The sequence below is a fragment of the Pseudonaja textilis genome, chromosome Z, assembly GCF_049901715.1.
Source record: "Pseudonaja textilis isolate UNSWEBS1 chromosome Z, rPseTex1.2, whole genome shotgun sequence".
Lineage (NCBI taxonomy): Eukaryota > Metazoa > Chordata > Lepidosauria > Squamata > Elapidae > Pseudonaja > Pseudonaja textilis.
In genome coordinates, this window is record NC_142008.1 from 26411654 (window position 1) to 26555832 (window position 144179).

The 144179-nt window shown below is 37.3% G+C and overlaps 1 protein-coding gene and 1 long non-coding RNA gene across 2 annotated transcripts; one reads left to right on the forward strand and one right to left on the reverse strand.

The window, feature by feature from the left end:
- Window positions 1-9124: 9124 nt before the first annotated feature.
- LOC148123948 (uncharacterized) lies at window positions 9125-12684 on the forward strand. Its single transcript, XR_015740110.1, has 3 exons — window positions 9125-9221; window positions 9329-9493; window positions 10557-12684. It is a non-coding gene; the product is annotated as an uncharacterized LOC148123948 (long non-coding RNA).
- A 13479-nt stretch (window positions 12685-26163) lies between these two features.
- Window positions 26164-111192, reverse strand: PIP4K2A (phosphatidylinositol-5-phosphate 4-kinase type 2 alpha). The gene is made up of 10 exons (XM_087916491.1): window positions 110539-111192; window positions 87257-87354; window positions 72857-72953; window positions 52776-52928; window positions 45880-46026; window positions 42999-43037; window positions 40639-40752; window positions 37496-37736; window positions 33878-33981; window positions 26164-32675 (listed from the first exon to the last, which is right to left on the reverse strand). The coding sequence occupies exons 1-10, from the start codon at window positions 110677-110679 to the stop codon at window positions 32595-32597; spliced, it is 1215 nt and encodes a 404-aa protein (XP_087772617.1). The 5' UTR covers window positions 110680-111192; the 3' UTR covers window positions 26164-32594.
- Window positions 111193-144179: the final 32987 nt, after the last annotated feature.

Consider the following 144179-nt stretch of genomic DNA (forward strand, 5'->3'; position numbering starts at 1 on the left):
AACACAACCAGGACATTCCGAGCACCAGAGAGAGATGGAGGTTCAAGGTGACATAAAACTTATCGCCTCATCATGATCCCCAATAAGCATACACACTGGCTGAGTAGCGCAGCGAATGGGTCCCGACTTGAGTTCACGCCCATCTTTGGTTTCCACCTTAATGGGTGGATTCACAGGAATCAAAGGAATTCCAAAATGTTTAACAAAAGCACAGTCCATAAAGCTGGTTGTAGCCCCTGAATCCATCAGCGCAACGGCAGGAATTCCTTCCTTCTGGGACTGTAAGAAGATACAAGTGTCCAAAAGTAAATGCCGAGGAGGCCCAGGATTTACTTTGGCAATTTGGGATGGGGGTGGAGGATGTGCCCGACCTAGGGTTTCCCTGAGGTCGGGCCTACCCCGTTTCCCGACGGGCCAGAAGTGGTTTCAGACACAGGTCTGCGAGTCCTTCTCCGAGTGCAGGAATTTGCAAAATGTCCCGGACCCCCACAATAAAGGCACAAGCCTTCCTGGAACCTTCTCAAATGTTCTTGCACCGTTAAGTGAGGGCGGAGTGCGCCTAACTCCATCGGCTCCTCAGCATTAACCGTGGGTTGGAAAACTCTCGGTGGCATGGGTTGTGCACGAGAAAACGAAGATGGTTCCATAACAAGCTGTTTGTGTCCACATTGCTGTAAACGAGCTTCAATTTGTAAGCACTGAACTATTAATGCATCCAAAGTTAAAGCCCGCTCTGCATGGACCAGCTCATCTTTGATGGCATCAGACAAGCCTTCCTGGAATGCAGCCATATGAGCCAGTTCGTTCCAGTTAGAGTCCATACACAGCAAATGAAATTCTGCAACGTATTCCTGCAGGGAACGTTTCCCCTGATTAACGTCCCGTAACCGTCTGTCCACAATTTGTATCTTAATTGGGTTCTCAAACACCACTCTCATTTGTTGGAGAAAACCCTGGAAATTGTTCAACAATGAGCTATCTTGAACTAACAAGGGAGTAGCCCAATTAGCAGCCTGCCCAGTTAATAAACTGATCATAAATCCTACTTTAGACCGGTCGGTTGGGAAGTCTTCAGGCCTCAGAGGGATAAACAATTGGCATTGACCCATAAATGCCGGGAACCTGTCCATTTGCCCAGAAAATTTCTCCGGCATGGATACTGGGCTTTTCCTCACAGGAGGGGCAGGGGGAACAGCAGCAGGGCTTGGTAAGCTGGAAACATAATTCAGCAATTGTGTTACCTAATTCTGAAGCGTCACATTGCTTTGCAGTAGCTGATTAATTTGTTGTTGTTGCTGCTCTACCAAACGCTGCAGTTGATTTGAATCCATCTTGCTTTAAAGATGGTTTGTTTGTGGCCAGGAACAATAATGTTATGACTCCCCTTCAAAATTCCAACGAACAAAACAGAAAGCAGCCATTTCAAATTAAATCAAACAGAAAGAAGTCTTACAAGATAATGGCTGGCAGGAATCTCAATCCACAGCATAAATCTTTACTCTGTCTGGCAAACCAGTCCTGGCAATAAATCTCTAGTCTCAGAGCTTCTTACTGTAACGTCCTCACTCAAATAAGTCACTTTGTTCCTGGCAAAATGTACCAGCCCAGCTGTGTCCTTTTATACTCATTGAGGCAACGTGCTAATTTACTGACTTGCTCTCCTCATTCGCTCCAGCTGATTTTGCCTTCTCAACCGTCTTCTGTTTTTTACATTTAACCACAAATTTTCCAAATTCTCATCTCCACTAGAAGACTCTCTCAATGGCTGACTCCCTGTCAGCCATTCCCGGCTGTTGATCAGATAAGGAACCAGAGGAGGTCAAAGGTCCTGACAATTCCAATACATCAGGTTTGTCGTCCTTTGTCACGTCCATCTCCTCATCCTGGTTACCAGTCCAATCACTGAGCCATGCCGGCTCATATTTTTCTGCCATGACCTCCTCACTTGAACTCATATTAGTCACAGGAGCTGAATCCAAGCCCGGAGCCACAACACCTAAGGTCACAGAATGCATGAGTCTTAGCAACACAGAACTAAAATGCAACTATACAGAGACCATATCATTTTCATAGAGTTACCTGAAGCTCCCACCAGAATGGTTTTTCCTTTGTGGCTTAAAAGCCTACTCATACCTTCCTGCAAATGCCACAAATGGCTCCTGCACCTTGGGAAGGTTAACCATGGTTATGCCATCCTTACAGAGACGACACAGGAGAGCCTTCCAAACCCTAGACTCAGACTGTGATTCCAAAGTCTCCCTTCCCACAAAAACAGAATACATCTCATTGGCGATATCCTTGGTAGGGGTACCTGGATTGGCAGTGCGAAATTCTAAAAATTTGAATAGACTAGCATGTACCCTGGCAAAAAGCTTGAATTCGACCTCCCATGCTCTGGATGCCCTTAACAGAGAACTGAGGGAGGTCAGAGAAGCCATCTTGGAGAATAGGGCAGCAATAGACTTCCTTCTCTTGAAGCATAATTATGGCTGCGAAACATTCCAAGGGATGTGTTGCTTCAATCTGGACGAAACCTCAGAACTCGTAGGGAGGGACATCCACCACCTGAAAGAGCTATCTCAGAATATTGGTCAGGAGCAATCATTCCTGGACTTTTCATGGCTCTTCTCATGGATGCCAGATTTCCATTGGCTCAAAATCCTTATAACAACCACAGTCACCATTTGTGTCTTTGGAGCCCTCATGTGTTGCCTCTGTTGATGCATACCACCCTGCCTTAGCTGCCTAAAGGCCTGTATTCCCTCTCAGAAGAGAAAATTAAAGGGGAGACAGGAAGCCATGATAATGATCCAGATTGATCACAAATACCAAGTATACCCAGACATTCAATCAGAGACCACCCTCTTAAAAAATAAATAAATGAAGGATTGTGGAAAGTGTTCCGGACTAGCAGGCTCAAAAGCCTGCAACTCTGATTGGCCCGCGAATAGCAGATCGTGATTGGTCACCACAGACTGATGCGATTGGCTAGTAAACGGGCTGCCGCGATTGGCCCTGCCAAGAGTGACAGACTCAAATCGCTTTCATTGGCTGCCTAGCCGCAGCCAGCCCTATATAAGGGGCTGGTGTGGCTGGGATAGTTGGCTCAGATCTGAAGTCACTAATAAAGAGCTGTTGTTGTTATCTGAGTCTTGCCTCCGTTCTTGAACCATCCTCCCAGATCTAACACTGGCGACGAGGATGGGATGCGGAGGCAACGAAGTCTACTAGAACTGAGCTAGCTGAAGGAGCACGTGGCTGACAGAGCGCAACGACGGCAACATGGCCAGCAGCGCTATACCACCCACCCCATTCGATCCAGCTAGCGAAGACTGGGGCTCATATATGGACAGATTTCAAATGTTCCTAGAGTCCAACAACCTAAAAGATGCCACACCCAGCAAGAAACGAGCCGTTTTTCTAACCCATTGTGGACCAGCCATTTTTAAGATGGCTAAAGCCTTAGCGAAACCAGCTGAAGTTAAAACTATGGATTGGGACACCCTTGCTCCCATCCTGTGCAACCATTACGCCCCAGCAGTACCAACTCTCATTTGCAGACACGAGTTCTATCAGAGGGACCAGTGTGAAGGTGAGAGCGTTGGGGATTTCATGGCAGACCTGAGGAACCTCGGTGGTTTATGTGGCTTCGCCAATCTCGAAGAAGCCATGAGAGACCGAATCGTCCTTGACCTTAGAGATCCAACTGTCCAGAGCAAGATCATGGCCAAGGGAGACATCTCACTTGCAGATGCCATAGCAGACGCCACCGCAGCTGAAGCCACTCGTAAATCAGCAGCACGAATGCGCCGAACCAGCGGAACCAACCTCCAGCCCACCAATGATGCTGGGAAACCTTCAGACAAGTACACATCGACCACCCATCATGAAGATGTCGAGTCATCCTCAGACAGCGAGGAGGAAGAAGTCCACAGACTCCGGTCGGAACGTGAGCAACGGAACCAGCGGGGTCATAAATCCAACTATGAATGCACCGGATGTGGGGGAAACCATCCTCGATCCGAATGCAGATTCTTAGACGCCATGTGTCGTTTTTGCGAAAAACAAGGGCATATTGCGAAAGTATGCAGAAACAAAAGAAATTCCAGCCCAGACGGAGAGAGAGCAGCCCAAAAAGGAATGTTGGCAACTCCACCACACAGAGGGACTGCCCTAGCAACCAGTGGAACCAGTACAACAGACCCCAGAGGTTTAACAGCACACCCAGACGAGAAGAGGCTCATCAAGCCATCACCATTGGCCACGCTTCATCGCTTGACGCAAAAAAAATCCGTGTAAAGGTCACCATTGAAAATAAACCATGCATCATGGAAGTCAACTCTGGGTCATCACTATCCATGGTATCCTGGAAAACACTCAAGCAACTGATTCCCAACATCCGACGCCAAGACCTCAGCAGTCAGAGACTCATACTGAAAGATTATCAAGGCAACCGGATTCCAGTCGCAGGTACCCGCCATTTCCAGGTCTCTTTCAAGGGACATAATGCAATTCTACCACTCACCATCGTAGACAGAGACCGGCCAAGTCTATTGGGCCTTCAGTGGTTCGCGCCATTAGGAATCGGAATGGCAGGCATCCATCATACTGAAGACGATGACTGGGAGGCAGCCCTCGTCCACGACTTCCGAGAAGTGTTCAGCGAAAGCTTAGGCAAGTACAAGGGGTCCCCTATTTCATTTAATCTTCGCCCCGACATTGCGCCCATTCGCCTAAAGCCACGCCGAGTTCCCTTTGCTCTCACACCCAAAATTGATGAGCAACTGGACAAATTAATTGCACAAGGCATGTTAGAACCCATTGACCACGCCCGATGGGAGACACCAATTGTCACCCCCATAAAGCCTGACGGGTCCTTGAGAATCTGTGGTGACTACAAGGCCACCCTCAATCACGCGCTACAGCAGAGAGCCTATCCAGTACCAGTCATTCAGCATCTCCTGCACTCACTTGGGGGTGGCAGAATATTCGCAAAATTAGATCTGGCCCAAGCGTATCAACAGCTGCCAGTTGATACCAAAACTGCAGAAGCCCAAACTATAGTCACACATCGTGGTGCATTCAAATGCAACAGGCTCCAGTTTGGAGTAAGCGTAGCCCCAGGCATCTTTCAAAGCCTGATGGAGAGACTATTCCAAGGTATAAAAGGGGTCGTGCCCTATTTTGATGACATATTAATAGCAGCCCCAACAAAAAGTCAATTAGAGAAATGCCTCAGAACAATGCTACAAAGGTTCAAAGATGCTGGCCTCAAGGTTAAGAAGGAAAAGTGCCAGCTATGCACAGAAAGGGTGGAGTTTCTTGGCTACCTTCTTGACAAACAAGGAATCCACCCTACAGAAAAGAAATTGGCAGCTTTCAAAAATGCCCCAAGACCTAAAAACAAAACTGACCTCCAAGCCTTCCTGGGACTTATTAACTTTTATAACATTTTCCTACCCCAGAAGGCGACTGTTGCAGAGCCCCTTCATAGACTACTCGATAAAAGGGCCTCCTGGATTTGGGGACGTCGGGAGGAACATGCCTTCCAGCAAGTAAAAGACCTCCTTACCTCTGATGCAGTGCTAATTCAATATAATGAGACACTCCCCTTGACTGTTACTTGTGATGCCTCACCATTTGGGGTGGGGGCCATCCTGAGCCACGTCCTACCAAATGGCTCAGAGGCACCAATTGCATTTTTTTCAAGAACTCTGTCAAAAACAGAAAGAAACTATAGCCACTTAGATAAGGAAGCCCTTGCTATTGTCTCTGCAATTAAAAGGGTTCGTGAATATGTTTATGGGAGACCATTTTCTATTATCACGGATCATAAGCCATTACTTGGCATTCTGGCGGGCGACAAACCTACCCCACACATTCTCTCCCCCAGAATGACGCGATGGTCGGAATTTCTAGCTGCCTACGACTATCAACTAAAGTATCGCCCGGAGAAATCTATTCCTCACGCAGATGCCTTGAGCCGCTCACCACTACCCGAGCCACAGGAAGACCCAGCTCCCATGCTCCCAATACTACAAATCGAGACAATTCCCTCACCTCCACTAACGGCCCAGGACATCGCCTTTGAAACCAAAAGAGACTCTTGTTTGGCACGAGTTCTTGGCTGGGTGGAGAGGGGATGGCCAGAATACGAGCCTAAGGAAACCTTTAAGCCATTCAAAAACAGACAGACAGAGCTTTTCTCACAAAGAGGGTGCATTTTATGGGCAGACCAAGTTGTTATACCAACTAAACTACAAAAAAAAGTCCTGCAAATGCTACACGATGGACACCCAGGCATCGTGCGTATGAAAGCACTGGCAAGAAGTTACGCCTGGTGGCCAGGTATGGACAATCAAATTGAAACCTGGGTCGCCTCTTGTAACAGATGCCAGGAAAACCACTCAGCCCCACCAAAAGCTCCACCAGCAGAATGGGAAACACCCAGGGGTCCCTGGTCTCGCATTCATATTGACTTTGCAGGACCTACTAGAGGCCACACTTTCCTAATAACTGTAGATGCGTATTCTAACTGGCTTGAGGTCAATAAAATGAAAGCAACCACTACTGAGGCAGTCATCAAGAAATTGAACAGACTCTTTGCCACACACGGCCTACCTGATGTCCTGGTTTCTGACAATGGGCCCCAATTTACTGCCTTAGCCTTTGAACAATATCTAGCTGAACGGGGCATCCAACACGCACTCACATTGCCGGCTCATCCAGTGGCAAATGGTAGGGCTGAACGAATGATTCAGTTCACAAAGAAAACCCTACAGAAAATGGAACAAGGTAATATCCACGTTAAAGTCACTAGAATGCTGCTTCTTCAACACATCACACCTAGCAGCTCGACTAACAAGAGCCCAGCTGAACTCCTGATGGCCAGGAAACTCAGATCGCCTCTAGACCGCTTGCACCCTGCCTACACCCCGGAAAAACCCCTGGGTTCCAGCAGCAAGCACCGCGCCTTTAAGGTAGGAGACCTTGTATTTGCAAAAAAAATTTCTGGGGATCCCCTCTGGATTTCTGCTCAAGTAACTCAAGTTACGGGTCCCCGCTCCTACCGTCTACTCACCACTGATGGCAGAGTGTGGAAGTGCTATATTGACCAGCTATGCTCCAGACTGACCACAATTTCCATCCCTGACCCCAACCTTGACACCAGGGGGGGAGGGGAAGCCGTGAGCCCGGAAATAGAACCAACACCAAGATCACCACACCATAACTTGCAATACTCACCAGCTGTAGTTGAACCTGGGCAGATGAACACTTCACCAAGAAGCAGCAGCCAAGCAGGTTCAGCGAGCCCGGGGAGCCATAGCAGTAGCAACGAAGCTGAGGACTCTATCACCCCGGGGGCATCAGAAGGGAGCCCTAACCATGGCACCGGTTCACCGTTCCTGCTAGATCCAGCAAAAAGTCCATCTGAACCCGAATTTGAACATGGACAATTGGAATTGCATAAGTCAGGTAGACAGGTGCGAAGACCTGCCTACCTGCGAGACTATATTATTCCACCCCTTAAACAGAACCGAGAGGGGAAGGGTGTTCCGGACTAGCAGGCTCAAAAGCCTGCAACTCTGATTGGCCCGCGAATAGCAGATCGTGATTGGTCGCCACAGACTGATGTGATTGGCTAGTAAACGGGCTGCCGCGATTGGCCCTGCCAAGAACGGCAAACTCAAATCGCTTTCATTGGCTGCCTAGCCGCAGCCAGCCCTATGCTGCCCTATGCTGCGGCTAGGATAGTTGGCTCAGATCTGAAGTCACTAATAAAGAGCTGTTGTTGTTATCTGAGTCTTGCCTCCATTCTTGAACCATCCTCCCAGGAAAAGCAGGAAAAGCCCAAAGGGAACATCAGGCCAGCCATAAAACAAACTTGCATAGGAAAAGAGATTTAATAAAAGGTATTGAAAGAAGCCCCCTAGACAAAAGCCAAGTAATTAAGAAAGCTAGGGAAACAAGAAAAAGAAATCCTTTACGAACAACAGGTCATGCCAAATCAGCAAAAGAAATAGACAAAAGACATGAAATAAATTCCATAGCAGACAGGAGATTGCCACCAAACAAATATAAGAAAACATTAGGATGAAACTGTTAATCCAATCAAACCACCCCGCGGAGTTTACCTTCTGGCGGAAATGAAGACAACCCCTGACAGGATTTAAAACATTAAGAAATACAAACACAAGCACACACACACAAAAGGAGAAAAGGTATAAAAATCAGGGGTTTATTATACAAAGATGGCTAGCCCCAGGAACGCAGACTTCTTGCTATCTCTTGCCTTCCTGAAAAATAAAAAGAACCAGCTTCCAAGCAGTTGTCTGTGTCCTTGCACCGGAGTTCTCCCAGCAGGAAAATCGAGCCCTCAGAAGAAAGGCATTTTCCAGCCTTTCAACAATATGAAGCATCATTGAGAACAATTTAAAAGCAGTATTTGTGGTCTTTTTATTTCTATAATGGTATGCTAGGGCAGCTTTCCCCAAAATTTGTACTTTCAGGGTGTGTTAGCCTACTATTTCCATAATTCTCCTGGTGATATTATCTTGTGTTTAGAGAGGTAATTCTACTAATCTCCTATAAAACATACAGAAAGTGTATAGCTTTGCTGGCTGAGGAATTCTGGGAATTGAAGTCCACAAGTCTTAGAGTTGCCAAGGTTTGGGGACCCCTGGATTAGAACATGTTCACAGACAGTAACTTTATTTGAAACCAATAGAGGGAGCTGTGAACAATAATTAGTCAAAAGAGGAAAAAAGACATGTTGAAAAAACAGAAAAGAAAGGGGGGCATTGCTATGAAAAAAAATCAATCTAATCTACATATACATCCTCCTGATGTTAGCGAATAGGATATCGTATTTTCCTCCCCTCTTTTTATTTTGAGTTTAGTTTTTTTTAAATGAATTCTAGATACTTAATTGCTGAGTTTTGAAAGTAGGCCAACTCCAGAAGGGAGTTGCTGTAGCCTTTGAAAACTTTCTAAATTGGAACAATATTGGTCTGTTACTCCATTTCTTCAAAGTAAATATTTTATTTAACTGCTTATGTAAGCTTCAACAGTTTCTTTGTACAAAACAGCCTTTGTTTTCAATATTCCTTGTGAATTAGATTTTGCAATATTGGAAAGATCGGTGAGTGTGTGTGGGAATTTGAACATTTATGTTTTCTAAAAAAGTAGAATATAAAAGGGACAGTCAGACACTAAAGCAGGTACAGTTCCTTAAAAAAGAGAGGCTGCATCCATAAAATAAAGTCCCTCTTTGGGGAAACTACTAGGTTGAAAATAATCTTTATTTTTATCTCTTTCTTGCAAGTAGTTTATAGGTTTCAAAGCCTTACAGTGGGAAGAAGGGAAACGTGGTGCAGGCAAAATATGTCTGGTTCAGATCCAAACTCCAATACTTTCTCTCACAAGAGCACTCATAAAATGGCTTGGATCAAGACAATATACAGATTGATTGTTATCTAAAGGCAACAGAGAGGTATGTAATGCCAAAGACAGTGTTGCATTGTTTGCTCCTTTTGCATTCTTGAGTTATGCTAACATGTGAGGCTTCTGACCTTATAAGTAAAGAAAACAATTTCAGAGGTATGAAAGAATGGAGGACAAGGCAGATAGTTTTGGTCATCTTTGCTATCTTTTATTCTTTATTCTTTATTTTTCTTTTTTTTTAAATGTTCTTTATTTATGAGCCATCCAGGGTCATTGGGAGTTAGGTGCAAAACAAACACAAAAAACAAACTATTTTTGCCAGCACCAGCCTCCTAAAAGCTTTTGAAATATATTGTATCATGATTAATATTGTTTTAATTTGATAGGCACCTGTTCCAAAACAATGACACTAAAATTCTGAGATATGAATACATACTCTATTCTTGGGTATTTGTGATGGAGAATTGCACTCAAATATGTAAGATGTTCCAAATAGATATTTTGGATATGGCATTCATATTTAGCTGTAGTGTTTTATTCTCTGGTTCTGGTCTCAATTTCAAAATAACCATCTTGATTTTGAAGTTATATTATTATTGTCATTTAATTGCATTTGATGTTATTATACGTTTTGATTGTGTTACTTTATATGCAGAATGCCGCTCAGAAAGAAATTTTTGTAGAGCAATTTATCATCCAAATTCAGCACAAATCTATCTAGATTTTCTCAAATAATACCTAAGGATTCAGTGAGATCTATTGCCAACAATATATTTGTAGATTCAATAAATAAAATTAATAGAATAATATGCCAAATTTTCAAAAAATAGTTTTTATTTAATTAATTTGCTTAGGGCATATTTTTCCATTTTCAGGCATGCTAATGAAACAAAAAAGGGGTTACCATTAAAATATTATGTGCAAAATCTTTTTCATATGGTAAATTATATCATATATAATTTATAAAGTTCAAGAAAAAAATGGCTTTATTTAAAGGGAACACAACAATGCATTACATTCTTTATACAACTGGGAGATAAACTAACATTTATTTTCTATACGAATGGGAAAGTATTTCATTAAATTAAATAGGGAATGTGTCTTTGTTCCAGGGGACAGCAAAATCAGCTTTTTGATTCAGAAAAGATGGCCAAACCCATGTTGGGGGAAAAAAATCTATTAAAAGAGGTACAAAGGAAGAAACACGCAAGGCAATTCTGTGAAATTTGTGGGAAGAACCTTGTGATGTGTGTGTAGAGGTAATATTCAATTTTGCTATAGTGCAGCAGAATAAATAATTCCCTCAACACTGTCCAACTATTTACAGAGTCTGCACTACTATTACCATTAATCTTCTCATCACTCCTTATCACCCATCCCCTCCCACTTGTGACTGTATGACTGTAACTTTGTCGCTTGTATCCTTACGATTTATATTGACTGTTTCCTAGAATGATTTGACTGCTTATTGTACCCTATGACTTAAGTGTTGTACCTTATGATTCTTGACTCTTGATGAATGCTTTTATGTATACTGAAAACATTTGCACCAAGACAAATTCATAACGTGTCCAATCACACTTGACCAATAAAAGAATTATAGTTCTATTACATATGATAAGTTAAAAACTCTGGTGGACCAACTAGGCAAAATCCATAATGCTCAATTATACAGCAAAATAACTTCAGACTGGCTACCACAAAGACAAACAGCTAGGACCATTTGCTGTCATATGTTTTATTACAAATGTAATAGTTTGTAAACATACATGCATTTGGAGACCACCAGGTTAGAGAATGGAACAAACATAAAATGATTTGTTTTTAAGGCTATGAACTATGGAACTACTCTACAAATAATATGTGTCTTAATTCATGACTATTTTATGTCAGAAATCCTGCTGGTGTCAGTATATCTACAGACACCTTTCAAAACAGTCGTTCTGTGCCTGGGCATGCCTCTTTCTCTAGAAAAAGTACACATGAATTCTCAAATGTGTCAGTCAGCTTAAAATGATTGGGAACCCCAGTGACAAATGAATGTTTTAATATATTCTGAAGAATAATATTGAATCCTGTGGCTGCCAAAATGCCTGCAGATACTTCTATAATTTCCACAACTCCATGACTCGATTGTGACCAGTTTATAGCAGCCTAAAGTTTTAGCTTGTCTACTTCTATGCTTAGGCCTCTGAGCTCAATGGGATTGATCCACTATTGAGTATAGTAGGGTCTCTTTTGTTGGCAATGATTGAACCATGATTTCAATAAGTTAAGCTACTAAAAGACCACTAGGAAATTTAAGATTAAAAAAAATACTTGTATAAAATTACTTTTATTTAAATAATTGTTTAGGTCACCTCACTCGTAAGTTATGAGTTTATAGGCTGGAGGTAAAAAAAAAGTTAGGAAAAAAGAGTAGCAACTCTCTTTGATATATTCCATATGTCATGAAAATGTCATAGATGGTGACCAGCACCTTGAATTGTATTGGCATACTATGACGAGTTCATCATGCCAGCACTGCAACATTCTGAACCTGCTATAACATACAAGTGGACTTCAGAGGAAGACAACTTCCAAGTGGTCTTCAGGGGACGCTCCAGATACAGGGTTTCACAGTTATCTGCATGTGAATAGCTGACGTTCATCCCAATCCAGGAACAGGAGGAATTCTATGAAGTCATGTTGAGTCTTTCTTGGCTCAAATGAAGCTTTCCTTTTAAATGCTGTAGGATTTAAGTAGAAATTCTGTCTCACTATATCTATGAATAAATTAACACTGAACTTTGTAGGATTTACTTGACAAGTACAGCGTTGCATAGCTTATTTTTCTTCCTAATTAAGTCTGAAGTCCTAAAGTTGACACAAGCCAGGCAATATCATGCACTCTACTACATCATGACAAATTGTTTTTTGAATGGCACAGGTTTCAAAGAAGCACCCTGTTTCAGTATGAAGAAATGTGCTGTTCAGAGAGAAATGAGGGTATGTGAAAATTTTGGGAGTATTTCTGAATTGCATTTATGCTGAACAGGGGGAGGGGAGGGAGTTGGTGAAATACTGCACACTGTTTGCATGAAAGCAATGGATCTATATTACTTGATATTTTAGCTACTCAGTGATTATGTTTGTGCTAGAAGAAAAAAGGAAAAAATGTTATTTTTGTTTTATTGACTTTTGAAGTATCTTGTAGACATTCACAGTCATTCTTTAACTCTGATCTGTTTTTTTAATTTCCAGACCAATAAATCACTACTTTAATTGGTATATTTGATAAAGATCTTTTAAGTGATAGATTTTATTCAATGAATTAAACACACTGATTTGTCTCCTTATGTGATATTCAAGCAGAAAAGTCCAGGGGGATTGCAGCCCTGATTGCATGACTGAAACCTGCACCTTTGAAAACATATTTTACAGTCACTGTAGCCATAACTCTCTGCACCCTTTCCTTAGACATCCTTACAAGTTGCCTTCTATATCATGTTATAAATTCCATCCACAGCGGAGAAGAAATATTATAATTTGCAATATGCTAATGATGAATCAATTCTTCAAAGTATAAACAAAATAAAGCAGATCTTCAGATATTATTAAAAGGGAGCATATTTTCAAATGTTAAAAGCACCTCTAAGCTGCTAATATACCATAGAAATGTTTAATGTAGACCAGAAAGTGAAGAAATTTGCAACACACTCTAAACCATAATCTGATTGGTTTTTAACTTAATACCATATGCAAATTTGACCTTTGTGGTTTGTATAATATAATTTGTAATTCAGTACAGTTGGGAGTAGAGGTTCATGGTTTATCCAGCAAGCTATGGTTAAAGACCATAGTTTATCATTTGTAAATCTAGCCATTCCAACAAGTTATAAACATGACAATTATAGTTGAGCTTTGTTTTCAAAATCTGGCACTGAACCTGGCCAATGGCCACTTAAGAAATAAATTCATGACTGAGTTGGGATCTTCTTCTTGTGCCATTCCTGTCATCAGAAGTTGGTGATCACATTGGCGATCCTATTTTTATCAACAGCCGCTCAAAAAAGTGCTGCTCAGTTTTGTCCAAACCAGTCCCTTAGATTTTGAAGCCATGATGTGTGGATGCACATATATATTTTATTTACTTTATTTATCACTCTGCTGCCAAAACCTCACATGCATCTACCTTCTAATATGAGACATGCTGCGTCTCTGGAAGATAATTCTAATTACAACTTTGCTTGGAACATAAAAATCATGAGATATGTGGCATTTTTGTCATAATGCAAGCATGAATTCCCTTTCCCTTTTCTTTTCAGCACCAGCCTAATGCTTCTGAAAATTTATAAAGAATTAAATATAATTACAATTATCAGATTTTCTTCTCTAGTATTCAGTCAATAAAGATACAGTGCTTTTAATATGGCAATCTATTTGGTGTTAATACTAGCTAATTGGCAAACTTAGAAATAATTTATCTTTGGATCATCCTATTGTATGCAATTCTTTTCACATTGGAAATTTTGTACCTGGGGCCTTAAAGGAGTAAGGTCATATCAATATACGTTTCTTTATTTGGAATGGTTTTAAATACTTATTTGGATACAAGGTATTAAGGGGAAGGATAAAAAGGAAAATATTAAACCAGTCAATTTGTTACATTCTTGAATAGGAAAAAATACTGAATTGCAAGACAAGGGAGTATCAAAGGCCAGTCTAACTTCCTCTGAAATCAATACAAGTGCTGTATTGATTCCTTTAATGGAAATTAAGATTGGCCCCAAATCATTAAAAACATTCTGAAAAGCAAGGAGATAAAGTTCGTTAAAACTGGCTGCAATATTGATTAGACAAAGCAAGGATGATGGACATAGGCATTTCCTATAAAACATATGCACTTTTAGCCATATGATTCACACCCATTAATAAATGTAAAATAAAGCTGATAAGAATGTTAATATTATTAGCATTTAAAGAAAATACTTTTAATACTATATTTTCTCTATAGCCCTAATATTCTTCTTGTACTACAGTATGTTATGTCTTCCCTCTGTAAGTACATAATTTTTTTTTATGTTTTAACCATGGCTGTGATAAAATATCTTAATAAATTTAATGATTGGAATTATGGAGAAATTTAATAAAGAATTTTCTAAAGACTCAGATGAGTTTTAAACAGTAAATAGCAATGCTTATAATAAATATTATTTATCTCAATTACAGTACATAAGCATCTAGATATTTAAATGTAAGGAGCTAGTCTTCTGAAGTGAATAAAAATTTGTCCATGGACAAGGTGTACATATTTATCAAAATTCTGATATAGAAAACTTTGAAAAATAACAAAGCCAACAATAGTAATATATTGGTCTCCTTCACATACTATTTTATTATTTTTCCTCCATTTTTTCAGTTCTATATTCCAGAGCAGGGAATTATTATTTATTTTATTTATATCCCACCTATATATATAAATAGTTCAAGGCAGCGAACATATCCACTAGCGCAACTATTTTCCCCACAACAACAGCCTGTGAGAATTGGGAGAATGATTGGACCAAAGTTACCCAGTTGGCTTTCATGGCTCAGGCGGGATTTTATGTCTCTCTTTCCAGCCGGATACTTTAACCAAGTGGTCTTCAAACTTGCCAGCTTTAAGACTTGTGGACTTCACCTCCCAGAATTCCTCTTCCAGTTATGTTAACTCAGGAATTCTGGGAGTTGAAATCCACAAGTCTTAAACTTGCCAAGTTTGAAGACCCTTGCCATATACCATTAGATCAAACTGGTTCACAGTCATCACAATAATATCAATTAATTATGTGCACAGAGAGCAAGAACTTTTTTTAACCTTGTTAAATTTGCTTTGTTTATTTGCTTTCCTTTTATTAACATATGTGTAATTGTGTGTGCGTATACAAAAATACAATAGATACCTTACTATTCACCTCAAGCCTGAAATCTTTAATATATCAAAATATTTCTATCTAATTCGCTGCACAGTTGCTTTTCTCTCTCTCTCTTTAATATTATTCTCAGTTTTGGATGAAAATGCTAAATAATATTATTATGCTTGTAATACTGATCATGCTAAATTGTAGTTAATATTGATATTGGGAAATTAGGTCAGTTAAGGTTGGTTCACCCTAAGGACGAGGACATAAGCTATTGATTTCAAGGGATCTGAGCTGATCTCTAGTTCTTGATCATACATAAATAAAATACCTTCATCATACATAAATAAAAATTCATTCATAATTGCCCTGAACATTTTCCCGCATCACAGCAAATCCATACCAGGAGCACGAGAGGGCAAGAGTGCGCACCAAGTAAAGCATGGATTCGGGGTCCCCTAGAGGCAGCCTGACCAGTTTCAGCGATCCCCTTCTTTACCCTCCCACAAGCGACCAGGAGCCCCTCGGCCTGGACCCTCAGATTCAGCGGTAGCTTTTCAGCCATTCTCCCATGGCCTTTCTCCCACCCCCATGTACCATGAGAACACGTGGCAGGAATTCCCAGAGAGGTTGCTCCTTTGCTCCCAAGCACTTCGGCATCAGATCACCTGAAGGCTACAGCAGTTGCTTTGGGGGCCGGGAGAAGGGTAATTTGCTGCCTGGGAGGCCATCCCTCTGTCGCCCTCATGTGGAACAGGAAGGAAGGGCAGGGCACGGCTAGACAGGCTTTGGAGAGTTGTGTTTGGAAGCCCAGAAACCTCAAAGATGGAGGGCAGTAGGTCAGCGGCAATCTTGATATAAAATAGCCCCTTCCAATGGGGTTAAGAGCTTAATTAACCTCTGGCTCTTATTCTTTTCCATTTGTGGTAAAACCATAAGCACTCAAACTGAACTGAAAGCTCTAAAAAAGTTGAGTATACTGAAAGATTTCTCTGTACTTGTGGTAAAAATAAAGCCACTTTAAGCTGTGCTGAATTGGCTGATAAAGATATAGGGACATCTTTGTAGTTTTCTTAGCAATATTACAGTAGTGAAGAAGTGTTATTCTCTCTCTCTCTCTCTCTCATCATTATCTACCTATCCAATCTATGTGGCTGTCCATCTGAACAAGTGACCGATGGTAAGGAGAATTAAAATAAAAATAATTATAAACATTACAGCAATTGGCAGCACGCTGGCTGAGCGAACGTAACCCAAAGCACTATCACAAGTAAAAATTGCTTTCTTTCAACTAATTTTTAAAAAGTTGCTGAATTATATAGCTGTGGGAAGTCTTCTGAGTGCTATCCAGATTTGTTTGGTCAAACTTTCACCAAACTTAGCCAAAAGTTAGCTGAAGTTAGCTGCTAATGGCATAATTTTAAATTTTAATTAAAACTGTGATGATTCAACCAAGATGCAAAACAGGTAATGGGCAATACTAAAAACTGATAATCAACAGTTAAAAAAATGGGAAGAGAGGAAGAATCCCTTACTTTGTCTTGCCCCAAAATGTAACGTATATGGTTATGTCCAGCATACTTCAGAAACAGCAGAATCACATATTAGGAAGGATCTTGGCAAATTAGAGTATGTCTAGAGCAGAATAAGCAAGATGATAAGAGAAAAACTATGGAGAGACATCAAGACATATGAGGTATGTTTAGTCCAGAAGACTGCAAAAGACCTCAAATGAGCTTAAATGGCTTAAAGATAGGACAAGAATTAGTAGGTTAAATTTCAAGGAAGCAAGTTGGGAAAAAATCCTAATAGTACGAACTCTGGAAAAGTGGATCAGACTCCAGGGGAGATAGTGGAGTTTCCTTCACTGGAGGGGTTTAAACAGATGTTGGAAGGCCATCTTTTCTGAGTAATGGGACAGTAGACATCTGCTCTTAAATATAAGCATTGGATCTTAGAGATTATCTAACCAAATTCAATCTAACCAGGGAATTTGGTTAGGTAATCTCTTAGATCCAATGCTTATATTTAATAATTATATCTCTCTACAATTCTCAGGGTTCCCAGTCCCAGAATTTTTATCAGACTGGAATAACGCACTGTGCAGCTATCTTTTGTTAGGTGCTTATTGCAGTTTACAGAAGGCAACATGCCATCTTCTTTTTGGTGTGCTGTTAAGATTAAGATCAATGATATGGGTGTTTCCATATTTGCTGAACTACCACCAGTTATTAAAACAGCTACTAACCATAGTAGTAATTGCACCAAAGAGCACTATTTTACTCTACATGTATTGTCATCTTAATTAAAGTCATGTTTAGAAAGAGTTACTTCAAAATACTGTTCAATCTGAAGAATTTCAGGCCAATTTTATATTATTATTATTTTTGGTCACTCAGATGTTGATCCAGGCTGACACACACATTTCTTTTCAGCTATAAAGCTCCCAATTTATTTCACAACAATATTCAGTTAGCTTAAATAATAAATCTGAGATATCTGAAGCACCTGTATGCCCTGCTATTAATACAACTTGTTAGAAAATAACTCCTTCCTCCCTCGGGATATCTTCATCTGCAATGTCCTTTACTTGGCAGCTGTAATACTTAGATTTAGAGATTACAAGTGGTTTCCCTTAAAACTCAGTTGATAATATTCAGGGATGATGACTATAAAGTAGAAAATAACCAGATGGGTAGGAAAAGTGTGTTCTATTTTTAGGGCTAGGTTCAGCTTTTAGTTTACTTAGTAATGACTAGATCCATCTGGAAGCAATGGAATAAATTACAGTAGAGAACTTCAATGTGAAAACTTTGCACCAGTTCAGAATCAGTGCCAGATGCTTGATTGGACAATGTTAGTTGTTTTGGGGAACCTATTTTCTGATGCATTGAAACCAATGCAATTACAATGAGATGTAATTCAATTGGCAAGGAAGTACAGTTCTACCATCAGGAAAATGAGTTGGTCCTCCCATGTTGCCAGCTGTGCCCAGAGACCTAATACTTGATTTATTTTCTAAAGCATGTTTAACTGATTACATCATGCTGATTACATGCCAAATTAATGCATATTTTATAAGTTTGGTGTAGGAGAAAAGGTACAAAGCTAGAAAGGTTCCAGTTTTTTCCCCATGCAAATCAAAGAAAGTGTGTAAACTATGAGCTGTAAACTTTAAGTGCTTTTCAAACTTGGCAGCTTTAAGATGTATGGACTTCAACATGCTGCCTGAGGAATTCTAGCAGTTGAAGTTCACAGAACTTAAAGTTACCAGGTTTAAAAATATATGGCTTTAACCAAATAGGCTGCAACACAATGCTTCTGGTGTTCTAATAGTTCTTTTTTTGAGGCACTACTTTGGAAGATGGGTGGATTTAAGAAATGTCAGTAGTGTTGATTTGCTGCCTGATTTGCCTCTTCGAAAGTAATGAATTGAAGAATATATTTTTTTCTATTTTTTTTTCCTCTGTAGTCTTTAGCTAGGTCTGGCCATTTTCTTCTCTTTTTTTTTCTCTTGCCTTGTCCTCTTTCTTGTTCACAATAAATATCTTGTTCAGTTCTGAGAGCATTAACAAATTCCTTTCCAAAGAATATTTATTCTGAGGAAGATCATTACCCATAGGGTTTTGTATAGTTTTTATTAATAAAGTTATACCCATGGTCATGTGATTAAAATTCTGGTGCTTGGCAACTGATATGAATTTACAATAGATGCAGCATTTGGGTTTCATGTGGTCAGCATCTGTAACCTTCTCAGCCAATCTTCCAACAATCGAAATCAATGGGGGAATCCAGATTCACTTAATAATTGCATAATTAACAACTGCAGCAATTTGCTTAACCCAAGGTAAAAATATAATAAAATAAGGCACAACTCACTTAATAACCACAGTTTAGCAACAGAAATTCTGGTTGTAATTGTGATCATATGATGGGGACTATATATATAGTCTATATAATCCCCAACCTTTCCAGCTTGGTGGTTGTGTGTGTGTACACATGAAGCTCCAAGCTACTTCATGCCCTCTGCTCATGTGAGTAAAGTTTCTTGCGTGCACACTTGCCCATCTCTCCTTCAGCCTGGTTTCGAATAGGCCATAACCTGGTAGTGAGCTGTGGCCCAGGGGTTAGGCACCCCTGTATTATAAGATTGTTACTCTGTCACCTTTTAGCATCTTTTATGTAAGCTAAAGAAGCTCACTCACATTATTTTCCCCCCCAAAACTTTTCATAATCTTGGTAGCCTTTCTTTGGACTTGTTTCGTCTGACATGCCTTTTCAACTGAGGTAACCAGAATGGACACAGTACCATGTTGCAAGTGAAGTCTGATCAGGTCAGATATATATCTTGCCTCTGAAATTGTAATGTATGGAGAGATTAAATTACATTACAAAGTCTTACTTAGGCAACATTGCGACTTTTCAAGCTTGGAAGGATAACTCTATATCATAATCTGCCCTACTGAACTTACTTTAGAGATCAAGGCATTTCCTTGGAAATCAAGGATATTTATTACACATTAAGATAAGACAAATATGATTACTTCTAGTTCTAATGGGTATAATTGCATCAATTTGGTTGTGATTAAAAAATTTGGTGAGACAGTATATCAATATAGCCTTCTGTGTTCTTGAAATCGGAGTTTCTTTGTGACTGATCGTAGGATCACAAGTAACACAAATACTTTTTGAAAGTGTGCTTTAATGTCTTTATGTTGATAAGGAAATAATAATCTGGCTTTGCTCCAGAACATGTGATGATTCAGGTTATGGTTCCTTGCCAATGTTCTGTCAAATATAACTTCCTACTCCTCTCCCAGGAATAATTTGACCTCTTCAGAAGTCATTTATTGCCAGCGTAAAGGTGGGTGTACAAAGTTTGATAAGAACCTAGCCTGTGGTCGTAATTCTGATCACAAATATGTTCCACATATTGACTTTACAGCTTTTTCTCCAAAATAAAAATCAATATGTCATTCTGGTTGTAAATCTCTTGCAATTCTTTTTTCCCCAGAGTGTGTCTTAATTAAAATTGTGCTCCCTTGCCACTCTATCTGGAATATTTTCAGACAGAAGGCAAGCATCTGCCCCCTGGATCACGCCTAGCTGTAGTTGGGGTTTGACAAAAGTACACCACCCGAATTCACATGCATTCCGAGTTGCTCTCCTTCCAAATTCTTCCCCAAAAACCCATTTTCAGTTATTTCTTCAATGATATCACTACTGTGAAGCCACAAAGCCCTCTCAAAATTAGACATCCTTATTTATTAATAGAAGCATTTATTATGTAACAGCCATCTTAGAACAGTGGATTTTGTGATGTAGACAGTAGTATCTTCTATTTATAATCCTCCTGCACTTTCTTGCTATTTTTTTTTCTATACTGTAACAAAATATGGCAAGAAACCACATACCATTAAGGAGGCACAGAGAAATTGGAGACTAATATTGCTAAGAGTCCTTCATTAGAAGCATCCCTGTTATTTTCAACTACTAAAAAGATTTATTGGCTTGAATAGTTTGGCAGAAAGAAATAAACATGGTAAGGGAATAGAAATATAAAATCCAGCTGTTAAAATAAAAACAGTTTCCATCTTGGGTAAGGTACTATTTTATGCCTTAAATTGGTCCAGTTACATATATCTTGCTATAGGGATTGACTCCCTGTGTATACATTTTGAAGGCTGCAGCATGGCTATGATGCAAAATAGGTAATGTATCATATTTCAGACATGGCCAGATTCCCCTCTTTTTTTGCAGGGCCAAAAAAGAGGGGAATATAGAGGGAACTTTGGATTTACATTACAAAACTATCATTTTTAGCCTTTGGAAATCAAAAAAAGAGGAATGTAGGTAGACCTGTCTGTACCCCTATTCTAAAACTCTCAGAAGTGATGGGAAAAGGCATTTATTCATTAACCTGTAGTCTCAGCATTGATTCATGGGACTGAAAAGCAGAGATTCACATTGCTGATGGAGGCAGATGCCTGTGCTCATTCAAAAAAAAAAATGTTTTGTGTTGTTGAACATTTCTGCTGCTTAATGTATGGATGCTGCACCATAGCATATTGCACATTGGATTTCTAAATGTGGCAACACGTTTCACTTCCAACATGGTTGAGAAGCCACAGTATGGTATGCTGCCCTCCAAGCAAATGAGATCCAATGGTGGGCTCTGAGCAATGCACAAGACTGACATTAATTATTAGCTTGAGGCATGAACAAAATCCGAGGAGCAGAAAGATGTCCACATGTTCACAAGCATGTGGACTATCTAACATGAGATTAGGCTGACTGATCCATAATAGCTAGTGGCCACCTCTACCCAAAGTCAATCTGAATGCTCAAACTGGGTGCATCTCACCTTTCAGAGAATGACACTTTCCTTGTACAATAATTAGACTGTTCCCATATTTCATTTTTTTACTTTAAAATTGGGATATTTATTTGGAATATTTATTTCAAAGGAATCAGCAAACTGTTGGAATACTTTCACCAAATTCAACTGCCTGGATTTTAATTGATCATTTAAAAAATTAATTTGGAGTTTTTTTCATGACTTTTTTGTGTTTGAACGTACATATATGGAAACACACCCACACCTACAATGACCTGCTAAATTGTTATAAATTTATAACTTCAGTTGAAGCATTAACAAGAGGCTTAACATTTCAAAACAAAAATTACAAACTTGATCTGAGTAACATCATTGCTTCTTATTTTTTTGCTTTTCTCAATGGTTATAACATTTCATTTTGAACAAGAGAAATCTGATTAATATGTAAATATCTAATTTTAGGGTGGGACAATCAAAATTTGAAGGGGGGGGGAAAGAAAGACACTAATATTTTCCCTTTCTCTCTATCTCCATTTTCTCCAAATTATCTTATTAACTTCTTGCTTCCTGAAACATGTAAGAAGTTTCTCATAGGAGTGAAAGGCCAGCAAGGAACTAATAAACAATTTTGTCAGCATGTTTCCTGTGCTGTTTGTCTCTTCTCTGCACAGTACTAAAAGGAGTTTTAAAATACATACAGTCTAACTTTATACAACTATGATCTATTTTCTCAAACACAACAGGGTTCTGGCATTAGAAAATTATTAAGTAGATTCAAGCAATGTCCATTCAGTACACATAGAAGGAAAAGGTAGCTTTAAAAAAATCGTTAGCTTTTTTGACACTTTTAAAAAGACATTAAGGTTTTGAGCCAGTCAGTCCAAAGCCCATATTTTGAAATTTCAAGAAGGTATCTTTAAATGTTTTATTTTGCTCTTGATGCTAAACAAAAATGTAGGATTTCTGACAGCTGTCTGATTTATCTTTAACTAAGAGAATTGTTTTTGCATTTTCAAGAACTGGATTCCACTGAAGTGAATTTGGAACCATTTGCACATCTGTATTTTAAAATACTTTCTTGCCTGGAGAAAAGATTATCAGGTTAACAGTTGTGGCTTTTTTTTTGAACCCAACTTTTGTTTATCCCCAGCAGATCTGAAACAACATTGTACACATTGTAAAATATTCCATGCCCAGCATAATTTCATGTATACAGACTGGCCCTGCTTCACTGGATCAATGTTTGCATGATGATTTACCAGAAAGAATATTTTCCTATTTTCTATTCAAGACATACTCCTGAATTCAGCTGAATCCTTTTATCTGATTACGTTTTTAAAAAGCCATGCCTTTGCTGTAAAACTGCCATTCTACAGGTGAGCGAAATGACTTGTGTGCCCTATATCATCCTTGTTTAAATACATGATTCAAGTCAATAAAGGATCAAAGTATTGCTTTGTTGCAAATGGACGTCCAGGTAGTTAGAATGACTAAAACAAAAGATTTTTCACTTGAGCCTTAGCAGCAGAGCCATATTTCAGGTAAAAAGAATACAGTAGGATTTCTCATATTACACACAATAATATAGCTAAAGGGGATGTTTATGATGAGTAGAATAAATGTTTTTCTGGGAAAGTAGTATCATATATTGATTATAAAGTTCAAATAGCAATATAAGATTTTTTATAGCAAAGCTATTGATGTGGATAGCCACTATCCAGGATGCCAGCACAGATGTTAATTCCCATCATTGTTTAATTTGAGAGGGCAGACATTGAATCTGGGACCCACTACCAATGTTTATTCTCACTATATTTCTGGCTTTTTCCTGCTTTTATGCCTTCCAATTCCTGCATAGATGATAGGTAGGAAGACAAGCAGCTTTAAGATCAAATCAATGGACAAATATAATAGTTCTGACTCATTTGTTTAAAACTGGGTTTTTGATCAGCTGAAGTTGGTGACTGCTAAATCAACTGCTTCAAAATATTTGTCAAAAATATGGTCAGATGAGGCCCTTCAAGCTTGAGCTATCAAGACCCATCAGTTGGAGCATCCTTTATAGTAGCCTTAATCTACTCAATGGGGCAATTAGATTCTGCATTATGATAAATTCTATTTAAAGGAGAGTATTTTTCTCCCATATCCTGTGATTTATGAGAAAGTACTGCCTCCTAGAATGAAGGAGACTTGTTTTTTTTAGCAATTCATAAGTTGAAAAGCACAGCTATCTGTGGGCAATTTGTTGCAACTCTGACAGGATGTTTTATTTCATATCAGCCTGCTGGAGCATCTCACTTGTGTGGCAAAAACAAATGTGTTACCAAACCAACTCTGCATTTTATCAACTTCAGTACATGCATTTCCCAAGAAGACATTTTAAACAATTTATTCCTCTAGGGTTCAAGGACTTGGCATTATACCATTTTAACCTGCTTTTAATAGACATCTTATTTTTTGTATGAAAGTTTGCTTTTAGTCTATTTTGTTGTTGGTTGATTTAAGCATGAATACCTCAGAAACTGTTTTCTGATAAATGCATAGAAAGAAATGACAATGCTTGGATTTAATAACTAAATACATACTGAAACTTTCTTGGCATCTATTAGGAAACCAAGCTATCTTTTAGACTTCTCTTTGCCCTGGACTAGGCTGCCAATATCCTGTGCTAAATAAAAGAACCCCAAAAAGAGCAGCCCACAGAATTTTCTAGTTAGCAGTTCTTTTTTAGAGGAAAAAATAGGGAATTGTAGCACAAGAATTGCTGAATCTTCCAGCACCACCAAATGGCACAAACCCTGAAAGTTATGTTTAATAATACTTGTTGGACCTCATTCTTCATAGCTGTTCTGTTGCAGGTAGCTAACATTGGTGTTCAGAATTATATTGCTATAGATCCGCAACATTCCATCCAATCCTTAGGTTCCGATTTAGAACTATTTTACCCATTTTGAAAGAGATGTAAGCTACCGCTAATTACCAGATTTATCCAGCACTGCATGCATTGTAGGAAATAGTATTTTCTTTTAAGGTATTACTGATCTTTCTTGACTACTTAAAAGAAATTCTCATATATTTTTCTTAACCAAATGGGGGAATTGGTGTTTTAAAATCAATTCAAAGAAAATCATGAATGCAGAAGAACTGCATTTTTAAAAACACGTTGCTTAAACGTTATTTATAGGCATCTGGTAATGATAGGCATTTGGAAATTATAATGAATTCCCGACTTTTAATTTTAAGTGGCAAATTCATTCTCTTCATAAAGTGGGCTAATCTGAAAAACCAGAGAGATGGAAACATGTGGCTGATACATTGATCATAGTCATCCTAACAAAGTTTCAGTGCTCTGAGCTGCAGGTCTTTAGCTACTAGAGAACCACACTCACATGAAGGGAGAATATTTGGAATATAATACACCAGTATTTTTTTTATAGATGACCGTATAGCAGAATTATTGGCAACTGGTTCCTGGAGTTACCCATGGCACTTGGCTGCAGATTAAAAACATATTAACTTCTATCATTTTTGATTCTGATGATATCCACGGGGAATATAAGAAAAGCACAACAGTTCCTCCTATGGAGTCAGTAGCAACTTTTTTCTCTATTAGGAAAATGCAAAGACTACAAATATGGGGGTAATATATTCATTAGTCATTGTAGAAAAACAATGCTACTGGAATTATTGTTCCATCCCCATCTTTATCTGTTGTTCTTGGTCTGTGAAATAAGTTTTAAATGAAGGAGGAAATGTGAGAGACAAGTAAAAATGGATAAAAATAAGACTAAACCAAGCATCCAAGTGGGACTAACATTTTATGCAAATGTATGGCATTTCATAAATAACTGTTCTCCAAAGGAAAAATGGAATAAGATACAGGTGAGTTTTATATATAGACTTACTGTTATAGCCTTGATCAGAATTCCATCCTTTGCTTTGGGGCAGATTTTGGTTTCATGTCATGTCTTTAGAATGGAGACGGCTTTAAACACTTATCAATAACCCTCTCTGATGTGTATCTTTCAACTTGGGGGATTTTAATATTTTCCTAGGAATACTTTCCTACTATTTTTTTAAACAAACTTTTTCAATCTAGCTGTACATGTTTATAAGATCATTAGGACCAACCATTATAAGATCATTAAGACCATTTTAATAGAATTGCATTGTGCAACTAAACCTTTATATGCACATTTTCATAATGACACATAATTCCATTTCCATAGAAAGCTATCTCCCCTTCTTCTTAGTAAGTTACCTTCAAGTTCCATTCTCCAACAAAGTGGAAGGTCATAAACAATCTTCTCTCAATTTGCCATCATGAACTTTGAATAGCCCCCAATTTCAAGTTGGCATAAGTATTATGGCGTATTATAAAATACATTTAAGATCGAAGTTTAGGGAAGATGTTCCATCAACTGTAAATCAATGAGAATTTGGCTATTGTGGATTTGCTACATAAACGTCCGAAGGATACAAACACAAGCAGAGACAGAGTTTCCTAGCAAATCAAAAGTGCTTTATTTTATAAAGCTTTATTCATATCTAGAGTGTATTTTTAGAGATAGGTGATACAATGTAAAACTTCCTCACCTCTCCAAACAGTTTTGACAGATAATGAATGGCAAAGACAATTACAGACAGAAAAGGGTGCTGAACTTATTTGATTAAACACATATGGTAATTGGCCATAATGGAATTGTAATTCTTTAATGTAACATGTTCTCCCAGAAATATTCTTGTAGTCTCATTAAACTTAGAAGCCACTGTATATTGTAAGAAATATAACATTCATACAAAATTGATCAGGAGTTTTCCATGTATGAGAGAAGGAATAAAAAACTGAAGCCAGTTATCAACTTAATACAGAAAAATACAGAGTTCTACACATACATTACAGTACTATTAACATCACCAGGAGGATAACATAATGGTACAATTTAGAACCAATCCGATTCTAGAAGGAGACGAATGGACATCTTGAAACAGGTATACTGGGATCGTAAGAAAAATCTAGGTATGCCTAATGTACAGAGTAGCATTCCTAGCATATTCTGTTATCCAAATATATCTCACTCCTGTCTTCTAATAATCGTGCTACATTGAATAAATGTTAAAAGTAAATAGGAAGCCTGGCTCATATATTTTCACTGTTGCTAAAAGAAACTATGCTAGGGTCTACCATTCCTTAGATCAACTGTAGAGCATATTACTCAAGTTTTAAATTTCAGATTCCTTTTCAGAATTGTTTATTAAACTTAAAAATACACAGAATCGAATCAGAGTGATATATTCACTTATAAATAACCTATCTTGTGAAATAAAATTTTCTATCAATAACCTATCTGGTAAAATAAAATTTTCTATCAATTATGTAATTTATAATAAACGTATCAACATATGGATTCCGACCATGGTTGAGTATTAATCCACAAAATGTTTTAAAAGAACTGTGTTAAGAGTCCCAAGAAATTATGAACTTCAAATCCAGTAACCTTTGTAACTTGAATCTAACTATTAAAAGGGTAGTGTGATTTGCAATGAACTGTTTGATAGTAATGATATATTAAAATATGCTAGCTTAAGTTTCTATATAAGGTATGTTACAACAGCAAAAATTATTCTCTTTAATTGAACAAACTAAAAGCTCATTTTTGTATAAAATCAACATGTGACAATTTGTAAATACTAACATGTGAAACCAACATAATTCACAATAAATGGGCCCATAAGACAAAGAGAAATAAATAGCAGACACCATTACAAATGGAATTGGTTGCTCTATCATGGATAGACACAGCTCTCAATAAATCAGAATGCAGAAGCTTGAATTAAACACACTCATATTTTTCCATATTGTATTCAGAATAGGAAAGCTTGCAATTTATTGACTCATTATACATCTCTAACATAACTGAAGGTTGCACTTAAATTTGGATGGATCTTGCCAGTATCAGTTTCAAGATTAGAACTACAGTGGCCACTATTGGATGGGGTAATTTATTGGTTGAATCCACCCAAATATTAAGTCATAAAATATGCTTTACAAACATCAAGTGGGTTCATAAAGTCAAACAATCACATTTTGTTTGGTATAACACATAAACCAAGTTTTTGCAATCAAACAAAGGGAATATTAAAGCTATTTATCTGGAGTCTGCTTAGATCCAAAGAAATTATTCTAACCATGCTGTTGCACAAACATACTCCCTGTGAGCAGCTCTTTAAAACAGCCATGCATTTTCCTGGGATCCAATGGTAGATACAGAATGATGCTACTTTCATTCTCCAAAGTACTTTTGCTAAGGATTTCTAAATTATGGGGGACATATTGTCCATTCTATTTACAGGTAATTATTGTTTAAAGAACATCAAAACTTATTGAACTTATTTGAACTTGAACTTATTCAAAACGAAATAAACACTGGGAATTTTAGGAAAAAAATGAAATATTAAATAGGAATCTGCAGTCATGAATGATGAAGTTTAAGATGAAGAAACTGGGACAGGAGAATAAAGGTGAGAATAGAAAAACTATCAATAGTAATAGGCACTTTGCACACTGAGTTATTTTGGGAGTGTCTAGTTAATAGTATCGCCAAAGCAGTGCTATTGCAATTTGCAACCATGACATTTTCAAACTAAGTCTTCTGACATTCCATATGATATTCTGAGGATGGAGACGTCATTAAACAAGAAGCTGGGTTGAAAATTAAATGAAACAGTATTAAATTAGAAAAGCAACGGTTTAACCATTTTGGAATTTACCTGATGGATGACCCATAGTATTAAACCATTAATTGGTTCAATCACACCTGGACATCTGCAAGAAATTATTAGGAAAATGGAGCTCAATCAAGGACAATAGAATTCCTGGACTAGGTTAACCAAACTGAGCAGTGCAAAAGAAAAAAAAAGGCTACCTTTCTTTGTGATAACAATAGGACAGAAGATAAGAATTCCATTACAGATGGCAGTCAGAGTGAAAAACACAACTAAAACTTGGAAGAAATTAGAAATTAGGGTTAAGTGCCCTGGTTATAAAATGACAAAGCAATATAATATACATCAATATACCCAAATGTTTAAAAGAGAGAGATTGTGGCAAAAGTTAAAATATAAGCTCCCAAGAAACAATGTCACCTGTGTATATTAGCTTGTAGGAACTACTGAGAATGCCATGCATCCAAAGAGGAGCAATACCCATATTTGTAGATTATTTACATATTTAAACCTTTTTAAAAAGTTTTGCTACTTATGAAGAACATTGTTTTGTCTTATTGATAAAAGGAGACATCCAACTACAGAACTGGGGATAAGTATAATAATTAACCAGTCAGGTAGAAATAGCCTGGAGAAATGATGACTATTACAAATGAAGCAGAATGAACATTCTTTTTTTAGGGGAATGATGCTCTCACAAAACCTATCCTGCCTTTTAAAAAATATAGCAGAAAAATAATCAAGGTGGGGGGGGGGGATGAAAACTGAAAGACATACCGTGTTTGTCATAGAGAAAAGAAACAAAATGAAGGTAACATTTGGAAATATGAACATGCATGTTCCCCAAGAACTGCATCACACTTTATGTGCCATGTTAGGAGCTAGACTAGTAATGTGTGTGGAGTTGAAATCCAGATGGGCATTCAGAACTTTTAAAGGATGAAATGGATATCTTAAACCCTGCAGATTACCCTTGAAATTGCAAAATTAGACAAAAAATGCAATAAAATAAAAAGATCCAATACCTTTGGCTCCACTTTTTGCATATTGGCCTTAAGGAAATGTGCAGATCTTATTTTTGTATATTAATTTAAGAGGAAATACAAAAAGGAACTAGTACTGGGAGCATTTGTCATTTAGAGAACTACATCTATCACTTTAATCTGTACTGAAGCTCAAAGCAGTATATATGCCCATAATGTCAGGGAGCCTTATTTGAAGAGCCTAGGATTGTAACAGGGATCCCCAAACTTGGCAACTTAAAGATTGGTGGAATTCAAGTCCACAAGTCTTTAAGTCACCAAGTTTGGAGACCTCTGATATAGAATAACATAAGTGAGAAAATACAATCTGTAATGCAATAAAATTACATTTATTAATAATCCTGAAAAGTCACCCATGGTAGTAGCATTTATGGTGACTGTCCATCCAATTACATTACATATCCAATTGAACCAGTAGAACTTCATATAAGAATAGAGGTACCACTTCATTTAGTGGCCATGTATCAACTGGGACATAGTTCGTCTATAAAACACTAAACAATATCTTCCCTGTGGAAATTTGGAGTTCATTTATAGAGAATAAAAAGTTTAAAGGCATGAATGTTATAAAAACAAATTGGAGCCCGAGCAATATGTTCAAAGGAGTTTCTAAAATAGGTGTGATATTTAGGAATAATATATATGCGTCCTCTATCCCTTCAAATCAATTATTAACCACTATTCATTTTACCCTAACTCAAAACTTTTGCCATGTTATCTAAAACCAAAGGACACGATTTTGAGTATCATGTTCATGAATAGATTATTAAAACCTAAAACAGCACTTATATTCTGAAACACCAAATAAAATTAAAATTGTTAAGGAAAGGCATATACTATTCAGATGTGCCACGGCTGACATATATTAAAATATTGAAATTAGCAACAGCGTTAGGCAACAAAAACCAACCAATTGTAGACATTTATAACTATATAAAAGAAAAAGAACAACATAGGCTGTGTGGAGCAAATATAATCAATGCCTCTTTTCTCATGCAGTAACTGATAGTTTATATGGCTTGTTGCGAAGTACCCCGAGCAGTGAAATGAGACAGCAGCATTTTTGTTGGTACTTTAAAGAAAAAAAATTCTTTTTTGCCTAAATATACCATGTATCCTAGAGTAGTTGAATGTTGTCTACACTGGCTGGTCCCAGTGATCTCCACAGGATCAGCCAGGGATCTCTTCCAGTGTCTTTACAGATTCTAACAAGATAATTCAATGCCTTTAGCATATATATTATGTATATTAATACTAGGTTCCCCTCAGTTCTAATTAGCTCATTTAATAAAATTCCCATTGGAATTGGTCTTGAAAGCCTGCGTAATTTGCTTTTGCATGAACACACAAATACATATTTAGCTTTGAAATGTCCTCAACTCTTTTCTGGACTAAATATGAGGCATCAGGATTAGTTATTTTAAAAGAACCTATTAATTTTTAAGCATTATTATGGAAAAAAAAGAAAACCTATTGAGAGATATTTTAAAACGGTAATAAAACCTTTCTAAAAAATAACCCACAGCTTTTAATAGAGATGATATTGCTCTTGACCACATAAGACTTGCAAGACCAGTTATTATTTTATCAGAATTTTTCTAGTTAACATTATATGTCTTGAATTTGTAGCTGTACTATCATTATATTAATAGAGAAGGCAATCTGGCACTCCAGGAATAAAATTATAAATTGCAGGGTGTGATTTCTTCTTAAAAATTGCCTATGAATGTCTACTTAAACAAAGAATTTTAAAAGGCACATTGTTTTTGCACATTGCATACATACAGAATATAATTTGAACATCTCTAATTCTGTCCTTTTCAAAACCTCCAAAAATAAAACAAGCAGATTGTAGGGAATAACAGAGTTTTAGGTAATCATTTAAACAATATAATTTAGAGAGAGAGAGAGAGAGAGAGAGAGAGAGAGAGAGAGAAAGAGAGAGAGCTAAATTAATATAATTAAAATAGCACTTAAAAAAAGATTCTATCACAAGGGTGAATAAAATATCTGCTCTGATACATTACTGCATGTTACAGTTCAAGAAATTACTTTATCCGTACTGCAAAGTAACTTTACATGTAAACTTCAGATTCTCTAACCAACTCAAGAGCATCCCTGTTTTCCTTTCAATGTAAACAATAAAATATAGGGCTTAGAAAAGAATATTTTAATAAAATATTTTAAAAACAGCACATGTAAGCATTTGATGTCTTCTTTTGATCTCTTACAGATGAGCAAACCTTTCTACACCTTTGTTCATGTGGGAAAAATGCCATTATTACCCCTAACATTTTTTCTAAAAAGCTATTTGATTTTCTTTATACTATACTCAGTTTCTATATGATAAACATACAATGCAAAATCTCCATGTTACAAGACAATTAAACAGTCTATATTTCTTCTACCCTGATCCTCAAAATGAGTCTTCCCTTGGCAAGTACACAGAATTATTATGGCATCAGAATTTAATAAAACAAGAGCCAAACTTCTGTGTTGCTGGAAGACTCTTTCCTGTCTCAATGGGCTTACTTAGTAATATAGGTTAAAAAAAAACTGCCAAGAGGAAAAGCTTCCAGCAAATGGGGGTTATTCTTAAGGAGTGCAAACATGCAGGTTTGTTAAGTGTAACATTCACAATAAGATCAGAGTCATAATTACCGCCAATATTATCTTGCATCTTTCAGTTCAAATTTTAAACTGATCCACAGTTTACAGTTCTGATTCCAATATTGTAGGTCCCAACATGCACATAGATTTTTCTTCCCTTTACACAATATCCTTTTTCCCCATTCATCCCATTTCAGCTAATATCCACAGAGAGATGTTGCAATGCACATTAAGTAGGAGCTATCTATTTTAGTTATTATTAGTTAATTTATATCCATTTTTGCACACTCATACACACATACAATCTCACACACACACACGTCAGAAATAGCTAAAACTATGCTGGGCATAATCAGGCAGCTGTAAAAGCAAATATTTCACCCCAATAAGTCATCTTTGCCAGCAGATGTAAATGGGTAGGGCGGGGTATGGGCTGCCTTTTGCAAGAGAGAACGAGTTCCTTTTAAAAGAAGCTTTCTTAAAGACCCCTTACACACTTGTAGCAATTTTCTGTTTCTTCCAGACCTTATACTGTCCAAAAGAGCATTTAGGTTACGTTAAGATGTTGGCAATAAAGTCCAAGAATCGTTTTGAATACTGTTCAGGATTAACTGTTGAAATCTCTGCACCAGCCTGTAAAACCAGAAGATGATGATGAGACACAAATTAAATTTAAAAGTTTAGGGCATTTACATCTTTATTTCCCAATCTGATGTTGTTCATTTATGCTCAGCTATTCCAATTCCCAAATTAGGATAGGAGAAGATTGTCTAAATATACTTTCCTTTATGCCCGAAGGCTCCATGATCTGTCCAATTTTATTTTTCAGTCTATTTCAGTCTATTTTTTTTAAAAAAGTGAAAAAGTAGCATGTATCTCAAATATACTCTTTATTTCAAAGAATGTTTTTAATGCTATTAACCTTAAGACATTCATTGAAAATAAAGATAATAAGGAATAGCAAATAGCAGATTTGTTAGGAAGGGTGTGTATCCAGGGGAGAGGAAAGGAAGGAGGGGAGGGAAGGAAGGGGAGAAGAAAAGAAATGAAAGGAGGAGGCTGAGCTAGAATCTTCTCAGATACTCTTATTAGGTAAAATACCAGAGAAATTGAAGGAAGCAAACATTCATTCAAGATCTATTTATTCCAATCTTTTATCTTATTCTAATGTAATTGCACTTTTATGTGAATAAAATGCTGTCATATAATAAAGCATACCCATTTACAGTACACAGAATTTTAAAATGATTTGGTACTGGGATATAAAAAGTATATGGTGCCCTGAAGAGGGCAGGATGAAATAGTATCATAAACTATGTGGGGATTTAAATTAATTTTTTTTAACCTTTTAATAAAGCCCAAACCTCCATACTCCCCACATAGATCCTAGCCCACCCTTTGAGAAAAGTTTGAAAGAAGTCTTCAATGTGTTTTTCAAAAGTTGGGGTGATTCTTGAACCAATGAAAACTGCCTTCTCTGTTCTGCAAGGAAGATTCTACTTTACAGATCTTCAGACTCTTTCCAGAATTTATTTAGGGTTTATAATCACCTTAGGTGTCTCATAAGTAAAAGAGAAAATCCCTTCAGAAGGCCATGTAATTTGAAAATGGTTCAATCTCACTCAAGAACAAATTTCTAAAGTTAACTGAGCCACACTTTTATGACTGCTTTGTGAGACAAAGTAGTAACATTTCTGACATCTGATCACTCCTCATTGTAGACAGGCCCTCAAATAAAGAGAGTCAGGGGAATATAATCATGTTAATCTGAAAACCCTTTAACAGTCCAACCCTTGAAACTCCTTGACAGGACAGTGCAACGGAGACCTACTCACCCCATGTTTCACAGTTTTTGCAGCATGGGCAGCTTTCTTTTTGGCATCGTAATGAGTAAGAATGTCAATAATAGCCATGAAGTATACCTCTTTTCTAGCTGCATCTGAGGGGAAGGGAGTGGGGAAGAGATGGGGGAAATAAAATTAAACCGTACCACAGGAGATTGTTAAATAAATAATTATAAATTGATATAATCGCTTCACCAAATTCACACTTTGAATTTGAACCTACATAATCAGTCTGGACAAAAGTACTTCAATTCTGACAATAGAGAGTATTGTGATGATATGTTACTGGGTTGGGGGATGAGTTCAAATATGATACATTTTATTAAACCTCTTAAAATCAGCTGTGTTTTAGCCATTTAAAATTGGGTATAAAAGGCAGGCAGAATCCGGCTGTTTTTATTCTACTTTATTTGTTTGATTTATATAGCCACACATCTCACACATGTGACTCTAGGTGGCTTATAAGATTAAAACTTAACCTTAAACTGCAAGAAAATCTGTGCACATTCCATCAATAAATGTTTATATTGCACAGGTGCGATAGAAGACAACTAAGATACGAGTTCCTAAAAGTTTAAAATCAGATAAGATACTCCTGACTGCAAAGTATACTAAGATGATAAGGTACCAGAAGGAAAAACCTGAGAAACATTTGGAGAAGTTAGGTATGTTTAGTCTGAAGAAAAGACTGTAGGGATATAGGACAGCTGTCTTCGTATATCTGAAGGGCTCTCATGTACAAGAAGGAAGAATTGTTCAGAGCTGTTCCAGAAGACAGGAAAAGAAACAGTGGATTTTAATGTTAGCTGGACATCTGGAAAAATTTCCTAATGCGACAATATGTCCAATATGGAGAAGGCTATTCAGGATGTAGGTAACTTCCTTTGGCTGGAGATGTTTAAACAGAAGCTGGATGGCCAATTTTACAAATGCTACAATAGTGAATTCATACATTGGGTGAACATTATTCTAGATGATTTCAATAATCCTCCCTGCCTCCAATTTTGTAGATCTAGCATGAATTTTGAATAACGTATCTGAATGAATTATCAGTTTCACATATATATTGTGTCTTACAGACCTGACATAAAGAGAAGTATATACTTATGTGTGGATTTGAGCGCCAGTGTTCTTCTCAAAGAAACAATCCCCTGATGTTTTCTTGGCAAGATTTTGGAAGTGATTTGCCCTTGCTTGCTTTCTAGGACTGAGAAAGAGTGGTCGGCACCACGTTATCCTGGTTATGTGCCTAAAGTGGGACTAAAACTCAAATCTCCTGATTTTTAATCTGATGCTTTATCTACTGCTCTATACTGGCTCCTAAAGAGTAGTAAGTTAATGCATATATAATGTTTCAATATTTTAAATGCTAAGCACTATGGAGCCAAAATTTTAAAAAGTTGCCCATTCTTTTCCAAAGAGAGGTGGTTTTTTTTTTGTTAAGTCAGCTTCCTTTAAAAGATGGTTAGAAATCCTTTATTTTGTTAAAAATTATCACATTTATGACGGTTCAGTTCTGACCCATCTGTTAAAGAAAATGAGACTGTTGGAACATGGGACTGAAAGAAGTGGGAGCACACAACTACACGTTTAGGCAGTGCCAGAGACTAAGAATGTGAAGATTGGATGTACATATGATGTACCATACTTCTGTCTCAATTTGCAGAACTCTTTTGAATTTTACAATTAATCTGCAATCATAATTGGAAGAAAGTTTCAACAAAGTTAAATAGATTGCTTCTGGGTATGACTATCACAAATATATTGACTATGGAGCAAAGATTTAATGAAAAACAGAAAGAGGCTATTTATGTTGCTTTAATATACAACTCCAAATGATAATGTCTGCATCTATTTTCCAGTGCTTTCAGCACTTGGGTTAAATCTACTGCCAATTTTGAAATGCTATATGAACACAGATCAGGTGATCAACACAAACCCATTTCTATTATAATTGTTTAGAACAATTTTTTCTATTTTTATTTATTTTCTAAATAAAAGAAAATAGCAATAGCACTTAGAATTATATATCGCTTTACAGCCCTCTCTAAGCGGTTTATAGAGTCAGCATATTGCCCCCACAATCTGGCTCCTCATTTTACCCACTCAGAAGAATGGAAAACTCAATCAATGTTGAGCCTGGTGAGATTTGAACTGCCAAATTGCAGTCAACTGGCAGTCAGCAGAACTATCCTGCAGTATTGCATTTTAACCCCTGAGCCCCTGCAGCTCTTTAGAAAAATAGAAACAATTCTAAACAGTGATAATAGAAATAGGTTTGTGTTGCTCTGGAATATGGAATTGAGCTTCTTTTCTGCTGAAAACACTGAAATTTTTGGGAAATTTGCCAAAACAATGACTTACTTTTTGTTACTATCCACCCACATCAATAGCTGTGGTTTATTTGACAATATTGAAAACAGTATTGTTTAGTAAATAAATTTTCTAAGTAATATAAAAGTACTAATTAGGCATTTCTCAACTTTTTCATATCCCTCAGCTGCAGAAAATAATTCTATTTACCTTCAAATATGGATGTTTATGATGGAATAACTAAATAACATTATTATGAACTGTAGATTTTATGCGCTTGTATTTTATTTTATTGTGTTTTATAATATTTATTGTTTTACTGTCCAGTCAGCCAGATGTTCAAATTGGATTTGGCATTTTTATACTTCTATTGGGTCCTACCCTTAGATAGACGTAGATGTAGATGTAGATATTTGATGGTATTAGAGATACTGCTGTGGAATGTAAACTAATCTGTGTAAAGCTGCCTTTTGTAATTGACTGATGATGAATCTGTCAGTACTGATGGTATACAAGTGGTGCTCTAGATCATTCATCCTCAACTTTTTTGGCATCAGGGAAAGGTTTCGTAGAAGACAATTTTTTCACGGATGGTTTTGATTTTGCTCACTTGCCCTCTGCTCACCTCTACCTGTATGATCCAGTTCTTAACAGACCACAGACAGGGACTGGTTTGTAGGTCTGGGAGTGGGGAGCTGTGCTCTAGATCTTTTGAAATTGCACTTAAGGTTCCAATTACTATTGATGCTATTTTTACTTTCTTCTGCTCCAGTGATTCTACTCTATTTGCAGATCTTTGCATTTTCTGATTTCCTTCAGTTTTTTTCTCTTCTGCTTCATCCAGGTACTGTCCCATCCAGACCTTGTCTTTCTCACTGACTGTCACATAATATCCCAGTTAAGTCTGGGATATTATGTGACAGGTGCCTGTTTGAATTCTAAAGTTCCAGAGCACTTTAGCTGCTGTATTTACTGTCTATAAATTTATTACTATTATTTACTATACATTTTATTGTACTCTAATGTGTTATTAATTCTGTACTCGCTTTGAGATGCACTGTGTGATAAGCATATGTAGAAATATATAAATACAAAGTTAAATTGCTGTACACTGTGCCGCAGACTACCCATAATTTTGTATACTGTTTGTTTCAGTTTAGTTAACCTAGTGTTAACTACTAGGGTGAATAAGAAACTCCACAAAGCATATTTTTGATCCATTTTTTTTTAAACTTAGAGATTGCACAGAAACCCTAATGCCCTTCACGTCTAAGAATTTATAGCAAAGCCACTTACTTTCATGGCATTTTATACCATAAACATCAATGGTTGGATCAAATTCTCCTGGGGCTAAAGGCTGCAAACTGTTCAGTGTATTTCCTGGGCTATCTGGAGGTGTTCCAACTGGGTGAGTCCCATCACTTTCTCCTTCCTCTTCCTCATTCTCTTCACATTCTACTTCCTCTTGCTCGGCTCGTTCAACATCATGAATTCCAACCAGCAAGCTGTAATCCATGAGTTTTAATTGAGCAAGGAACTACACAGCAATAACAAGAAAAAAGGAATCTATTATCTATCAGAAAGTGATATCTTTACTGCATCAAATGCTAGTTTCTACTAGCATAGATTTGTTCAAGTGAAAATAAAAAAATGGGGTTTAATGAAAAATGCAAAAACTATTTCAAGATATAACAATAAAGTTAAAGCAGCTGAATCTGATGTATGCCCAAACCTGCAGGATTTCTGTTTCCACAATCCATATTTGGCAATGTTGAAGTCTGCATCACAGGTAGTCCTCAAGATATGTCCATAACGGATCTGCCCATTATGGTTGCATGTCACAATAATTGTTAGATGAAATATTTCATTTAATGACCCCTCATCTCTGCTTTCCCCAATGAATCATTAAATGAATGCCTGGGCCATTAAATGAAGAATTGGGTGCCTCAGGGGTATAAGAGGCCCTTGGAAGTCTAGTACAGACCTAGGCCCACATGCCATGGCCCTCTCAAAGCCTCCTTCACTCCCTGAGATGCCCTGTGCCCTACTACCCAACCCTTGGATCTCCACAGGCCTTTTCCCACTCCCACCAGGTCAGGTGGGCCTTAGGCCTGACCCCCACCTGACCAGAATAAGCACCCTCCTCACTTATCGCCATGCCCTTGTTGGAGTCTGAATCTGTGGGGAAAGATGAGCTGGAACAAGAGCTGACAGAGATCGAGAGGGTAGCTCCACTGGCCTTGGAGGAACTGGGAAAGGGCAGAGTCAATCCGGGCAAGGCTTTTCTGAATTAGAAAGGCTTGCAGATAGACAGGAGCAGGAGAGACAGAGCTCAGGCGAAGAGCAAGGAGCACCCCCTTCCTAATCCCAGAAAATGGAGAGAAGAGAGAAGGCAAGACCAATGGAGCCGCCTACAAGGGAGGAGAGTAGGACATGTGGCTAGTTGTCTATCCCCAAAATGAGGTTCAGAGAGCTCCAAATGGTAAGTGCGATGGGTGATGGACGTGTGAGGAATAGGCCCAAGCACTGTGGAGTTATGGCAGGGTTTGATGGGGACAGAGGTAGAGGGTACTGTAGCATTGCTGTGGTCAGTTTTAATGGTGAATGACCATAGGAGCACTGCAACCTTTGTAAGTTTGAAACAGAGATTATGTAATGTTGGGGTGTCTGTTGTAACTGAACATTCATTAAGTGACCAGTCATATCTCAAGAACTGCCCCATGTTTCAATTCATTTTGGTAGCAGGTACAAATGAAATAAATTGTATATGTGATAGACACAATTCTTTGCTAAAGTCCTGATCCAATTTTGATTCCTTCCCTTCCATATCAGCTATCTGTTAAAAGTACCAGCCACAGAAAGTCACATGAAAAATATCAGGCTTACTTGGGCCCTGAAAGTCAATCCTGAAAGAAAGACTGGAACAGTATCATATTTACTTCCTCCCCAGCTTTCTAAGAGGAATGTTGATAAACAACCTATCTATACATTAAAAAAATGAAAGCATATTGATTAGTTAGAGCACAGCAGAATGAAAACAGAAAACTAAGTGAATAATCAGACAGCTCCAGAAAATGCATCTCTTCCCATAAAAAGAAACAACACTATGATTTTTGAGATTTATTGATCAACTCAGACTTCTCATCATCCCCAGCTTTCATCACAAATTGGCAAGGCATTATAGGAACTGAAGTCTTAACATATCAGGACCATACCAGACTGAGGAAAATCACTAAAAAATAAAATATATAGTCAGTGTGAAATATAAAATGCATTTAAACTGAAATGTAATTGATGGGAAAGCACAATCTTTTGCAGAAGCAAAGTTACTGATCTAATTCTTAGCAAAACATTTTTTAAAAAATATTATGAATATAAAATAAATTATGATGCATTTCTAATCTTTCTTTATCAATTTGAGCATCTAAACTATCTTACAGTAATTGCTTACATACAAATATAATATTTATATAGGGATTTTAAGGTATAGCAATAGCGCTTAAGACATAAGTGCTTTACAGCCCTTTACAACCCTAAATGGTTTACCCTAAATGGCTAAATGAGTTAGCACATTGCCTCCAACAATTTGGGTCCATATTTTACCAATCTTGGAAGGTTGAGTCAACCTTAAGCTGCTCAGAATCAAACTCCTGAAGCGAATATGAGTTAGCCTGCAGTACTGCATTCTAACCACTATGTCACCATGGCTCTTATATGCTTGAATGCTGCACTAATCACCAAAAGCTGATCATTTAAGAACCCACTAGATTTAAACAGTGGAAAAACAATTTGATCTATGTTTCACAGTCACATCACCAAATATTCATAGTGCAAATTAACAATTCAAAGTAAAATGCCAGGAATATTCAGTTATTTAAGAACAGAAGAGGCAGAATTACTATTTCATAGTGATAACATCTTAGAATGTTACACCTTTTCATAAGGGAGTAATCATTTTATATTTCAGGGAACAAAGCAGCATTTAAATCAAAATTATCAATCTCAGCTTGAGATGTGAAGCTTTTGACCAAAGGCAGGGCTTTATTGTTTATTACTAGCTTGTTTTAAACCAATGTGGTAAATCCTAGACAGTGCAGACAGCAAAGGTCCTTTCAGCTTCATTTCTGTCACTCACGGATATGAGAGATGTGCCTCCTTTTTGGTATCAATTCTGTCTTGCCTGATTCATTGCATAGTTTTGATATTCATGAAAAGCAGGCTGCCTTTTTCTAGTTTTCATTGAGCCACAATATTGTGGCTGCTTTTAATGAACAACCAGAGAGAGATGCGGTCCAAAGGAATTTTTCCGGAATACACATATATTGAATGTATCTTTACAGGAACATATTGAAATATTTTAGTTAACAGCCATATCAGTTAGGTGGTACAACTGTATAAGTGCGTCTGGCAAGGATAGTGCCTTTGTCTAGAATTCTTACCTCAACATCTTTTTTCAGCTTTTCAAGGAACATCTTTTTGTTGGCTTCATTAATGTAAATTTTTTGACCATCATTAATGAAGTCATTGTCTTTAAATGTTGGCAGTTCTTTGGCCTAAGACAGACAAATAAACAAAAGTCATTTCAAAACAATAAAGGCAACAAAATAATGAAATGTCAATGGTCCAAGCAGAGCATAACTAATCATGCAGAGACATCAAAATGCAAAATAACAGCCACCAGGGGGCATTACAGAGCTACAGCACCAGAATATAGGGTACCTTTTCTAACATAAGGTAAAAACAAATACATTAGCATCTTATTTTCTTCTTTCATTAACACAGCCCATGTGTGTTTTCATTTACTTACATTATTAAGCTACAAAACATTTGGATCTATAAAGTCAATGTTTTATACACTTATCTATTTATTAATTAAACAATAGTTGATAGCTGATAGTGTAAACATTAAAACCTGTTTTGCATGGCAGGAACAAGCAAAAAAAGGTTCCAAATACATCACTGATAAAATATCCTACAAGTAACAAACCAGGCAATCCTGTTCAGATGCGCTGCTAAAATGTGTGCTATCAGAAGCTCAGAAGAAGATGTGAGTTCTCCCCAATTTATTATGATAAGAAGATGCAACAAAGATTAATGAAAGATTCAAAGTCAGGAGTTGTTAAACTGCTTTTATGTCTTGCTTAGGGATAATAAATATTATGATTCCTAAGCAGGACAATATTATTTATTTTATAATTATTCATAACATAATTGCATTATTTTCTAGTACACAGTTTTGTGGAAAAAAGCTGCACTGTAGGCAAAGAAGATAAAAAATAAGAGTGATGTAATTATGAATCAAAACATTAAGGGAATATTGTGAATATCTTTTGATAAGTGACCATAAAAATATTTGTTTTTTAAGTAATTCTTATGACAACTTATCATAAGATGGCTAAAATGCTAAATCCAATCAAAACAAAGCACTGATTATGAAGAATCTGTGACTAGTAAAAAGCTATTGTTATCAAAACTTTCATCTGAATTTTTACTCTCAGAAAAGATTTGCACTTGATGGCCTAACTCCTTGTTCTAATTCTATGATTGCATTACAAATATTTTAATATACACTAGTGTACATTTCGTACAATAAAAGAAGCAAAGTGTAGGGGAAGAAACTATGAAAATATACTATCTAAGTAAGAGTTTAATATTTGGTACAACAGAAAAGGTAAAGTACCCAAGATATAGTGGTATATGTAGGAGCACAAGTCCCTCACTAGCAAGACATTCAATAAACAACCATAAGTAACTGTACACTATAACTATAGCCATCTGCTTCACGCTTTGGAGCTCCTAGGAGACAGACAACCACAAAATGCTCCAGATTACTCATGCTTAATCTATATACGTTGCTGTAGAAATTAAGCAAAATCAAATCACTGGCTGTCAGAATCTGATGATTGTAGAAACATATCACTCTCCTCTAAGCCAAGAAGTGAGTATGTTCAAATATATGTTTTGATAAAGTCCATATTATCACTGTCAAAGTGTCACAAGATAAAGAAAACTCCTAGAAGTAACTCAGTTGGTAATGATTTCCCACAACCATTCGCATGATAGCTTGGACAGCCTCACGATAGGAAATTGATTTTGGGTTTCTATTTTAACAAACAAGTGATCACTTTTGGATTTAATTTAACTGGTTCTTCAACAATAGTCAGTTCAGCCTTGTCCAACATGTAGTGTTGGAATTACAATTCAGGTTATATTAGATAAGAATTCAAAAATTTGTGATCCAAACATCTGGAGGCAATGAGATTGAAGAAGACTATTCTAAATGAAGAATTCAGACGTCAACTTTAGAATATTGACAAGCATTGCTGTAAAAATGGGACCTCTCCATATTAAATTTCCATGTGTTTTTTAAATTTACAGCTTCCGAATTCTAGTACTTTTGTCAAAACTGAGGCGTTTCAGATCTATAAATAGTTTTAAATAAATTTTTCCCATTCTCAACATTATCATGATGCTTTCATTGACAACAGTTGGCATAATTTATTTATATTCCATTCTTCAGCAGGTTTCTAAGGCAGCTTAGAAAAAAACTGAAGTTATAGTCTAATGAAATTACATAAGATTTGATTAAAATAAAATCATGCTGGATGTACTCTGCCACCAATAAGTGAAGCCTCACAAGGTTTTGGTTTTAATTTGAGATCAGTGTGTCATGATGGTTAAGTAGTTGTAGAATTGCACCTAAGAAGGCTGCCAAGAATACTCCACAATTAACATACATTTGCCCTTTCTTATAAGTTGAAGGCAGATGACTAAGTATATAAATATAGCTTTGCCCCACCTTTTCTTTGTCACTAGCTTCTCTTGCTACTGTTGAGCCCTGGAAGAAAAACATAGCACGTTTTGTTACTAGAACACTGAATAACACACTTATAGAAATGTTTTCACCATCAGCCTTCTAGGACTTATTCCAGACCCTCAAACTTACTGTATTTCATTATGAACAAATATACAATTCAAACATACTAAATTAAAATATTATAACAAAAGAAAATTCTCTTCATGGAGATTTGGATTTTCTTGGTCCTATTACTATTTTCTTTTACTAATTCTAAGTCCATCAGCTACTAGCATGTCAGCATTCTTCTATAGAGGAAGTGTCCCCTGGTTAGCAATGCTGTGGTAAAAGTCACACACAATTCTTATAAACTATTACATGCATTAACCTGTTTCTATAGATATCTCTTAAATTTTAGCCTGTTCAAAAATGCGAGTTTTAATGGTCTTCCTTATACCTCTGGAAGGAATTTAAAGTATTGGTATTAATAAAACAGTTGTCACCTTGTTTTATAATGTGCACAGATGTATCTATTATGTAAGCATGTATCTACCCCACAACTCTCCCCCTCCCTGGATAATTCACTTGTAACTTACTTTCAAAGTGATATATAGTGTGTATTAATTTTTTTAAAAAATGATTCTAAAATGTTAACAACCAATTAACCAAATATGTGTCAAATATTTTAAAATATTGACACGATTAGAGGATAGTGAAATTTAATGTTTTATGCTAATTCAAAATAAAGAATTATAGCTGTGAAAATTAAAATGGTAACACATTTACCAAAAGTTATACATTATATTTTACTCTTATACCAGTTACCAAAATCAGATGTAGAGTAGGGGGGTGGGGGGAGCACCTAGCTCTCATTTAATATTGTCACAAGTAGCATCATAATAAAGTTCAAAAGGTAAACTGTCATTTTCCTACAGGTAGTCCTTAGTTAACGATAGCAACTGGGACGAGAACCTCCGCTGCTAACCGATGCAGTTATAGAGCATGATGTCACGCCTTTCCAAAGCACCTCAAGGCCCATGTGATTTGGAGAAGGCCTACGCTGCCTTGGGAAGAGGACCTTGTCTTGCCTTGGGACAGGCTGATTGTGCCTTGTCAGCAGTGGGAGGAAGATGATGGAGGCATTGGGTGCGACAGGAGCTTTGTACTATGGCTGGCCATGGCTTAATCTCATGGCAATCGAGAGAAAACACTCCTCAGTGATGGTGGCAGTGCCAGCAGTGCCAGGGTTGAAGTGGAAGCCCAGGAGTGGCGGCTTTCAACTCATATCACTAATGGCCCGGGCCTCTCCTTCAGTCCCACTACTGCCAGAAATGCCAAAAAAGCAGAGATGGGAGGGAGATTGGCAGGTGGGATGAACTGAAGTGTTCCACTAGTCATAAGTGCAGACTGACTATCAAGCAACTGAATTTTGATCATGTGGGCCTAAGAACCATTTGTTCAGTGCAGCCATAACTTCAAAAAGTTTCTGAATGAACGATCATTAATCAAGGAACTGTGGTCAAATAATCAAGAGCATGACAGTATGCGGAAAAGATGCAGATAAGGGAGGAAGAGTGTGTCGGCAGTTAGGTTGATGAGCAATGGTGTGGAAGTGGTTGGGGAAAGTGAGCAATGGTGTGAAAGTGGCTGGAGTGGCACAAGTGCAAAAGGGCTGGAGAAGGGTGTGTGGATGGGGGACACTTACCCCTTTCCCTGCTGGTTTCCCCACTGACATTCTAGGTAAGTAATAGGGAGAATTACAAATGGTGACTATATGATCTCAGGCACTACAATTGGTTGTAAATGTGAGGGCAAACCAGTTGCCAAGCACCCAGGTAGCAGTCATGACCATGGGGTGCTGAGACATCTGGAACTCTTGAGAGCTGATCGTAATCAATATTTGTTCAATGCCATTGTAACTTTGAATGGTCACTGAATAAATTGTTGCAGGATAAGGACTACCTGTATACCCTAGTTTTCCTCTGGGAACTTTATAGCAAACTTTCACTAGTAAATTCTACGCCACATCTAATGAAATGGCCTTGATTTCCACTTGGATAATATTTATAGGTTCAGAAGCTAAAATATTTATGATTCTTAAGTCTGTTACCCATTCATAGTTGACAGGGAGATAGAAATTCTACTGAAGTGAGAAAATGGCACATTTTCACATCCAAGGGTGTGAAATAAACTTGATATTGACTTTTGAACAACCAGGCAAAGGGTTAATTATTATATTTTTTAAAGAATGTAGATCAATAAAACATTGATAATTTACATTCTACAAACTGAATTCTGTAATCTGCAGTTATATCAGTATCTCTTAGCAAATCTGAAAATCTTTTAAAATGTTTTATGGTAAAGCAATATTTTCTTCTGCTAATACAGCATACATCAACTGCTTAAAGTAAAGTACTGTGAAGGTTAGTTGACAGAAGTCAATTAATCTCATGTGTAAGGGTTTTTTTCCCCCTAGCCACCTCACTTCCTAAGCCTAAGCCTAAGGAAATGAAGCAGGATATGATAAACTAATTTGAACAATCAGACTTCAAACAACAACTGCATAATCACCTCTTTATCCACTTCAGCTAGTATTTCTCTTTACAACACACATTATATTATTTTCATAAAAGGTTTTGCTGGATAAACTGAAAATGTTATTTTAATAAACACATCTCAAAAGGATTATTTGTTGAAATGTTTTAATGCACTGTAATTACTAGCTTTAAAGTATCTAATAGAACCTTCCTTCCTTCCTTCCTTCCTTCCTTCCTTCCTTCCTTCCTTCCTTCCTTCCTTCCCTCCCTCCCTCCCTCCCTCCTTCTTTATCAGCAGAACTACTAACAGAATTACTATAATGCCTATAGGAAAAAAAAGTGCTTACCTTTAAATCATATTTTCTATAAACAGATAAACGGTGGCTGAATACATTTCTTGTAACAATCATGTACACTTCAATTCCATCAACAGTAAGCCGGTACATGCCCAAAAACTGTGGAAGTAGTGTGTTTCCATGACATTCCACTATATACTACAATGACATTTTTTTTAAAAAAAAGGAATTTTAGATATTGTTACATATTTTATAATTTTTCTTATTTAAATGATATCAAATCAGACAAGTAAATCACTATGAAAAAATGCATCATCAAGAAATAGTTAGAAGTTTATGAAGTATCTACATCCTTTAATTACTGATGGCATTTGCATGATGAAGATTGCAAAGAATTAAACATTCAATAAGGCTGTGACAGGTGTATATGCAAAATATTCACATTTATTTGAGTGTGTTGATTTCCATCAACATTTGGAATCCACATAACCTATCAATTCTGTTCTCTACTAGTTCGCACCTCGTGCACTGGAAGCAGGTAGAAACTATGTACTTTCATTTCTAAGATTTCAGCATTCCTTCCCAAAAAAGAGGTACTCCTTAAAGCAGGGGTGTCAAACTCATGTCATAATGGCTGCATCATGTGACGTACTGGGACTTTTTCCCCCTTTGCTAAACCGGGAGTGGGCTGGGAGTTTTACAGTGCTGCCTTAAAACCTGCTACCTGCAGATGATATGGGAGCTCTCAAAATAGATATAATTCCCTGTTCAACTAGGAAAGACAGCATTTATTATATTATACGTATGCATGTGTGTATTCCTTCCCCTCCTCTCCTTTTTCAAAAGCTCAAGACAGGCTATACTTCCTTCTCCAATTTTTCACACAATCACATCCTTGACCCAAATCTCCTCAGGCTCTAGTCCAACACCTTATCTACTTATAAAATTGGCTCTCAATATACACAATGAGTGAAAACTTTTTGGTTGTGTTTTCACTTTAATAAAAGATGTGTGATATCCTAAAGATTTAATCTAACTATGTTTAAGACTTCTTCTGTTTCATATAATCGAAGGAAAGAGTATCAAAACCGACAAGATACTAGCTGCAAAGCAGCCTATGTTGTGTTATAAACAGCACAGCAGCTTTTTGATTCCTCAACACCTCACGGCATTGCTGGAGAACGGGAACATCCTAATGCTATAAGGATTATTCTGTTAATATGGATACTCAGTAGGGATCTCAACTTTTCATACACATTTATATAAAATAAAAATTTATGCTTATATACTGCTATGGAAATGTAGTAAATATATGAATAGCTGATTTTATTTGGTTTTCTGCTATTCAAGATTAGTTTCACCTTGTTCTGCATTGACAATAAAATGTGGATGCTTTGACTTTATATGAATTGACTTTTTAAAAAATAATGGTCATAATAAATACAATGTATCTGAAGGCAATCACAATTTTGAATCATGGATTTCCTAATTCAGGATAATCACAAAATATGCACGCAAGCATAGGAGGAACAAGCTTCTGAAGGTATAGAAAAAATCAAAGTATTCAAACATAATAAAATATTTGATGTAATATATTAAATAAGGTTTGTCAGGTACAAGGAATCAGAACCATTACTTGCATTGACCAAAGCAGTTTCTTTATTGTTGATCACCTAGTTACAAGAATCTCACCAGTCTGACTGCATTTCTTTTGGAAATGGCAGATAAAGGCATCAAGTCTGGCTTCTTTCATTTCTTCCCACACAGTAATTCCATGCTGGAATGACTTTTTACTGCCCTCTCTCCTTTAGCCTATGATCCCACCATATATCTTAGGCATCCCATAAAACTACATTACTGCTTATAAATTGTGGCTTTTGATTAATTTCATAAGCATGACAATGATACTAAATAAATTTTGCGTGATGACATTTTCTGTGGTTTGTAAGTGCATTATAAACAGATCTATCAGTAATATACATATATACGCACATTTTATTTCAATAGATGGATTTGCTCTGCTGATTATTTCATGTGACTAAGACTAGTAGGCAAGGCCACTTAAATGCCAATATTCCTTCTTGTAATGAATTTAGTAGCAGTGATTAAGTAGAGAATAATCTATTTTATATTCCTATGCAGAGATTAGAATATATTGCACATTTTCAATATCTGTCCTCTTTTCCCAACCATGGCTACAGTTTGAAATTATTGAAATATTAAATTCTTAACTGTGAAACGATTGTGTACTCTTTCACCAATACTTTGAACAGGAATATAAAAGAGATTTAAAATAAAACTGAGAATCAACTGAAATTGGGGCTAATTAAACTAAAGTTAAATTACAAGTATAGGTTAGAATACTGCTTATTTTAGTTATCAACTACCGTATATACTCGCGTATAAGTCGACCCGAATATAAGCCGAGGCACCTAATTTTACCACAAAAAAACTGGGAAAACTTATTGACTCGAGTATAAGCCTAGGGTGGGAAATGCAGCAGCTACTGGTAAATTTCAAAAATAAAAATAGATACCAATAAAAACTTTCACTAGGACAGTTGAGAATAAGTTTGATGTTCACAATTTCCTCTTTGAAAGAGACCAGTAAATAGGGAACAAGAAGATGAAGAAAAAGAAGTGTGTTTTTTCACACTTTTCAAACTGCAGTGAACAAAAATGGCATCATAGGAACAGGCTTATTCTCAGTCCAAAGGTTTGTTTCTGATTTCTTCCCTGATTTAAGGAAATTTGGGAAAGCGATCTCACTATCATGAAAGGTTTAATTGATTCATTAACCCCAAAGAAGATGATGATGATGACAGTGGGAGGCAGGAGTCACTCTCTCCCTTGCAAGAAAAAAGCAAGAGCCGTTCTTATGATCTCTCTCTCTCTCTCTCTTTCTCCGGAATACAGTCAAGCCCTTTCCAGCAGCGCGATCCACCACCGCCGCTTTGCACCTTGCAAATGCAAAATCCGGGGTTTTTGCATTTGCAAGGTGCAAAGCAGTGGGGTGGATCACGCGTGCTGGAAAGGGCTTGACTGTATTCCGAGAAAGAGAGAGAAGAAGATCATAAGAATGGCTCTTGCTTTTCACCAGCCCAGGGCACTGGGGGCTTGCAAGGGAGAGAGTGACTCCTGCCTCCACTGTCATCATCATCTTTTCTTTGGGTTAGTGAATCAATTGATTTGGGAAACAATCTCACTATCATGAAAGTCAGTGTTCTCTGCCTGTGGGGCGTTTGGAAGAAAACGCCACACGGCATATCCACGCGCGTGTAAGGGGAATCAGAAATCCCCGCGTTCAACGCCTAGCATGGCAGAAGAGAAAATGCAGCTGTAAGCAAATACTGGGAAAACCTGATTGATTAGAAGGAAGGAGGCAAAAGAGGGAGGGGTGGTGGTGGATGGAGGTCCCACTGGTATTTGTGAAACACTCGGTCAGCCGCGCTTAAAGTCAACGTCCTCGCTCCCACCCACCCACCCAAAGCCACGAAGTCCCCCAATCGCACAGCCCAGAATCGCCCTCCCCTCAGGGGACAGCAACGATGCCTGGCATTTTCCGAGACAAGAAGCTCCACCGTGCAATGAAAGCGTCCTGGCTCTAGGCTCGCGGGCTCAGAAAACAACGTGAGCCGAGGTGGCTTCGGCTCTGCTTGGCTTTGTTTCCTCAGCCCCAGCTGCTTTCAGTCCGCTCGGGAGGAGGAGGAGGAGGAGGTGGTGGTGGTGGCAGCTTGCGTCGTTTTCTGAGCCTGCGAGCCTAGAGCCAGGGCGCTTTCATTGCACGGAGGAGCTTCTTGTCTCGGGAAACGCCGGGCGTCATTGCTGCCCCCTGAGGGGAGGGCGATTCTGGGCTGTGCAATTGGGGGACTTCTTGGCTTTGGTGGGTGGGTGGGTGGGTGGGAGCGTGGATGGACGGAGTCCGCGAAGTGGGGCTTGCATGCCCTTGCTGGCTGCCTCTGCTTCCTTAGGGGTGGGGAAGGGGGCTCATCTGGAACAAGGGTAAGTCTCCCCCTCAGTTTTCCCTGAAGGATCTTCTGTCCCTTTTGCCTTCTCCCTACGTCTTCCCTCTGTTAAAATCCCACACACACATTATTTTTGTGCAGATAGATTTCGTGTCTGAGCATTCTCACATGACGGTGGGTCTTTCCCCCCACCCTAAAAACAGTTAAAAAAAGAAAAAACAATATATCCTCATGCAAGAACTTTTCTGCTTCCGATTATGCCCATGCTTACAAGTTGCAAAGGAAACACGGAAGCAGGGAAGCGGCTGCTCAGCTCCGGAGCTCCACACCATTTTTTTCAGAGGGGAATCTGTCACTCGAGTATAAGCCGAGGGGGGGTTCAGCACAAAAAATGTGCTGAAAAACTTGGCTTATACTCGAGTATATATGGTATATCCATCTGGCAGCCATTTCTTATTTGTAATGTGTTTTTTTTGGGGAAAAACCTTATTAGCTTATTAGGGAAGCTTACATTCTTTATTTCTTCTGTACTGATACAGATCTCTCAGTTGTGTCATCTTCTGGTTAATTTTGATTTCTTTAGATAAGATTGCAATTATTTTACTTAGAAAACATGTAATCTATTCCATTATTTAAAAAACAGCATGTGTTACTATCAAGAGCGATGTCAAAATCTGTTTTACACTAGTGGAAGAAAAATAAACTTGATGTTGCTTCTGAAAATGAGTAAATTTTGCTAAATTAATTACTTTAGCCCAAGTATCCCTGTTATGTTCACTATGGGCAGAATAAAAAACATAAAGCATTCTAGTATGATTAGCTGAGTAAATATTATAGGTGGTAACACCACTACAGTGTTGTTGACAATAAGTTGTCAATATCCCAAGATTGCTTCATAGCAGTGAAATCCATCATTATCATTTGACATTGTACAAAAAGCAAATTGAAATTTCTTTGTAATGAAAAAGCCAGGCTTTATTTGCATTAGCTTATAATTTATAACGTCATTGCTTTTATATTGTTGTATCATTATTGGATGCAATACAATAACTTATCATCTGGCCAGCTACTGTCACTACTGATCAAATCTTTATTTTATAACAATAATTGTCTCCACTAACTTTGTATACTTTGGTCTCTGGGATTTTGATCACTTCAATACATTCCAATTTAATTGTAAATAAAGTGTCCAGAATATAGTTTTGTCAAAAGAAATGAACATTTCATTTGGATTCAAGATTTCAAGTATATTCTAGAATTTTGCAAGTTCATACAGAATGCATAAAAATTAAATTATATAAAATTGAAATGCATATCTGAATTTTTATTCCCAGAGTACAAAATCTTGACCTATTAATGCTTCATGTGAAAATAACACTTAAAAAATAGAACTGGTTCAGATTCTGTTAGTTTTAGAAGAGAATTCCTCAGCAAGGAATTCTTTCACATTCATATTAATAACTGGTACAATTTAATTAGATCATTTTTAATTAGCTTTGTGAAAACTTGTTTTGCAAAGAAGGTAGACTATCAACTATGAAAATGTTTAAATGTGCTATTATTTAGAGGTTGTAGAAATCTGAATCATTTCAGTTCTATCATAGAATAAATTAAAATAAATATACAATTTTCTTATCTAGACCAGGGGTCCTAAATCCCCAGGGCAAGACCCACTATAGGGCTGTGGCCTGTTTGAAATTGGGCCGCAGGAAAATTGGGCAAGGGTATGTGTGAAGCTCCACTTGCACGAGTGGAGCTTCGTGTGAGGGTGTTTCTGCAAGTGGAGCTTCACGTGCGAGTACCCTTGCCCAAGCACCCTCTGCTCACTTGTGAAGCCCCATTTGTCTGATTGGAAGGTGCATGCACACCACTTGCACAAATAAAGCTGTGAGTACATGCCTGCACCTGCCATGCACACACAGTCTGCACCAGGCTGTGCCACCAAGCTGGAAAGTTTGGGATCACTGATCAAGATACCTGAGGTCCATATGGCATCAGACTTATGATGTGCAAAATTGGCTGTTTTAGGAACATCCAAGCTTAACATGATACAAAGAATAAATATTTTTTGATTTCTTTTTTCATCCTTAATTAGAAACATATATCCTTCACTATCATGGTTAATATGACTCTTCTGCATCATCTCTTTTTGGATATGCATATAGGTAGTCCCTGACTTACAACTGGTGTCTTAAAACCATTTGAATTCGCCATGGACTTTAAAAAAGCTTCCTGAAACCACACTCAAAGCCCCTCCCCCCAAATTACATAAGCACATTTTGACACTTAGAAATAGCTTGCATTTATGACAGGTTGCAGCATTAACCACAATTTGCATTTTTTTTGCTGGTTTCTAATGCACTAAATACAGTCGGCTAAAATGCAGAGATCTGTAAATTTAATTTCCAGTATAGGGTTTGAACCCAATACAATTACAGCTGACTATTTGCATGGGAAACTGTATCAACTAATCCCATTTGCAAGGTTTGAAATGCACCTTACATCCTCACCCAGCCTGCCCAAAGTCAATATGTGAGGGTTTTATTCTTGGGTCTGATCAGATAATTGTTGAAAGATAATTTTCCTTCCAAACCTTTCATTATTGTTCTAATAACAGAAGAATATATAGATTTCAATTTTAACTTGGTAACTTTGACAAATGCTTGCTAAAAACGACTCAGGATATTTTTTCAACTACTGTACAAGAAATCGACATAACTAAATAAACGCATGACAATCATGCAGCATAGATTCATTTTAATACAGAATAAGATTAAAAATTTAACAAAACTTCTAGAGATTTCTTAAAGGATTTTTTTTTAAAAACCATGGGTGTTACAATGTACAACAAAGGACAAATTCAAGAAAAATACATTGGCGATAAATATAAGCTGTAATGCCCGTTTCTTAAGGAATTATACAAAAATTTAATCAATGAAGTGTAATTGCAACCATCTTATTTCCAAAACAAATAATGAATTACCTGGTGGTATTTCTTCAGTATATTGTGCATTTCTGCTACATCTTCACTTGTTATAGTTTTGATGACATATCTTTTGTCATAAGAGCTGTGGAATCGGGCACCACTCCGAGCAGAAGAATCATTAGCAAGTGGACAACTTCTTGTCAGAGAATTCTGTCATATTAATTAAAGATGGTATCAGAATTAGACATTAATGTAATTAATTGATAAAATGTCTAACTGGACTTCCTATACTCAAGTATTACTTAGATTATATCAGAAACATCTTGCAAAAAGATCAGCGTCAAAATCAATTAATAGTATAATGACATTTGTAAATACATTTATGATGCTTCTAAAGAAAACAGGGTAATAAACGGGACAAAAAACAGAAAGGAAACATTTCATTAACTGTAACTTGAGGGTATACTGCTGCTGAGAAAGAATGTTTTCAGTAGAAAAGAGCTTAGAGAGAGAAGAAAAGTTTCCAAAAGCTTATTTAGACCAGTCTCATATTTTAATACGTCTGTGGGTTCATTTTGATACTTTGAAGACGAATATCTTGGAGCCAATCTACTTTGACCATGTAATAAAGGATTGCACATTGAAACAAATGGTTCAAGAGTGAAAATATTGGTGAATGCTCAAAATATACCATTCCTTTTAGTACAAATTTAATTTAAGTTGACCATACTTTTTCCTGATCTTCATGCTTAAAAGTTAGGAGAAGCAATTTGTACTTGTAATTGGAATCAAATTCAAACTTTATTTTCTGAATTCTTTTTCAATTTCACACCACATATACAATTTAATACAAAGCATAGCTATGTGAGAAAAAAGAGGAATCCACATGAAACATGCTAGCCTGCCATCCAGCCTATAAACTGCTAACAATAATTAAAAGCCTATCCCTCCTCATACATATAATACAAACTGAAATTTAATATTTATTTTTCTGTAAGGAGAAAAAGCAATTGATAGATGAGCAAATGCATAGGCTTTCTATAAGAAAAAGATTTCCATACATAGTTCTAAGCACTTAAATTGCTTGATTAAAGTGCCCCTGAAATGCTTATCTCAGTTCTCATCATGTATTAGAGTGAACTGCATTAAGGTATCCATCCATCCATCTCCAAGACACAATGCCATTTTGAAGGAATAAGGGTGCATAAAAATCTTTCTTGCACCACAACACGAAGCCAAGAATGTCAGTTCAGATTTCTGAGCAGAATATAAAATGCAGCTCATTTCAATAAAGCTGCTATCTTCCTTAAAGGTATGTTAGCTTATATTTGGGTAAATATTCAGAATGGCATAGCTGAGTAAATCTACTGAAATATATAATAGAAAATGAATTGTAAAAAAAATGTTTAGAAATACATGAATATATATTCTCTATATTAGCTTTAATTTGTATTCTTTTCTATTCCGAAGTAACTCTTATCGTTTATTCTAGGGATATGGGCATGCTTTCAAACAATTCTGAACCCTGAACATTCATTTGTTTTCAAAAAATGCTCATGGATTTATGTAAGGCCCAAAGATAATCTTGTAAATAAACATGATACAACTTGTTTTGCAGCTTGTTCACTCTTTCCATTTCTTTTTTAAAACTAAAAAAAACTAACAACACATGATATCTGGTAGGAAGGTGAGTTATGTGGCTGCCAAGGCAGTATTTGTATAAGATCTGATGGGATCTATGTAGTTTGGTAAATATTACTGCTGATCTAAAATTTCAAGTATTTTGGCTTCTATCTCAACAATTGCCATATTAACCTTTTTGAACATTAAGATAATATGCCAGATTCAAATTCATTTTCAACAGCAGAGGCAAAATAACTTGACTTTGGATTTTTTTGTTAATCCCATTTAATTCCTTCTTGGAGTTCTAAAGGCATTGAGCAATATCCTGTACAACCTCTGGGCTCCAAGATCTAAGATCTGTTGTTTTTGTGTTTTAATTTTTGGATTTAATGCAGCTTTTTTTTAAAAAAAATTGTATTACAGCTTTTATATAAACTGATCTGGACTTTTAAAATGTGGAATCATTTCATGTATCTACAACATTTTTACATACAATAACTTCCCAAAGCTCACTTCAGCTTTTATATACTGGAACTGAAGAAGATGGACAGATTTGTGGCACTCCTCTGTTAAAGCAGAGATGGGGCACTGATTCAGGTCCATTGTCTGACTTAGATTAGAAGACCAAAATATCTCAGAAAGAAGTTTTGGGAAGATTTTCTCTCTTTGAGGCAGCAGTTCTTCCATGTACAGAAGGAAACAGCTGCTTTCTTATTTCCTCTGGCTATTGTACAGGGAAGCAGTTTTTCTTTTACTCCTTTCCTCCTTTAGTATAGAAAACAGAACTGAGATGAGGATTGGCTTTCAGGAAGAAAGACTTGTGTGAATTAGATTAGGAAAATTTAGCTGTATCCAAAATTGCATTCTTGATAACATTTCCATTTTCTATGTCTCAAAAAAAAACAAAAAACAGGAAACCACTTCTTTGTCTAAAAGTCCATATTTATGCCCCCCAATATAGTAGAAGTACTAAACAACATTAGTAAAAGCATATATCTTTAAACCATCAAAGTGTGATCATATTAACATTAACCATTTACTCTAATCCAGTGGTCCAAAATCTTTCCAGCTTAGTGACCGGGCCTGGCCTACTAGCGTGCACATACAGCTCCTTTTTTATATGTGGTGCACACACATTCCTCCATTCGTGTGAATGGAGCTTTACACGCAAGTGGAGGGTGCTTATATTTGTGAAGCTCCACTCACATGAGCAGCAGATACTTGTGCTTGCACACGAGCAACTTGTGCAAGCGGAGGGCACTTGACCAGAGAGGCTTGTACTCATGCACAAAGCTCTACTTGCGTGGAGAGAGCTCGTGCATATAGCTCCATTCATGCAAATGGAGCTTCATACACGAGTGCGAGCTCCCTCCGCTCACACAAATGGAGCTTTGTGCGTGAGCACAATCTCCCTCTGCTTGCACAAGTGAAGCTTCACACACATGCATATGCTTGCCCACCACTTGTGCAAGTGGAGCTTTGTATATGCAGTGGCTTGCTCATTTCTCCCATGGCCCAGTTTCAAACAGGCCACAGCCTGGAGTTGGAGATCCCTGCTCTAATTAAATGACACAGAGAAATCACTTTGGTAAAACAGTAATACTTAATACTTGAGTTTATTATCCTGCCAAATAATTGAAATAAGCGGTGTTTTACTTTGAGAATTCCAACCAGTTTTTAATCAGAAGTTTGTTATTTTCGCTAGTATCTTAACTTTTGTAATCTACCTTTAAAGCAGTAAGTTCTTTTGTCTCTAATTAATCTATTCAAAAATTTATTGTCTGGATTGCTGATATATTTTTATATTAATTTGCCCCATTTTATTCAGTATAGAATCACTGTTCAATCATGGTCTTTCAGATCTGTTTTCTTCCACCTACATATTATTGGCTAGGATTGCTGGAAGTTGCTGTGAGACCCATGTGACAATCTCCACTTTGGAGAAATACTATTTTAGTTAGCACATAAATAGATACATGATTTGAAGTCCATCTATCAATAAACATTTGCTACACCAGCTGTCAAAAGGAGTCATTCAGAGGTTTCCTTCACCTTTTGAGGGAACATTCCATTAAACGGGAAAAAACTTTCTGCATTAAGCAATTTCAAACTGAAAGATAAATGTACGCAAAGTTCTTTTTAATTTTTTAATATAATTGTTTCTGCTGCAGAGTTTGACATTTAGAGTCAACAAATATCATCTTTGGTAACTTCTGACTTATTAAATATATTATGTACCTTGAGGCTTAGATATCTGAATGATATTCTTGATTTAAATGTCCTATTGTGGCAAAAATCTAAAGGCCACCCACTTTTTCTGATTCTCAAGTGCTTTCTTATAAGTCTGAAAATCCAGAATAGACACATAGATAGATGTTCATTGCTAGTTAAAACCTCAGTTTTTCCCAATAAATAAAACTACTTTTATTCTTCTGGTAAAATCCTCTAATATTTGGTATATGAGTTATGTTGGTTACATGACTGGAATATAGTTCAAGAGGGCTGAGATTTTAGCTGTGTAAATATAAAAGATGCAATTAAAAGGAAATGGATGAATAGACTTGGGACATTGTATCATGGTACCCAACACCGATAAATTATTTTGGCACTTCAGAAACCCCCACAGGCAATATTCCCTCGATATAAAAATACAATTAAAAAATTAACAATTTGCGCTCTTCTGAGACCTCCCAAACCAGCTGGCTAAGGAGCTGTCTCACGTAGCCAAAACAACTAGAAGAGGACAAATCAGAATTTGGCAGCAGGCTTAGTTAAGTCTTGGAGTATGTAAAATGGGATAAGCCTTATTACAATTAACATTTCTGTAAGTTCTGTAGAAAAAGCTGCAAATGCCTTCCATGATTACCTACATATATTTGCTAGGAAATAGGATTAAGAAGAAGGAAAATATTTTGACCCATTTCAGGAAGCTTATCAGAGGTCAAAGTAAAAATCTGTTACTATAGTAAAATCTGGGATCCTAACTCTTGAATAGAAAGAGCTCAAGAATTATTGTTTGCAAAATTTTTCAAGTTAGGAAGCCATCACACAATTGCACATTGGTTTGGCTGTGTCATAAAATTAAACAGAGATGTCCCAAAGGAACTGTTTACTAATCTTAATTATAAAAAGCTTATTCTGGTTTAAAAAATCATTAGGAAGGAAGTTTAAATTACTGACATATTTTTTAATGATGTTGAACAGTGGACTTGGAAATAAACCTGGATCCTATGCTCCAAGCAGATCCTGCTTGTGTTTTAATGAAATTGGCTCCAGGCTACTTTATCACATTGATAGAGTTCCATTACATTTCTTTCCTCTCTGTGAGATGATATAGTTCTTTATTTCTGCACTGGAATTAGACTTTTTGGGAATATTATATACAAACATAACAGAGTTCCTTCAATATCAATATAATGGCAAAAAGCAAAGCAACTCAGAAGTTGAAATATAGACCATATTAATTTGGTATTATGGTTAAACTAGTGGGTTAAGCCCGAAGAGATCCGGGGAACCTAAACTCATAGGATTGTTGTGGAAAAACCTGGAAGAAGTAGTGCTGGCCTATCCTCTTGAAGTAATTGTGAATAATTATAAGAGAAATCTAACAGATAAAGAAGCAAGGATGGGATAATGTCAGTTCACGTAATGATTCTAGTATTGGTTCTTTCATGTTTCACAGTAAAGAAGGGGTAGAGAACATGTCAGCCATTGTTTCATGCTTCAATGAAATGGTATCTTTTTCTTCACATTAAGTACCAACTTTTTAATGATAAAATAGAACTAAAGAACCAGCAATCCCAGGCATCAGTAGGCCAAGCCTACATCATAAGGGACCATCTTAATCTAAATTAACATGTTTTAAAAATTATACATTATATATTATGTGTTTCCTGTACATTTTTATGCACAGAAAGGAAAGTTATCTTGACCATACAAAAGGGAAAATTGTTACTCATATGTATAAATTTAGTTTAAAGAAGATAAGTTATCCTGCATGATAATGGAAGTTACCAGTATGTAATGGTGTGGGGTAGGGGAATTGATGAAATCCATAAGGCTTTTCCTGATGAGGTAATTGGATCACTGTAAAACATCACATAAACTTAAGAGACAAGACATAACAGACAAGAGGTACTATTTTAGTTCTGCTATAACCTAGGAGCCAACCTATTTATAGGCATGGAATAAAATTCTGAAGGTTTCCAGAATTTTAAACACACAAATACTGTATCTGCCTCTGATCATTTAACTATCCAATATATGATTTTTAAGCAAACTTTGGTTGCAAATGTCACAATATAAAAAGATTACTCTTAGTGAGCATAGACAATCATCAAGATTATTTGTAGAAAGTCATAAAATATTAACTGACCTTAAAATTTCAATAAAACCAAGCAGAAATCCCATAACAAATGGATACAGGCACTTCTTGATAGATTTACTATAGTACATAGTGTGGTAAAGCTGAAAGTCTATTTTTCCAGACTTAAAAATATAAAATATAATTGAACTGCAGTTGATCTAAAATGCTGCAATCTACATATTAGTAAAGTAAAGCTATTATTATACTTATAGTATATGACCTCAGTGTTTCAGGATCTGTGTTGACTTAATAGATAGGACTTAATCCAACTAGAAAGTAATAAAAAGTGTGAAGCACTATTGCTAGAACTTCCTTTTTCAAAAAGGAGAACAACTAACATACCAACTAAAGTGGAGAAATAGCTGTTCTTGTTACTTCTTTCACCTACCTGATCAGCAGCACTGAATTTAGGAGTTCCCCAAATTGTGGATTTGCTTCTTTAGGAGGAGTAAACTCCAATTACCAACTAGTTTCTGGGAAAATAATAACTGGGTTTTGTGAGATCTATCTTCAATCTGTGTCCTATCTTTTCAAATTCTTATAATCCCTAGACACTGAAAGCTGCTGAGATATCCTAAGAAGACTAAGAGTAGTACACTCCCCACATCTACTGTATGTACCTCCTCAGTTCATCCACTAATGTGACCAATACAAATTCTATCCCATGCCCACATCTTCCAATATTTGAGGGGTTGCCCAATGCCCCTTCTCCTCAGAGCTGCTCAGAGCATCCAGTAGTGGGACATACCAAAGCTGGGCCTGTCCTACGGGAGGGACTCCGTCTGACCCGGAACCTCCTCAGGGTCTCTAAGAACCCGCTGTAGAACCCGTCTACCGAAGGAAGCCTCTGCTGAGGCAAACACATCAATCTTATAGTGCCTAATAAAAGGTGACGGGAATGCCCAAGTCGCCGCCCAGCAGATTTCGGTTATTGGTGCCTGAGTGACCCAAGCTGCCGAGGTTGCTGCACTCCTGGTGGAATGAGCAGTTTTACCTCTGGGCACCTGCAAGGCTTGCGACTGGTATGACCTAGCTATTGCTGCTCTTATCCAACGGCCTATGGTGGATGGTGACACTTTGTGACCCTGTGTTTTGGGCTGAAAGGAAAGGAGTAAGGCCTCCGATTTCCTGAAGGGCTCTGTGCGCTTGATGTAAATTCGCAGAGCGCGTCTCACATCAAGTTTGTGCCATTGTCTTTCCCTTTCCTGCAATGGCCTGGGACAAAAATTTGGAAGGATGAGTTCCTGTGCTCTAAGAAAACCAAATTGACTTTGGGCAAAAAGCTGGGATCGGGCCGGAGGACCACCCAATCAGCATGAAATATGCAAAGGTCCCTTCTAATGGATAAGGCGGTGATTTCTGATATCCGATGGGCGGATGTAATGGCTATGAGGAAGACTACCTTATATGTCAAAAACTGGAGGGTTGACTCCCTTAAGGGTTCGAAGGGGTGTTTAGTGAGTGAAATAAGAACTCTGTTAAGGTCCCAGGTTGGGTACTGGTGCACAGTTGGAGGGTGTAAATTAATGGCTCCTCTAAGAAAGGCCCAAATACGGGGGTGATGAGAAAAGGAACCAACACCTTCACAGGAAATAACCATTGTTAATGCTGCTACCTGTCGTTTCAATGTATTAGGAGACAGCCCCTTACTGAGTCCCTCCTGAAGGAAGTCTAAAATTTGGGCAACAGAAGGAGAAACTGGGTTAATTTGGAACTTGTTACACCATTTACAGAAAATGGACCATGTGGAAAATGGACCATTCGTAAATTCGAATGGTTGAGGGCCATCTGGCAGCTAGAATAATGTCGATGACCCTGCTAGAGAACTTTTCTCTCTTCAGGCAGTCCCGCTCAACCTCCAGACGGCTAATTGGAGCCATTGAGGATCCGGATGCAGGAGGGGTCCCTGAGATAGTGAGATCCTGTCTGGTGGGATCCTCCAGGGAGGGGCCACTGAGAGAATGCAGAGGTCCGCAAACCATGGCCGTTTGGGCCAGTAAGGTGTCACGAGAAGCAGCTCTGCTTTCTTGCGTAGCAACTTCTGAATAACCCTCGGCACCAGTGCTAGTGGGGGGAATGCGTACAGGAGCCCTGTGGGCCAAGGGCAGCGTAACGCATTGTAATTCTCCGCCCCTTGGGATGGGTACCTTGAGAAGAATCTCGGGAGCTGAGCATTGAGAGGGGATGCAAACAGGTCCACTACCGGTTGCCCAAAGATTGTTGCCACCTCTCTGAACAGGGATGGGTGGAGGCACCACTCCGACTGGTCTCTGGTGGCCCTGCTTAACCAGTCCGCTTGAGTATTTGATAATCCCGAGATGTGTTCTGCCCTGATGGAAAGGAGATTGTTCTCTGCCCAACGGCAGGGGCGCTCGGCTTCCCTCATTAATCGTATTGATTGTGTGCCCACCTGTTTGTTTATGTGGGCTTTGGCCGTCACATTGTGTGTTAGAATGAGAACGTGTTGTCTGCGTACCTGGGGGAGGAAGCTGTGAAGGGCCAGGTGGACAGCGTGAAGTTCCAGCCAGTTTATGCTGCATGATTGTTCTGTTGCAGACCATCTGCCCCATGAAGTGAGTGACTGAAGGTGGGCGCCCCATCCGAATAGACTGGCATCTGTGGTGACAGTGAGCCTTTGGGGCTCCTTGAAGAAGCAGCCTCTGTTGATGGCCGGTTTGTCCCACCAGAGGAGGGAAGTGAGGACCCTTGGAGGTACCCTGACCATGCGTTTTGAGTTGCTTCTGCCAGATTTCTGGTGCAGGAGTAGGAACCACTGGAGGGATCTGGGGTGTAGACGGGCCCAGGGAATAATGGAAATGCACGAAATCATTTTCCCTAATAATTTTGACAAATCTAGTATAGTTACCCTCCTAAGTCACCTGATCTCTCTGACGGATTTTTGGATATTGAGTAGTCTATCCAAAGACAGAAAAACCTTCCCTTCCAGTGTGTCAATCACCATCCCCAAATGGGTTATTCGGGTAGATGGGGATAATTGGCTCTTCTTCCAGTTTATAAGAAAACCGTGCTCTTGGAGAGCAGCTAGGGTAACCTGGGTGTCCCTCACTGCTTGATGTTCAGAGGGAGACAGGATGAGGATGTCATCCAGATAACATTGAAGACGCACAGGGAGGTTCCTGAGAAAGGCCGCTAGCACTGCGAGGACCTTGTTAAAGGTCCTGGGGGCAGAGGCTAATCCAAACGGAAGGGCCACGTATTGAAAGTGATGATTGTTATAGCAGAACCTTAGAAATTTGTGATGGGAAGGCCGAATGGCGATGTAAGTATGCCTCTGTCAAGTCTATGGATGTGAGCCAGTCCCCTTGTCTGGTTCCCAGGAGAATGGATTGCAATGTGTGCATTTTAAATTTGCGATATATCAGATAACGGTTGAGTCGTTTTAAATCCAATATCGCTCTCCACCCCCCCCGAATGTTTTGGGACTATGAACAGATGAGAGTAAAATCCCCGCCCTCGTTGTGCAGTCGGAATAGGTTGGATGACTCTTATATTAAGGAGATGCTGGATAACGGAATCCATTAGATTACGCTTAGTCCGGTCTCTGGAAAGAGGGCATGACATAAAGAAATCGGGGGGCAGGGGGGGCGGACTGAAACACAAGGGCAAGACCGAATCTAATGGTGTCCCTGACCCAGGCGTCAGAGGTAGAGGAGTCCCATTGGCTGGTGAAAAATTTAAGACGCCCGCCAATGGGAAGGGAGTGTCTTGGCCTATCTTGGACGCTGGAAAGGCCTGCTACCTGTTCCCTGAAAGGGCCTTTTGTAATTACTGCCCCTTCTATTCCTGTCTCCTGAATCGGCACAATCCTGGGGTTGACCTGACCTGAAGGCCTGGGGCCTTTGATACCTGGGGGAGAAGGGAGCTTGGTAGAAGGGCTGAAAGGACCCTCTCTGAAAGGGCTGTGAAGTTCTGGATCCTCCGTGTAAGGGAGGGGAAAATTTTTTTTCTTATTGCACGTCTCCATCAGTAAGGAGTCCAGAGACAGGCCAAATAATTTGTTTCCCACAATGGGAGCAGAAGGCAATTTGACCTTGTTCTTAACGTCTGCTTGCCAATGTCTCAGCCAGAGCAGACGGCGGGCTGTGACGTGTGATGTGATTGCTCTTGTGGAGAATTTGACTGAGTGGTATGTGGCATCGGCAGAGAACTCTGCTGCGGCCGTGAGCTTGGCAATGTCCTGATGCGCCCTGACATTGGATGCAGGGACGTGTTGTTTGAGCTGACGGAGCCATCAAATAGATGACCTTATGAAAAAAGATGCAGCCGTAGCTGATCTGATGGCCCAGGCATCCGATTGGTGTGCCCGGCGCAAGGCCAGCTCAGCCCACTTCTCCTCTGGCTTCAGGGCCTCCAGTGCGTCACTCGGGGTCGAGGAGGAGGCTAGGCCCACTATGGGCTCGTCAACCTCAGGGATACTCAGTAATTTAGAGAATTCCGGGTCAAAATTGAGAAATCTCTTATCGTGGCCAGACGGGGCTGGAGGCCCACTGCAGAGGCCAGTTGTTTCAACACCAGATCAGAAAAAATGGGTGGAGTTGGGATAACCTCGGCCTCCACCACGGGCTGTTTAAAGATAGAGTCATCTGGGCCCTCCGGGACTGGGGGGGGTCAGAGGATGACTGCGTATTTAGGCCCGAAATGTTCTTGGCCTTGAATAGTAGGGACTTAAATAAGTGTGGCTTGAACAAACCCACGAAGGCGGGCTGATCGGGGGTAAGTCCCTCGTCCTCGGACATCTCCTCTTCCAATGGATCCGCCTCTGATAGGGGTTCGCTGTACTGCATAGACCCCAAATCAAACTCTTTATCTTCCCTGATCTGGTCCAGTTCCCCTTCCTCCTCCTTCTCCCTTTCTGTAAGGGGGATCTCCCTCTGCAAGTGTACCTGGCCATGGAGTTGGTCTGATCTGGGCAAGGATCTTACAGATTGAGACTCGTGGTCAGAAACTGTCAGGTAGTGACCAGGCCTGGCTATTTGCTGGAGTCCGGCCACGATCCCTTGGTGGATAGCCAACTCCATCCAGGATCTTACTCTCTCTGGAACCTCATCTATGAGTGAGTCCTCTTGATGGAGGCCGGCTGCTGTAGGGGGTGAAGGTGGCTTCAGGGGCCCTTCTAGCCGGTGTTCCAGGAATCAGAGCCTGTTGTCCTTGTGAGGGTGAGCTGCGCCTGGATAAGGAGGAAAAATCTAGATATACTGCAGAATATGTTAGGAATCAAGTTGAGGCGGTTGGCATGCCCAGGGGCCAATCTATGGTAAGACTGGGTGCCCTGATAATTATTTCACGCCCCCTAGTTTTTTTTATATATATATATATATATATATATATATATATATATATATATATATATATATATATATGGATATATATGGATATATATGGATATATATGGATATATATATGAAATTGAGTCGTACCACGGTAATATTCTGCTCAGAAGAGTGATAAAATTGTTATCTTTGCAATACACAATTGAATCCTTGCTCCAATGATAACAGAGGTCTGATGCCAATGAAGAAAATAAACAGATAATCCAATCAGCCGAAATTTGAACGCCTAAGGCCCAGTGAGAAAGGAAACTAGGGCCTTCAGCAGCCTGCCTGCCCAGGCAGCACTGGGTGGGTGGTGCTGCTGCTACTGCACCACTGAGTAATAAGCTGTGGGATGAGGCCAACGATTCTTGAAGTAAAGAAATCAACCTCAGTGCTAAATGGCTAAATGAGGTTGAATAGTTCTGAAACAGGCCTACGGGTCCTGTATCCTCGAGCAGATTTACACTCACAGAAATGATATAGAAAACAAAATGGCGCTCGGCCACGAGGAGGCTCCCAAAATGGCAGCCGCCAACAATGCGAGGGATCCTCAGGTCTCTCAGCGGCGGATTTCCCTCCCAAAAGGCAAGCCGAAGCTTTAAATGTGGAGTGGGGCAGGGAAGGGAAAGATTAGCCCTTCCACGCTAGAGCGGCATTTGGCGGGGGGGGGGAATTAATGAAACGACTCAGGTGAAAGCAATTCAAGCCGCTAACAAACGAAAAAGAACAAAGCGGCACAGAAGAAAAGGCAGTGTAAGGATATTTTGGCTATGGGAGGTGGTGTGAAGACACTACTGGCCCTCCCCTTTGCCTCCCTCTGGGGGCGCAAATGTGCTTCCCTTGGGTGGATAGAAGTCCCAATTAAACAGTTGTGCAGGGCTAAGAGAGAAGAATAATTCCAACCTGATAAACAAACGAAATTGTGACTGTGATTAGAGAAAATCCTGATTCGGCCAAGGAGCTAGTCAATGCACTGCCTGTCTCGCACAAGGCTGAGCAAAAACTGGGGAACGCTGTGGAGGAGTCACGTGGAGGAAGAGGAGCGTTCCTCAATTCAAGCTCAGCCTATGAATGCAGAGACTGAAGCACCTCCCACTACTGGATGCTCTGAGCAGCTCTGAGGAGAATTTGGCTGAATTTAAACATTATTACTGGTGAAATACTGTCCAGAACTCTCATCGCACTTTGCTGCCACTTACACTAACAAGGTTCCTGGGATGATGCAACAAGGGCAAAGAAGTAATATTTGCCATTCTAATCATCATGTTATAAGCACAAATATGAGTTTGTTTTCGGCTATTTATAGGATATAACCAATACAGTGGCTTGTTTCTAAACTTCCAAGGCATCAACACTCCTGAATTCAACTATTTATTTTCTTGGGCTTGTGTAACTAGTGCTTAAAATTGAAAAAAGATGCAGCTTCTTGAAGAAGCAACAAACACAATGAGCATGCTCATGCCTTATCCAGAACAACTTCAGATCAGAATGACTGCAGTTTACGAAAGTTCTTTTTAAAAAAACAGGAAAAGTATATAGCACAGCTTGAGATTACCTGTCAATTCTTAGATAAGACATATTTAAGTTTAATTTCATCAATCACTTTATATGGTTACATTGCTACAATTATCAAGATCAAGCAGCCAATTTAGCTGTTACTACTTACTTTCAATTTATAATCTACAATAGTGCATGCCTTTATTAAGATCAAACAAAATGATAATACCTTTACCTAATCATTTAATAATAGTATTTGCTGATAGATGCATGGAAGACCAAAGACCAATGTATTCCAAGTCCTACTACTTCTATAGGAAAACAAGGACAAATGAAAACAGAAACAATAGCAGGAGCAATTGGCTCAAACAAGAAGAAAAGGAAAGGATGGCAGACACGTGATTTACAAATGGACTAAGCAAATACTGAATAAATAGAAACCATTGCAGTCTAGGAGAAAAAGAATACTGAGAAACAGATAGGCCAAGTGTCAGAATAAAGACACTGAAGAGCAGATAAAATTATGAGAAAAATAATCCTCATGACTCCACTCTACCAAATTTGAATGTGAGACAATAACTCCAAATAGCAATATAGCAAGTTAATTAAAATTCAAGATCATTTTTTAAAATAACACCAGATATTCCTCATTAATTTACATAATTCCTGTTTATTCTGGTTTTTCAGACAGATAGGATAAATGTCCTCCTACGTAATGGAGAAGATGTGCTATGTTAATACATTCTCAGTAAAAAAAAATGGATAAATGAAAGGAATGGCAACTTTTCTCCTTTGAAATCTATCTGCACCATAGGTGTTTAGGGATTAGCATTAAACTCCAAGAGAGCAGGAAGGATTTAAAGGTCAATTTAATTAGCTTCTTCTAATCTCCAATCTTTTCTACTTCTCACTGGTATATTAATATCATTAAATTATAATTCTTAATTTTCAGAAAATGGAGATATTTTTATGCAAGCATGTAACTTATTTAATCTATATGTTGGCTTGTATGCTGACAGTTGATATTAAAACGGCTTTCAACAAAACTAAAGTTAAAAAAAACAGAGGTCAAATGTATAAAAGTCAGAATGAATAAAATTTTAAGCTGAAATTATTAAACCAAATAATATCTGAATGGGGAGAGGGTAATTTGAAATGGAACTGCCATGGTATAAGGTAGTGGAGAAAAAAATATATGAATGTTTCTGCCAGCTGTCTAGTTGTGCAATGCTCTGTACTACTGCCTTACTGCAGCTTCACTACACATCCCCAAACCCAAAATATGAATCTGATATTAAGTGCATAATATGCATAATATGTGTCATGTAAATGATTGTCTATGGTCTTGATAGGTGTAACACAAAAAGCAAATAGGAGCTCCTGGAGTCATAAATCTATTAATCCCCTAGAAAGATAAAATGAAGATCCTAAGCCTGAAAGAATGTGAAATCCTTTTCATAAAAATCTAGTTTTCTCTGATTCCAACCTGAGGTACCACTACAACTCTAGAGATTCCAGATAGCACTGCTATTGACCAGCCAAGTTAGGAATTCTGAGAGGTATCACTACAACTGTGCAATAACAGAGTAGAGTAGGGCAGGGTAGGGTAGAATAAAATATTTCTGGAGATGGATAAAAGCACTAAGTGCAATAATAAAAGCCAACCTCAATTTAAAAACCCTCAGTATTCTTTATAAATTAGAATATGAAAAAAAAAGCCATGCAATGGGGAGACAGACACTAAGTAACCCTCTAAATGTAGTCTTCGATTTATGACCACAATTGAGACCAAAATTTCCGTTGCTACGCAAGTCCATTGCTAAGTGAGTTTTTCTCCATTTTACAACCTTTTTGCCACAGTTGTTAAGTCAATAACTGCAGTTGTTGAGTGAACCATGTGGTTGTTCAGCAAATTTGGCTGCCCCTATTGACTTGTTGGAAGGCAGCTGGAAAGGTTACAAATGATAATCATATGACCCTGGGGAAGTGCAACAGTCATAAACACCTACCAGTCACCAAGTGCCCAAATTCTGATTATATGATCATGGGAATGCTGCAATTGTCATAACCATGAAAACCAGTCGTAAGTCACTTTTTCAGTGCCAGTGTAACTTTGAATGGTCACTAAATAAATGGTTCTACTTTGAGGACTACCTATATAATACAAATCTTTTCAATTTGCTTCTTTGTTGATACTTCCCATCACTGGAATGGCAGTTGAAAAAATGAAGTCACACTGCAATGCTGCAAAATTGCAGGGATGCATGGCCAGGAAAGGGATAATATAATAAAACTGGAATTGGTCCTGGTTTTTTTGAGATTTAAAAATGTTAAAAGACATCAGTCAATCATCTGCTTTCACAAAGATATAATAAGATGCAAAGAAGCACACTTGACTTGCAAAATATGCCGAGAATGTTGCTCAGGACTTAAAAGGGAATTGCACTCTTGACTTTGAGAGATTACAAAAATCCAGTACAAAATCCGGAAGGTAGAATTATAAATACTATGAAAAAAGGTTGAAGAATGTCTCTAAATACTGAGACTACAAATGCAGATTGCTGGGCAAAGCAACTTGTTTCCAAATGATACATTATTTGTAAGCATACTGATTATATCCAGGAAGCCTTCTGCTTGAGAAAGGTCGAAGTCTTCTACTAATGACTGTCCTAGTTTTATGACAGCGCTCTGACAGCTATTGATTAGGTCCCTCAGTAGATTGAAAATACATTAATCAGCTCAAATCAAAATCATGTAGCCTCTTCAGTTCATGTAAACATTTGAATAATTAACAGTTTGCAACACCTTCAAAAATATATGGGTAGAAAACTCAAGAATGCTACTTCAAGCATTTGTGATTTACAAATGAACAGAATAAAACTAGGCATGACCTACTTAGAATAGATGTCCTTATATAGAAATTAAATGTAACAATTTGCAGAATTTAAACTATTAAAAAGGAAGTGTAAGTTAAAAATATCAGTAGCAGCATTATTCTGCATTTTGTCACTATAAAGTTTCTCAGTTGCTTCAACAAAATGAATTTCCAGTTGAGGGAAATGGCCACAGATTATCACCCACATATATTCTTGAACTGCAATTTAGGAAACCATAATGTCTGGAACAACTTATCAAGAATTATATGTTGATATTCCAAAGACATCTGGGGAAAGCAGTTGTTTTAATTACATTGACATGGATTATTAAGCAACTTGGGAAATTTGCCATTTTGCTCATGTTTGCCCTGTACTGTTCTATGCTGAAAGCATAGCTGACAATTAAATTAGGTTTGGTATTCCCAAGCCACAGTTTCTTAAGTATTTAAAATTAGAGTTATCATAAAAATGGGTACAGAGTAAACCTGAGTGACAAAAAGTTCTGGTGTCTCTGGTTGAAAAGAGCAGGAGCAGCTGCTAATCAGAAAGGATAATACTGGGTTCAAATTGAACAACAATAAAGATATAAAGAAAACAACATAAATTCAATTCATATGTCTCCACTACATTTGTATAGAAAAGAGATATCTAAGATAGTATTTTGTTGGAGATTTCATAGATATAATTATTGATTACCACTCATTGTTCACCCCTGTTCTGTCCATGCTCTTGTTTTTAATCTTTAATTGTTGTTAATTTTTAATGTTTTTGTATTTATGCTTTTATACTATTATAAGTTGCCTAGAGTCACTCAGAACAATGAGATGGGCAACATATAAACAAATAAACAATGCTTCTTTAAAACACATGCTTTTACTTACTCCTATGCTTACTGTACTAAGTTTTGGGAGAAAATAGACTATAGATAGTCCACAATTTATGATCACAGTTGAGAGAGGAATTCTGGTGGCTGAGCAATGTGATTGTTAAACAACTCATCAACAACCATTTTTATCATAGTCGTTATCATGTGACTGTTAAATGAATCTGGCTGCCCCCATTAACTTTGCTTGTTGGAAGCTGGATGGTTCCAACAACTGCAATTATGTTACTGGACAGCACTGCAACTGGTTGTAAACATAAGTCAATTGTCAAGCCCCCCAAATCACAATCATGTGATCAGACAGGTGGGCGCGATGGTCAAAATTTCGAAGACAGTTTTTAAGTCACTTTTTTCAGTGCCATCGTAATTGAACTATTGTTATATTAATGGTGATAAGTGGAGGATCACCTGTATGTAAATGTGACTATGTGACAAAAGATACAATTTTCAGAGGTACATGGAATTTAATGATTGGACAATGTAAATAGATTCCTAATGCCCTTACTATGGCTGAAAGACTGATACTACAACACTGGAACACTGGAAAGATAAATGCATGCCCCCATTCATTTAGTGGATCAAAGATCTCATTGGCCACCTATGTACAGATTGCCTATAGACACAGACTTTGTATGGATAAGCATAATGAATTATGTCACTCATTTATACAAAATAAGGTTGAAAAAGCATGATAATTATGTATGTATTAGAAATATATACATTTTTGCATATTTGCATTTGATATATAGAATTGAAATTGTTTACTGTTTTAATATTTCATACTTTGTTTCCTTTTTTCTGTTGTACTTTTGTCACTTTTTAGAAGTATTTGTTGTACATTTTTCTTTGATGATGCATGCCTTCATAAGTAGTTCATGTTTTTTCCTGTTATTATTTTAAAAGCAATACAATTTTTTTTTTAAAAAAGATCTAATTTAAAAGCAATATTGTAAATTCAGTTTACATGAGTCACCTTCTCTCTCAGATTACAAATGAAATCTCTTTTGTCTGCAACAAAAGACACTGTATATATCAAATGAAATCTCACTATTCTACATCCTCCAGAAAGTTTTTCCAATTATGAGATTTGAGAATGAAAAACAAGTCCAACATGCAGTTACGTGGGATGGAAAGAGTAAACACCGCTTGTACTTTCAAAGGCATTATATAAGGAGTGTGTTATTAACTATTTGAGAAAAGATAAAAAAAGTACATTACTGTAAGGTCCCACTGTGGTTATTTACAATGGAGGCAGTTATACATCCAAACATTTTAGGTTTTGATAATATTGTAAGATATAAACTTCTATAACATCAAATCGAAGGGTTAAAGGATAGAAATCAAATACAAATTCAAGGAAAAGAGATAGCATGGTGGCCGTATGAGCAGGTACAAACACATTACAAAAAAGACAAAGAACAATTTGGTTTTAACATGACCTATCAAGAATTAGATAAAATTTGTCATGGAGAGGAAAGGAAATTGATTGGTAAAATATATAAATATCTATTGGATTATAAATTAAAAGAAAAAACAGTCAAGGAGTGTATGATAATTTGGGCAAAAAATGTGGACAGTATTGAATTAGACAAGTGGGAACATATTTGGGAAATAAATTACAAACTAACTATGTCAGCCTTGTACAAAGAAAACCTCTATAAAATAGTGTATCGTTGGCACTTGCCACCCGCAAGACTGGCTAAGATGTTCCCGAATCTCCCCCCAAACTGTTGGAAGTGTAACTGCATCCAGGGAACATACTTCCATATGTGGTGGACATGTCCATATGCTCAGAGATTTTGGAAAAATATCAAAAATTGGATTCTAAATATAACTAAACAAGAAGTAAAACTTGAACCCAAAACCTTTTTGCTGGGTATGAAAGACTCAAAAATAGAAAAAAAATATCAATATTTAATCTTGCACATTATAATGGCAGCCAGAATAAGTTATATTGAAAATTGGAAACTGTCTATTGTCCCTTCAGAGGAGATGGTCATTAAAAAAATTCACAAGCGTGCAGAGATGGACAGCCTAACCAAATTACTAAAAAACAACAAAGATAATGAATACTACAAAGTTTGGAACTGTTGGTATGAATGATTAAAGAAAAAGCAACATTTGACAACTGATTAAGTTATGAAACTATGAAGGATATGCATTTAATCATAAAGTATTCTATGAAATTAAAACATTAAAAGAACGAGGAAGGTATTGCAACAAGGTAGATCACGTCAATGTTATGGGGTAAAAGAAAAAAAAAGAAAAATGTAACTGATGTTCAATACCTGCTGCAAAATGTATATATGTATATATATTTGTTTTCTTAAGTTTTTGCGGGTACTTACATGTATGGTATTCAGCTTTGTTTGGGTATTTTCCCACATCATTGTAGTTGTGCTTTTAAATATTTGTTTATATGTTTGTTTGTTTCTTTTTAAATGTTTTAAATATATGAAACTTAAATAAACTTTATTTTAAATTTAAAAAAGAAAAAGAAAAACAAGTCCAGAGATAAGGAACCAATGTTTTTTTGCATAGATTAAACGTACACAGGAGTGCAACCTTTTTTTAAATGATCCAGTCTGAAGTATGTGCAAACAGACAGTCCATCAGACTTCAAAAACACTTAAGAAACAAGTTTAAGCCAAACCTGGACTGCCAAAGGAAATGCAAAACTAGGTGGCTTATTTGCATTTATCTTTAGAGAATATCTCTGAAAAGATACCATGTTCCATACTTATTTTTTTATACAGTCACAACTCCCAATTTATTTGTAAAAGATAATTATAAACACAATATGACAAAATCATAGTAATTATCAGATGGTATTAGCTAATAATGAAACTAGAGGAAGTGACAATCCCACTTGTAATTTAAGAATTGCAAAGCAAAAAGAGAAAGTGTCTTCTCTGCAGATAAAATGCAGGCAGGCAGGCAGGCAGGCAGGCAGGCAGGCGGGCAGGCAGGCAGGCAGGCAGGCAGGCAGGCAGGCAGGCAGGCAGGCAGGCAGGCAGAAAGAAAGAAAGAAAGAAAGAAAGAAAGAAAGAAAGAAAGAAAGAAAGAAAGAAAGAAAGAAAGAAAGAAAGAAAGAAAGAAAGCAAGCAAAAGTTTAAATAGTCATATTTTAGTTTCATACCAAAAGTTCATTTGTAATGTATTTGAGAATACTCTGAAATTTACCTTGAAATTCTACATTTTAATCATACCACTTTCACAATTGAGAGGCACACAATGCCTGCAATTACAGATGCTTAACCACAACACACTGAACAGTAGAGCTGACTTCTTATCTATGACTTGTTATATTCACTATTTACCTATGACTTGTTATACATACTACTTGTTTAGAACCATAAGGAAGTATGAAATACAGAAAGGAAATTTAGAAAACATACCCATTAAATAAACTTATATAACTCACAATTACCAGCTGAGTTTACATCTGGAAATTTGCAGATATTTACCTTTTATTCCACCTACCTTTTTTCCCAGCAAAGTATTCCTAAATCAGACATCTCCCAAATATCAAGACTTATTTAACATGCTAACCAGCTTACCTGAAAGTCCTGATCATCAATTCCAAACCTCTCTCGCAAATTACGAAAAACCATTGGACAATATTCTTTGAATTTGAAATGGCTTGGCATGTTTTCTCTGAAAAAGAGATTTGATACTCATTGTAAGGAATTGTATATAGAGGTAGTCCTTGACTTGCAACTATTTATCGGCCATTTAAAGTTATGATTTGCAATAAGTCCTTGCACTTGTGACTGTCGCAACATTCCTGGGCTCACATAATCAAAATTCAGATCCTGGAAAGTGGCATGTATTTAGGGTGGTTGCAGTGTCTCAGGGACACATGGTTACCAATTCCAACTTTTCCGGCTGGCTTCCAACAAACTCAATGGGAGAAACTCATTTGCTTAATTATATTAGTAAAAAAAAAGTTGGCAAAATTAGGCAGGACTCAGTTGATGATTGCATTATTTAATGATGAAAGCTCTATTCATCTGTGTGCACCCCTAATCAAATCAATGTTTATTTTTCATACACCAATCTCCAAAGCATGGCTTGGTTCGTTTGTTGAAAACTAATTTAAGGTTAACAATATTTCATACCATTCTTTTAGAAGATCACATGACACAATTCAATAATCAATCAATCCTCCCTACCTCCCCAAAATTTTATTCTGCTAAGAAATCCCCTTCCACAGAGCATTAAGAATATACAGCTGGGTTTCTCTCCTGCATTACTTGGGGTAGCCAAAATAGAGTTGCCAGTAGCCATCCAGTTCCACCTCTGATATAGCCCAAGTTTCTTGAAGGAAAAGGATACAAAATTGTGATAGATAATCAAAAAAGGGTTGGTCTTTTGATGGTGCAAACCAGACAGCAATATTCCAAGTTAATAAGGAAGTTGCATCATCATTCAAGAACAGTCAAATGGCTTGATTTTCATTTTGGCAGGCCAATGACCTGAGACTGTTGTGTTGAACTGAAGAACCAGTGGGAAATAACCAGCTTCCTCTAAACATTGGCTTTTCTCATGTAAATTCTGTAACTATTCCAGGAAACCTTGCTCTGAAAAAATGAAATTATTAAGTCCAATAGATTTTATGTTGTAGAGTCTTCTTCAGCAATACTGGGTGGAGGATTGGTAATTCTTGCTGAATTCTGCTCTGTACAATTGAATTGGCAAGAGTTCTGCCTCTAACCTCCTGCTTGTTACTTATAGATCCAATTGCATGTCTTTGAGAACTCCTACTCAGTTAAAATGGAACCTTGAGTCAGCCAAAGAGGATTTGGGGAGCTATGGATTGGTGGACAATATCCAGACATTTCATTCTCCACTGAGGGGAGACAATTAGAGAAGCAAGGCCTATCAAAGACTCAGCTGTGGCTGTGGTATCCAATAGACAGCTTTCCTCAGATTTTCTAACTTCTGTAGTATATTATCTGGTTGGTCCCTTTCTAGGGAGCTGAAATATTAATAAGGCCAGCTTCACTTATATCTGGAGAGTGTTCATTTAGTAAATCTGACTTCCATGGTCTTGCTTTCTCAAATCTGAGGATAGTGTGCTTGCCTCGGAGGCATCTGGGAACTGACTTGAGATGATAGTTTGATATAGGTGACATAGAATTGAATAGAGATTAATCTTTTTGTCACAAAAGACTCTGCGCATAAGATATGAATGTGCTTTCATCTTTAATAACATCAGTGAGATGGTAGATTGTTTGAAAGATAGAAGAATCCACTTACAATTTAAGATGCTTGGGAGTTATTCAACAGCACACATATCTATCTTGCTGTTTTGGCTATGAAGAAGTTGGCCTACAAAAATTACTATTGCTCTCCTAGAATTCCAGGTCTGCTATTTTAGCTATTCAAAATTAATAATTTGTCATGTCTGCTATAAACAGTTTGAACTAGAAATATTCTTCTGGTACAGCTAGGGATCTTCAATGTGTGTGAAGCCCATTCTCTTTATTTTGTCAAGTTTTACAATGATATTAGAGTAAACATTTAGGTACTGTGCTTGTTCTTTAACAGCACACATGCCTTGGATAACAAGGTTAGATGAACCAATTGTATCAACCTTGATGCATGAAAAGTCTAGTTTTATGCTTTTGAAAATAAGCATCGACATTATATTTCAGCATCTTCTGTCCATATTTAATAGCTGAGAGATGCTTGAATATTAAGATCACAGTTTGAGTTGTGAACAAGTATTGGTTCGTCATGAAGTCTACTGAGTTTTCTCAGGAGGCCTCGTTTTGGTTTTTATTTTTAAGCTTATTTTATTTCTCCCAAGACTTGTCACACTGAGAGTCCATGGGGGAGTCCTGATTCTGATTTAGTTCTTCCCTAACAGATAAGGAATGCTCTGACAGCTGTTGTTTTTCTATTTCTGTTTGAAGATCCCATTCTAAGGCATCAGATTTGTTTGAAATAAAAGGAACATTTGTTTACTTAGAACATCCTTTTCTTGCAAAATGTTCTTCTATCTGTGGTTGTTTGGCTGATTTCTGTAAAAGGAGAGCGCTCAGCTCTCATATCATTTCTTTTTCTCATAACATTCAAGTCCACAATAAGTCCTTTATCTGCGCCTTGGCCTTCAAAAATTCATCTCATCCAAAAAGTGTAAGAGAACGTCCCGCTAAAAATTGCTTAAAACTACTGTAATAATATGGTTAAACGGGAAGGGCTATAAGAAAAAGTTACTGGGTGGATAACTCTTCCTCCCCCCAGTTGAAGATTGTTGAAGACTATAGTGATTAACATATAGCCAATTCTTTCATATCTTTCAGATCAAGGAACACAGTCGTAATTATTATCATTTAGAAGCTTGCAAAATTGCTGTATCCTAAAGACCTTTGCAGTATAATTCCAAATGTCACATTTTGCCCAATATGATGCCTATTTTCAGGTAGGCAAAGATAGACTTAAAACTATTCTCAGAGATCAGTACAGGGGAGTTTTGGGTGATTTGGAGACATTACTGGACTAATTGGAATAAATTGTCATGCAGGTGGAGAGTTCTTCTTTAGAAGAGTCAATATACTTAGACAAAACGAATTCTAGATATTCAGTGGCATAAATTAGCACAAAATTTCAAAACTTTAAGGGCACCAAGAACAAGATTACAGAATACTCAGAATGATTCACAATCAAATTATGAAAGCAACCATCTCTTTTTTTAAGCTTACATGAGTATCTGCTTCAAAAAGGTCCAGTGTTCATACTGTAGTATGTTCCAAAACATTTCTTTGGAATTATCTTTGTGCATTATCAGCGTGCATAGTCCTGTTATGCATCTCTGCTCTGCTAGTCAAGCAATTCTCCATAAATAGAAGAATCTGCATCTAACTTCAGAAAAATATTTTCTTCCATTCCATGGATAAGTCTCTGATATAACTTGCAGGATTCAGCTCTAATCAATCTTTAAGCCTTTATTACTGCAACACTAGTCCAACATTAATGTACATGGCACTGAATTGCTCTCAATAGAATATTCCACTTATGCAGTTCCAATTCTAATGGTTGTGTGCACATGGAATACATCATCACTGAGTTTGTATTTCCTAAATACTTCTAGAAGTAACCTGTATTTGTCTTAGCAAATCCTCAATAGCTTTTTTGTTTTAAGTATTAGGTAAGTAATTTGACTTAGCAAATCTTCAATAGGTATAATGATCAATTTTTACATTAACCCTAACTTTCCAAACTACAGAATTCCCAAACATTAACAGTAGTTTACCTCTATCTCTTAGAATAATTTAAAATGAATTAATAGGACTCTTTTAAAGTCATGTAAACATTAAGTCCAAACTGTAGAATTATACTGAGAAGTACTACTAGTCGATGCATACTAATGGAGATTCTCTTAGACCAGAGCTGAAATTCTGTGGAAAGTTAGCTTGGAAGCAACCTGTTGGGTATATGGATACACCAACTAGGTTTGGGTGACTAAATATATAAACCTAGGTTTAAGTGTTTGTAGCTTTAAGCACCAAACTGCAATGTAATTAGATAATTAAGGGTGCGGTTGCAAGCTGCAATAAAAAGGCAGTGAGAGAAACGTAACCTTCCTGGTCACTGGTCTGGTTCCTGGTCTGGTCTCTCTGCTATCTGCTGCCTGCTGTTTACTCCTGTATGAGACGTCTGCTTGTTGGCTACTGTGCTGGATACCGTTTCTACTCAACAAAAGGACTGTTTACTTGGTGAGCTGATATCCTGTGTATACTCAGCGTTGTCTTCGAGAGAAAGGTATCGGAAGGAGAAGATTTACAAGCAGATAAAGACATTGTACTGACTAGTTAATGGACTAGGTTACTGGATGGATATATTGTGTATGACATATGGACTGATTGACAATGCTTAAACTCTAAATGAATTAAATAACTATTTAAAAACTACAAACAGTGTTTTTGTCTCCAGTGTGTGTATACTCTTGGGCCCAGCCTCTCTCTCATTTGACTGCCTGGCTTGACTGCTGCTGTGCACTCTGCTTGGGGGTTTGTCCCCAATCACTAACATTGGTTATGGGCCCAGTGCGCACAGTCTAACTAACCAGGTTATAGCAGTTAGAGGTTGGTGTGAGTTGCACATTACTGTAAAGACAAACTGTTTGTTGAATAGTTATTTATCTGAAGAGCAAATTCCAGAATAGATTAAAGGTAGCTGGAATAGAGCACAAGAAATCTGCACCATACAGACCACAACACAATGCATTTATAGAGAGAAGAGGCCAAACACTACAGGCAATGGTTAGAACAATGTTAACTGATTCTGGATTACCTGATTCTGTGTGGGGGGAGGCTGCAATGTGTGCTAATAACATATTGAACAACGTTGTTAACTCAACTACTGGTGAAATACCATTCACCATGTGGCATGGCAGGAGCCTGATCTGAGTTACCTGCACACATTTGGTGCACCAGCATGGGTGCATATCCCTACACAACTCAGGCGTAAAGGGCAACACAGAGCTAAACAATTTTTCTTCGTTGGTTACGAAGCTAACCATAGGGCATATAGATTTTGGGAGAAAGGCACATCTAAGGTGTTATGTAGTGCTAATGCCCAATTTCTAGAGCACGTAGGATGGGATAAGTTAGAACAGGATAACAATAAAGAAGTGATTGTTGAATCCTACAGAAATTCCATTAATTATCCCTGTAACTTTAAAAATAAAGTAAAAAGAGAAATACAGGAAGAAATTGTGCCCATAGAGGAAGAAATAGCTGAGCAAGATGAGGAACAGGAACAGATAGTAACTCAAAAAAGTCCTCATACAAGCCCTGTAATTCCCAGAAGAACAACACGAATATCTAGACCGCCTGATAGATACCAGGCTAACACTGTGTGCCAGGTAAATAAAGTTCCATATACTGTGGATGAAATTAAAAAGTATCCTTCTAAAGATAAGGAAAGTTGGTATGCAGCAATGAATAAGGAATTGAAATCCTTGAAGGATATGAAAGTATATGAAAATGCGAGATTACCTGTAGATATAAAACCCATTGGCTGCAAATGGATTTTTAAGATAAAAACTGACAAAGATGGAAATATAATCCATAAGGCAAGATTAGTAGCCCAAGGTTTTAGACAAAGTGCCAATGACTATGATGAGGTATTTGCACCAAGTCTTAAAGCAGCAACATTAAGGGCAGCATTAGTGTGGGCAGCAAGCAAGAAATATATAGTTAACCATCTAGATGTGGAAACTGCTTACTTGCACGCTCCACTAAGACATACTGTATATATGAAAAGGCCTATTGGATTGAAAGGTGAAAATAATAATGATTGTTGGTTGTTAAAGAAGAGCCTCTATGGTCTTAAACAATCAGGCTATGAATGGAACCAGTATATTGTAAAGGAACTGAACAATATAGGGTTTAAAGCTGGTTTAGCCGATCCATGTCTATTTAAAAGGGAGACAAATGGGAAAATATCATTATTATTGTTATTCACTGATGATATTGCCTTGATTACTGAGACTAATGATGAAGCAAATAAAATAATAGCATCATTAGGAAAGAAAATAAAAATCAAGCAATTAGGGGAGATAAAGAGATATCTAGGTTTGAATATACTGAAAACACAGAAAGGTTATAAGATATCTCAGGAGGATAAGATATCTAAATTGCTAATAGATTATAAGATGGAACTTTGTAAGCCTGCAAAGACTCCAATGAGTCAGGATATTTGCAAAATGGATGCTCAAAGTCCCAAGTTTGATAAGGCAATATATCAATCTTTGATTGGTAGCTTATCATATATTAGCAATTGGTCAAGGCCAGATATAGCTTATAGTATTAATCAGCTGGCACGACATAATAATGATCCGTTTCAATGTCATTGGATAGCATTGAAGAGAATTTTAAGATATCTTAAAGGAACATTACACCATGCCTTGTATCTAGAACCAAAAGGTGATCTCATATTGAGTGCTTATGCAGATGCTAGCTTTGCATCAGAAAGAGACACAAGAAAGTCGACTTCAGGAACAGCCATAATGCTGGGTAAGACATTAATAGGTTGGAAGTCAATAAGACAACAGCATATAAGTTTGTCTACTATGGAGGCAGAATTCTCCTGTTTATCGCTATTATGTACTGAATTAATTATGTATAAACAAATGATGAATGATATGGGTATAACTGTAAATTATCCTATAATTGTACATGAAGATAATCAGGCAGCAATTCAAATGGCCACAAATATTGCAGTAAAAACTAGGAGCAAGCATACAGATTTAAGATATCTAAACGTTAGACAATCTGTACAGAGTAAAATGATACAGCTGGAGTACTGCATGTCGGAGGACAATATAGCTGATAATTTTACTAAAGCCCAAGGTGCCATTAAGCACCTAGAGAGTTGTGAAAAGTATGGGTTTAAATTGTAAAGGTATTATATATTTATATCACCCAAAAGGGGAGAATGTTGGGTATATGGATACACCAACTAGGTTTGGGTGATTAAATATATAAACCTAGGTTTAAGTGTTTGTAGCTTTAAGCACCAAACTGCAATGTAATTAGATAATTAAGGGTGCGGTTGCAAGCTGCAATAAAAAGGCAGTGAGGGAGAAGGGAGGAGCTTGCGCCGTGACGATACGGTCTGCAATCGAGCTCCTCGATTGCAGCCGATATCTCCGTTACCGGCCGGTCCAAACGGACCTATGCTGTCCCGTGGGGGCAGCTATCATGAAGAGCGTACCCTGAGGACTCCGGGGATATCGCAAAATCCCTGGAAGACCGGGTGAAGCTCTTTTGCTGGCGGCGGAGAGGCAGCCCCATGCTGCTGAAGTCGGGCGGCTCCAGAAAGAACAGGTCTGAGAGAGAGTTTGTCGGTTGGGTGAGAAACGTTTTTTATTTAATTTTTGAGTTTGGAAAGTTCGCTCTGTTTAATAGAAGAAATCTGTGTGATTTTTTTTCTTTTGACAAAACTGAGTAAGCGGCGTTTTTTTTAAGGGAGACGTCAAATAGAGAATTTATTTGCTTTTTTTTTCTTTGCTTCCCGGACTTCATTGTTATTTACGGGATAACTGGACTGCTCCTTTTTATATTTATATGTTGTATTCTTCCTTTGGATTTTTCATTTTTAGGCTAGAGGCTCCCTTTGTTTATTTTTTTTTTTTTTTGCTTTTATATGTTTGTATATTCCTTGCCGGCTTTTCTTCTTTTTATGCTGTTCAGAGAGGAGGGGGAAAGTGAGAACTAAGAAACTTTGTAACACTGCCAACTAGAGGCTTGGAAACATTTTACTTGAACTGTGAAAAGACCGAAATACTTCTCCCCAAGGACATCTTCTGATAAGATAGAGGAAAGCACTTTGTAGAATATTATTACAGGTGTCTTTCTGGATATTTATGGCAGCTTTGAAGCTTGTGGGAAAGAGAAGGAGTCATAATTAGAGCCTTGGACAATTAAATAGAGTGCAGTGTATTGCTGTTTACTTTCTTTCTCTAATTCTTTTTTTTTAGTTCCGCCACCCGCTCCACCAGCATTAAGGTCTTTATTTTTATTTTTAAGTTTGATTTATTTTCAAAGGGAAGCCTCTGAATTTTTCTATTTTTACTTTATTTTGACTTATTTTACTTTATTTTTCCTCCTTTCTATTTGGATTCTGCTTTTTCTTTTTTAATGCATATCAATGGACTATTTCTTTTTCTTTTTTTCAATTGAGGTTTTTTCTTTCTTTTTGGCTGGATTAAGGTGTGGAATTTGAAGAAATTTATTCCTCTTGTTTTTGTTTTGTTTTTCCCCTCTTTTTCTCTTTTCCTTCCTTTTGGCTTTGACTTTGTTTATTACTTTACTGGGTTTTTATTTTTATTTTTATGCTCTTTTGTGGACTATTTTTTTTTTAATTGGATTAAGGTCAGGAAGAATTTGAAGAATTTTTTCTTTTTGTTCTTTTCCTTTTTCTTTTTCATGTTTTTTTTTTTTTTTCTCATTATTGATTCTTTTTTATTATTGGCCTTTTCATTTTGGATTATAATTGGCTACTCTTTTGGATTAAAATTTGAAAGAAGTTGAAGAGCTGGAACCATTTAAAATGAGTAAGAAACTTATATCTTCGGTGCTTCTATGTCTACCTCTGCCTCCCACCATCTGGACAGCGTTCAATTCAGACAATGTTAAAGCAAGATAAAGAAAAAGAACAAGAAAGAGCATCTTTTCAGATGATTATGCAAGGAATTCAAGATCTTAAGGTAAAAATAGATACCATTGAACAAAGAACAGGGAGGACGGAGGAAAAAGTGGAAAGTATTCAACAGATGATGACAAAATATGAGGAGAGACTTCAAAAAGTCGAAGAAGGGGCAAGCGAAGAGAGGAGAAGATTGGAAATATTGATAATAGACTAACAGTGATTGAACAAGAAAAAAAGTGGGATGTTGAAGTGGGAGTTGGATAGATCAGAATTCTATCTTAGATTTCAAAATACAGAAGAAGAAAAAGGACAAGATTTAGCTGCGATAATGGTAGGAATCTTGGCGGATGCGTTGGAGATAACAGAAGAGAAGATGATGGATGGAATAGATGAGATATATCGAGTTTTTACAAGATATGCGATGAGAAATAATCTGCCCAGAGAAGTCCATATTAGATTTACTAAAAAATCCATGAAGACACAAATTTTACAAGTGGCAAGAGAGAAGATATTGAAATACAAAGGTAAAGAAATCTTGGTTTTAAAACAAATACCTAGAAGAGTGAGAGAGATGAGAAGAGAATATCGATTCCTGACCAAAATGTTATTGAAAAAGGAGGTGTCTTACAGATGGCTGATCCCAGAAGGATTGATGTTTATGTGGCAGGAACAGAGGCATAGAATTGATTCAATCGAGAAAGCAGAACTGTTCTACATGAAGTCTTTGGAGAGAGAGAAGGAGAGGCAGAAAAGGAGGTCCCATTAACTGAATCCCAAGAGGAACAAGTGGAGATTGGAAAAGAAGAAGGTGAAGTAGGCGGACAAGTGGATATTAAAGATCAGCGTGAATCAAGACCCACGAGAGTGGTTAAATCTAAATATAAAATATAATCATGGAAGAGAAAAAACTGATTACAATGAATATAAATGGACTGAATTCAGCTGCTAAGAGAAGGAAGATTTTCCATAAATTAAAGAAACTAAAGTTTGATATAATTTGTCTACAAGAAGTACATATTAAAAAGCAACATGAACAATTGTTATTACAACCAAAACTAGGAAATTGTTTACCTCTTTGACTCAATGTAAGAAAAGAGGGGTGGTCCTATATATTAAGAGGTTATTCCAGCTAAAATGATTTATACAGATGACGATGGGAGAATATTAATGGTGGAAATAATGGACAATAATAGAAAGATACTTTTGATTGCAATTTATGCCTCGAATGACAAACAGGAAGAATTTTATAAAAAATTACATACCAAGATGGCTGGACTGGACTATGCTAATATAATTATGATGGGAGACTTTAATGGAATTGTGGATAATAAACTTGACTATATTGCAACAGCAGCAAAGTATAATAGAAAAACTCTTCCTAAATCCTTTTTTAAAATGACAGAGGAATTAACTCTAAAAAGACATGGAGAGAAAGAAATGCTAAACTTAAGCAATATACTTTTTATTCAAATAGACATTTATCATGGTCCAGACTTGATATGATTTGGATTTCAACAGACTTAATATCTAGCGTTCAAAAGTAAATATTGAAACAAGTACTTGGCGGATCATAATCCATTGACAATTAAATGGAAGGGACAAAAAAAAAGATCGAGATGGACGTTAAACAATATTATTTTAAAGGAGAAAGAATTTACACAGTGGATGGAGAAAGAACTGGCCTTTTTTTTAAAGAAAATAGAAAAGAAGACACTTCAATACAGAATGTTTGGGATACAATGAAGGCTTATGCCAGAGGCTTGATAATAGACTATACAAGAAAAAAGAATATTAGGAAAAGGCAAGCTTTTAAAGCCTTGGAGGATGAATATAAAGGACTCGAAAAGAACTGCAGAAAATGCCACAGAAAAAAGATGTTAAATTGAAATTGGATATAATTAAACATAAAATGGACTTAATAGACAAAGAAGAACTGGCACAGAAAATTAGGAGTGCTAAACAGAATTATTTTGAAGATGCAAATAAGCCAGGTAGATGGTTAGCATACAAGCTGAGAAAGGAGAAAGAGTCAAGGAAAATATTGCAGTTAATAGATGACCAAGGTAAAACTTGTCATGGCAGCAAAGAGAAAAAGAAATTATTTATGACTTCTACAAGCATCTGTATAAGAAAGAAGATATTGATGAGGAGAAAGTTAAACAATACTTGCAGAATGCAAATTTACCTAAGATACCTAAGGAGATTGAAGAAATGTTAGGAAGCAATATAACAATGATGGAGTTAAGCCAAGCACTTAAGAAACAAAATAATGGAAAGGCACCAGGTCCAGATGGGTTTCCTGTAGAATTTTATAAAACTCTTCAAGAATCATTGTGTATTCCACTGCTAGAAGTTATGAATGAAGTTATGCTAAAAAAGATAATACCTAAAACATGGTCAGAGGCTTATATTACACTTATTCCAAAAGAGGAGGCGGATTTACTTCTAATCAAGAATTATAGACCGATTTCCTTATTAAATGCAGATTATAAAATTTTCGCTTCAATTTTAGCAAAAAGACTTAAAAAATATCTGAATAACTTTATCCATTCAGATCAAAATGGATTTTTGCCAAAACGACAGATTAGAGACAATATGAGAGTAATTCTGGACACCTTGGAATATTATGAGGCCCATCCTGAAAAGCAAATGGCTTTGATATTTTTAGATGCTCAAAAGGCATTTGATAACGTAAATTGGAGATTTATGTTACTTTTAATGGAACAGATGGGCTTTGCTAGAAGATTTATTCAAGCAATAGAAGCAATTTACAATGAACAAACAGCTAAGGTAATGATGGAGGGAGAACTCACAGATCCTATTAATATAAGAAAAGGCACAAGACAAGGTTGCCCTCTTTCTCCCTTGTTATTTGTATTGACTTTGGAAGTGTTGAATAGAAATATCAGAGAAGATAAAACTATAAAAGGAATGAAAATTAAAAAGGAAGAATTTAAATTACAAGCTTTTGCAGATGACTTAGTTTTTATCCTGGAAGATCCTATAGAAACAGCCTTGAAGCTGTTGGAAAAGATAGAGGCATATGGGGAGGTGGCCGGTCTGAAAATAAACAAAGATAAAACAAAGATTTTGTCAAAGAATATGTTGCTGAGACAAAGAGAAGAACTGGCAGAATTGTTAAAAATTCAAGTTACAAATAAGGTTAAGTATTTGGGGATATACTTGACGTCGAGATGTAGTACATTAAAGGAGAACAATTATATTAAACTTAAACAACAGATAGCTCAAGACTTGAAAAAATGGGAAAACCTACAATTGTCATTAATAGGAATGATTTCAACAATTAAGATGAACATTCTACCCAGAATTTTATTTTTGTTTCAAACAATACCAATTAGGCTCGGAAAAGAATATTTTGAGGATTTAAATAAAATTGTTTTGAAGTATATATGGCAAGGCAAGAAAGCAAGGATAAAGTTAAAGCTTTAACAGGATGCTAGATTTAGAGGAGGGTTTGGCCTGCCTAATTGGGAGTTGTACTACCAAGCTGCAAACTTGATGTGGGTTAAAGAATGGATAACATTAAGGAAAATTAGATTGTTGACATTAGAAGGTCATGATTTGTTGTTGGGTTGGCATGCATTTTATGGTATAAGGGAACCAAAACACAGGGGTATTTTAGAAGACATTATATACGGAGTCTCTGTGGTTAAATTGGGAGAAGACAAAAAAACAATGTTATTTGAAAATTCCAGTTTGGTTATCGACGATAGAAGCATTTTCTTACCCTATAATTTATAAAAAGGAACAAACAGTTAGCTATGGGGAATTACTAGATGAAAAGGGTGAACTTAAATCGATACAAAAATTAGAGGAACAAGGTATACAGATGAATTGGTTTTCATATTTGCAAATACATGTAAAGTATCATGAGGATTCCAAAACAGAGGGATTTTATGATAAACCAACTGATTTAGACAAGATTTTGATGGGTACTGATGAAAAGGTGATTAAAAAATTATATGGTTACTTATTGGAAATTAAGCTGGAGGAAGAACAAGTTAAGGAAACTATGATTGCTTGGGGGAGGAATTTTGGATATGGGATTGATTTAGAGAAATGGCAGAATTTATGGTTGCAAAATTATAAAATGACAATGTCTACAGCCTATAAAGAAAATTTGTATAAGATGTTTTACAGGTGGCATTTTCCTCCGACAAGGATAGCAAGAATGTTCAAGAACAAATCCGAAAAATGCTGGAAATGTCATCAGAAACCTGGTTCATACTACCATATGTGGTGGACTTGTGAGGATGCTAGAAAATATTGGACTAAAATCCACATGTGGCTGGAAAAATGACAAAGAAGCACATAGACTTGAAACCGGAGTTTTTTTATTGGGAATCTTACCAGATGCTTATAGTAAAGAGTTGAAATATTTGATTGTAAATGTATTGACTGCGGCTAGGATTGTATTTGCAAAGAATTGGAAAAATGAGAAAATTCCATTACAGGAAGAAGTTATAAAGAAAATATTGGAATGTGCTGAGATGAGTAGATTGACTTTTGAAATCAGAGAGCAAGAAGATAAACAATTTTATATAATTTGGGATCTTTTCTATCAATGGCTGAATGATGAAATACAAAAATAGAATATTTGAAATGCTAGATAATAAGGAATAATATTGAATTTATTTTTCTTTTCTTATGCTTGGTATTGGATATTATACTTATATAATGGTTTCCTTTTTCCTTTTTTCTTTTTCTTTTAGGATAGAACTGGCACGACTATATGATTTGTTTTAGAATAAATCATTTAAAATATAGTTATCTCACAAAGGCATGATCGAATAAAAGTGTAGTCAAACTTTTTCTTTTTTTTTTAATAATGATATGATGATTTATAAGTTTGTATTGACAATAAGAGTTATTATATAAGGTAATTGTAATTGTGACTATGAAGTGAACGCACAAAACTGATGAACCAACCGACTCACTGTTTGTATATAAATATGGGGGAGCTGATGTTTTTATGTTTTGTCTGTTTGTTTGTATGTTAAAAAACAATAAAAACTTTTATATATATATAAAAAAAAAAAGGCAGTGAGAGAAACGTAACCTTCCTGGTCACTGGTCTGGTTCCTGGTCTGGTCTCTCTGCTATCTGCTGCCTGCTGTTTACTCCTGTATGAGACGTCTGCTTGTTGGCTACTGTGCTGGATACCGTTTCTACTCAACAAAAGGACTGTTTACTTGGTGAGCTGATATCCTGTGTATACTCAGCGTTGTCTTCGAGAGAAAGGTATCGGAAGGAGAAGATTTACAAGCAGATAAAGACATTGTACTGACTAGTTAATGGACTAGGTTACTGGATGGATATATTGTGTATGACATATGGACTGATTGACAATGCTTAAACTCTAAATGAATTAAATAACTATTTAAAAACTACAAACAGTGTTTTTGTCTCCAGTGTGTGTATACTCTTGGGCCCAGCCTCTCTCTCATTTGACTGCCTGGCTTGATTGCTGCTGTGCACTCTGCTTGGGGGTTTGTCCTCAATCACTAACACAACCTTTTGGAGAAGGGATTACTTTCTAGGACACCAGGACTACAAGAAGGGCAGGCACATTACTTCCTTCACTCCTGTGGAATTCCACCTTTCAATTTCTTTTGGGATCCAACTACAAAAAAATATATTGAAAAACCAACTCCACAATAGAACTGCTGATATTCTTAGCATATTTTTAAAAACTTCAGAGAATCAAAATTAAGTAAAAATGTATTTATTTCAATTCAAAAATATAAAACAAAACAGAAGTTGGCCCAACTTACTTATTGAAAAGGTGGTTGTCCACTTTTATCTTTGAATATGCTTTGAAGTCATCTGGCATCAGCATAATAGGGATTTGAACATGGCTCAGTTCATTGATCTACAAAGAAGACAAAAAGGAAATAAAAAAAGAAATATGAGAAGGAATTAATTTCTTCCTGCCTCAGTTGGAAAACGTGAAGGCCTCCAGATGTTGACTTTCTGGTTAACCATCATGAATACTAGCTATACTTTACAGAACACACAATTCATGAAATCTTTCTTCTTAAAACAAGCCAATTACAGAGAATATGTAAAAAATATACTGTAGTTGATGTACTAGAACTATAAACTGTAAAACAGATTTATCTCAGTTTACAAGTCAGGTTTTCCAAAAATTACAGCAAAAGAAGTTTAAACACAAGTAAAATATTATATTTATTAGTATAATTTTTCATGTCTGTATTAAATTTGAATCTGTTGTGTTCATTTTTGTTTAATATTTTTTGCTAATAAAATTCCCTCCACATACACAATGCTTTTTTCAGCAATTATTAAATTACAGATAGCATTACTTACTACAGGAGACAACATGGAATTTAAAACAATGGAGATAGGCACAGCAAGGCAATCCCTTGACTTGTTTTTGTTCTCAGGCAATGTTCAAAAGCAATGCCTCTTTAATTTAAGAATATCAAATAGAAATAGAAAAAGAATCAATTGTTTCCAGATTTTGGTGACTGGCTTCAAGGAATCCATCACTATTGAGCCTTTCTTTGCCAAAAGGAAAAAATGGTTTAGCATCATCTGCTACTCACAGAATCAAATAGCATGAAAACAATAGTTAACTTGTGTAATAACAGTGACACAAATTAAAATGAATGGTTTCATCAGAGAGAAGACACTCACATTTTTGCAAGGAAAAGGCTTATATAATAAAACAAAGTCAATGCTTTTCCTAGTGGCTTTATAGTGATTTTATTTCCTAGTGATTTTATAAAAGCATATAGATTGTTCAAGTTAAAAAACACAACATCTAGAGTTCACAACATGCAGTTAGTCCCGGTGATCTTGAAATTAAACCATCAGGTAGCATCTGAAAGGCTTTTGGTAAAACCTTAGATAGTTGCCAATGACTCACACTATATAAAGCAATTTAAAGCTGTCTAAAGTCTGGCCTTTAGTATCTTGGATGTATCTGAATGATAGCATAATTACAAGCCTTGTGATACTTTAAAAACTCTTTAAATGATATTTTTTTTAGAATTGTAACAGTTTTGGGGGAAGGAGACAATCTGCTATGACGTGTGGGCTTATCTTCTCTAATATACAGTATATTCAGATGTCATAAAGTATTTCCATATTAGTCATATTAACTTCTGCATTAGAAAGATATAATGTCTCTTTTTTACATTCTAAACATAAATTGCTTCATATTTAAAAATAAATTCATTCATGGTCAAGGGCCATAAAATGATGAAATACACATTGTGACATCATGATGCAAACTCCATTCCTTTTTTTACATGTATGTGCCATTGTAATGCATATACAAGCAGGAGTAAGCTTGTTTTATGATGCATCTTCATCTAGGCTTATATCATTTTAGAACACTAAATTAAGTTAATTAACATATTTTGATAAAAAAATTGACATGAACTCATCACAGCAGCCTTGCTTACAACCATGTGCTTGCTGTGAATTATGAGATTTGGAATCTCCACATATCTTGAGAGAAAATGAATGATGCAAGGCAATTCTACCGCAAATATCACATAATTTTGTTGACTCCTATGACCACCCTCTATAAGCATATAAGTAATCTTTAACCAGGAGGTAATCTTTCTGCACAAAGTTGAATGCTATTGGGATTCCATTCCATGCTATTTAAGGTTTTCGTTTAAAATTCCAGATTATATTCTTATTTGAATCTCAACAATTTGAAGCATCAGATACAATCAATCCTTACATGAATTCCTTATTTTGAAAGATTTTAGATTGTTTAAAAGTGGCGATATTGTTCTAGTTAACATGAAAACATCAAGCCTGAAAATTCTCCATTAAAATCTTGTCAATGAGGGCATTACCTGTCATTCAGGTAACTTCCAGGGTACTCACAAGGCTGTATCCTTTTCTTTTTTTCTTGCATCTTATTAGACGTAATAATAACTTCAGTTGATAAAATTTTGAAAATCAACAAAGCATAAAATGAGAGTTGATATTTCTGGATAGTTGCATTCACATCAAAATGAACCTGCAAATTAAAGTCTTCTTCAACTTGACTCCATGATTATGGCTATGATAATGTTCATGCCAGTAGTACAGAATTTTTACCTTTTCAACTTGCCAGTTCTGATTTTTCCTGGTTTTCACTATCTAAGTACTAAACAGGACCAACTCTGTTTAAAGGTAATTAACATTAACCATTAACTAGAATCCCACACCAAGCCAATTACCGTATTTATCGGCGTATAACACGCACTTTTTCCCCCTGAAAATAGGGGGCAAATGATGTATGCGTGTTATACGCCGATGTCCACCCTTATTTTTTTCCTGAAATTTCCCTCTTAAAATGAAGATGCGTGTTATACGCCTGTGCGTGTTATATGCCGATAAATACGGTAACTGTATTCAAAATGCATTTAGACACACCTATTTCGTATTGTTTTCTGCCTTAGCAACCTACCATACTGGGGGAGCTTCAAGCAGTCATTATCATTTTGCTATGGAAATACTCCAATCTCACTGTGTGACTTCCCCAACTATTATAAAATGGACATATTGCTACTATGGCAAAATAACCCAGCATTATTCATACTGGCACACTTAATTGTACTACTTACTTCTTTGAGTGGAAAGTCTGTTCATCAGCCAAAAGCCAAGATGTAGGACATCAATCTTGCAACATATAATTGAGATTTTTTTCCTGCCTGAGAGAAGAGATGCTACCGCTCCTGCTTACATACATACAGATTTTTTTCCTGTCTACATCATCACTGATTAACTGTTCTCCTCATTCCCATCATGAATTATAATAGTACTGTGGGGACTATTTGGTTTTGAAGAATATTATGTGTTCTATTTGAAGATCGTTTTAAAGTTTGTCTGTAATGGGATAGTTATTTTAAATATGAAGAGGAACAGTGGCAAGAAGGTGATAAATTGAATGAGATATTATTATTTATATTTATTAGATTTCTTTCACCCTACCTTTATTATTTTTTACAAATAAGTTGGTGAAAATACCTAATACACCAACTTCCTCTTTTCCTCATAACAACAACCCTATGAGGTGGATTGGGCTGAGAGAGAATTATGGGTCCAAAGACATCCAGCTGGCTTTTTGTGCTATGGTGGGACTAAAACTAGAACTCAGTTTTCTGGTTTCTAGTTTAGCACCTCACCTACTACATCAAACAAGTGCCACATAGCTAACTTCAGCATGTGGATTGTGTGCTCCATCATAGCTATCTAGGCAAAAATCATTTCAATCCAAGAACGGAAGTTGCAGAGTGCTTCTCTAAAAAGAAATCCTGAGCTATTTGCAGACATCTGCCCAAAACAAATTCAAAAGGAAATCTTGCCACAAAGGAAACTATTATTAGCATTTTAAATTTGTAAGCAATGCAAATTTAAAAGCAGGGGTACTACAGCTTTTTTATCTTGCACATATCTTGCAATGTTCATTGTGCGTTTTTCAGGAGATACAAGAGTATGCTTACACTTGTTCAGTATTTGAATGTTAAATTCTTATTTTTTTTCTAATTACAGCAAGTAATGCCCTTTATTTCAAATACTAACCCAATAACACCAATAAAGGTATGTATAGATTTTAAATAATATTTAATATGATGTTGTGCTATGAGTCATACGACATTTTAATAATTATTTTCATATGTAGTCCTCAGTTTACAATCATTTGTTTAGTGAAGTTACAAAGGCATTGAAAAAAGTGACATAACTATTTTTCACTTATGATTGTTGCAACATTCATGTGGCCACATGTTCAAAATTCGGACACATGGCAACTGGCATGTATTTATGAAGGTTGCAGTGTTTGGGGGTCACTTACAACCTTCTGATAAGCAAAATAAATGGAAAGCCAGATTCATAAAACTATTTAACTTAACAACTGCAGTGGTTTACTTAGCAACTATGACAAGATAGGTCGTAAAATGGGGCAAACCCCACTTAACTATCTTGCTTAGTAATGGAAATTTTGGGCTGAACTGCAATCATAAATTGAAGACTAGCAGTATATACATTTTCAACAGAAAGACAACAAAGGGAATAATCTCTAATACAAACAGATCATTACAAAGTTTGCATCGAAATTATGTTCTTTTAAAACAATTCAGTATTTTAGTTTGATAAATCAAGAAAATCATAATCATGTTTTGATGATGCATTCTTTGGGCTGCTCCTTCAGGTTGTTTCTACCTACAAACTAATTTTAAGTTGCATTAAATTCACATATATGGGATAAAGTATGAAGCAGTATCCTATCCAATATATCAAGCAATGTAGTTTTAATAGAAAAACAATAGAGAAGCATTTGTTTACCATGCCTGAGAAATCCAGAGTATAACCTAGGAAATAAATCCATGTTTGAATCCATTTTATTCTAGTTTTGTGACAAGTCATTTGCAAGTCTGGCCAAAGTATAAGCTTGGACTCCAAAAACGTTTCCAAAAACATAGGACATCCCTATATTGAATCTACAATTATATATTTTCCAGGTTCTCTTATCTTTCTCCTAGTCATGTAAAAGATTCTCTTCCATATCCCTTCTTTAACTAGGGTAGCTTTGAGTGCCAGAACTGCTATAGCAGTGATGGCGAACCTTTTGAGCTCAGCAAGTCAAAATTTCAGAAAATACATGACTCCACTGGCCTGTAACCTCCCATCAAGAGAAACAATTTTCTATCTCCCCTTATCTAGGCCACTCAGAACAGCGATACTTGGTGGCAGCTCCAAGGTTGGCCCAGAAGTATAGGCCTGGCCTGGATCTCAATTTCAACCCTATTATCACCATTGCCACTACATGGGCTTGGGAAATAACACAAGATCACCCCTACAGCCCAGCAGTTCCCAAGTCTATCACATGCTGCTTACTTTCAGACAGTGCTCTGTTTTGTGTTGACAGGTACCTAAAGCCTACCTAGAGGCTTCTTTGGGTCACATGAGGCCTTTGTTCTTGAAACGGCTTTGGGGAATGCTTTTTCTGAGGTCTCTCATGCAACTTCTAAAGGCTGCGCAAGAGCACGTCCCATTCTCATACAGCCTCTGCAGCATTTAAAAATCATGCAAGATCAGGTTCTATTTTCAATTCGATTTCATTGCTTCTTATCAAAAAGATTCACTCTGGCAAGGCTTTTGAGATGCAGTTTTCTATTTTTTTCTTCCTAGGACTGAGAGTTTAAGCTCACCTTATTGGCTTTGTGGCTATGGCAGGACTAGGACTCACACACTCTCCCAATTTCTAGTCTGGTACATTAACCACTACACCAAACTGGTTCTCGCTTTTGCAACTAGACTTTAAAAAAAAAGCTAACATTAGAATAGTTAAAAAAGGAGAAAGGGGAAGACTACAATTTAATCTGATATGAGGAAAAATCCATAATGCTGCCAAATGATATAAAACCGAATAGTACTGTACTTCCTGTGCATTTCAAAATCTGTTTTAGGAAGTATTTCGTAATAATTGTCACAGCTCTAGAGAAGTATTTTTCAAACAACTTTAAGATGCCAGTACTTTAACTCTCAGATTTCTTCTATCCGCACATCTTAAGAATTGCCAAGTTTGAAAAACACTACTTTATAATAGCCCCAAATTTGTTGCATATGAGTACTCATCCTATATTTCCTTCTGCTTGGAAATCCCATTTTTTAGTTAGCAATTGAGAAAGTTACTTCAGTCTGAAAAAGCAACTGAGAACTGACTATCAGTTTACAGTGTAGGCAAAGTAAGCCCTTTACACAATATTCACAAAGATAAAGGCACTCTTTCAATATCAGTCATTAAACAATCTTAAAAGAATATCTATTTTGCTTAGGTACCAATATTTTGGACATTTATTATGTAATCCATAAAATTAAAAGTTACACAAGTTCAACTGAGGCATCTTAAATATTTGGCAACTAATGCTAAATAAATGAGTACCTCTTAGAATTAAATACCTTCTGTGATACAGTGCCTTTTTCCCTCATAGAAAGCAGATACAAAATGACTTTAAATTTTAGTATCTCAAGAATGAAAGCACAAATGACAGATGTATTAGTAGAAAACTTTGGTATTAAAATAGTTCTATATTTTTTAATCCAAAATTAATTAAAAAAAGAAAAAAGAAATGTAGTAACATTTGAATGATTATAATTATTTGATGACAATATTTAAACTACCTGTCATTGTTATAAGCTATATGTTATAAAAGTGTAATTAATCCTTATGCTGAAGGAATTTCCACTGAATATGTTGACTTAAAGTTTTATTGGTTGCTCTATGGCTTCTTATTATTTTTATATATGACAAAAAAATGGAAAGATCTCAGACTTCTAATAGATCTTTCCATACTATTATACAAAAATTAATGTTCAGTCGTTTCAATTAGCAAATAAAACAACTAATATAGGACCCGACACATCATTTTAAAAAGAAGTAAGATTATTCCAATCTTAACAGAATAACAGGGCGGAAGGGACCTTGGAAGTCTTCTAATCCAAATCTTAGGCTAAACATTACAAATGGGAAAAAAGAATGATCCTTAAGAAAGATGATAACTACAAAATATTATATCTGCATAATTGATAAACTACACCACTGAGTTTCTTCATCTACAGCACTTAATCTGTGCAGTTGAAAAAGCCTCTTTTTTTGGATTTTATAACACATAATCTGCTATATTTTAAACGTTGGGTCCTAGAATAAATATTAAAACTACTATTAGTCTGATCAAGTAGTGTATTTTATATGCTTCTTAATGCTCAGCTTCTAAGATATTCTGGTATATATTAAAAAAAGCTATTTTTCTAAGTGGGAAAAGAAGTTGTTTTTCTACTTCACCTCATCTTTTATGAAGCAGTTGCATTCCCTTTTAGAAAGCAAGTTTATTTATCATGAAACTAGAATGTAAAATTAAATAAACAGACAATTTACATCTCATTTCTTTCTTTTATGAACTATAAGGTTTGTACACTACTTTTGCCATAATCAATCATAACATTTTCAACTCATTCCATTAAAGAATCCAGATGCCTGAAAATTCCTTTTTTATTCCAACTAAATATTCTTATTTTCCAAATGAATCAATTTCTGTAGAAAAAGAGAATTTAAATGTTCTAAGATAGTTTCCCATCTGCTGAGACTGCAATGTCTAATCTTGAAAAGCAACCATTTTATAGCCTATTGCATTTTCCCCCAATGATACTATCAACCATTTTATAGCCTATTGCATTTTCCCCCAATGATACTATCAATACAGATAATCCCCGAGTTACAACAGTTCTTTTACTGATCATTTAGTTACGCCACTGAAAAAAGTGACTTATGACCATTTTTCACATGTACAACCACCGCAGCATCCCTATGGTCATGTAATCAACATTCAGATGCTTGGCAACTGACTCATATTTATGACAGTTGCAGTGTCCCAGAGTCATGTAATCATCTTCTGCAAATCTTGCAATATGGGGAAGCCATATTCACTTAACAACTAACTTAAAAATTACAGTAATTTAACAACTGTGGCAAGAAAGGTAATTAAAACTTAGCAACAGAAATTTTGACCTCAACTGTGATTGTAAGTTGAGGACCACCTGTAGAAATTGTAGCAGGTTGTGGTAATATATTTTATTCTGCAAGTCCTTGTATAGCTTTGCATAGATCTAGGGACTAAAAAATGCCCCTGGTGGGGGGGCATTTCCGCCTGCTATGGGTGTTTTTGTCCTGTTATGACCTGCAAAGCTTAGGGGACCAAATATGTCGGTGAAAGGTCATAGTATATAGCTGAGCCATTCCCATGGGAATTTCCGCAGATGTATATTCTCATCCTGTTTATTCTCATCCTATATATCCTGTGGAAATAACATCCTGTTGAGGTCACTTGTTTTCTGTATATGCATTTTGTTCTCAATAAAAGCTGGTACCTGGGTCTACTCAGGGCTGGCAATTGCTCAGACGTTTCCCTGCGTCTCATTTCAATTGTCAGACCACCACAAGTGGTGACCCGACGTGATAGTTTGGAAGGCTATACGTTTCGGCGTGATAGCTTGAAAGCTATCGTTTCCGCATCCTATACTCATCGTCGCGGACGTCGACTGGGCCCTCATCTTCTTCGCTGGACGGAGACAGATTCTTTTCGTGAGTATGGGAGGAGGTCTCTCGAAAGCTCAGACAAAGCATTTCAGGGAATTGAGAGAGATCACTGGGAATAGGTTTAAGTTTGGAGTTCATAGTAGAGGACATGCAGTAGGAAAGAAAGAAATTGAGGACTTATTACAGTATGTTTGGAAACATATTCCGTGTTATCCAGAGGGAGGTAGTATTAAAGTAGAGTCCTGGAAAAAGATAGGGAAATTTTTGCACGAGGAGCCTCGTGCCCCTTCTTCAATTTTGTTAACCTGGAGGGTGGTTATGGATGCATTAGCTACTCATGAACAACCGCTCCTAGCACCCCCTGAAGAAGGTTTGCCGCCTTACCATGCGGTACGTTTATTGCCACCGACAGCACCTCCAGATAAATCCAGAGGACTGTCAGGCACTGAAAATACTTTGTCAGAAGATAAGAGTTTGCCTTTAAGAGTTCAAGTAGATGCAGTTACTGCAGCTATTCAAGAAGCAACAGATAGAGGGGAATTATCAGGAGATGATTTGGTAGAATTTGGAGTGGAGATTCAACTTAATCCAGTAGAAATTGGTATAGATGCTGCTTTAAATCCACAGAGAGTATGGAAGCCTCTGCCTCTCAGTGTTTTAAAGGAAATTAAGCAAGCAGTGAAAGAATACGGTGTTAGATCGCCATTTGCTCAGGCATTGCTAGAAGCAGTTGGTTATGGAAATAAAATGATTCCAGCTGACTGGAAAGCTCTGTTAAATGTGATTCTAACTCCAGCTCAATATTTGGTGTTAGATCAGAAATGGAGACAGCTGGCAGTTCAAAGGGGAACAGCAAATGTTACTCCAGATCAGCTTTATGGAGCTGGTAATTACACGACAGTGGATCAACAGAGAGATAGAATGCCTGAGGAGGGGTTCGTTCTTCTCCCACAGTTAATTTTCCAAGCCGTGGGGGCTCTCCCTGACGGCGAAGGTGGTGAGAAGACCTTTACTAACATCAAACAAGGGAACAATGAACCCTATGAAAATTTCATTAGTAGATTGAAAGTGGCTATTGAAAGGCAAATTGACAATCAATTTGCCCGGAATGAATTGCTTTTGAAGTTAGCGGTAGATCAGGCTAATGTAGATCGCAAAAAGATCCTTAATCCACTTATTGCGAGTGGAAAGCGAGAGATCACAGATTTGATAAACGCATGTAGAAAGGTGGGGAGTCAGACTTTTAACATGGAAACTTTAGCTCTGGCTCTGCAGGCAGGAAATGCTAAAAAAGAAACTTTTTTCAATTGTGGGAAGCCTGGACATTTTAAAGCACAATGTTGGGCTCCTGGAGGGGGTCAAAGTCAGCAAAAAAAGAGATTACTGGGACAGGGTGTGACCTAAATCAGTAATCAGTATATCAGATGCTCCTACAGTCTTTACTGATGGAGGGAAAGTTTTTGGTGCTTGTGTTTGGAAAGATAAATCTGGAATTTGGCATACAAAAGTGACATCAGAGCAGAAGTCTGCCCAGCAGGCAGAACTTGCTGCTGTAGTTTTGGCTTTTCAAAATTTTCAAAATCAGGATTTTAATCTAATAGTGGATTCTTTGTATGTATATAATTTGTTACCCTTTGTAGCAGGTTCTTATTTGTCTCCTGGAATATCACCTAATATTCTACGTTTGCTTTTGTTGTTGCAAGGATGTTTGGAGCAGCGTGTGAATGTGTGTTTTGTTGCCCATATTCGTAGCCATAGTAATTTACCTGGAATTTTATCACAAGGCAATGCCAAAGCTGACAGTGCTGTAACTTCAGTTCTCACTGTCCAGCCATGGGACAGCCATAGTTATTTTCATCAAAATGCTAAAGCGTTAGCACATCAATTCAAGCTTACTGCTGCAGAAGCTGCTGCCATAATTCAACAATGTCTAACTTGTTCAAAACAGGGCATGGCTATTCCTATGGGAGTCAACCCCAGGGGGTTGAAACCTTCAATGATTTGGCAAAAGGATGTTACTCAGTATCCATCATTTGCACCTTGGAAGTATATACATGTGACTGTGGATACTTATTCAGGATTCCTAATGGCTACTCCTCAAAGAGGTGAAGCGGTTAAACATGTCATCAATCATTGCATTAAGACATTTTCAGTTGCTGGTACGCCTCAAACTTTAAAAACAGACAATGGTGCAGCTTATCGGAGCACAGTCTTTGATCAGTTTTGCAAACAGTGGTCCGTGGAACATAAATTTGGGATTCCATACAATTCCACAGGACAGGCTATTGTGGAGCGTTATAATGGCACGCTCAAGAACATGTTAGCTAAATTAAATAAAAAAGGAGGGAAGCTCCTGGGGCTTCCGGCAATTCAAGATCAGTTAAATCTAGCCTTGTATACTTTAAATTTTTTGAATTTGTCTGGTAACCCCTCTGCGAGTGCGGCCAGCAGGCATTTTTCTTTTCCTTCTACAGATGCAGCGAGGCCTCGAGTGTTGGTGCGCTTCCTTCCGGATCCGGCATGGGTTCCCGCTGAGCTGATTACGTGGGGACGTGGTTATGCAGCAGTAGAACATCTTGGTCAAATTCGTTGGGTTCCTGGACGATGTATTAGGCCTGATCATTCACAGGCGTCTTCGCAGGTGCCAGTGAGGGAGGTTCCTGATTCTCAGGATGGCGTTTCCGTGGTTCCTGATTCTCTTGATGCCGGCAATCCAGGCGCGGCGCTGTGAAGGCTGGGAAAAGATGACTGCTTATCTGAGGTTATCAACTTGTATACAGCAGGTTCCTCTGGGGAATCGGACTAAATTGATCTGCAAACAGCGGCATCCTTTGATTTTTCCAGCATATTGGTCCTGGCATAAGGGTCAAGACATTCTTTATTCGGGACCTGATAAGGATATTATATCTTCAGCCTGTGCTACAACTCTGATCCTGTTTAATGTTTCTGTTTCAGACTATGGACAGTATTGGTGTCAATTGGAGTTGCCTAAGTTACCTTATACAGACTCTCATTACCACCTTTGGGGGTGGCTATGAATTATCGGGATCTGCATATTTTAAATAATTTCACTGTTGCTATGTTTAATAATACTGTTAAGAGCATTAAGATGTTAAATGAAGAAGTGTCTGAAATTCGCCAAATTACTTTACAAAATCGTTATGCTTTAGACATAATATTAGCTGCCAAAGGAGGAGTTTGTGCCTTAATTCATTCACATTGTTGTATTTTTATACATAATTATGAGCCTAACATTACAAGAACTGTTCATGATATGGAAGACCGCATAGCTGAACACGAAGCAGGAAAAGATGGCCTTGATAAGTCACCTTGGGCTTTGCTATGGGATTGGCTTCCTGACAGCTCATGGTTACGTTCATTGCTTCAATTAGTTGTGACAATTGTTATTATACTTATTATGTTATGTTGCTGTATTCAATGTATTCCTAATCTATTTCAAATATGTACCTCAGTTTTTCAGCGTATGACGAGACAAAGTCGCGAGGAACTGTGTATTATGCCACTAAAACACCCCTATCTTTGAATAAATAAAAAAGGAGGGAATGTGGTATTATATTTTATTCTGCAAGTCCTTGTATAGCTTTGCATAGATCTAGGGACTAAAAATGCCCCTGGTGGGGGCATTTCCGCCTGCTATGGGTGTTTTTGTCCTGTTAGGACCTGCAAAGCTTAGAGGACCAAATATGTCGGTGAAAGGTCATAGTATATAGCTGAGCCATTCCCATGGGAATTTCCGCAGATGTATATTCTCATCCTGTTTATTCTCATCCTATATATCCTGTGGAAATAACATCCTGTTGAGGTCACTTGTTTTCTGTATATGCATTTTGTTCTCAATAAAAGCTGGTACCTGGGTCTACTCAGGGCTGGCAATTGCTCAGACGTTTCCCTGCGTCTCCCATTTTTCAATTGTCAGACCACCACAGCAGGTAAACAAACAAGCTCTAAATTTCATCTTCAAGTGAGGTGAACATCACTTGCATCGTTGCCAGATAGTCACAGAGTAGGAAACAAAGCTATGTGGTTATCAAACAGATCAAACAGATAACCAGAGTTGGAAGGGACCTTGTAGGTCATCTAGTCCAACCCCCCACCCAAGAGGGAGACCCTACACCATTTCTGACAAATGGCAGTTCAATCTCTTCTTGAAAGTCTCAAGTAATGGCACTCCCACAACTTCCAAGGGCAAACTGTTCCATTAGTTGATTGTTCTCACTGTCAGAAAGTTTCTCCTTATTTCCAAGTTAAATCTCTCCTTGTTATATTGCATTAAGATAGTCTCTATGTGCTGGAACATTGTTGAGGGAGAAAAAGGCAAAATGGAAGTGATGATAATAAGGAAAGCCCATGCTTTTAAAAAATGGACAGCCTTAATTGGAAGCTGCTTTCAGACACAAATCAGTTTGCCTTGACCTGAAATACCACTGCGTGTAAAGAACTATGGGAGAATTTTTCCATATCTATTGGTGATAAATCAGTTTCAGAACAGATGGTTATTATAAAAGATCACCAAATGACGTTTCTTATCCTTAAAAATAAATTCAGTCATAACAAGACTATGCTAATTACACTACCCATGAAAATTTCCCATGAGAAGTTATTATTCAGAATCTCTCTATACCTAATATTTCATACTCCCCATTTCATTAAACATAACCCAAATTAAAATATGAAGGCCTTGTCACTAAAAGTGTTTAAACTAAAATAGTTAACATTTCAGGAACAACTAGTAAACATTTCTTGCTTTGATGTTTATTATTACCCCAGAGAACAGATTAAGTGTTCCATTGAGTGCTGTCATAGTAGCATGAAAGCATGAAGACACAAATGCTGTTTATTTAATTGTTGGAAACTCTTTAGGGTGCCTAACTAAAAATGCCAAATTCCTGTATTTCGCTTCAGTGCCTATTCTTTCCATTAAGTTTTGAGGTGGACTTGAATTCTCTTGCCCCTGAATAACAGCTTGTGCCTAAATAATTTCACTACTACTAAAAGCTCAAGATGGGCAATGGATGACAAATAAAGGCTCCATTTACTATATTTCTTCAAGCTATCCCAAAATGCAAATTTAATGTTCAGTATCCATCTTATTGGAAATGGAATTGAGAGAGCAGCTCTCAATCCACTCATTAAAAAAAAAGTACATCAAAATTGATTTCAATTAAAAACCAGCTTCAGTATACTTCTAGAAACACAGAAATACAAAGTATATGAAGTTGAGGATACACACAGAACTTTAAAAGATAAGGAAGCTAGAGGAATTTCCTGAATTAACAGTTACTTGATTTCCATGCCAAATCATAACGGACAATCATAATGGAGAAAGTACAATGTATTTATGCAAAAGAAACAATGTTTGCTCAACTTTAACATGATGTGTTTATCAGGTTACTCTGCTCCCTGACAAGACAAACTTTTACCATACAGCTGTTATAGCTAACTACTTTGAGTTAATGCAGAATAAATTTAAAACATATGAAATCAAATAAGGTATACTGTATGATAAATCCAGACAGTAACTAATAAAAAAGTGATAAACAAGGAGGCTGATATTAGAAAATGACCATTTTAGTCACTCAAAGTGTGGCCTGCTAATCCAGCTGGAACAAGTTTAAACCCATTGACTTCTGATGGCAATTATAACAGAGCAGAACATAGAAATGTCCACAGTGGTTTATGTGGAAATATTTGCTGGTAAGAATTATTTATTCTTGCACTAGGTCAAGTCCCCACATCTAGTAAAAAATAGATGCAGTAATGAATTAATCTGCCTGAGTAGTACCACTTGCATAACATATTTGAACAAAATGGATATCCATCGAACTTTATCAAAAAGGGCCTGACCACTTAATCCACTTTAGTACAATCAATGTATGAAAAAGATAACACCAGCCTACATCAAAAACATTTCAGAAATAGCCAATAGACTATTACACAGCACCACAACACACAAACCAACCAAAGTCCTCAAAATATCTTAAGTAAATCAAGACTCGGATAGCCTAAGAAGAAAAAACAGGAGGCATCTACAACATGCAGTCTAAGAACTATAATAAACATTAACAGCCCAATGCTGGGAAAAATTGAGGGCAAAAGAAGAAAGGGATGACAAGAGAATGAGGTTGCTTGATGGAGTCACTGAAGCAGTAGGCGTGAGCTTAAATGGATTCCAGAGGATAGCAGAGGACAGGAAGGCCTGGAGGAACCTTGTCCATGGGGTCGCGATGAGTCGGACACGACTTTGCAACTAACAACAACAAAGGACAAACAAGGAAAAGATTGTATAATGCATCCATGAACATCAAACTAACAATTAATCCCACAAGAAAAGATTCAGCCATTGCTTCAACTGGGAAACTGAATATCCTATACCAAGCTAGATTTAAAAAAACAACCAAAGAATTATTGGAGGCTTGGCATTCAGACTAATCAGTCATCAACAAGACACATAGAGATAAAGTAAATTTATACACCATTCAAAAGAGACAAAACAAAACAAAACACGAACAACCTAAAAAGGAAACAAAAAGTCCAGAACACCCTGCACTCAGATACGCAGGAATTAACACCAGGAAACAATTAAGCGAACAGAAATAATATCCCAATCAAGGAACTATCGAAAGGAGTATCAAACCACCACCAATGCTGTATATAAGCAGAAAGCAAACCCTATACTGTGCTGGCATCGTGCTAATCCCATCCATCAAGGAATTCCAGCTGGCAGGATCCAGAAGAGGAGCCTTTTCAGCCATGGCTCCTGTCCTTTGGACATCATACTCTCTAAGGTGAGATCGCCCTCAACTCTCCTGATCTTCTGTAAAGGTCTAAAGATCAGGTTTTGCCAGTTGACCTGGAGCCCCAACAGAGAGGGGGGAGATAACTCTGGAGATTATTATCAGACTAATGGAGGAGGCCTGTGTTCTTTGTGTTCCCTTCTTCCCTTCCATATTTTAATGATAAATGGTTTATTGCACAGCCAGTCAGATGTTCAGACTGGATTTGGCATTTTTATCCACTTATTGAGCCCTTCCCAAGGACCTGGGATAGGAAGATGAGGATTTGATAGTAGAGGTATCGTCACCAGGTATAAGCTGTTCCAAACAAAGCTACTTTTTGCAATTGACTGATAGTGAATTTGTCAATGCTGATGTTCAAATGTTTGTGGGATGCATCCAAGGTATCTATGACTATTGGTACTACCTTTGCTTTTTTTTTGCCACAGTTGTCCTATTTCTATTTGCCAGTTTTTTTATTTTGTTATCTTTTCTAGTTCTTTCTCTTCTGTTGTCTCCAGGTACTGCTATGACACTACCCAGACTGGTTTTTGTTTTTTTGCTTTTCTTAGCAACAATTGTTAACTCTGGGGTGTTAGCAATAGAACTTAGACATAGCAATAGCACGTAGATTTATATATTGCTTTATAGTGTTTTGCAGCCCTCTCTAAGCAGTCAGCACATCACCCCCAACAACCTGGTTCCTCATTTTACCAAGTTCAGAAGGATGGAAGGCTGAATCAACCTTGAGCTGGTCAGAATCAAACTCCTGGCAGCAAGCAGTGAGTTAGCTGCAATACTGCATTCTAACCACAGCGCCACCCACGGCTCCTTCTTATGTTGTATGTTATGTGGTGTTATGTGGCAGGTACCTATCTGTCCCAGAGCACTTTAGCTTCTTAATCTTAATTTTCTATTACTTTTTCTATTTTATGGTCTGACCAGTTCTTGATTGCAGGCAGATGATATTTCTTCCAAATCTTCCAATGCACCATTGTTGCTACTTTGTCATGCTGTTGTTTACAGTCAGTCTGTGAAATTTTCTTGCAGCAGCTAACCATGTGGTTCACTATTTCTTCAGCTTCTTTGCAGAGGCAACAGATGCTGTCTGTTGCTGTTTTCTCAACTCTGGCTTTGTATGTGTTCTTAAGAATTGGTCTTATGCAGCCAGAATTAGCTCATGTCTCTTTTTCAACTTTCCTGCTCTTAGGCATTGCCAGGTCTTTGTTATTATTTATTTTCCCCACTATTTTTAAAATGTATTGGCCACATAGTGTTTTGTCTTCCATGCCTATAATTTGTTGTTCATTTGGTCTTTTTTGCAGTTTGGCCTCTCCAATACTCAATAAACTTTCCTGGTATACTAGCTTTATCACATCTTCTTCACTATCCAGATATTTTTCAAATGTCCTTTTTTCTTCTTCGGTACAGTCTAACTTGCAACATAATACCCACATATTTTCTTTGTTAAGTAGAGTGGGTCAACATTGCTGTACAAATTAAGGGCATAATTGTCATTATTTTTCTGGTCTTCCTATCTGCATTTTTCAATTCTATTTGGCCAGTCCACTATTGTTTATCAATTAAAAATTTAATAAAATAAAATAAAATACATAAAAAATAAAAAAATCTAATTATGATTGTCTTAAACAATTTAAGATACATCACTGTGATACATGTCCATTAAGTTTCCAGACCTTAATTTTTCCTGCAAGTTTTTATACATACAGGGGATACAAAATTCTGCAAAGAAAGCTTTTATATTTCCTTCACAATTCTCTTTAATATTTTATGATTTAAAATTTGAAAATGGCATTTTTGTAGCTCAGTTCTGCCCTATTTTAAGATGCAGAACAGATAGTTCTCAACTTACAACCACAATTGAATGTCAAATTTCCTTGCTGAGAGATATTTGCTCAGTGAGTTTTGCTCCATTTTATGATCTTTCTTGTCAGTTATTAAGTGAACCACTGCAGTTGTTAAGTTAGTAACATGATTGTTAAATGAAACTGGCTTCCCCATTGATACTTTGATTGTCAGAAGGCTGCAAAAAGTTGTCACATGGCCCTGAAATACTGCAAATGTCATAAATAAGGTCAGTTGCCAAGCAGTTGAATTTTGATCATGTGACTATGGGGAAGCCGCAACGGTCGTTAAGTGTGAAAAACGGTCATAGGTCACTTTTTTCAAAGCTGTTGTAACTTCGAACAGTCATTAAACAACTGTTAAGTCAAGGGATATCTGTACGTGATTTATTTATATTGGTTTCCAAAGGAAAGTGTCTATGGAAATTCTCAGTCATCTGGGTCATACCTGTCCCAAAGGTGCTTTTTTCAAGTGGCACTGGACTTTCTGATTTTCTTTGAAGATGTTATGTATCTCATCCAAGAAGTTCAGTCAGAGCTGAAGAAGCTTCTTGAATACAAAGTGAAATATCTTCAAAGAAAAACCAGAAAGTCCAGTTGCCTCTTGAAAAAGTACCTTTGGGTTTCCAAAGGAAATGCATCAATGTGTTAAGCAACATTTGCAACAATGACTAAGTAATTAGAATTCAGTACATTCCAAATTTAATCTGTAAGAATGACCAACCTAATACTCTATTTTGATATGCTTACGGGTGTATTGAAGTTATATTTGCTTTCTGAATTATGATTGTTCCTATAAACTATTAGGATGAAATGGATGCTCTTCTCAAATAAGCTTGGCGTTAAAAACAAAGGGAGAAAAATTACCTCACTTAAGTACTTGAAGAGGCTTTTAATTTATCCTATACAACACAGACGAAGGTGTTGGATGATTTTGCTACCATCCATTCTAGACATCCTTTTCTTTTGTAGGTCAATTCAAAAATCAATACATTTATGCTTCAGGAATAAGATTTATTGTTATAACATTACAGAATGGTTGACAGTTCTTGAAGTATCTTACAAAGAAGAATGAGTCTGGTTTGTACAAAAGAATCAGGATTTAGAAATATTTCATTCAAATATAAGTCATGGCTGATGGAAGACATCTCAATGAACAAGCATATACAACCACCACTATGAATAATGAAAACCTAGTGAGTTGACTGGTCCTTCAAAGGTTTCTGGAAAAGCAAAGAAAAAAAAAGAACAGAAGATTGCTCACAAGTGCTGTGAATAGCAGCAGTCTCCCATGGGTTTGAGCACCAAGGGACAACTTTGTTCTCAGTAGCAGTTGAGTCTTTATAAGGCACTAAGCCAGCAGAATTCACTTTCTAACAACATTCAGAAATATTCAATTTAACCATTTTATTGCTATTAGAGACCTTCAAAACAGTGAGTTTAATTTTATATCTGGTGAGTTTTACCTTAAATCTTTGGATTTCACAAATTTTAAACAGAGACTTAAGAATTTAAAATAAATAATATATAACTGACAGAACGCGCACACACGTGCTCACATTCACACACACACAAGAATTTTGGTATAAGGAAGTTTTAAACGGAGCTGCAAACTTTGAAAATAATAATAATTAAATAATATATTTATAGGAAATCTGAAATGGAAGTAAACTCACATTAGAAACTGCAGCTTGATGAAAATGGAAAAGGACACTAGAGGGAACTAAAGGACCAAACAGAAATGGCTAAGCTAAAACTTTTGGCTGTAAATGACTAATGGCTATAACTTTTTGTTATCTTGAACTTTTTGAAAGATAGCCTTAAATATTAATAATTAATATCTCAAAAGGGATACAAATTTCAATGAATAAATGTTTAGAAGATAAAAACAAATTTAAGAAAATATTTATTTGATATAGACATTACAACGTTTTTAGGTATGAAGGACAAAAATTAAAATTACCAAAATAGGAATACAATAAACAAATCTAGAAAAGATGTTTTATTGTTATATTAAATAAGAGTGAAAATGTATGTCAGGAACAAACAATCAGAGCTGCTTGTAAATAATTGAAGTAAAAAATTTATTGACTTCTATGTTACAAGAATTTTCCTAGACTGCTTGCCTTCCCCTGGGAATGATGAAATAATGGCTTCATGGAGCTTGGGGGAAGTCAAGCTTTATGCCTTTTGCGGCAGTGCAAGGACTCTAAGCTAGGTCTCACTCCTTCCAGCTCATTTTTTATTTCCCAACAGTATGCTAACTTATTATAATTATAATGAAGTTGGAAACAATTTATTTATTATCTTTGTTATTCTACTTTTTTCATTTTTCTGTACCTTCTGAACTTTTCTTTTTATAAACTAATTTATTATTATTTATAAACTAGTTTTTATTTTGTTTATTAATATCAGCCCAAAGAAACCAAAAAGAATATGAGTAGTTACTTTAGAGTAGTTTCTTTATTCATATCCACCTACAGGTAGAAATCTTCCCCGACTAAAGAATTTACCTGTATAAACTATTTGATATACTCTGCAGACCACTTGAGGGGAGGAATGGCAGTTAGGAACTGTCATATGATGTGATAATTTTCTAGACAAGTAGAGCAATCTAATAAAGTATGTACATAAAAAGCTAATCTGCATTTTAAAACCTCAAAGACATTTAAACAGTCATTGAATGAGTCAGTATTAATTACTTTAGGATACTGTGTGTTTATTTATGTTAGTCCAGCGGCTATTGTAGATTTTGTAATTGTAATTGTATACTGGACTGTATTATGTAACTTTATCTCAAGTCGTGGTGAGTAGATATTGAAGACGCAGGAAATCAGCAGAAAATGTAACGTTATTTTTTAAGTAACTAATTCACTTGCTTTTTTTAGCCAACACCCACGATCAATATTCAGTTTTCAATCACTGATATAATAAAGTATTTTCCATTTTCAATACTTTAGGGAAATTCAGACACATACTGTTATGGAGGGGGAAATCCCAAATATTTCACATTCGCTTTTTCATTAGTTTATTTGAAATGAGATGCAAATAATTTGACAGAGATGAAACACTTAGGACAACACAAAATAACTGATGATTAGGATGGGCATTCCAGCATAAGAAAATATGAAGTGATGAATAGGATTGAAAATTTTACAATATATTTGTACTGCCTGAGCTATTGGTGGCAGAGCAAAGAATAGAATTCAGGATTGTACAAAGCAATATTAAAAAAGGGTAATAGACTGAACAAAAAAGAGAATAACACTGTTATAACCTTTGCATAACTCTAATCAAATATGCAAGAAGTTTAGGCTTTGGCTCCTATCAATTCTAGTTGGTGGCAAGGTTTACAGCAGCTGTTGTCTGAAAATGTAGAATTGTTGAGAAAATTATTTGCCAAATGAATATACTACTTTGAACAGATAAGTTTAACTGAAGGTAAAATGAAAATTTAACTCTTCACAACTCTTTTTCTCATTAAAGATAATTATTTATAGTGAAACCAGAAAAATATATCTTTCAAAGGTTTACCTTTTAGTTTTATTGTTACAATTCAACATATACTAAATATGTTCTAAAATTGTTTTCTGAGTTATGAGTTGAGTTTCCTTTCACTTATTTAATTTCAAAACTGAAGACGATGTATAAATATATATTTTCCCAGATGTACTATGATTCTCAGTACTGTATTAACTTTCTGGAAACCTCTCAATTTTTTTTAATTAATTCATATCCTATAGCATGATAATCTACTGTAACAACTTCTTGTAATGTTCTTGTAGAATATTATTGTTACCACATTATAAGCAACTTATGACTTTACTGTTATAGACTTCTTTTTATATAATCAATTATCAGAAGCCACCTTCCAGATCTGCTCTCTTCTCTTGAAAATATAACAAATATAGACTTAATGGAAAGTTTTCATGCAGAATGAAAACTTTTCATGAAAAAAAGTTGTTAGAATTTTCAGCAAAGCATAGTACAAACTAATATTCATGTAACTTTGAGGGAAAATAAAACTCATAAAAATAACATTTATGCAATGAAAGGTTAATTGTTATCCTATTTGTTATTTCTCTAAATCCTCCATCTGTATTTCAAGAAGAAAGTAAGAAAATGTCTACTTTAGAATCAGAAACTGAATTAGCTAACTTCCTCAAACCTTCATATTCATGTGTGGTATGAGCAAATATGTGCACATATACTCATCTTTGCTCAAGGCAGATTATCCATTGTATTTTATGTACAGCATTGTCAGATTAGTCGCAAAACCACTAGTTGGCTATCAGTTTAGCTTACAACAGTGTTTCTTAACATTGGCCTTTGAGGTCTGGACAAGTCAGACATATTGGATGGGCAATTCTGGGAGTTGGGGTCCACATCTTTTGAAAGGGCCAAGGTTGAGAAACTGTGGCCTAGATAAGTTTGTGAAGTCAAACTATATGTGATGTGAAAGTTATTTTACTCAAGTTAAGGAAGCTTTATGTTTCGAACAGCACTTTTGTATGAAAGTTAATCATGCCTGAGCATTCTCGATATAAGCATTCAGTGAATTTAGCTGTACTCATATTTACAGCAGGGCATGGGACCAGCTTTCCAGGAAAAAGAAGACTACGAATTAACTATGAATTTAGAATCATTATGCAAATCCAAATATAGCTTCTGCTGAAAGATATGGCAGCTGATATATATGGACATACAACATTATGCAATGAAGCAAATTCTCATTATATTAAAGTCACACAATACTATTTATTTGGGGGGGAAGCATATGACTTGTGCTTTATTAACTATTGCTTTAAGCAGGTTTTTTCTCTTTTAATCCTTGTGCTGAATTTAAAAAAAAGTAAATTTCAAAAGTTCATAACAGGCCGCCATAATCTTTAGAACCAATCTTTCCTCCCACTCTGAACAAAACCCTGCATATTTGGTCTATGTGCATACGCGTGCGCACATGCACACACACACACACACAGTTGCAGTATTACTTCCCCATACCAGGTGAATATAATTCTCATACAATTACAATGAGACACTTTCTTCACTTCCTATACCATTGGCATTCTCTCATTTCTAACAGCTTGGATCACAAATTTTATCTTTATCAAAATCATGTTACCTTCAATAGTATTTTTCTTCTCTCAAGCTATATTATACATTTCTTTTCTCCCTGATCTGACTAGCATAATACTGCATACTTAAATGAACTGTTATTCCCAACTGAGAAACAGGACACTGCAGTATTCCAAAGCAGCACACTGCCATCACCTTCTCTACTATAGCTACCCTACCTTTATCACAGATATTGCTTACTGCTCTGCTTTCTACTACATGGTCCACTGAATGTACTGGGGATTAAATGAAAAAAGTTTTCCAATTCATTTGCACTGTTTTATTGACTGATTTTCAACAATACTATGGAAAATACATCAAAATGTGGAGGTAATAAAACCATTAGCCAAGTAGACATTCAATTATGATGCTGTCTATCACAAATCACAACAAATATACATACAGTGACATGTGCTCTGGGTTTGCACCCCAGTGTTTTCTGGGTGAAGATGACACAGGAAATAAAAATAGTTATTTGTCCAACCAAGCTAATGTCTGTCTAGCATTATGAACAGTCATCTTTGGGTGCTTACATGCAAACACTAAAGGAAATATTCTAGCAGCTGATATTTAGCCCTTGCTTGAAGCAGAATTACTTATCTTACGCATTGAAGGCTTTGCAAAGATGCAGCCACACATAGGAACAGAAAAACAATGGGAAACTGCACACCCACAGCTGTTGACATCCCAAAGGAAACATAGCACTGCATTAGTGGATCCAAAGGTTATCTATCCTGCCTGCAAATGAGCATCTCTTTCCCGGAATGAAATTCTGTATCCTCTTTCAACCAACTATACCAATCCAGTTATGGAGCACCGCTACTTCTGAATTCCTGCAGCTTAGTCTAAATCCGAGGTGTGAAAGAGCAAGATGGCCCTGCAAGATCGGGGGGAGGGAGTTGCAGTCACAGGGCAGCAGCAAATTGATTAGAAGCTGAGAGCTACATCAATCCCCATCACACCTTTCTTATGCCAGAAGGGAAATTGAGGCAGGCGACAACACACCTGTAAAATCGAAGGGAATCCTTCTCCCTATATGACGCTCTCCACAGGCGCGGTACTATAGTTCCCATCCTGCTCAGCCGCCAGCTAGCCGGGGCTGATGGACTGTCTGCAGCCCGTTGCGCCAGGGGAGCGTTGGGCTGGAGGGGAAACTACAACCAGGAGAGTCTTTCCCGCCCCCCGGAGTCGTCTGCGCGGCAGCGGCGTCTTACCGAATGGTTCACTCCCCACATGAGGACGCTAAGCAGCGGATCGCTGGCCCGGAAGAGCTTGACTTTCTGGGCCACGAAGTGCTTCTTCTTGGTCTTGGTCTTACTCGCCATAACGGACACGATATTACCCGGGGCCGCCATGGGAGCCGCCGAGGAGCAACCCAGGAGGAAGAGGAAAAAAGGACGGCGAGGGTCAGTGCCCCGGAGCCGCCAAAGGGCAGGGGAGGGAAAGGAAGAGACGGCGGGAAAGGAGGGGCCAATAAAACCAGGCAGCCCTGCTGGCTGGCTGGCTGGTTCTCGGGCAGCACGTCGGGCGCTAGCGCGGCTGCGGCAGGAGCGAAGCGGCGGGTTAGTCCCTGGCACGGCTTCTGCTACTGCTGCAGCTGCTGCCCCCGCAGGGCGATACCAAGAGCATCCTAGCCCGGACGCTCGCTCTGTTCGCTGGAAGGGCCTGCGTTCTCTCCTCCCCTCGCAGGCCCCGCCTTCCAGCCTTTGGCGGGGAGGGGGGAGGGGGCGCGCCGTCGTACCTTCCCTCTGCCTCTCCCGGCCTTCTCTGTATCTGAGCGCCCCGCCTCCCTCCCTCAAGAAGACGCATCGCTCTCAGAGCGGAGTTGTAAGGCTGGAGTCTGCCGACACGCGCGTCTCCTCCATGGGAGCATGCGCAGCGGTTCAGGGCGTGCGCGGCAGGAAAAGTGAAGTCTTCGCGGCGTTCTATGCCCGACGTTGACTCTTGCTTTCCCTTTCCTCTTTGGGGAGGCAGGGCAGTGGATGAGTGACGGCTTCCATCATCCCAGCCAACAGTGAAGAAGACATTTATCTTTTTTTTTTTCTAGACAGATAGTCAAATAAACAATGGATTAAGGCTGCAATCCTAAATCCAATTCTTAGGAAGAAATATTATAAGAAATACTATAGGCTGCAGATAATACTGCTAAAGCATAATAATTTGAAATTAAGGTGCACTGTGAAGCCAACAATTATGGTTCATACAGTAATCTATACTTTATAATAGGGTTTATCAACTTTGACAACTTGTGGAGGCTTCCAACTCCCAGAAGTTTCCATCCAATAGGCTATCCCCCAATGCACAATGGGTGAGCCCCCTTTACTTGCCCAGCTCCTGCCCACTTAACAGTTGAAAGCATGTACAGGAACTATGTATTGCTTCTACAAAGCACTGTCCTGCTCAAATAATAAATGTGGCTTTTACTTAACTGCATTAACAATTGTCACTGCAGGCTATTGGTGTCTCCCATTTTAGCACGGTATCGCATTACTAAAGTATTTTTATTGAATTCCTCTGCTTAATCCATAGCAGTGCTATTTTGCTGTTCTGAATGTTCCCTGATATTATTATGACATGTTACAGCAGGCGTGCCAAACTGATGGCCCATGGGCCTGGTGCATCATGTGCAGGCCATGACCGCCTGAGCTCCATGAATGGGGAAATTGTTGTGAAACTTCACCGGACAGCAATGTGACATGGCGAGCTTGACATCCATGTATTACAGCATAGGTGCTTTTTACTAGCACCCTATTCAGGTCTGATCCAAGTTAAACTAGTGGTCCTAGTATTAAGAACCTGTCAACCACACATACACGAATATACTATATGACATTGTCTAACAGACAGGAAGCAGCCGGTGAAGTTAGGTGGAATCACAACAAATACCTGTACAATTAGCACAGGGCCCCCCCAAGGCTGTGTGCTATCTTCACTTCTCTTCTCCCTATATACCAATGACTACATCTCAAACAATCCATCTGTTAAAATACTGAAGTTTGCTGATGACACAACAGTGATTGGTCTCATTCGAGACAACAATGAATCCGCATATAGACAGGAGGTTATACAACTTGCCTTGTGGTATAACCGGAACAATCTGGAAATGAACACACTCAAAACCATAGAAATGGTGGTAGGCTTTAGAAGAAACCTTCCCATACTACCACCTCCTACAATACTAGACAACACAGTATCAACAGTAGAGACCTTCAAATTTCTAGGTTCTACTATAGCACATGACCTAAAATGGATAGCTAACATCAAAAACACCATCAAAAAAGCACAACAAAGAATGTTCTTTCTGTGCCAACTCAGAAAGCTCAAACTGCCCAAGGAGCTGCTGATACAGTTCTACAGAGGAATTATTGAGTCTGTCATCTGCACCTCTAGAACTGTCTGGTTTGGTTCTGCAACCCAACAGAACAGACACAGACTTCAGAGGATAATTTGGACTGCAGAAAAAACAATTACTACCCACCTGCCTTCAATTGAGGTCCTGTATACTGCACGAGTCAAAAAGAAGGCTGTGAAAATATTTACAGACCCCTCACGTCTCAGACATAAACTGTTTCAACTCCTTCCCTCAAAACGACGCTATAGAACACTGCACACCAGAACAACTAAAAACAAGAACAGTTTTTTCCCGAAAGCCATCACTCTGCTAAACAAATAATTCCCTCAACACTGTTCAACTATTTACAAAGTGTACACTACTATTACTGTTAATCTTCTCATCACTCCTTATAACCCATCCCCTCCCACTTGTGATTGTAGGTCTGTAACTTTGTTGCTTGTATCCGTATGATTTATATTGACTGTTTCCTAGTATGATTTGATTGTTGATTGTACTCTATGACTATCATTAAGTGTTGTACATTATGATTCTTGATTCTTAACGAATGTATCTTTTTTTATGTATACTGAGAGTATTTACACCAAGACAAATTCCTTATGTCCAATCACACTTGGCCAATAAAGTATTCTATTCTATTCTTTTCTATTCTATTCTATTCTATTCTATTCCATTCCATTCCACATTTTCTATTCTATTCTATTCCATTCCATTCCATATTTTCTATTCTATTCTATTCTATTCTATTCTATTCTATTCTATTCTATTCTATTCTATTCTATTCAGGTAATTCTGTGAAGGATCTTCTCCCATTTCTCGCCAGAGTGTTTTAGTGTTATTATGCTGTGACCTCATCAATCTTGACAATTTCTGAATTGATACCTGTTTTAATTATGGATGTATAGATAGTTCTCAACTTACAATCACAATTGGACTGGAATTTCCATTAATAAGCAAAGCAGTTGTTAAACAAGTCATGTCTGATTTTATAATCTTTTTTGCCACGGTTAAGCAAATCACCACAGCTATTAAGTGAATCATGTGGTTGTTAAGCGAATTTGGGTTCCCCCACTGACTTTACCTATTGGAGACAGCTTGGAAGGTCACAAATACTGATCTTGTGATCCAGTGATTCTGCAACCATCATACTGACATGCCGTTGGTTAGTGCTTGAATTTTGATCACATATGTGCGAGGATCTATTGTAAGTCATACTATTTTTGGTGTGTGTGTAATTTTGAACGGTTGCTAAGTATAAGTCAAGGATTACTGCATACACATGAAACTGAATTGCAGATAATTATTTTAAATAGGCATGGTTATATTTGGTTTGTCAGTTGTTAATATGTGTTTACTGGTCTATTTATTACATTGTGAACTGATTTTATAACAAAGGTGTGTTTATCTAGTTTGGACTTATATCTTGTCAAAATTACAAAATAAATAGTCATTATTAATATTATTATTGTACCATTGATTTTAGCTGACAGGAAAGAAGTGTGATCTTAAGAAGTTCTTTTAATACAGTACTTTCTACACTTGCCAAATCCAGGCTTTTGTTACTAATGTTCCTTCTTAATGAGTTCCTCAGAAGCTAAACTTACAGTTTCTTCATTTTATTTCCCCACTCGCAAAAAGTTGGTTGGGCACTATTATGAATCTTCTTTGACAAATAAGGCACCATTTCTGTATAAATGTCCACTATATCCCTAGAGCCACTCCGATGCCTGTAAAGTGCAGAATATATTGTACCATTATGGAAATGGCTTGGGATTATTTGTATTCACATATGGAACTAAATCATAGTTATTTTAGGTTATGTAGAATATAGAGCTAATGGGGTAATAAGCTAATGCAAACCATGGTTCACCATGCTGGTTTAGACAACATATTATTTGCCACTTTAAGTTTAAGGGTGGGATACAAATAAGTAAACAAACTAGTAAATCTAAGAACAAAATAAGATACGGTATGCATTTCTTTAATCTTCTGTCAGTTATAAAGTTTGCCCTTTGCAGACTACCTTAGAAGGACAGCCTACTCTGTACAATTAACATTGAATTGAAATAATCCCGAAAGTTAAATTCAATATATTATTAGCTCTTATAACTTTGTAATGCTTTCTAAAATTAAGGACCAAATGTATCTATATCTATATCTATATATCTATATCTATATCTATCTCTGTGTGTGTGCGTGCGTGTGTGTATGCTAAATGCTGCTGCTGCTTTTGCTATTTGCTTCTGCATATTTTTTTGTGTGGTTTCCTCCATTCCATGCCTTCCTAAATTTGCAGATGAAGTTGCTGCCAACTTCCTCTGCAAGCCAGTAACAGGTCAGCTATCAACATTTGCAAACTGCAGAGGAAGTACTATACAGTTTTGCTGTGGAAGAAACTGTGAGTCAATGCAATTAGCAGCTCTTTGATGTTATTTGTTCTGTACAGTTACCTGCTGCCTTTGACAGAAGGGTAATAAATAACGAAGTCCACGTGTGCCTTTCCACAGTTAAGTCCAACTGAATACAGTGAGATGTACACTGAAGAAAATATGTATATTTACTAAGAATAATGTATATTTTTAACTTGATTCAACTAACCAGGCTAGCTAAGATCTAACCAAGATCTAGTATCTTGTTATGGAAACAAGTTTCAATAAACATATAAATTCCATCCAAAAAGGTTTGCTTGTTTTTTTTAAACATTTTTTGTCAAGATCCTTCTGTGTCTTAAGCCTATCTTCTGGACTGGACTACTTGTTATTCTTGCTAGCTTGGTATCATCTGCAAATTTGATGAGTTCCCCCTCTATTCCCTCCTCTAAATCGTTGATGAAGATATTGAAGAGTACTGGGCCTAAGACAAAGCCTTGCTGTATCTCACTGCACATTTTCCCGCATGTAAGTGCAATTCCATTAAGGACTACATTGACTGTTGGTTGGTCAGCCAGTTAGAAACCCAGCTGGTGGTGATGCTGTCTAACACACATTTTTCTAACTTATCAAGCAATATGTTATGGTCTACTTTATCAAATACCTTACTGAAGTCCAAGTAAATTATATCCACAGCATTTCTCTGGTCCAATAGTTTTGTCACTTTATCAGATAATGTAATGAGATTTGTCTGGCATTTGTCTGATTTGTCCGTTTTTGACAAACAGATATTGGCTCTTAATTATGATTTTGTTTGCCTCTGGGTGTTTCCAGATTCATTGCTTGAATTTTCCCTGATATTGCTGTCAGGCTGATAGGTCTGTAGTTTCTGGGTTTTCTTTTTCCCCCCTTTTTTAAAGGTGGGAGCTACATCAGCCCTTTTCCAGGCATCTGTTATTCCCTAGTGTTCCAGGATATTTGAAAGATATGATGAGATCATGTCTGTCAGTTCCTTCAGAATTTTGGGGTGTAATCCATCTAGTCCTGGTGATTGAAACTCATCTAGGGTGGACAGGTGCTCTCTTATCTTTTTCTTGCCTATTTTAACTTGTACTCTTAATCTGTTTTTTACAGTACTGTTTTTGATAGGTTGGCGTGGTTTTTCTTTTTGTGTAAAGACAGATGCAAAAGCTAAGCTAAGCAGTTCTGCTTTCCCACTATTGCTCATCATCTTCTTGCCATTTTCTCCCATTAATGGACCTATCTTTTTCTTGACTTTTTTCTGTTTTTTTACATGTTGAAGGAAGCTTCTTTTGTAATTTTTGACTTTTGTTGTAAGCCTTAGTTCATTTTGAGCCTTAGCTTTCCTGACTTCATCTTTGTAGGTCCAGACTATTTGTTGATATTCTGCCTTAGCTATGTGCCCTTCTTTCCATTTTTTATACTTGTCCCTTTTATCTTTCAGATTATCAGAGAGTTGTTTATGCAGCCATGGTGGTTTATTTTGAGATATCTTACTTTTCTTCTTCATTGGAATTGTGCTAGACTAGACTTTTATCATCTCACTTTTCAAAATATTCCAAGCTTCTTGGGCTGTTTCCCCCTTGAGCATTCTTGTCCATGGAATTCTTCCCAAGCTTTAATTTTATTGAAATCAGTTATCATAAAGTCCAAGACTCTAGTTTGATTGTATTCTATTGTGTGTGGCTTGCATAATGTTGAATTCCAATATTGCATGAACACCTCCCCAAGGTTCCTGTAATTTTAACACCATCTCTAATCTCTGTTAGTGAGAATTAAGTCCAGTATGGCTAACCTCTTGTTCCTTGTCAACTTTTTTGGATAAATGAATAATATCAACACCTTTAAAATATTAGTAATCAACATTAAAAATAATATTCATATATTCTGAGCTTAACTTTAATCTAACACATAATAACCTATTACCTATAAACAAATCATAACATTCAACAATTCACAATATTTCTCTAATCAAATCAAATGTAATCCTCAAAGGCTAAAGTCAAAACTTCATTTTTCTCCTTTTCCTATAGGAACTCCAAGCTACAAGGGATGTACCGAAACTTATATCTAACCAAAGCAGTCAATTTTGCCATCTCAGCTAGCTCCATTAGTTTCAAAATCTGTTCGTTCATTGTGGGTATATGTTCCTCTTTCCATCTTTGTGCATATAATAGCCTTCTATCCAAAAAAGTTTGGATGTTTTGTTTCAATGGGTTTCAGATATTACTATCCCATAATAGCTTCCTATTTAGGGTTTATGAATAAGCTGCAATTGGTTAGGCTCACCTAAAATGTAACACCCATAATTAATTATTTACAAACTGTAAATAGTTTAGTTCATACAACAAAGCCAAGAACAGATAAATTTGGTTTTGGCTTTTGAATCATCCTGCTGAAGTGGATAATATGAGTAAAAAATAAAAATGCTACTCGATGATATGGTATATAATTCAGAATTACTATGCTTACAAGGTAAAGTAAGCCAAAGAAAAATAAACTATATTATCACCTAATACAACATTTGGATCCAATCTCAGAACAACATTTCTGTGTAATATGTAAACCTAAATGTGCCTATACTACAAATTATGGCTTAGAATAGAGGTAGTCCTCAATTTACCACCATTTGTTTTAATGACCATTTGAAGTTACAACAGCATTGAATAAAGTGACTTATGACCATTTTTCACATTTATGACAATTGCAGCATTCCAATGGTCATGTGATCGAAATTTGGATGCTTGGCAACTGGCATGTAACAACCATGTTCCGGTATTAACTTAACAACTGAAGTGATTCACTTAACATCTATGAAAAGAATGGTAACAAGTGAGGCAAAACACAGTTAACAACTGTCATAGTAACATAAATTTTGGTCTCAGTTGCAGTCATAAGTTAAAGACTACCAGCATTGTGTGAACTTACTTTTAATCTCCATTTTTTTTTTTATCCCTTAAAATGCTGAAAATTTGTTATGTGGTCTGTTCCTTCAAGACCAGAGCATCCCTGGCTGGGATAATTAAAATTTCTACTGTGTTTCTCCAACAATATGGCCTCCCCAATAAGAAGTCCCAGCATGTTTTATCAGCATAAAATCAAATTAAGCCCCTCCCCCCAAATTAAGCCTATATTAAATATGCAAAACGGGGGGAAATGGCGGGGGGCTTGCCATTAGGAAGTACTTTGTTGCATACCTGGATATGGTGCTGCCTGCATTGACCTTGGCATTGGTGAGGAATTTCATATCGGGAAACCTTCCACCACCATTGCTTTCCCTTCTCCTCATGCTGCTGCGGCATTTAAAGCAATGCTGCGGCGTTTGGCACAGCCACGCGTGGCCAGCCAGGGCTCCTCCCTGCAACCAGAGCCCAGCAGAGACACTCAACTCAGGCACTCCTGTTGCCGACTTCCTTGCCTTCGAAGGCAAAGCCAATTCTTTAAAAATGACGCCCTACTACCAGTATAACAAAGCCTCCTGCCCCTGCACAGCCTCCCCACGTGGGGCTGTGCTGCCCTCTCGGGCAGGGGAGGCTCTGTCGTACTGGTAGTAGGGCGTTGTTTTTAAAAGAATTGGCTTTGCCTTCAAAGGTGAAGGGAAGGCGGCGACAGGAGCGCCTGAAGCTGAGTGTCTCTGCTGGGCTCTGGTTGCAGGGAGGAGCCCTGGCTGGCCGTGCGTGGCTGCGCCAAATGCCACAGCATTGGTCTAAATGCCACAGTAGCATGGGAGAAGGGAAAGCAACAGTGGCGGAAGGTCTCCTGATATGAAGTGCCCCATCAATGCCAAGGTCAACATCCAAGCCGTCGCTGCCTGCCCACCTGAGGATGCGGGGGGGGGGGGATTAAGTCACCCCTGAAAAGACAGCCTAGCCATTTTGGGGGGTTTAAAAAATAATAAGGCCCGGCCTTATTTTGTGAGAAACACGGTATATTATATCTACATTTGTTATATAGCAAAAATATTAGCTAAAGTTATTTTTATTACTTTGAAGGTTCATTTCCAATTTCCAAGTGCAGGCTCTTCCTGATGATTATGTGTGCCATTTATTTGATAGGAAAAGATTGATTTACTAGGAGATTTAATACCCTGGACATAATTTTATTTATTTATTTTTTTACCTTCAAGTTAGGGTTGTCTCTTGGTGTCTACCTGCTGTTTTCTTGGCAAGATTTCCAAAAGTAGCTTGCTACTGTCTTTCTCCCACGACTGAGAGAGAGGGACTGGCCCAAGATCACTTAGCTGTCTTCATGCCTAAGGCAGAATTTATAGTTTCGTAGTTCCTGTCCTGATGCTTTAACCACTGCATTAAACTGGCTGTCAGTTATACTGTAACTTTAAGCCCTAGGAGAGGAAAACTATTCGCTATTTTACCATTCTTCCTCAATTCATTGAAAATGATATTGCTTTTTTTTTTTTCCCAAAAGGAAAAGAATATTTCAACAGAATTCTCATAAGTTGATTGTAGGTGTCTTGCATTTATTTAAATTTTGAAATGGCCCAAGGTTTGTGAAAGTATCTTTTCTTTCTTTATACAATCTTTTTTTCCTGAGGGTCGCAATGGTTTTGTGTTCCATGCTTCAGTGTCATTCCATCCAATGGGGCTTTCCCTGGCACTGAAGAACAGGCAGATTGTGGGGTTCAAACCAGTCCCCATTGGTCATAGTAATTTCTCAACAATAGTAATCTTTTTCCCAGTCTATAAGTGAAACAAATTTAGATAATTTCTAGCTGAACTGAAGTTAAACTGTTATTTTATATTTGATTCCAATAGTAACTGTACCATATGTAAATTCTGTGAACAATTGTATCACTGATCTTAAAGAAAAAGTTAGGGAACAATAGTGAGAATGGTCAGAGAGAAACATCCTTATGGATGTTTTAGGCTGTTGCAGATAAAAATGCCTCTTACACTACCATTCTGCTATTTATTCACTAAGGAACTGGACAAGTAACAAATGGAACATTAAAAATAGAACTCCTTAGTATATAAGGCTTAATATTAATATTGATGTTAATCTCTGCTTAACTGAAGTTGATTACTGGCAAGAAGATGTTAGGCCTTCAAACTATGGTTTGTCTATCCATATATTTGTGTGTAAGAAAACAACCAAGTTTAGAGCACACTGAAACTCTACAGTACAACTACATTTAAGCCCAGCATATTGTGTAAGTCCAATTATGTGGTTAGTTCCATGTGTTATGTGTGAATTTAGAAGAGTAGTGTTATGCATTGTATATAATGTATAGTTGTCAGTTGAAGTTCTCATTCTGGTCCTCTATTGGAATAGGAAAATACTGTCTCCTGATTGGTCATTTGGTTGATCAGTTTCCTATATATGGAGCTGTATCAGTGAGGGAATTCAGTTGCCTCACAGGCAGTATTGAATAAAGAGCTGTTACAGTTCACTCCATTTTTCACTCAGAACTTGACACTGGTGACGAGAATGGGATTGAATGGAAACAGGCTGCAAAGAACTGATCACTGTGAACTGACCCACTCAGAACTGAATCACCAGAGGTGATCCACAGTTACTGCCACTTCATTGACCATAGACCCCTCAACCCAGATTTTCTTGGAGCTCACACTGGTCTGTTGGAAAATGGCTGCATTACTGCCTTTTGCTCTATGCAACCCAGCTTCTGAGACATGGGACTCCTACCTTGCTCTGATCCAAATGAAGCCACAAAGAGTACCATCCAAGGATGATGAGCAACTCAACAAGCTCATCAACTAAGAAATCCTGGAACCTGTTGACTACGCAAAATAGGAGACTCCAATTGTGACCCCTGTAAAGCCGGACGGTTCTGTCCACATCTGCACAGACTATAAATGTACATTAAATAGAGTGCTACAACAAAATGCATACTTGGTGCCTGTGGTCCAAAATCTGCTGCACTCTGGGTGAGGGTAAGGCCTTTGCTAAACTGGACCATGCCCAAGCCTACCAACAGCTACCAGTTGACAATGCCACAGCTGAGGTTCAGATAATTGTAACACATTGAGGAGTTTTTAGATGTCGGCGGCAGCAATTTGGGGTGAGCGTGGCACCAGGACTTTTCCAGAGCCGGGTGGAGTGTCTCTTGCAAGGCATCTCAGATGTCATCCATATTTCAATGATGTCTTAGTGTAATTGGCCAACAATGCTGAACTCCTCGACTGTCTGCGAGTGGTACTCACCTGTTTCCAGAAAGTTGGCCTCAAACTTAAAAAAAGAAAAGTGCAAGATCACTGTTCCACAGGTAGGGTTCCTTGGATATCTTATTGATGCCTCTGGTTTACACCCTATACAGGCAAAGGTCTAAGCCATCCAGGAAGCTCCTACACCCAAGATCAAGACAGAACTCCAGGCATTTTTGGGACTGCTAAATGTCTACAGCATCTCCTTGCCACACAAAGCTTCTATAGCTGAGCCTCTCCATTGCTTGCTCGACAGGACAATGTCTTGGTCCTGGGCCAAAAAGAAGCTGCTGCCTTCTCTGCTGTCAAGGAGCTACTATCTTCAAACAGTGTCCTGGTGCACTACAATGAAAATCTTCCTTTGGTTCTCACTTGCGATGCCTCTCCATTCGGTGTTGGCGCCATTATAAGCCACTGATTCCAGGATGGAAGAGAAACCCCAATCACTTTCTTCTCATGGATCTTGTCATCGGCTGAACAAAACTACAGCCAGCTGAATAGGAAAGTTTGGCTGCAGTCACAGGAGTCAAACGCTTCCATGAATACCTCTATGGCAAACCATTTGACCTTGTGTCTGGTCACAAGCCGCTATTGGGCCTGTTCGCCTGAGACTGCCAAATGCCACAGGCTTTGTCCCCTTGCATGCTGTGCTGGACTGTGTTCCTAGATGCATATAGCTACCGCTTTCTGCATTGGCTGAGTAAGACACATAGCCACATCAATACCCTCAGATTATGCCTGCTCTTGAACTGTTATGGAGGATCCAGTTCCAGCATCAACTGAAGACCTGCCATCTGGTCCCATTACAGTGTTGGAGATTGTTGCACACTCCGCCAAGGACCATGTCATCACCCAAGTGCTCAGCTGGGTGTGTAGGGAGTGTCCAAAGAGGCCAGTTAACACAGAGTTCCTTTCCTTCCACACCTGGCAACATGAGCTACCCACTCAATGGGGCTGCCTACTCTGGGGGTGTTATGTGGTGGTACCCCAGAGGCTGTAGTGACCAATTTTGGAAGCTCTTCATGTAAGCTACCCAGGCATCATGTGGATGATGGCACTCATCCACAGTTATTTCTGGTGACCCAACTTAGACAAGGCCATCAGTGATTGGATTGCATCTTGTCAGACTCTTTGCTCATTCTTAGCAAAAGAATCAAGGTGAGTCCCCCCATCCTTTCCAGCATGTGAGTGGAAAGCACCCAAGACAACTTGGTCGAGGGTGCATATTGACTTTGCAGGGCCTTTCCATGGACAGACTTTTATGGTGGTTTTGGATGCCTACTCAAAATGTCTTGAGGTGATATTCATGACATCAATCACCTCAGACACTGTGATCAAGGCCCTTAAAAGGTTGTTTGCTACTGCCAGATGTCCTCATTTCAGACAATGGGCCACAGCTCACATTAAGACAGTTCATTCCTGGTGGGCATGGCATTTGTCATGTCCTGATTGCACCATTTCATTCTGCTAACAATGGGCAGGGTGAGTGGATGGCCCAATCAGCAAAGTAAGCACTAACAAGGATAGGCCTGGAAGACTGGCAAACATGGATAGCTGAATACCTCCTAGTTGAGTACATCACACCAAGCTCCACTGCCAACAGGAGTCTGACCGAACTCCTAATGGATCACCACTTGTAGACTGACTTGGACCGGCTGCACCCGGACTACTCCTCGGAGGTCCCTGTAGACTCAACCAGCCAGCTCCAGTCATTCTCACCAAGCAACTATGCCAGGGGTCCTTCCTTGATTCCTGCCCTGGTAGTGGACCATGTTCCTACAGGGTGCTGCTTGAAGATGGCAGGTTGAGTGCTGCTATATCAACCAACTGCATGACCACCTCGGAACCTCCATCTACCACCACTAGAATGGACTCCACCAAAGACAACCCCAGCTAAGGACATGCTAGCTATGCCACCACAAACAATGGTACTGACAAGAGACTGTAGTTAGTCGCAGATGCCTGCTGACTCAGTTCCTCTTGTGTTAGAAGCATCAGTGACTGAGCCTTTGTTGCTGCCACAAGCTGTACCTAAGGCAGCATCAGCCACTCTGCCTAGTCAAGGCTCCGGAGCTACTGGCCTTGAGATGGAACCTCATAGGTCAGGATGAACACATCGCTACCCTGCCTACCTAAAAGACTACATATGTTAAATTTTTATTTTGATCAATATAATACTCTGTCTTGGTGGGGAGGGGGTGTTATGTATTGTATATAGTGTATAGCTGTCAGTTGAAGTTCTCATTCTGGTTGTCTGTTGGAGCGGGAAAATACTCTCTCCTGATTGGTCACTTGGATGATCGGTTTCCTATAAAAGGAGCTGTGTCAGCCAGGGAGTTCAATTGCCTCACAGGCAGTATGGAATAAAGAGCTGTTAAAGATCACTCTGGCCTCTCCATTCTTCGCTCAGAAGTTAACAAGTAGACTGAGTACACTGTGAACTTTTCAGATGTAACAGCCTGCCTGGTCTGTTCTGGTACAGAGCATGGGGAAGAGGAAGTACTAAGAATATTTTGACCAGCCAAAAGATGGCAAGATAAGAAGTGGAAGGAGGCACCAGGAAGTAGTGAGAAACAAACCCAGAACTGGAAACCATAAAAGAAGAAATTGTGACTGAAAAGACTGCATGGGAAAATAGTAAAGCAAGGGTCTTTTGTTCACCTCTCTACACCTACTGTGTATAAAAGAAACTGCCAGCAGAGTTACACATTCTGTGAACACAAAGAGACACCATCAGCCAAAACATATGAGTCATTTCACAAAAATACCTATAATAGCACATACTCCAGCAAATCCTCAAGTGCTTAACAAATCCATTCAGCTCTCCACATGGTTAAGTTCTGAATAATTTTTTAAGAAAAAAGAAAAACCAGAATGTTTGAAAAAGTACTGTAGTTTACTGCTTTGGTAATTTGTCTATAGACTTTCTGTATAGTTTGAGATAATGGGTTTGTCTAGGAGAAATGCATTTTCATGTCTTAGTTGTTGCATGTCATATTTTCTTTTTACCCAAAGGTAATATATCTCTTACTGGGAGTGTTGTATTTTTGTTCTTTGAGGAAGATGGGCAATTCAAAAATGTCAAATGTTAAATATAAATAAATAAATAATAGATATGTTGTATACCTTTCAAATATAATTTGAGGGTTTTGAAGAGGAAAATTATCAGCACAATTATTAGATGGCTGCAAAGACTTATAGCAAAATCTAATTTATTTTTGCCATTTAGTGGACATTAGGATGTTTGCAGTCTAAATCTGATGGACTTATTACTGAAACAATCCAGTAATTTTCATCCTCAGATGAAATCCTCATCTGATTATTATTATTATTTTATTATCAGGCAGAGGATTTTGATTCAATAATATTGGGAATACTAGTTCATTATGATTTCTGCTGATTAATTCTTCTCATTTATATACTTTTGATAATAGGTCCGGTATTTAAAAGTGATGACTCCAGCACAGCAATAAAAAGAAAATGGCAAAAGGGTGAAGGGTGCTTTGACTCCGTGAATAGGAAAGCAGCATTGAGAGTTATATTCATCAAAATGGCACAACAAAATAACGAATTCCCAAAAGTGGTTATAAAATGGATGGGTATATACATGTTTTAAATAAGTAAAGAAATCATGTTTATGATCTTGGAAGAAATAGCTAGTTGGCTAATATAAAGATTTTTCTTCCAAAAACAGTAAAATTTTAATTATATGGACATCCACTTAGAGGACTTTCCTTGAAGCAGTTCAGATTAAAATACATAATAATGCAAACAAGATAAATTGGAACCTAGATTTAATAGACATTCAGATTTAATGAGTACTGTACCCACAATTCTAGCCTGTTATATTAATTTTTTTCTACAAAGTTTGCAGCCATGAGTAATTTTGCAAGATCTGCTGCCACCAATTGTTTTAAAATAAAATACCTAGGTAAAGGTGCTCTCATGATGTCATAACAGTTATTACCAGACAAGTAAAATAATTTGCAGAGAAGATCAACTTTATTCATACTACAATGACCTCCCTATCCACAAACCCATGGAGAATTAGAAAGTATAGTTCAGACTTCAAAACATATTCTAGCACAAAAAGATCCTTTATTAGAGTTATTAATTTATAGTGTAACTCCTAAGCATGCTGCTAAGAAGATCATAACATAAGCCACAGCTACAGTTTTGTAAACACACTTGTGTTCTGACTTGATTTCAAGTTTTAAAAGCAAAATGAACTATACATTTCTCTTTGATATTTAGGATGGAGTGAATGCTTTGCCACAACTGCACCTTGGATCACAAGTGCAAATTAGGTGACCAGGAAGAATAGCCTGGACCAGCAATTAAGCAAGAACAGGCACCACAATCCTATATTGCCAAGACCAAGAGAGGAATAATGAAGAGAAGAGAAAGTCCCATGGGTATGTCTAGTGTAGGGGTGTCAAACTGGTGGCCCACAGGCTGGATGTGTCATGTGCAGGCCACACCCACCCTAGCTCCATGAATGGGGAAAACATTGTGAAATATCACATGACAGCAATGTGACATGGCGAGCTTGACATCCGTGGTTAGGATACTAGGCTAGAAACTAGGAAACTCTGATTCTCGTCCCACCTTAAACGTGAAAACCAGCTAAGTGACCTTGGACTAGTTACTCTCTCTCAACCAAACCCACCTTACAAGGTAGATGTTGTGGGAAAAATAGGAGAAAGGATTATGTATGTTCACACCTTGAGTTATTTATAAAAATAATAAAGTTGGAATAAAATAAGTCTGTAACTCTGACTGCTTTTATCAAAATAATGACAGCCATTTTTCACCATTCTGCTCCATGGTAATGTTGCTTTCTTCAGACTTAAGGGTTTGATGTTCTCTTTACCCCACCATATTTGGATGCTGCAGTCCTTATATTAACAGAGATCTCCAGAGAGAGTCAAGTGAACTACATTTACCAAGAACCAAAATTCTGACACTGCAACATTTAACCAAATGTTCCTTGTCTTCAAATATGGAAGGTGTGACTTCTAGAAGCGAAGTGATGTGAAAGCATGCATATTTTAGAGATTAAGTAAAATTAATAATTTTTATTAGGGAAGAATAATCTTTAGATGCTATGAGAGAAGTTTGTATATTTATCTCAAGGTATGAAATTGAAAATTTAAAATTGTTTAATGTGGCTTTTGGATTATATAAAATTTTCTGATTCAATGGTAGGGAAATATAGCAGAACAACAGAGTTGGAAGGGACCTTGGAGGTCTTCTAGTCCAACCCCCTGCTCAGGCAGGAACTCCTATACCATTTCAGACAAATGGTTGTCCAATCTCTTCTTAAAAACTTCAAGTGTGGGAGAATTCACAACTTTTGAAGGCAAGTCATTCCACTGATTATTTATTCTAGCATAACATAACTATATATTATATAAATAATCTTATATAATGAAATGTGATTCTAATGAAAAGATAAATTGAAGATAATAATTTAAATGACAAGGAAAAATTCAGAAGAGAAGCAGAAATCAATAGAATACCATTTCTATCAGGAATAGCAAATGAAAAGGCTATAAAACAATTTACGTATTCTTATTCTGAAAAATATCAGGGTAGTATAGTTGTTTGCAGTATCTTGGTTTATAAAAAACAAATAGTAACAAGCTCCTTTTGTGCAAATAAAATTTTCTTTTGTATATATTATTATTACTAATGAAACACTGAATCAGAACAAAAACAAACCTCATCTAGCCAAAGGAAGTTTTTTAAAATATTTGTGCCAGGCATGGATTTTAAAAACAAGCACTATTATCTTGTAGCAAAGATATAACTTGTTTTCATTTCATTTATAATGGATATTTTTTTATTATACCATAACTCATGTGAAACTGGTTGTTTTATTTCAGGAATTATGTAATAAATTATATAATGCCTGCTCATTAAGATCTACTGAGCTTAAACAGAGAATGTGAAAACAAATAAATACAACCGGATTCAGTCATTCCTTTCTATCTCTCTACTTGGGGTCTTTTTCTTTAGGAGGAAATAGATTTTCCCCTGATTGATGGGCCAATGCCTATGATGTCTTCAACAAGCCATGATGATGTGTATGATGGCATGATCACACAATTGCCCCATTACACGTTTCTGCCCGAATGTCTGATGCAAATGTGTAAGTTGCAGAATTTGTGTAACAATTTTGTTATTCTTGTGCCATGATTTATCTCCTCTCATTAATGAAATCACTGCTCATATCTATGCCTACAGACATACTGTATCCAGACCATCATGGGTTCAGATAGCCTTGTGTTGAATTATTTGGTAATTTTGTTTTGTATTTAGTTTAAAAGTTTAAAAATCATGCTATCCCATAATATAATTTGGGGACTTTATATTGCTAGGTATATGGTAATTTTTATGGTAACCAGGATGTGCTTGGTGGAGGATTATATAATAAATAGGTAAGAGCATTGAAACGTAGTTGAAACATGGATCTTAGTCTTTGCCTTCCAAAGAAGCTTCACCACCATGGCAGGTATCATCACTTTTTTTTTTGCTTGCTTCATCTCTCACAGTTCCAGACAGAAGCATGGAATCAACAGCTGGGAAGAAACCTTAATAGCATAAGCTCAAGCTATCTTTTCATACAATCTTTGCATGGTAGAGAGACACCAGTATGGGACAGAATATCCATCAGATTATTGGGAAAATTCTTAAGTACCTTCTTGAAATTATCCAGGATGCATCAGGCATCTCAGGCAGACCATCATAATGGGTTCATTGTCATGACAGAAATACAGGGAACCCAAAATCTCCAGTTTGGCTAACAATAGATCAGTAAAGCAAAAAGACATTTGTCAATATTTTTCAAATTCAGATCAAATTTGATCCAAGGTCCAGCATATGCTTGTCTTTTGGAGCTATAAGCATTTGTAAACAAGTTCTTGGGTACCTTAGAGGCAAAAAAAAAACAAAACATGAGATAACCCAGTCTCTTCTCCCAAGGCATGAAGACAGAAAGCCTCCTGAGAACAAAAGCCACAGGGACTCCAGCAGTAGCCCTTAGATGACATCTACTCATGCAGAGCCATTGCCAAGCAGCAGGACAATTGTTACACAATAGCAGTTTTAACTTGACATCGTACACACACACACACACACACACACACACACACACACACACACACAGCTCAAAAAAATAAAGGGAACACTTAAACAACACAATGTAACTCTAAGTCAATCACACTTCTGTGAAATCAAACTGTCCACTTAGGTAGCAACACTGATTGACAATCAATTTCACATGCTGTTGTGCAAATGGAATAGACAACAGGTGTAAAGCATAGGCAGTTAGCAAGACATCCCCAATAAAGGAGTGATTCTGCAGGCAGTGACCACAGACCACTTCTCAGTTCCTATGCTTTCTGGCTGATGGTTTGATCACTTTTGAATGCTGGCGGTGCTTTTACTCTAGTGGTAGCATGAGACGGAGTCTACAACCCACACAAGTGGCTCAGGTAGTGCAGCTCATCCAGGATGGCACATCAATGCGAGCTGTGGCAAGAAGGTTTGCTGTGTCTGTCAGCGTAGTATCCAGAGCATGGAGGTGCTACCAGGAGACAGGCCAGTACATCAGGAGATGTGGAGGAGGCCGTAGGAGGGCAACAACCCAGCATCAGGACTGCTACCTCTGCCTTTGTGCAAGAAGGGACAGGAGGAGCACTGCCAGAGCCCTGCAAAATGACCTCCAGCGGGCCACAAATGTGCATGTGGCTGCTCAAACAGTCAGAAACAAACTCCATGAGGGTGGTATGAGGGCCCGACATCCACAGGTGGGGGTTGTGCTTACAGTCCAACATCGTGCAGGACGTTTGGCATTTGCCAGAGAACACCAAGATTGGCAAATTCGCCACTGGCACCCTGTGCTCTTCACAGATGAAAGCAGGTTCACACTGAGCACATGTGACAGACGTGACAGGGTCTGCTGCTTGCCACATCCTCCAGCATGACCAATTTGGCAGTGGGTCAGTAATGGTGTGGGGTGGCATTTCTTTAGGGGGCCGCACAGCCCTCCATGTGCTCGCCAGAGGTAGCCTGACTGCCATTAGGTACCGAGATGAGATCCTCAGACCGCTTGTGAGACCTTATGCTGGTGCGGTTGGCCCTGGGTTCCTCCTAATGCAAGACAATGCTAGACCTCATGTGGCTGGAGTGTGTCAGCAGTTCCTGCAAGACGAAGGCATTGATGCTATGGACTGGCCCGCCCATTCCCCAAACCTGAATCCAATTGAGCATATCTGGGACATCATGTCTCACTCCATCCACCAACGCCACGTTGCACCACAGACTGTCCAGGAGTTGGGGGATGCTTTAGTCCAGGTGTGGGAGGCGATCCCTCAGGAGATCATTCACCACCTCATCAGGCATTGTAGGGAGGTCATAGAGGCACGTGGAGGCCACACACACTACTGAGCCTCATTTTGACTTGTTTTAAGGACATTACATCAAAGTTGGATCAGCCTGTGGTGTTTTTTTCCACTTTAATTTTGAGTGTAACTCCAAATCCAGACCTCCATGGGTTGCTAAATTTGATTTCCATTGATAATTTTTGTGTGATTTTGTTGTCAGCACATTCAACTATGTAATCAACAAAGTATTTAATAAGAATATTTTATTCATTCAGATCTAGGATGTCTTATTCTTGTGTTCCCTTTATTTTTTTGAGCAGTGTATATACACTCAAAACCAATGACAGGTCATTGCTTCCTGTATGATTGTGGTACAGTATCCCACCTCTTTAGCCTTGGTGTTGGAGCTACTGCAGAGCCTGAAACTCAAGAGAATGGTCCATGTCTCTTGCCAGCCACAACCTATGGTACAGAACTTTTCTCATCTATCATGTGGTTTAATTCTGTCTTACTGTGCATTGCCTAGTCTTTACTAGGAATAGTCTGAGTCCAATGCCCCCCCCAAGATTCAGCTTCCAGTAGCTAGGGTTGGAGCCATTAGATTAGAAGGAGCTTGTTTATCACTGAGCGAGTTTCCTTCTTTTATAAGAGTCTACCCAGAATTCCCTATCTGTCTGTATGTGAGCCATCTATACCTCTGCCCATGATATGTTTCCCAATCCCAAATATCCTATTCTGCCCTTGACATTTATCCACTTAAAATGTTGGGTTAGTGTTTGCATGAAAATTTACAAATTTTGTTTTGTAAACTATTATTAAATATGTTGTGCAAACTCAGATGTTATGGTTATTCAGTAAAGCAAGTTTAAATAGACCATAGAATACCACATGTGAACCTATTCTATTTGTTCATGAACCAATAATTCACATGAGAACTGGATTTTAGAACATGAAGGTGTTGGTGTTTGGGATGTTTTAAAACTCACCTGATGGTAAAACAGATGTTCACATCTTAGTGAACTTGAATCTCATTCAACTGCATCTTAATTAACTTGAGAAGATCACAAGTACAGAATGGGTTACAGAAAATAGCAGCTATTGTCCCCAGTGTACAGAATGGGTTATAGAAAATAGCAGCTACTGTTTATTCCAACATGGAAAATCAAATACTGATTCTCATGTGAGGAAAGCAACACCTACTGTTTATCAGTTATTTGACTAGGGAGAAGCATCTAAACTCAGCAGGACTTAGAACAAACATGCACAAGAACAGACTCCAATACCGTACCTACAATATGTATTTGTTTTCACTCACACCTGTACTTTATTGCTAGCCTGAGCAGGCATGCAAAAGACAGGTAGCCAAAAATGCAATGTGTTTTAAAGGGTTACATGTTAAAGGTAAAGGTTCCCCTCACACATACGTGCTAATCGTTTCCAGCTCTAGGGGGCAGTACTCATCTCCATTATAAAGCTGAAGAGCCAGCACTGTCCAGAGGCGTCTCTGTGGTCATGTGGCTGGCATGATTAAGGGGCACAGAACACTGTTACCTTCCCACCCAGGGGGTCCCTATTTTTCTACTTGCATTTTTACATGCTTTCAAATTGTTAGGTTGGCAGAAGTTGGGACAAGTAACGAGAGCTCACTCCGTTACACAGTGCTAGGGATTCAAACCACGAAATTGCCGACCTTTCTGATCGACAAACTCAGCATCTTAGCTACCAAGCCATTAAAGACTGGAATTTATCCATGATCAACCAAGGAATCTTTTCAATCTAGGCTATGTGCTACCTTTCAGACCAATTTACCTCACTGGATTGTAATGAAAATATAATTGGAGAGATTCTATTACATTGCATTGAAGAGGAAAGAAAAAGTAAGACATTTATTAAAAAGAAATTCATTTAAACATTTTAATTACATTAATGAAAATCCATAAACTGAATTTTTTAAATTAATCATGGGAAATAATATTCATTACAATGAATATATTAGAAAATGGAAATAAAAAATTATATTAGAAAAATGGAATATGAGAGAGTCTTCTGCTTTCGAAAAAAAAACATTCTAAGGAATTAATTAAAAATATTATCTTGGCCACATCGAATTTTCCTGAGGATAAACATTATATAGGTTAGATTTGCTTCCTGTACTGTTTCTTAAAAACAGAAAAGCAAGCTGGTACTTCAGCATAGGGTTTATAAAGGGAATATCTGAGTCACCATTTCTATGTGATTGTTGTCATTCTCAGAGAATTCTAAATAATTAATGATGCAGAAATAATGAACAGGGATATACTATACTGAAAAACATTATTTTAATTTTAAAAAATCCAGCAGTTCATTTCTAGTAAACAATTCAACATAGACATACCTCTAGCAAAGCAATTCTATGCATATTTCCTCAATAGAAAGACTCACATGGGTAAAAAATATTGCCTAATATTTTAAAATCATATCTGATGATTATTTTATATATATGGATTTTCCTCCTGAACAATCTGAAACAGATCACCAATATATGAAATACATTCTGAGGTATTTCTTATAGCAGACAGGGGTATAAAAATCTTAACTTTGTCATATAATCAAGGCAGTATAGGCACAGATACAAGAGGTATCTCATTACCCATTTTCTGCTCCCCAGAATCCCATCACGACTAAATTAGTCTAAATATTGCCTTTTTTTTTCATTTGGGAAGTATAAGGAATTTAGAATTTTTTTCCCCATTGGGATGAGAATTTTCACTCTGGAAGGTTTAAGGTACTCATTTTGCTTCATATCTTTCATTCAAAAACCTGCTCTTGCTGTGAAGTCATATTGTCACCGGCCATAGCTTATGCTTTCTTCAGGCAAAGTGCAACATCTTAAAAAAAAAAAAAGGTTCCTCACCACTGCAAAGTTTGCTTGTTTTTGTACTGCAGCCTTAAAATCTAGAGATGATTTTTTCAATTTCTGTAAAGAATGAGGACAACGTTAGCAGAGACAGACCACCACTGTAGCAGCAGATCCTTTGAAGGCCAATTATAGCAGATTTCTCACTTTCCAACCTGAGAATTTCAATCTCAACTTTGTCTTAACATCATGGGCAGGATGCTGCCTTTTGTGCTTCCTTAAACATGGGTGTTGTCCTCAGTAATGGTTAAGAAACAAGTCCTATTGTCAATATAAAAGTAACATACTGCTATCACTCCATATGACTTAGCTTGAAGGAGGAGAATCCCTTTGTCTCAGGCAATATAATCCTGGTCTTGTTAAATAAGTCAAATCTTGCCTTAGACATTGCCCCCCTTGTTCTTAACCATGGCATAATTGTGGTATTCTTGGTGCTCTCTGAGGTTGGCCATTTTCCTGCATATGTTTTATTACTATGCACTGATGATGTTACTTAATTTGGGTAATGAAATGTCTGTGGGAAAACAGCCAAGCTCAGAGAGCACTAAAGATTCTTCATTTCAATCCTGAGCCACAAACGTTCCACTTTACTCATGGGATAATCATCCCTTGGCAGCCTCATTTCCCTCCTGTCATTGTGGTATTGCCTTATCTTTTCCTCAGTTTGTGAATGAGAGAGATATAAGCTGTAACAGTAAAAAAAAAAAAAAAAAGGAATATTTTTTCTGATATGTTGACACCTTCCAAGGACAATTTCAATGAGTATACATATGTCATTTGTTACCGTAGAAATGGTAACTTGCAGTGGGCCTGATTAGGGATATACTTTGGGAATGTTGGAAATATGGGCACACATCCATTCCTCTGTCCTCTACGGCTGGTTTGTCCCTCTCAGCCTTTATTTATTTTATATTTTTGATCAGTAAGTGGTTCTAGGCAGTAAACAATATTAAAATGAATAAGTACAACCATAAATACAAAAATTAAAATGGTTGAATGCTATCTAGAGCTTTTTGCGAGCTGGGTGATCATTCTTTTTTCCATTCAATCATAATCAATTCTCAGAGACTTCTTGGACAGGGCCCTGCAGTTTTCTTGGCAAGGTTCTTTAGAAGCGCTTTGCTGTTGCCCCCTTTCTAGGACTGAGAGAGAAGGACTGGGTGAGGAAGATGTCCCAATTGATAGTCTAATGAAACCAGGAGGTCCTTTCACATTCAGAGAGCCTAAATCAGATCTTTAGAGCCTTACAAAAGGCAAGCAGTTATGACTATCCTAAACTCCAGAAGGAGAACGTTCCACAAGGCAGGCATTATGGTAGAAAGACTGTACCAACTGGTATTTCTTAGCCAGTGGGTCCTAGATTATGATCATCCTGCCAGAACAGAAAGATAGAAACATCTAGGGAGAGATGGTCCTTCAGGGTCCCTCAGGTGTTGTTCTGCCCATTAGTACTGTTGTTCTGGATTTCTTCCAGGTCCTCCCCATCTAGTACACCAACATCTCTCCAAGCTTTCAACAAGGTATAGAAGAGAACTACTATTACTATTTTGATTTTGGAAAGAATAGGCATATCTAAACTTATCCATACTGCATAGAATCTGCTCCCGTGAACTCGCGCAGAACTCAAAAAATGGGGTTCCAGGGGTTCCCAACCTGGGGTGCTTGCACCCCCTGGGGATGTGAGACGATATTCCAGGGGGTGCGAGAAAAGTCCAGGTAAATAATAGGATATTGGCTATATGTTGGCATTTTTATTTATTATTTATTTCAGGGGGTGCGAGGTTCGAGTGAAATTTCTTTAGGGGTGCAGGGCGAAAAAAAGGTTGGGAACCGCTGGTCTAGACTATGGAGCAAAGGACCTATATATTGACTACAGAGCTGCTTGTATGAAAAGAAAGTCACACAACCCACAACTCTGCATCCAACATCACCCCATCCAATCCAACATCACTCAAAACAAGGCATGCATGCCCCTAACTACCTCTATTCCAACCACAACTGGCCTTAAATGCAAGCTACTCAATGCAAGAAGCCTTGTAAATAAAATACCTGAATTTCTCCTCTTACTAAATACAGCTAAATTTGACATTATATTTGTCTGTGAAACATGGCTCAATGCATCTCTCCCTGACTCCATTACCACAGTAAGAGACTATCATGTTTACTGATCAGATTGTGAAATCCATAGAGGAGGTGTGTTGCTATCTTCCATAAAAAATTCCTACATCTAAAAAGCACCCAAGTTACCCAGGAGCTTGCTCTTCCTGAGACCATCGTCTGTGAAGTGTCCTTAAATATAACATTTTGGTTCTTACTATGTTACAGAGCCCCTGATAATGACATCGAACATGCAAACAAGCTAAACACACTACTAACATGGGTAGCATCCTGCCCACACACTTTTATCTTTCTTGGTGACTTCAATCTACCTCATATTAACTGGACCCTAAACGAATGTACAACTGAACCCATACATGCAACCTTCTACAATACAGTAACAAATCTGGGACTAGAACAACTAATAACCAACAACACTAGACTTAACAACTGCCTTGATCTCATCTTCTGCAATAGTTTGAATTCAATTTACGAAATACAAATTAAAGAACCCTTTTCCAATAGTGACCACAACATGATTGACTTTTGTCTCAACATACGTCCACACAAAAATCATCACAATGATGGAATCCCCAATTATAACTTCAAAAAAGGCAACTATGATCTTATAAACAACGATCTCTCATCCCTTGATTGGCAATGTCTATTCTCTGGATGCAATACTGTAGAAGACCATTACAACATATTTTTACTTGAAGTCAAAAGAGTCATCAAACTATATGTACCATTAACAACTCCCAAAACCAGAAAAAACAAATTACCCAAAACAATAAGGAAGCTTCAATCCAAAAAGAAATCACTTGGGCGGAAAAACAAATCTGGTCACGTTGCCAAATTCAAAAGCCGATACAAAAATTTATGTCACCAGATAAAAACTGAATGCTCCAATTATCACATTAAACAAGAAGAAAACCTTCTATGCACCAATTCCACCCACACTTTCTACAATTTTATAAACAACAAACTAAAAGACTCAAGGTCCATCCCACCCCTGAAAGGACCTAATGCTAAAGACTGCAACAATGACATTATTAAAGCCAATCTCTTTAACACATTCTTTGGCTCAGTATTTTTAACAGCAATGGATCATGCCCAGTATTTCCTAGTCGAACCACAGACAACTACAATGATCTAATACATATTGATTTTACAGAAGACATTGTTGAAAAAGCACTGCTCAATCTAAAACCATCTCTATCTATTGGACCAGATGGAATATGTGCCTACTTCTTAAAAAAGCTATCCACTGCCATAGCAGAACCTCTAAGCATAATCTTTGAAAAATCTTTCAGGACCAGCTCCTTGCCAAAACTATGGTCACAAGCCACAGGCATCCCCATCTTCAAAAAAGCAGACCCCAGCCTAGTTGAAAATTACAGACCAATCTCTTTATGCTGCGTCACCTGTAAAGTCATGGAATCAATTATTAACCAATCCATTATCCTCCACTTAGAGACAAACAACCTACTCTCTAATAAACAATTTGGTTTTAGGAAAAAAATATCATGTAATCTGCAACTCTTACACTGCAAAAACATATGGACTACACAACTTGATCAGGGCAAAACAATAGATGCAATCTACATAGACTTCTGTAAAGACTTTGATTCAGTGGTACACGACAAACTACTTCTAAAACTAAAATCTTACAGTATCTCTGGACACCTGCATTACTGGATAGAAGCATTCCTGTCAAACAGACAACAAATGGTCAAAATTGGGAGCATCCTATCAAATTCTGTACCTGTCAACAGTGGTGTTCCCCAAGGCAGTGTTCTAGGACCAACTCTTTTCATACTCTACATAAATGACCTCGGTGATCATATCAAGAGCAACCGCATTCTCTTCACTGATGATGTAAAGCTATTCAACACAGACAATACTGCTACCCTTCAAAAAGACCTGTATCAGAATGGTCAAACAAATGGCAACTTCAAATCTCAACAAATAAATGCTCTGTCCTACATATTGGCAAAAAAAATAATAATCAGAAAATAAAATACAGGCTGAATAGTCAAGACCTTGTTGATGATCCAAACTCTGTCAGGGATCTTGGAGTACTCATCTCAAATTACCTAAGTGCTAGAGCCCACTGTACCTACATAGCCAAAAAGGTGTTAAGAATTGTTAACCTAATCTTCCGTAGCTTTTTCTCTGGTAATATTACACTAATAACTAGAGCATACAAAACATTTGCTAGACCAATACTCAAATACAGCTCATCAGTCTGGAACCCACATTACGTATCTGATATTAACACAGTTGAGAAAGTCCAGAAATATTTCACAAGAAGAGTTCTCCCCTCCTCTACTCATTGCAGAATACCTTATGCCACCAGACTCGAAATTCTAGACCTAGAAAACCTAGAACTACACCGCCTTCGGTCCAATCTAAGTATAGTATATAAAATCATACATTGCAATGTCCTACCTGTCAAACAATATTTCAGCTTCAACCATAACAACACTAGAGCAAACAATAGATACAAACTCAAGATTAATCACACCAAATTTGATTGCAGGAAATACGACTTCAGCAATAGAGTGGTCAATGTCTGGAATACTCTATCTGACTGTGTTTTTTTTCCCCAAACCCCAAAAACTTTAACTGTAGACTGTCTACTATTGACCTCACCCCTTTCCTAAGATGTCTGTAGGGGGCGTGCATAAGCGCACCAACGTGCCTACCGTCCCTGAACTATTGTTTCTTTTATATATTTTTTATTTTTCTTATATGTATTCATAACTATGCTTTTACTTATACCTATTATCTTGTAAGCAATTGACACATGAAAATAAATAAATAAACAAACTTATTTGTCATGAAATAAGAGAAATTGTTGCCTGCATTTAATTAGTTTAATTTCCCTGGATCTTTGGGACTTGGCTATTTGCAGGGTTGGCCTTCCTCTTCTCTGGAATTATATTTGCTCTAGTATCACCTCATATGATTGGGAAGAAAACAAATCAGAAACTAGACAGAATCCTGAATTTAAGCCTTCTCCATTCCAGATGTCATGCTCTGATTCATGGATGTTTTCTTGGCTGATTGATATTGTATACACCAGGAATCACATGTTTGAGTTAAGCAACCTCTAAATCTTAGATTTAAATAAATACATAAGTGCACATTTTGAAGTTCAAAAAAAGAATACATTATCCCTGTAATAAGGGAAATGTAGCTTAAGAACTGAATAGTAAGTTATAATAATTAAGTTCTCTCAGATGAGGAAAAGTACCATACGTACTTAATATAGATTGTGAATTAACCCAATGACTGGAAAATGGGGCTGGAGTTTTATTCCCAGGTGAATCACTGTGCAGGTTTTTGAATTACACTTGAGATGTTGACAACAGTCTCGCTGCTGACAACAGATGCTGGTTTAATACTGTTTTTCTCAAGTTGTTATTCAATTTCATTCCAGAGATGTCCCTTTATGTGTTTTATCTGAATAGACAACAACCCCAAACTTATAGCCAATTTCTGTGTACTTCAGGTAGTCTGTGATTTACAAACATACATTTAGCAACTCTTCAATGTTAAAACAAGCACTGAAAAAAGTGACATGAGTTGTCTTACAACACTTTCAACTATTACAGATCCTCATGGTCATATGACAAAATTTAAGTACTTGGCACTATCTTAGAGTCATGTGATCGCTATTTGTGACTTCCCATAAAGTCAATAAGGGAAGCCAGCTTTACTTAACAACCATATGATTCACTTAACAACTGTGGCAAAAATGGTCGTAAAATCAGGTAAAGTGCACTTAACAGCTGGCTTGCTTAGCAAGAGAAATTCTGGTGCCAGCTAGGGTTGTAAAACAAGGAATACTTATAATGCTGAAGATTGTCTGAACAGATTCAGATGAGTGTGGCACAGGCAGCTTCAGCATAACCTTTTGGGAATGACTATTGTATGACATATTTATGTGAGCAATTATTAAAAGCTGTTCTGATATGGAATATTTGAACACACTATTCCTGGAACATACCAAGTAAATTAAATAGTAGGTAGATAGGTTAAGTAAATAGATTCTTTGTTATAGTCAATGACCAGTCCATAAAACATGTGGCATAGATAAAACTAATATTCATTATTTAATTAAAAGATATTTGATTTTTTTTTCTTGATTGCAAGGCTTACCCTTTAGAAATCCAAATAGTTTGTTTTAGAGCTGTCTCTCCTATCAAGGCTAATTCTGTGCCTGTAAAACATTTGTGTACTTTAGTTGTTTGAAAGGGGAGTAATATTATTAACAAGTGGTAGGTTTTGCTGTGGACAGCATTGTAGGGAGCATAATAGACTGTCCTGTCCTATAGCTTTGTGTTAAGGTTTTGCATAAAGTTGGGAATATGGAAATGTGGAAGGCTTTTGCTTTCTGTGCCTCTTTAAAAACTTTCATTCAGCAATAATTTTTGATCACGTATGTTACTTTGTATAAAATAGAGCTACTTACATAAGGCTACTTCAAATAAATTAGCAATTGAAATAAGTGCCAAAATAACATTCAGGCAGAAAGAGTGAAAATAAGGGCTCAGTAAGATTTTGTTTATCTTTTCTTATCTGAGAAAAAAATATTAAACCTGCAATAAACAAAAAAAAATTAACAACCAACATTGCAGGGCTATTTCACACATTTGCTGGGTTAGTTTAAGCATGTCCTGTAGATTGTAACCATGTTTTTCATAAGTGGATCATTGGACCCTGGCCAGTTGTGTTTATTCAGCAAATAAGTAAGCATACCATAGTTACTATGATACATTGAACCTACTGTGTAACAAAATAGAGATATGTAGAAAAATCCCTTATACAAAGTCACATATTTAAAAATCCATACAGAGCAGCGGTAGGATTCAGCTGGTTTGCACAAATAAATCCACCTCCCGCTATCAAAGTAGATCCTGGGTGCTGCGCTGCACTGCAATGGAGAAATGTGGGGGAAGGAGAAGGTCACTTTCCTTCTTTCTTTTCCCTGCTCCTCCTTCTTCTCTTGTGTCAGCCGCTCTGTTGCCCATTTTATCCATTGCAGCATAGCACTAGGATCCAATTTGATAGCGGTGCTGGTGCTGGGGTACTTTAACAACTGGTTCTCCCAGAGTCAGGTTGAGCCACACGTCCCACGACAGCCAACCTGATCATGGGCAAACCAGTTGTTAAATTATTTTAATCCCACTACTGATACAGATAATACAAACTAATAAAACAAAATCAGATGGTCAGAAACAGCTCCCATAGCCTTCATTGGAATTTTTGGATTAAAGGTTATTGCACTTTAGAAATCAGCTTATAAATAAAATGTTATTTATTTAACATACACTTTAGCGTAAATCAAAATCATATTATTTACCTTGTAGTACTAACTATTAAATGACTAAAACACTGTAAAGTAGTAGTAATACTACTAATAATAAATATTAAAACCCTGTAAAGCATCGTTATATTATTAAGATGGGAACCATATTAGACAATATTTCTCCAATATCTTTGTAAAAACTCTTTCAAATCAAGCTTGACTTCTGCTGACCATTTGAATGTACCATGAAGGATTTTTCAGCAGAAAGGCAGCAATCATTTACTATTGTCTTCTGGATTTTGACATTCCAATTTTAGCATGTAAAATCTTGACCTTCCAATTTTTAGCATATGGGGTTTTCTTATGATTTTTATCTAAATTTTAATTAGATATGACTGATTAAGTTTTCTTTGTCAAAACCAGCCAACATCAATTAGATACTGAAATTCAAAGAGAAATTGACCATATTTTCATAAAGACAAACCTTTTACACAAAAAGTAGGAGAAAATGAACAATTTAGGCAGCTTGAAGTTGACTATCTAAGACATTTCATTTGAAAGCACTTATTCAAGGAATTCTTGTACAATAACTTTACCCCTTTAAAAAAACAACAGTATTATTACTAAAAGAAATAAGATATTTCTCCAGTATATTTTTTTCCTCATCAATCTTATTGGAACATCAAGGAAGAAATCTTAGGATTGATATAAGTTCATATCATAGTGCAAATTCTGTAAAACAACTGCATTTGCATATACATTTAAAATAGGAAATAATTATATTGCTGCTGAGATAAATCCAAAATATATTGTACATGGGAACTATTTTTCCCCATTTATTAATATAACTTCTGGCTTCAGTTCTCCCTTTCAGCTTAAATAAGCTAATCTGTCCATTTGTTAGAATGATTTATTTTGTTTTCATTTTGTTAAATACATTTCTTCAAGACAAACATGGTTTTAATTACTTCTGTACAAACCTTCTGGCATTTATAATTTTATCTGTCTTACTTTTGCAAATAACTGGGCTAGCCGTACAAATATGGCTGATTATTTATACGTGGGAAAAGAAATATTTAATTATCTTAGCAAAACAAACAGAATATAAATGCTATGGAAATATTTTATATGCATATTGTTCTCAAAATTGCCGCTATAGGGCACTGTTGAAAAGGTATTGAAAAGGCAAATCTAATTCTAAAAAGGAAAAAAGTGAATACGAGAAATAGTGTTGTCTGCCTCAAAGTCTGTTTGCAATTAAGGTGCTTTGTTTGTACATTCATAAATAAATACTAAAAGACATGTGTGTGCATCTTCCATGCCCCCCGCCCCTGCACATGCGTGTCAGATACCTGACAATCAACTGTCAGGTGGGTAGCAGGTGAGCATGTGTAGTGGGGTTCTTCCGGGTGATCTCTCATGTGCTGACAGAAGTGGCTCTGTGTGCCATTTCCGGCACACATGCCATATGTTTGCCATCATGGGTTAAACCACTAGACCCTACTGGATTTTTTTTTAGTTAATTATCTTCCTCATATACTTTATTGATATGAGAAATATAATCTCAGTGGGTATTTTTTTGTGGTATGCCATTAGGATCATACTAGTGTGCTGCCACTGTACTAGTGCCATGCTAGTGTGTGTGAGAGATGAAGAAATATAGAAAACATAAGTTACAAAGTTCAATCCTTGGCATCTAGCTTTCAAAGAAACAAATGACAAGGAACCAACCGTTCAATCTTTAGGCAACTGCTGTCCATTAGAAGAGGCACTGTTGGCCTACACAGGAAAATAATGTGACTCAAGGGTGCGTATATAAAGAGCTAGCTCTGTCTGGAAAAGACCATATTGCTGGGAAATATAGAAAGAAAAGAAAAGAAATATAGAAAGAAAAGAAAAGACCTCCAGGGAACTGAAGACAGCTCCACTAAACTCAGAGCCAATAGTGGAATGAAGAATAGGTGAATATATTAGCTCTTTGTAATTACCCTCTGGGCAAGGAGACAACTTGAGATCACTTGCCGAGAGCTCCAGACAGATGCCCTTTGTGAGAAGACCACAACCCAGTGGCTTCCAGCAGTTTAAAGCTCTGAAAGATGACAGAATAGCCATCTACTTCAAACTACTTAGTATCTATACAGGCAAAAGATTCACACATACTTCCTTTCCAATCCTTTTCGGAAAATGTTAATTCTTTTTTAGCTATTATTATGAGCAACATAAGTTAAAAGTTTTTAATTATTTGTAGCACCAAGTCTAAAAGTACTAGGTAGTTTTCCTTCAACTTTTAGCAAAAAAAAGTTTTAAATGCAAGTTTTAGAACTTAAAAATATGTTGTTTTTAATAAACAGCAAAAAGGAGTTTAGAACTGTGCTTTTAGAAAATTACAAATGCGCTGGGGGTTCAGATAGATTTGAAACAAGACTTTGGAATTACAGTAATTATAAGAATCCTTCATGATCCATGATGGCTCAGTGGTTAGAACATAGTATTGCAGACTGATTCTGCTGTCTTCCAAGAGTTGGATCCTGACCAGCTCAAGATTGCCTCAGCTTCCATTTTTCTAAAGTCAGTGAAATGAGGACCCAGATTGTTGGGAGCAGTATGCTAACTCTGTAAACCACTTAGAAAGTGCTGTAAAGCACTGTAAAGCAGTATATAATTCTAGGTGCTATTGCTCGGTCAGAATTTTTTTAAAGAAATATGATAGGTTGAAGATTTGAAGGTTGGACTTTGGAGGGAACTAGAAGAAATTAAAGATAATTAAAAGGGGATGTGGTAGCTCAGTGGTGGCTGAGCTTGTCGATCAGAAAGGTTGGCAGTTTGGCAGTTCGAATCTCTAGTGCCATGTAATGATGTGAACTCCCGTTTACTTGTCCCAGCTTCTGCCAACCTAGCAGTTTGAAAGCATGTAAAAATGCAAGTAGAAAAATAGAGATCACTTTGGTGGGAAGATAACAGCATTCCATGCGCTTTTAGTATTTAGTCATACCGGCCACATGACCAGGGACAGTGCTGGCTCTTTGGCTTTGGAGATTAGCACTGCCTCCTAGAATCAAAACCAACTTGCATGTATGTGCAAGGGGAACCTTTACCTTTACTTACATTACAATTAAAGCAGAATACTTAAAGAATTTGACTTATTAATGCAGAATGAAGCAAAATATGTTAATATTAGACATATTGAAGTTTTTTGTTTGAACATTGGACCCAGAAAATAATTTTAAAGGTCCTCAGATAGACTGTGTTTAAAAGGTGTCATGGAAAAAGAATACATTTTACCTGACAAGACTGAAACTGATCTGAAAAAGAATTTAAAAATGACAGTTTACAAAAATTATATGGAAATGATTTTACGCTGACATTTGTCATGCAACAGAAAACCTGTGTACTGTCTTAATAATTAAAATGAATACACAAATAATAAACCAAAGGAATGACCTGAATAATTTACCTATATTGGATTTACAAGAGGCTTCTTAAATTGTTTAAGAATTTTATGAGAAGGGATAAAGAAAACATTAAAAGAAATCAGGTTCTAAAACATTATTTGAAGAAACTAGATCAAGACTTTTAAAAGCAAAAGGAAGGAATATAAAGTTGGTTTACTTGATCAAGACTAAAATAGATAAGTTGGTATCTCTGGTAACCCTTAATATAGTGTTCCCCAACTGAATACCACCTTTGAAGTAAGAGAAAAAGAGGATACCAGCAGCAAAGTAGGTGGATTTGGTGCACTGATGGAATAGCTAAAATAGCATTTCCAACCATTACAATTTTGAGATAATGGACTTCAATTTCCAGAATTCCCCAACCAGCAAACTTTGATCTAAAGGACCATAGTGAAACAGAGCATTCTGAAGAAAATCTATGTGGTTACTAAAGATCAACATTGATTTGATGGCAGATAATCAATCGATCAATCAATCAGTCAGTCAGTCAGTCAATCAAAGCCTGTTTTCTCTGTACCAGAGATCAGGATTATTTTAAAAACATTCTGCCGGTTTCTTCAGGATAGTAAAATAATAATGTGATAGCTGCAATAAAATAATCTTTTCACATGTAACAGCCACTATTTTGACTTTCTTGACCATACCTTCTGGATACACTGGCTATTGCTCTACCAGGTCCTATTGAAGGACATGCTGAAGTCTGGAATTGCTTAAATACTTGAAGGTTGGATGTGTTGGGTCTGCATTCAATTTTCCTATTCTTGCAAAAAAGGTTAATCTAC

Bases quoted from the DNA above. Each gene is read 5' to 3' on its own strand.
- PIP4K2A (XM_087916491.1), bottom strand. From the start codon at position 110,679: ATGGCGGCCCCGGGTAATATCGTGTCCGTTATGGCGAGTAAGACCAAG. The intron at 52,929-72,856 runs GTAAGCTGGTTA...TTAATATGACAG, and splicing joins TTGATGATCAGGACTTTCAG to AATTCTCTGACAAGAAGTTG. The intron at 46,027-52,775 runs GTAATTCATTAT...ATGTCATTGTAG, and splicing joins TACTGAAGAAATACCACCAG to TATATAGTGGAATGTCATGG.